At 36.8% G+C, this 144,179-nt stretch overlaps 5 protein-coding genes across 5 annotated transcripts; 3 read left to right on the forward strand and 2 right to left on the reverse strand.

The window, feature by feature from the left end:
• Positions 1–51,596: 51,596 nt before the first annotated feature.
• LOC143634025 (uncharacterized) lies at positions 51,597–85,780 on the forward strand. Its single transcript, XM_077102213.1, has 6 exons — positions 51,597–51,695; positions 83,336–83,575; positions 83,662–84,135; positions 84,247–84,405; positions 84,548–85,179; positions 85,714–85,780. Exons 1-6 carry the CDS (start codon positions 51,597–51,599, stop codon positions 85,778–85,780), a joined length of 1,671 nt encoding a protein of 556 aa, XP_076958328.1.
• A 6,353-nt stretch (positions 85,781–92,133) lies between these two features.
• Positions 92,134–99,814, reverse strand: LOC143634054 (uncharacterized). Its single transcript, XM_077102234.1, has 7 exons — positions 99,652–99,814; positions 96,897–97,920; positions 94,856–94,916; positions 94,636–94,742; positions 93,968–94,058; positions 92,901–92,948; positions 92,134–92,386 (listed from the first exon to the last, which is right to left on the reverse strand). The coding sequence occupies exons 2-7, from the start codon at positions 97,811–97,813 to the stop codon at positions 92,285–92,287; spliced, it is 1,326 nt and encodes a 441-aa protein (XP_076958349.1). The 5' UTR covers positions 97,814–97,920; positions 99,652–99,814; the 3' UTR covers positions 92,134–92,284.
• Positions 99,815–103,091: 3,277 nt separating this feature from the next.
• LOC143634055 (uncharacterized) lies at positions 103,092–117,308 on the forward strand. The gene is made up of 5 exons (XM_077102235.1): positions 103,092–103,377; positions 113,491–113,670; positions 114,486–114,612; positions 115,725–115,838; positions 117,033–117,308. The coding sequence occupies exons 1-5, from the start codon at positions 103,111–103,113 to the stop codon at positions 117,146–117,148; spliced, it is 804 nt and encodes a 267-aa protein (XP_076958350.1). The 5' UTR covers positions 103,092–103,110; the 3' UTR covers positions 117,149–117,308.
• Positions 117,309–121,725: 4,417 nt separating this feature from the next.
• LOC143634041 (autophagy-related protein 18b-like) lies at positions 121,726–128,561 on the reverse strand. The gene is made up of 11 exons (XM_077102225.1): positions 128,496–128,561; positions 128,338–128,411; positions 126,521–126,594; positions 126,325–126,434; positions 126,041–126,132; positions 125,842–125,954; positions 124,685–124,804; positions 123,712–123,857; positions 122,758–122,871; positions 122,596–122,661; positions 121,726–121,897 (listed from the first exon to the last, which is right to left on the reverse strand). The coding sequence occupies exons 1-11, from the start codon at positions 128,558–128,560 to the stop codon at positions 121,753–121,755; spliced, it is 1,119 nt and encodes a 372-aa protein (XP_076958340.1). The 5' UTR covers position 128,561; the 3' UTR covers positions 121,726–121,752.
• A 4,290-nt stretch (positions 128,562–132,851) lies between these two features.
• LOC143634042 (uncharacterized) lies at positions 132,852–136,794 on the forward strand. Its single transcript, XM_077102226.1, has 5 exons — positions 132,852–132,928; positions 134,116–134,189; positions 134,275–134,378; positions 134,470–134,535; positions 136,291–136,794. The coding sequence occupies exons 1-5, from the start codon at positions 132,861–132,863 to the stop codon at positions 136,549–136,551; spliced, it is 573 nt and encodes a 190-aa protein (XP_076958341.1). The 5' UTR covers positions 132,852–132,860; the 3' UTR covers positions 136,552–136,794.
• Positions 136,795–144,179: the final 7,385 nt, after the last annotated feature.

Raw genomic sequence — 144,179 nt, forward strand, 5'->3', positions numbered from 1 at the left:
CTGCTTTCTATCCCAAACTGAACCAAAGAACATTGTCTTAGCATTAAAGGACAACATTTGGGTAGAGGCCATGCAAGAGGACTTGGCTCAATTCAGAGATATACATGTATGGGAACTTGTAGACAGGCCAAGAAACAGATATGCAATTGGAACCAAATGGGTTTTCATAAATAAAAGGGATGAAAGAGGTATTGTGATTAAGAACAAAGCTAGACTTGTTGCTTTGGGATGCCTACAATAAGAAGGGATTGACTTTGAGGAAGTCTTTGCACCAGTTGCAAGACTTGAAGCAATAAGAATTTTCTTAGCTTATGCTGCCTCAAAGAATATAAGGGTATTCCAACTTGATGTCAAATCTGCATTCCTAAATGGAAAAATAGAAGAGGAGGTGCATGTGACTCAACCACCAGGATTTGAGGACCCTGTGTATCCTAACAAGATGTATAAATTAAACAAAGCCTTATATGGATTGCATCAAGCTCCAAGAGCTTGGTATGATGAGTTATCAAATCATCTACTTGAAAATGGTTTCCAAATGGGAGCTATTGACAAGACCCTCTTTTACAAGAAGAAAGGAAGAGATTTGCTCTTGTTGCAAGTTTATGTGGATGACATTATTTTTGGGTCAACCAATGAACAGATGTGCATGGAGTTTGAAGAGGTTATGAAATCCAAGTATAGTATGAGCTCAATGGGAGAAATGAACTTCTTCCTTGGATTGCAAGTTCAACAGAAGACTGATGGGATTTTCATATACCAGTCTAAGTATGTGAAGGACATACTAGACAAATTCAAATGTAATGATCTAAAAACTGCTTCAACTCCTATGGATCCAAAATAAAAGATGATAGCTGATGAAAAGGGGGAGCCAGTGGATGAACATGAATACACAGCAAAAATTGGATCTCTGATGTATCTGACTGCTTCAAGACCAGATATCATGCTTGTTGTGTGTGTCTGTGCAAGATTCCAATCAAGTCCTAAAGTTTCTTACATGAATGCAGTCAAGAGGATCTTTAGATATTTGAAGGGAATACCAGATCTGGGAATTTGGTACCCAAATGACCAGTCCTTTGATCTAACTACCTTCACAGATAATGACTATAATAGGTGCAATATGAGCAGGAAGTCTACCTCTGGAGGTTGTCAATTTTTGGGTGACAGATTGGTGTCATGGCAATTCAAGAAGCAGACCACAGTGTCAATCTCAACTACGGAAGCTGAGTATATTCCTGCATCTGCCTGCTGTGCACAAGTCTTCTGGATTAGAATCAGATGCTGGATTATAGTCTGAATTTCTTAAACACCTCTATTTACATTGATAACACTGCTGCATCTTTTATTGTTAAGAATCCTGTACAACATTCCAAGACTAAGCACATTGAAATCAGACATCATTTTATAAGGGATTGTAGTGAAAAAGATTTAATTGAGGTGAAAAGAGTTGATACAAGTGATAATTTGGCTGACCTATTCACAAAACCACTTGACAGAACCAGGTTCAATTTTCTTCTGAAAGCCCTGGGATGATCAACTCTAATGAAGTCTGATTCATGATGTGTTTTTGGTGTGCAAACTGACTATCTTTTCAAAGTCTCAATGAATGTTGTGTGCCTCTATGTGCTAATTGTGTGCTTGAATATGATACTTTTGATGTTAGCTGATATGTGCCTAATTGATTATCTGGGCGAATTAGGTATCTTTGATGCTTATGCTTGTTTATCAGTTGACTTGTAAGATGTCATGATAAGTATTCTGAATTGACATACTTGATTATTTGCTTATCTGATGTCATAATTGAATGTATGAATATGTGAGTAATCTGATCTGATGATGTTGCTAGGATTTGTTAGACTAAGCTTTATGTGAAGTCTGCTTGTTCTGATAATAACATTTATGGTTAAGATTTGAATATGTTGCTTGTCTTTGTGTCAAAATGTGTTTTTGTGTCAGATTGTTATGCTCAAATGAAATCTGTTAAGAAAAGTTTTGATCAAAACAATGTTTAATAAAACAGAGCAAGTTGTTTATGGTGTAGAGATATGATAATACTATTCAGATCATAGCTTTAAAGAAGCTTAAAAGAAAAGTCTCAAAAGAGTTACTGTTGCTTAAAATTATGTCATTTTCTCAAGTCAGAGGAGCATTTACTTGTATATGTTTGGTCCTGTCATCTATTTATAGATTTAAAGAATAGCCATTAATCCAAAGACTGAAAGCATTCGGGGCAATTGTAATTTGTTCTTTCACTTAAAATTATCCCATTGACTCTAAGCCAAAAGGACATGTATTTATTTATGTGTTTGGTCCTGGGGACTACCTCTAGACAGACAGGATAGCCATTAACCTAGAAGCTAAGAGTAATTGGGGTGACTGAAAATTTTAATATGGGAAATGATAGTACATTGACTAATTAGCCAATCATATGGATTTAATAGGCTAAAAAGGCACTTAGTACAGTCATTAACATGTATGGTTGCTTTCCCATGATGTGTAAAATCTAAGGTGATATAAACATAAAGAATCTGCAAAGCTTAATGTGGAGTTACACTATTGTCTATGCATGTTCCACGATAAATCTTTTCGAATGATAGGCAGAAAAGAGATTATCCAGTCATACACGAGTCCATTGGTATTTGGTCCCCAAAATGAAGTATTTATTCAAAGAATGACAAAGAACAAAAGTGAACAAAATGCTGATCAAACAACACAATGTTATTATATGTTCACAAGTTAAAAATAAAAATAAAAATAAATAAGTTCTGTCATTAAAAGTTTTTAACCAACTCCAGGGGGTCAAAGTCAAATCGGGGTGATCTGTAGAAAGCTAAATAAGCCTTGAGAATAGATATGGAGCATCAGAAAACAATATGTGTTGTCCATTGAGCTTTATGCATCTTAATTGAACATTAATCATATCACCAAAGAAATGAAATTCATGCTAAGTCTAGACCTGCTGTTAACCTATGTCACAATAATGCTGAGAATGACGTATTGAGAAAGCTACTTAGTCAATATGATCCCATTCTTGAGATGTTTTCAGAACAAGATTGAAAATGTTTTGCATGGAAACATAACTGAAATTTGATCTCTTAATGCACCATTTGCTCTTAAACAAAGATCTTTAATATAAAATATGTTTGATAATTGGTTTAAGTCAAAAATAGTTTCATTTTACCTTAAAAGGTTTAAATATGTATTTTCGAGTAAGGTTTGATGATTTATAACCTTTTCGAGCATACTTAGACATTTTGGTCTAAGTTTATCCTTATTGAGCATACTTTAATAAGTTCTGCAATTGAACATGTTATTTCTAGCAAGCTTTAATGTTTTTAGACTATCTAGCACACTTATGTGATTGGTTAACTGTTTGAATTCATTCTAGCAAGCTTTATGATTTTGAGTGTGTTCTTGAATTTGTCTTATTATGTTCAAGTAAACTTAAATTCAAGCACACTTAATGATTATGTGAATTTGAATATGTTTCTTTAAAATTACAAGTGTTTTCGGGCAAACCTAGTTTCCCGGGCACACTTTATGTTTCGAGCACACCAAGTGTTCTCTCAACATACTTGATAATTATTCAAATTTTTGCTTTTCGGGTACACTTTGTGTCTAGAACTCAACTCTAGCACACTTTGCTTATTCAATAGTGTCTCGAGCACACTATGTATAATAGTTTATTTGAATAATTATGTGCTAACTGTTTATACATTTTCGGGTAAGGTTTGAGTTAGTCAGACATTCGAGCAAGGTTGACAATTAGGAATATGTCTAAGATATTATTTTGGGATTCTTAATTGATTCCTAGCAAGGTTGCTTATTTGATGATTTATACTTGATTATTTGTCTTGTGATTTATTTATCAAGCAATCTTGTATTTCGAGTAAGCTTCCTTCATTTTACTTTGCTTTATTTCTAAATCTCTAAAATAACTCTGGAAGAGTAAGCTTTGAGAAAGTGGAATATACCTAGCACACTTTGTAAAAACTGACTTTTCCGAGCAAGGTTTGCTAAATGAACTTTAACGAGCAAGGTTTTAAATGTGAATATATTTAATAGATAATGTTACTGTTTGACAGCTATTAACTCACTACATGACAAAATGCATTTAGAACCCACTTTCAAAAAGGTATAAAAGGGGGAGTTAGTGAAATTTTCATCGTTTCAGAAACCCAATTCTCTCCCCTTCCACACTTGCTCTCGTTTTAGAATATCAACCGACTTAGTCTCAAATTTCCTAACCCTAGTTTATCAGCCCACACAATCCGACTCAGTAAGCATCAATTAAGTGTTTTCCGACCACGATTGAGTAATAATGGGCTTTGATTATTCAATTTTACTAACTCTCTGTTTCTTGTGTAGGTTATCAATTTGTCGAAGATCAGGTTCAAAAGACATTTCCTTACACTTTCTTCAAATTTTAACCTAAATCGCTCAACGTTATGAGCTTTATGAATAATATCTACTTTGAATATGTTGTTTTGTTTGTGTGTTCAGATATGGCTGATGAAGATGAACCGAGATATACATTTGAGCACAAGCATAACATGTGTGCTTTGTTGCAAATTACTCCTGATAATGAGGATGTGGCTATGATGATATGATGGCTGTAACGGTCAAATATAAGCTTTGCCTTGACTGAGTTCCCGGTGATATATAAAAATCATTCATTGGATTTTTGGCGCTCAGCTCAATTGATCGATGATATAATGGTAGGCAGATAGAAGCTACCGTTGCAAGGCAGGAGATAAGGATAACCAAGAGAATGATCAGATGATGGCTCCAGTTGCATGATGATGACCACAATCCAATCAATTTCAACACTGCTCATCTGTTGAAAATCTTTACACAAATAATGGGATATCAGGGGAACGTGAAAGAAGGACAATTCCAAAAGAGAATGTTCCCAAACCTCTACAGGTTTCTTATTCATCACATTATTCAGGGTTTTTCCCCTAGGAAGGGTTCTTGGACTCTTTTGAGTCGTGATTTGGCCAACGCCATAGTTTCTATTATCTATGATATGCCATTCAATTTCTCTAAGATATTTTCAAAGGAATGGTGAGGATACTGAAGAAGTCAGACAAAGACAAATTCTTGGCCTATCCCAGGTTTCTGTAGATTATCTTCAATCAAGAACTACAAGATTTACCCATAATGGGTACAACACATGTTCTGCAGAATCCGAACACATACAAGCGGATTGCTAATCTGGGTAGCACAAGCAGATTCAATCTTGAGGCTGAATTTGAAATATTGCCATGGTTAGTCAACCATGATTTGGAGATTATGCCCGTGCCTGAGCTAACCTCAGAGGAGGAGGAGGAGGATCTGAGGAATCCAGTGATGATGATGAAGGATATGGTAATGAAGGTGGAGCTGAAGGAGTACTTATTGATGATGTACAAGATCAGGGGGAGAACCAACCCATTCCAACACCACCAACCACACCCTTAGCCACACCACTGGCCACACCACCTTACTCACCACCACCACATGACCAATCCCCACCTCAAATTCCATCTACCCATACCATAGAACCACCCATCAACCCTACACCTGAACCTTTCTCTACTTCACCACCACTAACTCCTCCCTCTGGTATGTATCTATTTGACAGAAATTTGTAACTTTTGATGGAAAATGCCACTTTGAGGAAAAGGAATGAAGAGGTTTTAAAAGAAAATACATAGTTGAAACAGTAGCTGGTACATGCTCAAATAAGAATTCAAACCCTTGAGGTGGAGGTTGAGAAGACCTCAGCTTCCCCAAAATAAGGGGAGAATATTCAAATGACCACTGTTACAGATGAGATTGTGGATGAGGAGATGGTGGATACAGGAGTGAAGGCAGTTGATACTGATGGTTTGACAAGTTTATTAAATGCATATGATGAGAATGATGATGAGGATAGTGGTGAAAGGATGATTTTTATGAAGATTATGAAGGTGATAGATCTGGCGATGATGAACAAAACTATGATGTGAACAATGAAGTGTTGAATACTGTTGAAAGAGATGTTGATGATGAGTTGTTAAGAAAAGAGAAAAAGAGTGATGCTTAAATGAGAAATCAACCACTGAAGATATAATAACAACTGAAACACTGGCAACTGATACAGTGGTTACTGAAGTACAGACTGATGTTATGATAGATGTTATGACTGCTACTGATGTATAGATTGATATTGTGATGGAGGAAGGAGCTGAAACTGAGGAACTAATTTTAACTGAACAAGAAACCAATCAAGAAAGTTCCAAGAGGGTTGTACATGACAAGGAGATGAGTGACTTAAGTGATGATATTGATAACTTTCCCCCTGAAACAGAAGAGAAAATGAAAAGAAGATTAGAAAAAGGGAAAGCTATTGCTAATGATGATGAGGAGGAAGAGCATGTTACTACCAAAAAGGCAAATGTTGATGAAGAGGAAGAGGATGAGAATGCTGCTACTGTCATAAGGCTTGAACAAGTTATAAATGAAACTAGGGAGAGGGAATTCATTGCCCAAACCCTAACTGCTGAAGAGCTGGCAGAGCAAGAAACATTGATTGAGCAAGCTAACATTACAAAATTTTTTTATGAAGGAGGTGTTGAGGAACAAGAGGTGATTGAAACTTTGATAAAAATGAAAAGGGCTGAAGAGATTGACAATTCTTTGGCCATGGTTGTAAGTATATTCAGTCAATCCCAAAACCAACCTCACCATGAACCTGAAAAAGAAGCTGAACAGGAAGAACCTTCAAAGAAGGGAGAAACTGAAGAAACCATAGAATCATTGAGGGAAAAGGTCCCTGAGTTGCATGAGGAGTTTACAGGAAAAGTGAATAGATTTTCAAAGATGTATACAAGAAAAAGGAAGGCTGATGAACAAGCTCATAAAAACAAGTCAGCAAAAAGGGCTAAATGGGATAATGAAAATGAATGTTTTGTTGAAAGTCCTGAAGAGAAGGAAAGCCCTTTGAGGCATGTTCCAATTAAGATACTAAGGCATGAAGAGTTACCCAAACTAAAAGAAGCCTGATGGGATGATAAAAATGAGTATTTTGTTGAAAGCCTAGAGGAGCAAGAAAGCCCAATAAGGCCTACTCCAATTCAGATAGTTAGGCTTGAGGATTTACTCAATCCTGAAGAAACAAAAATTGATGTTGTGAATGAATCTACTGAAAAGGAAGATACGACTGAAGAATATGACTCTGATAATGATATTGATAATAATGAACAAGGTCATAAGCCTGCTGAGGCTGTGAAGGTTGATATTGTGTCTCCACATGTTGAAATGACAAATGAACAAAGGGAAAATATTCAACAAAGTCTGGATGAAGCTCAAAGGAATAATCCATTAATTGTGAAGCAGATCAGACTTGGGCATAAGTTTGTAGATCAGGCTCCACTTTCTGATGAGGAGTTGCAGAAGTTAATTGAGAAAGAGAATGATGAGATTAAAAGGAGAATGCAGAAAAAGAACCGTGAATCCTTGAGATATAGGGATTATTTGAGAGGTTGTGGATTCTCATAAAAGGATTTGACTAAGATGACCTTCAAAGACCTTGAAGAACATTTTATTTTGAATAAAGAGAAAAGGGAAAGAGAAGAAAATGAAAGATTGAGAGAAAGAATTGAAGATTTAAAGAAAAGATATGCAGGTTAGTGCGGATACCTGATTGAAAGAGGTATGGCACCTGAGATGGTCGATAGTTTGTCAAAAGCTGCAGTTGAATCTCATTACAATAGACTTTCAAAGAAAGAGCAATCAAAGAGAGATCAACCTGAACTCTCTGTTAAGAAGAGAAGGATTATGACATTAAGAGAGAAGCAGAAAGCTGAAAATGAAAAGGATAAATTGAAAAGAGCTAAAACACAGATATTCCTATCCCATTGGAAGTAAAGCCAAAACCGGATGAACCCACATATCCATGGGAAAATGAGGAAATGATCAAAATCTTGACGGATGAAATGAAGAGAAAAGGAATGAAAGAAAATGCTTTTGACATGTTGGGTAAAGCTCAACTGAAAGAATCATTCTATGAACAGAAGGCTGAATGGGAGAAGCTGTTGTTAAAAGGTGTGAATCCCACAAGCTTTATAGGAGGAAGATTTGTACCATCAACTTCAAGATGAAAGGATAATAGAGATGATTGGACGATTATTCAGGGATGGAGTAGAAAATCTCATTGATATGTTGACTATGCCTGCTGAGTTGATTGTGAAAATGTACAAGAAGAAATTTGGAGTCACGTGGGCCACTAAACCAATGAAGTCTATTCCAACAAGGCCCTCGGCTTCAAGGAGATATACTTCAACAACTAGGGATCAGTCAAGTAGAGGTGGAACTCAAAGGGTAGAAAGGCCCCAAAATGATATAGACTTGCCTATGTTGCTCTACTATGACTCTATCTCCCAAAATCTGAAAGTGATCATGCAGAGCAGACACTTGAGAGGGATTATTTTCAAAGATGATTTCGCTTATTACAAGAGAGAGCAGCTGGAGATAATGGCCAATCTTGACTTGTATGACTATCATGATAGAAACAAGATGGCCGAGAGACAACAGAATGAGTTGTCAAAATATTTGAAGAGTGAAGCTGAAAAGGTTTTCCTCTATTGAATCAAAGAAAGAAATTGGAGCTGACAAAGCATGAGAAGAAGATACGAGCTAAGTGTTTGAGGAGCATAAGGGATGCTGAATATGACTATGTTTCAAAAGTCAGAAACAAAAATCCCTTTTCCAATATGAACACTTGCATATGTATGAGAAGGAGAATGACTCGTCCAAATCATGAAGTACAGAAGAATGGTAGAATTACTGAGATCGACTACAAAGAAAATGAAGGGCACTACATTCTTCGTAATTCCGACGGACTTATATTGGGGATTATCAGAAATGATGAAGATCTGACCTTTTTGCATAATGAAGATTTGAGGGACATATTGGAAATGACAATTCCTAAGAATCACCCTCATTATCAAATATTGTCAATTTTCAAGCAAAGGGCAGGAACAGTGATAGTTGAACGAAGACAAGCAGCCCACAATGCAAGAAGATGAAGATTTTTAGTTTAGGGTTTGCTTTGTAATGTCCACTAGACAAATTTTCAACTATGTAATCATTTGATTTTAATATGTAATTTGATTTTGATTTGATGTGTATTTTGACTAAGTGTAAGTAACCTTAGAGGTGTTTTGGGACAGATGAGGTGTTCCAATCTAGGAAGAGATTGTTGAGTCAAGAATTTGACATGAAATGACTTAAGGAAGATTAAGGGAGATTGGAATCTTCTCAACACTCATTTGAAACGGCTAAGTATGGTATCCGAGCAGGGTTTTACTTGTCCTAGCAAGGTATTTTGCCTATCGGGCAAGGTTATCTTCTTGAAGTCTTCTTAAGTGATGATCCGAGCAGGGTTCACTTTGTCTAGCAAAGGTGTTCTTCAAGTCGAGCAAATTTTGCATACTAGCAAACCCTTGACTAAAACAAGCTTTTGAAGCCAAGTATTTGGAAGATCTAGCAAGGTTTGATTAATAAACAGTAGTCCGAGCATGCTTGTTGAAAGTGATCAAGAAATATTCTAAGTACTTTCTCCAGCAAGGTTCAACTCCAAGCAAGCTACAGTGCTACCAGCACAGTTCAAACAATGTTACCAGCACACTTTGGTTTGCTTAATAAGTTATTATTTAACAAAGAGTTGAAGGGATTCATGAAGAACAGTTTGCTCGTAGGACCATAACGAGCAAAGTTTGCTATGGTCAACAAGATTGACGTCTGCTAGGTGAGTATTTTCTAAGAAAAATACTCTAAGTAAAGTCTACCCGGAGAACTGTTCATCAGCACATTTCAAGGTTACCATGTCTGCTCGTAGAAGACAAATGACACAAAGTGTGCCTGAAAACTTGTTTTTACACTTAGAATGTTTTTGAATATGTAATATGACTATGTACCAATCATTAAGGTTTCTATAAGGAATGACAGCTGTCAGGTGGTGGTAGGCCTATAAATAGAATAATTTAGGGCACGCCTACAAGGGGGTTACACTTTTCAGACCTAAACGAATATTCCTGATTGAGTGTGACGGTTGTCCTAAGATTTGTACGGGTAAGTATTCCTTACAAGAAACCCTAATCGATTTACATTTGTATGAAACCTTTCTATAAATTGTGACAATCGTCAATTTCAGGTTAACTCCGTTAACTCAACTCCGTCAATTCAAACTTAAGATCACTGAATCTATAGCGCACACTTCATTACATTTAAACTAGGGTTTAAATGACGCTTAACACTTACTACATGTGTAGTCTTTCGGGAATTGCACCGAAACGCAAACGAGTTGACGCAAACGATTGATGAATAAACGAAAAACGTCAAAATAATAATTATGTGATAATTATGTGTTAGACTTATGTGTTATGTGATAACATGGTTATAAACGTTAACTCAAGATGTAAACTAGTTATTTAAGTTAGAAAAACAACAATTGAAAGTGGAGGGACTTGAATGTAACATATTATGTTTATAAATAATACTAAAACTAAACCCTAACTTATTTTCTTTCCCCCACAAACCCCGATCGGAACCCCTAGCCCCTCTTCCCTTGGCTGCCGTCACCTATACACACACATACAATCAAGAAATCAAGCTTTTGATTGAAGAATTAGGTGCATGGAAGGTATAATCGATTATCCTATGCATCCTTTATACTTGATTTTGATGTTTGTTGGGTTAACTACAAACCCTAGCTGCCGATTTCTTTATGGTGTTGTGATAATATGATTGTTGTTGATTTGTTAATGATATGATAACTAGAATTGATATTGTTACATGCTAATTACTTGTGTCTTTGATTTGATTTCAAACAAAAACCCTAATCATGTATGTAATGTGTAATTGATGTGCATGGATGGTGTTTATGGAGTCTAGAGTGTTATATGAATGCATGATAGTTCATAGATAGTTAATATGTTGAGTTTGGATGCAAACAGTTTCTGGACAGAATGTATTATTGATGTTTAAGTGACTGTAACGAAGTGTAAATTTGAAAATTGGTTGAAGTTATTGATACTACAGTAAACTAGGTTGAGTCTAGTTTCTAAAGAATATAAATTTGTAATTTTTGGACAAGTAAAGGTTAACATTTATGATTTTACAAAAACGTTGTGCAAAGCTGAGCTGTTACACCTGCTGTTAGGTTGTTTTGTAAATGTTATATCTCATGAACTACGAGATCAATTGGGTTGGTTCCACTTCTGGAAGTTGACTTATTGAATTAGGAACCTAGCCCAAGTGGTCTTGCATTTATTGGAATTTTCGTTTAACGGGAATTTCAAATAACATTCTGTTGCGCATGAATTTGACTGTTATGAGTTTGCTGTAATGATTTGATGATTGTGAGAAAAATATGTGGAATAAAAATATAATAAAATATGTTCTGGAAACCTAAGACATATATGCTTCTGTGAGGATTTTTGGTAAATTAATTGAGATGCTATGATCGGTGGAATCGTACAATCTTTCAAGTAGAATTTCTGTCTCGGTGAAACTAGCTGCTGAGTTTTGTGAAAATGCATGAAACATGATACTTGCTATATAATTGTTATGTTTTGACCAAAATGCCCTTGCGGGGAAATTGCTAATTGATTGTCATGATTTGACCAAATTGCCCTCGTGGGGAATTATGGCTAGTTAATTGTTATGTTTTGACCAAAATGCCCTTGCGGGGAATAATTGCTAATTGATTGTCATGATTTGACCGAATTGCCCTCGTGGGGAATTATGGCTAGTTAATTGTTATGTGTTGACCAAATTGCCCTTACGGGGAGTAATTGCTAGTGATGTACTTTATGAATACATGACACGTAAATAAGTGCTTACTCATGTAACGTATCACAAATACACTTGTTAAAGTCACACACGATTCACAAATGAAACACGAAACATGTTATGTGCATAGGTATTATGTGCCGGGTCTAGAGACTCGATAATATTCCGACACTTAGAAAAATGTCTTTATTGTTTTAGAACGCTAGAGAGAGTTTTTCTGTGACGCGTATCTTGGTGAATTATTTTGGGAATACTTCGCAAACAGTGAGTTTCACTTTCCCCTTTTAAACTTTTTAAACGCTTTTCACTTGGGGGAGATAACATACTCCGAAAACGCATTTAAGATTTTATTAATATAGATTATATATCACTTGTAAAGACTAAGTGGCAAACGCAATAACTAAAGTCCTTCATAACATCGAACCGGTTAATATTTGGATAATAGCGAGTCACTGTTGAGTAGTACTACTGGGTTTGACAAACCCCACCCAACGCTAAACTCAACTGGAGGTCGAGTGGGTGTAATCTTGGCTAAACACATACCATGGTCTGGATGACCTGGTGGCAAGGCAAATGATAAACAGTCAGCTTCGGTGTCGAACACTTAGTGATACTTGTTTTATAGGCTAGCTACCTATAGATATATAATTGACATAACATTATCTGGTAACGCAAAACGCTGTAACGCAAAACGCTGTAACGCAAAACGCTTAACGCAAAACGCTGAACGCAAACGCTAAACATTTATTTTTATATAAACTTGTGAACTCACCAACCTTGTGTTGACACTTTTAGTATGTTATTCTCAGGTAGCCGAGGCGGGCGCGCGGTTTAGGAACATGCATTGCTTGAAACATTTTTAATTATGCAAACTTATTTTAAACTGTGATCATTGGGTTTTAAGTCGTCCTGTGTGACGTAACATTGTTTTCTATGGTTTTACGCTTCCGCATTTAATTACTCGTAAATGTTTTCATGGTTTTGAAACTTTGTTTTATGGTTTGATTATAACTAATGATTCCGATCCCGTTAGTTCACACCCTCTGACGGTAAAACTCTGTTAGTGGATTTTGAGGGTGTGACAGATTGGTATCAGAGCTTGGTTATAGCGAACTAGAAGCTGCATGCATCCTAGACTATAACCGCGACGACCCATTAGTTATAATGATACGCACTGCATAGATTTGTGTAGTCTTTGTTATCTTATCTCTTTACCTCTTTCACTCATACGCGCGCGCATACATGGCTTACCTGTAGGAATGTCGACGCCGCCACCCTCATCATCATCTGATCCGATGACTCATGCTCATGGGAAGGAACCGCAGTTACCTACCGCGTCGCCACCCCGAGTAGTCCCGGAACTCAAAGCACCCGCACCGAAGAGGTACCGCTTATCCGGAGACATGTACGAAAACGAACTTAGCTGGGATTGGTACCCTAACATGATCAGACGTATGATCTATCGTGAACAAGTTTCCCCGTTACCTCACCCGAACCACCCTGCTTATCCCAACACCCTACCACCCATAACCGAACCTGTAGAGCGAGTTCTCGCAGCTGTTGTTTCATGTTTGGAGCGTGATGTGGGTTACATGCGCTATACGAGAGCGAACGTTTCCGGACTATTAAAAGACGGAACCGAGACTAAGGAGGAGATTGCCCGCATGGCAGCGGCAATGAAGGAAATGCAAGAGGCTAGTGATCAACAGATGAAGATTATGAGAAAGATGCAAGCCGAGATGATAGACTTGCAAGAACAACTCCAAGTAGCAAGGACTCGAACTGAGATAGCTTTAGAGCGTTGCGATGTCTTACAAATGCAAATTGCTCAGAACGCAACCGAACCTGAGGCAGAACCTGAGGCAGAGCCTGAAGAGGAACTCGAAGAAGATCCCGAAGAGGAGCCTGAGGAGGATCCCGAGGAGGAACCCAAAGAGGAACCGGAGGATGAACCGGCTGAGTCGGAGGCACACTCAGAGGTGTCCTCAGACGATGACATCCGAGAATGATAACACCTAGATGGCTGGAAGAAACGCTGGACACGGACGTGGTAACATCAACTTGACTGCAGCTGAACTCCAAACTCTGCTGAACGACCATGCGGAGGCCACTTTAGCCGCACACGTTCAGAATCAAGCTGGAGGTCCAAGTGGAACTTGTACCTTCAAGAATTACCTTGACTGCAAGCCCAGTACGTTTAAGGGCACTGAGGGAGCTATAGGCTTCCTACGTTGGGCTGAGAAGGCCGAGTCGGCATTTGAGATGTGTAATTATCCCCCTGCCAGTAGGGTCAAATTCGCTGCTGGAACACTTGAGGATTCTGCCCTCACTTGGTGGAATTCGAACGTGCAGATCCTTGGATTGGAACTGGCTAACGCGATGAACTGGGAGGAGTTCAAAAACATGATGCGAGAGGAGTACTGTCCGAGAGAGGAGATTTCTAAGTTAGAGTCAGAATTTTGGTCGTTGAAGATGGTGGGCTCAGAAATCGAAGCCTACACTACCCGTTCTCACGAGTTGGCTGTGATGTGTCCGCGGATGGTGGATCCGCCGAGTAAGAGGATTGAGATGTATATTGATGGGTTAGCACCGAAAATTCAGGGCATGGTGACGTCTTCCAGACCAGCCATGATTCAACAAGCGATTCGTTTAGCTCACAAACTGACGGATCAAGCTGTGACCCAAGGTGCGTTACCACCTATGGGTTCAACCGCTAAAGCCCGTGACAACCCGAGTAATGACAACAATAGCAACAGCAACCCGAGCAGCGGAAAGAGAAAGTTTGACAACACCAGATCCTCATCCTCGAACCTCCCACCGCAGCAACACTACCGTAAGCCCGAATTCACTCGGAGCTTTAACAATCAGAATCACAACAACAATAACAACGGTAGCGGGTAGGGTTCGAGCGGATATGCTGGGAAATATCCGAACTGCAATAGGTGCAACTATCATCATGTTGGCCCGTGTGACCGTGTCAAGTGTCAGAGATGCGGAAAGATGGGTCACCAGGCGAAGGAATGTAGAGGAGACCTTGTGGCAAAGGGTGCTCCTAAGCCACCTATGACGGCGAAGGGATGTTTCGAATGTGGGCAGAAAGGTCATTTCAGGAAAGATTGTCCCAAGCTGAAACAGAACGACAACAATGGAGGTAATGGAAGTGGCAGTAGTGGTGAAAGCAATGGCAAAGGAAGAGCTTTTGTAATTGGGTCGGGTCAAGCCCGCAATGATCCGCACGTGGTGACTGGTAAGTTCCCTGTGAACGATTGTTTTGCTTCTGTATTGTTTGACACTGGAGCTGATAGGAGTTTTGTGTCGAAAGCCTTTAGCCAACTCTTAGACTTAACTCCAACTCTGTTAGATGCTAAGTTTTCTGTTGAATTAGCTGACGGTAAGACTATAGTAACGACTCATGTACTTGCGGGATGTAAGTTAAAACTGTCAGGTCATGTCTTTGATATCGACCTTATTCCTTTTACGCTTAGTAGTTTCGATGTCGTGGTCGGCATGGACTGGTTATCCGAGAACCGCGCGGAGATTATATGTCACGACAAGATAGTTCACATTACTACCCCTTCCGGCGAGATCATTTCGATCCGAGGTGAGAGAAGCGGCATGACCACCAGCGTCATTACCCTCATGAAGGCGCAGAAGTACCTACGAAAGGGTCATACGGCAGTTTTGGCGCAGATTGTTGAAAAACCCGCGGAGGAGAAGCGAATTGAAGATATACCTGTTGTGCGAGATTTTCGGGAAGTTTTCCCGGAGGATTTGCCTGGACTCCCTCCTATACAACAAGTCGAATTCCAAATCGAGTTGACACCCGGTGCAGCACCCATAGCACGAGCCCCGTATCGGCTCGCACCGGCGGAGCTTCAGGAGTTGTCCACTCAGTTGCAAGATTTGTTGGATAAGGGTTTTATCCGACCTAGCTCATCGCCATGGGGAGCCCCTGTCTTATTTGTCCGAAAGAAGGACGGGACTTTCCGAATGTGTATCGATTACCGGGAGTTGAACAAGGTGACGGTCAAGAACCGTTATCCTTTACCCCGAATTGATGATCTGTTTGACCAGCTTCAAGGATCGAGTTATTACTCGAAGATCGATTTGCGATCTGGTTACCATCAACTAAGAGTGCGCGAAGAAGATATTTCAAAGACGGCTTTCAGAACACGGAATGGTCACTACGAGTTTTTGGTTATGCCTTTTGGTCTAACTAACGCACCAGCCGTATTTATGGATCTCATGAATCGAGTATGCAAGGCGTACCTTGACAAGTTTGTGATTGTTTTCATTGATGATATTCTCGTCTACTCCAAGGACGAAGCTGACCATGAAGAACACTTAAGGGTAATTCTGGAATTATTGAAGAAGGAACAACTGTACGCAAAACTCTCTAAATGCGAATTTTGGCTTCGCGAGGTTCACTTTTTAGGACATGTGATCAACGAGAATGGTATCCATGTCGATCCCGGTAAGGTAGAGGCCATCAAAAACTGGGAAGCACCTAAGACTCCGACTGAGGTGCGGCAATTCCTAGGACTGGCCGGCTACTACCGGCGTTTCATCGAGGGATTTTCAAAGATTGCTCAACCCCTCACCGCTTTGACTCACAAAGGTACTAAGTACAATTGGGGTGACGCGCAAGAATCCGCTTTTCAACTGTTGAAAACCAAGCTCTGTAGCGCCCCTATTCTAGCCCTCCCCGAGGGAACGGAAAATTTTGAGGTACACCGTGACGCATCAATACAAGGTCTCGGTTGTGTGCTGATGCAACTCGAGAAGGTTATAGCTTATGCCTCTCGACAACTACGGGTTCACGAGAAGAATTACACGACCCATGATTTGGAACTCGGAGCTGTGGTGTTTGCCCTTAAGATATGGAGGCATTACTTGTATGGTACCAAGTTTACCATTTACACCGACCACAAGAGTCTCCAGCATATCTACGATCAGAAGGAGCTGAACATGCGACAGCGTCGTTGGGTCGAGCTGCTTAAAGATTACGATTGTGCCATCAAGTACCAGCCTGGCAAGGCCAATGTAGTGGCCGACGCTCTCAGCAGAAAAGAAACAGATAAACCTAGACGAGTGCGAGCATTGCAACTCACGATTCGTGCAAACCTACCCGACCAGATTCGCGATGCCCAACTCGAAGCTTTGAAAGATGATAATGTTCCATCGGAACTCATGCGGGGCATGAACAAGCAACTTGAAACCAGATCGGACGGGGTCCGATATTTTGAGAACCGGATTTGGGTTCCACGGTTCGGAGAGTTGAGAACTTTGGTGATGGACGAAGCTCACAAGTCCCGATATTCTATCCACCCTGGCTCAGATAAAATGTATCATGATTTAAAGGCACTTTACTGGTGGCCGAACATGAAAGCCGACATTGCCACCTACGTGAGCAAATGCTTGACTTATGCCAGAGTCAAAATAGAATACCAGAAACCGTCTGGCCTACTGCAACAACCGGAACTCCCAATGTGGAAATGGGAACACATCTCAATGGATTTTATCACGGGTTTACCTAAGACACTGACGGGATGCGATACCATCTGGGTGATCGTTGACCGGTTGACTAAGTCTACACACTTCTTAGCGATTAAGGAATCAGACAAAATGGAAAGACTGACTCGCGTCTACATGAAGGAAGTAGTGTCTAGACACGGAGTGCCTGTCTCAATCATTTCTGATCGAAATTCTCGTTTCACTTCGCACTTTTGGAAGTCGCTGCAAAGCGCACTAGGCACCCGTCTTGATATGAGCACAGCATACCATCCTCAGACGGATGGGCAAAGTGAAAGAACTATTCAGACCCTGGAAGATATGTTGCGTGCATGCGTGTTGGATTTCGGAAAAAGTTGGGAACATCACTTACCTTTGGTAGAGTTTTCATATAATAACAGCTACCACGCAAGTATTAAAGCAGCGCCGTTTGAAGCGCTGTACGGACGGAAGTGTCGATCACCACTCTGCTGGGCAGAGGTGGGTGACAGCCAAATCACTGGTCCAGAACTGGTACTCGAAACTTCGAAAAAGATCGTTCAAATCCGAAATCGCATGGCAGCAGCACGAGATTGCCAAAAGAGCTACGCCGACAAGCGCCAAAAACCTCTCGAATTTGTAGGTTCCCTGGACGGATCACACGAGATATCGCGGTCTACTCAGGTGCAGAATCCCTGCGTAGATCGTTACGAGTGTAGAAAGCAAATCAAACAAACACGATACGATAAACGAACACGTTATATTGATAACCGACCACGTGATACGATATCACTATACAGACTCTCGTCGACTCGATCGACTCAAATGACTTACTGATTAACTGACCCACTAACCAACTCTTAACAAAGCCGTAACCTAAGACTTTATATAAACGACAACTTCGCCTGATATGTTCAGGCGAAGTTGTCCATAACTTCGCTTGTTCAACAAGTTCGCCTAGGCGAACTTGTTAACAACTTCGCTTATTACAAAAACATAAATAACATTACAGACTCGATTACAGACACTAGACTATGAACTACTGACATTTATGCACCAACAGACTCCCCCTTGGCAGTAGCTTCATATCTTGATCTTTAAGCTCTTGTCTTGTAATCCTGTATCTTCACGCATGCACTCCTTCTCTAACACAAACTGACCCGACTCTTTGATACTTCCTCGCTTCATCCTTCCAAGCAGGAATATAAAAGATTTTCTTCTCATTAAGCACCTTCAGATCAGCTTGCGATAAGTTTACCAAATGCATCGGATCGTAAACTCTAAGGAGCTCTTGTTCATCCTCGTCTTCCATCACCGCCTCTGCTGTCTCACAATCCACGTACCACCACTTTAGGTCTTTAAGCACATCCTTGGGCATTAGCTTCATCGGTACTTCTTTCAGGCACCGGATCGGTTTATACTTCATTACCATCTAAGGTTTTCCATCAGTTCTTAGACCTCTATCCTTGTCCTCAACAAGTTTTCCCTTTTGAGGCTTCAACAGCTCAAACTTCTTCTCTTCTATACTCTCTCTTCAAACAATTTTCTCAATGACTCTAGCCATATTATCGTCACTTCGATTGATTAACCCCAATCTGGCTAAGTCTTTCACTTCACATTCCGGCAGTGTATTCAACGACCTTAACATTCTTTTAAAATACTGAACGCCGTCATACCGCTTGAGCACAAAGAGCTTCAACTGCTCATCATAGATCCAGCAAATAATCCCTTTTTTTCGCTTCAGCATAGCCTTTGATATTATAATTCTTCTTGAACATGGTTGGAACAGCAGGCTTTTTAGTCTTAATAAACCAATGAGCAAATCCTTCTTTCCACCTAGGCTGCTCCTCCCACTCTGTCTCATCATTCTCCATCTCAGTACCAATATCGGCTTTCTCAACATCTGGGATCTCGTGTTCAACATTTTCTTCTACTATCTCACCCTCTTCAATCACAATTTGTGGGCCAATCTTCTCAATCTCCTCAATCGGCAGCACATCATCATCAAATATATCATCATCTTCTAGCATATCATCATTCAATTCTTTCAACGCATCTATCACATCATCATCATCATCAACCATCACCACCTCATCACCACCAACTGCACCTGCAGACTCCCCGTGAGCTGTGGAAGTCCCAAGAGCTTGAGTAGTTCTTGGCAACTCACCACCTGCACCTTTCGGTGCATTGGGATCATCGTCTCTGTCATTTCTCTTCTTCGTCCTTAACTCGTCGCCTCTACAGCCTGTCTCCCCCTGAGATGCCAAGAACTCCTTCATAGCATCTATAATTCGCCCATGTTCAACCAGGAGGGACGACTGTAGTTGATTCTCTGCTACAAGGCGCTGAATAGCCTGGGTCTGGATAAAGTTTATCCTCGATTGCTCTGCCACGACCCGCTCAAGTGCAGCTATTCTCTCCGAGTCTGAGAGGGTTGCATCGAAATCAAACCTCATGTTAGATGTGTCTTGAGTAGACTGAGGAAGGATCTCGAATGTAACCGGGACTTCAGAAGCAGTTGTGGACGTAACCGCAGGTGGTATCATGACCGACAACCCTGCAGTTGCGACGACCGTCGACTCTATAAACCGTGCCACCACCTCTGAAGGAGTAAGCGTTGGAGGTGGTAACGACACAATCTCCGGAGTCGTCGTCTGTAGTGTGATGGATGTGATGCCGACAACTGATGTAGCCACCACAGGAACATCTGCGGCGCTTGTAACCTGTACAGAAGTAGGAACAATCGACATACCTGACAGTGCGGATGGAGCAAAACGTATAACTCGTGAAGTCTCTCCAGCTCCCATACCAGCACCTGTCCTTTCACGTCTTGATCGTCTGATCAACTTGTGTATATCCTCCTCTTCTTCTTCTGACTCACTATCATCCACTGTCCTCTTCCTCTACCCCAACGTCCTCTCTCTAGTCACCAACATCCTCCTCGCCTCATCCATAACATCGTCAAGATCTGAGTCAGCCACCGTCGTAGCTGCTCTAGTTACACTCACTTCCCTAACCTGTGCAGCAGAGACCTGCACTTATTCATGTGGATCAAAACGATCCATGTCGAAGAATCCTTGGCCGCCAAATGCAGCATCAAGGTCAACATCCTCCTCAGCCGATACAACAGGCACAGTAGGTACATCTCGAGTTGCTCCTGCCTGTTGTGGTTGAGGGTCTCTGAACTCATTCCCCCGAGCTGGCACATACCCCGGGTTTATTAAGAACCCAAAGAGTGGAGTATGCCTTGGACGACGTTCAGGCTTGCTCCTCGCACTCGAAGTACGGCATTGAGCAAAGATACGTTTGCTCACACTCTCCCCGTATCTTATTGGGCGTCGTTGTGGCAGATTTGGAGCCACATGGTTCAAGATCATCTGGATGAATCTTGGGTACATTATGAACCACTCACGAGCCATCGCCCTCCTCTGTCTATCGATCTCGTAAAAGACCATCTGACTGAAGCTATAACGTTTGTTATAGGTCAGTGCAGTCATTGCGGACTGCATGGTCGCACCCATACCATCAGTACCCGCCTTCCTCCCAGACATACACACAATCATGACGTGCATGAGGAAGCGCCACTGATCGAGCAGGAACCCCTTCCGTCTCTGGGTATCGCCCAATGGACCAGAATAGCCCATTCTTAGAAATGCTCCATCACGGAACGGAGCCACAAACTCCGTAGGGTCATCCCTAGTCTCCTCACCAAATCGTAACGCCACCCGTATTTGTTCAGAAGAGAACTGAACTACTTGGTTGTTGACGGTTGCTCGCATAACCGGGGGCTCAACGCGGCAATCGTACTCCACCGTCTGCCAGAAGTCCTCGATATTGGGTAAGGATATCGGCAGTGTCGTCGTGATTGCGTGGAATATCCTCGAGCGTAGGAGGAATGTGATGATCTCACGGTAGTCTTCAACACCGCTCGTTTCCGGGTCTAAGGTGATGAACATATTGTGACCCGGAAAAAATTGTCTCTGATTATCTCCGTCATCACCTCCAGCACCTCCGGCACCTGCTACTGCAGCCATATCTGCAACAAACGAACCAAGTTAGATATTCGTTAAGGTTTAACACAAGTTCGCTTATTACCATGAGCGAAGTTGTGATAACTTCTGTATAGGCGAAGTTAAAGTTGGGGCGAAGTTGGGAACAACTTCGCTTCATCTTTAAGTTCGTCTAATAATTAAAAATTAAAAGGTCCAGGCGAAGTTAATGATAACTTCGCCTCACCACAACATCGCCTCAGGCGAATTTAAGCTTCAAGCGAAGTTGAGCATCAGGCGAAGTTACGGATAACTTCGCCTAAACCTTAAGTTCGCCTGAATATGAATCGGCGACATTGAGTTTGATTCAAACTCGAAAATATGGTGTTTCGGCCAATTTTGACGATTTAGGAGACTAAAACACATGGTATTAAGGCAGTCCGGACGATCAGTTTGTTCATGAACACGTAAAACAAGTTTTGAAATCGGGTAAGGTTTCGAACGTCCGAGGTCGTTAACCGGGTGTCGAAACAACCTAGGATTAACAACATCGAACATCGAGTATAAGATATAGAATTCAAACACACCTTGAATACTAAATGAAATCGAAAAAAGATAAGTGGATGTAAATCGGATAAGTTCGCTGAGATTATCGAGAATAAGTTCGCTGAGAATTCAAATAATGAACTGATGACTCTTGAAAGTCCTTATATAGGGGCGAAGTTACGGTTAACTTCGCCTAGGCGAAGTTATTCACAAGTTCGCCTGTTTAACAACATCGCCTATTTTACAAAATCAACCCTTATAATTTGAACATTTTGCAATTAACGTTTAAAACTTCCCTTTAAGAATTAACTAACATGATCAAGTCCAAGTAACCTTTTATAAAAGCATACAACTACATAAAAAGAAAACTTTTAACAATTAAAGTATAAGGGATCAAATTTCAGTCTCGATAGGGACTACTACGTTTTAGAAAAGATCCGAACAGGAATCATACTAATTACGTGACTGTCACATAGATCCGTGTTTAGCTGTATTATGACATATAGAGACAGGTTGTAAGCAGGTAAATAACTTAAGATGGTTTTCATCGTTTCTGTGATACGAGTTAAGTTCAATTAAGCTCAAACATTAAGTGGGCAACAACTCAGAGATTATGATGCCTCCTATCTATTCTCAAAGCGTATTTGACTTTCCCCAAGTCACCTCGAATTGACTTCGACCCTTAGTGTCTGATTAAGTTTGTAATTACTCTTCATCTCCTTCCCGTTCTCTTTCTTACTCCATGATTAAGAAGTCTTGTTATGTTGAACTCTAAAATATTTCAATAACTCATAAGTTTTTTTTTATTTTATTTTTTTTTTATGATAAACATTTACATAGACTTCAGAGTAGTAACCAACTGCAAGTCCCGAATCTGGATCACTGCAGTTTCTTGAAACGCTATCTTCACGGGAATCAGAACACTTACGGGCTCGTGTATGACTGGGTAATCGCTTTTCTGCCTATCATTCGGAAAGATATATATGAAGACATGCAAAACTCGTAAGGAGTTTCCACGTAAAATCAAGTAGTTTTAGTTTGTATCACATCTACTTTTACGCACCATAGAAAGTTACCATGACATACAATGACTGTCCTAAAGCCTTTTAAGCCTAATAACTTCACTAGTTAAGCACACAGAATCAGTATATCTATCATTTTCCAAGGTTGGATCAATTTTCTGTTAAACATAGTCAACGAACTTCTTACGAAGTAGTAGACTTGAAAAATAATTTCATTTCCCTTTAAAAAAAAATTTTAACATTAATCGCCCCGACCAAAACAAAGTCTTCAGGTAGACGGCTATCCCGAAGATCCAATGGATCAGCTGGACCGACCACATACTAGTATGTGTCCTTCTAACTAAGTACGATGATCGACTAATTTTAAGCGAAAGAATGAAAACTCATCATAAACCGCCCCGGTCACTTTCAGTCATCTGGTTAATGGCTATCCTCATATTCTACAAGTAGAATTGAGGACCAAACATATCCTAAGACATTTCCTTCAAACTGTGGTAACCGACATACTTTTAAGCGATAGTGATTTTTTTTTTTTTTTTTAATATTTCAAACTTGAAAAACATGGTTACTCGGGATTGATCATCCCATTCAACTCAATAAGGTTTTGAAATCTCGTTTTGTCAAACGCTTTTGTATAAAGATCAGCGAAATTATCAAGCGTATCCACCTTTTCAAGTAGAATCAGTTTCTTCTCAGCACAATCCAGTATAAAATGATGACGTATGTCAATATGTTTAGTTTTACTATGCTTCACGGGATTGTTAGTTACTGAGATAGCAGCTGTGTTATCAATGCAAATAGGTGTAAGTAAGAAATTCAGACCATCGTCGCGCAATTGTTGTTGAATCCAAAGAACCTGGGAGCAGCAATTGGATGCTGCCATGTATTCTGCTTCACAGGCTGAAATTGCGACTGAAGTCTGCTTCTTGCATTGCCACGACACCAATCTGCCACCAAGAAACTGACATCCTCCAGTTGTTGACTTCCGACTCTGATTGCACCCTCCATAATCAGAATCTGTGTAAGCGACTAGCTCCAAGTCTCCTCCTCTCGGGTACCACAACCCCAGCTTCGGTTTGCCCTTGAGATACCGCAAGATCCTCTTCACACCCTTCATGTGAGATTCCTTTGGGTTTGCCTGAAAACGAGCACAAAGACAAACAACAAACATTATATCAGGCCTAGAAGCAGTTAAGTACATTAAAGAACCTATAATAGCCCGATACTGAGTTGGGTCCACATCTGCATCACCGTCTGACTCAGCACCCAATTTGTGATTGACGCAGATTGGAGTGTCGAATGGAGTGCTGTCCTCCATCTTGAAGCGTTTGAGCACATCATGGACATACTTGGTCTTATGAATGAACATCCCATCTTTCTTCTGATCAACCTGCAAACCTAAAAAGAAAGTTAGTTCACCCATAGCACTCATTTCAAACCTTTTCTTCATGACGTCCTCAAACTCCTGACACATGGAGACTTTAGATGCAGCAAAGATAATGTCATCCACGTAGACTTGCACCAGCAGGAAGTCGCTTCCTTCTCTCATAACGAACAACGTGCTATCAATCTTCCCTCTTTCAAATCCATTTTCAAGCAAGTAATCTGATAAAGTTGAATACCAGGCACGAGGTGCCTGATGTAGTCCATACAATGCCTTGCTTAACTTGTACACGTGATCAGGAAAGTCTGGGTCAGGAAAACCCGGAGGTTGCTCAACATACACTACCTCATCAACTTTCCCATTCAGAAACGCACTCTTCACATCCAACTGAAATACCTTCATCTTCTTATAAGCAGCGAACGCCAAAAACAATCGAATGGCTTCCAACCTTGCGACAGGAGCAAACACTTCATTATAATCAATCCCCTCTTGTTGATTAAAACCTTTCACAACTAGCCTCGCCTTGTTTCTTATGATAATCCCTTTCTCATCTCTCTTGCACTTAAACACCCATTTTGTGCCTATCGCATGCACATTCTTCGGTTTTTCAACCAAATCCCATACTTCCATTTTCTTGAACTGAGCCAACTCTTCTTGCATGGCTTCGACCCACGAGCTGTCCTTTAAAGCCATTTGATAATTCTTCGGCTCAATCTGGCTGATAAAGCAGGTGTACAAGCATTCGTTGATTATCCCTGTCTCCTTGATGCTTGTGTAAACACAGGTGTGCTCATTCAAGCTACGTCTTGTTTGAACACCGGAGGACACATCACCAATCACATTCTCCAAAGGGTGATCTTTATGAATTCTCGTGGTCGGAACAGAACCGACATGCAAATTGTCTTCCAAGTTAGAAGAGAGCTCGTCAATGGTTGTTTCATGCTGAGAGTGAAATGGATTGAAAAATTCTTCTTCAGTCGAGGTAGCAGGGGTATCGATAGCATTTGATGAGGAAGGTTGACATTTATCGATCAGCTGTCTTTGCAATAGATTTTCTTCCTCATCAAGGATCATCTTCGTAGCAACTCTCTCTTCTTCTTCAGCAATATCCAAATACGGTATGTTAAAAGACTTAAAAAGTTTAACATAGTCGAAAAACTCAGCAGGTCCGTTGCTCGGTTTTGGCGGTTGGTAACTTGTGATGTCGGTGTTACACACCACCTCAACCTTGCTGGTCGATGTATTGAAAACACGTCTGTTCATCGGCTACTTCACCAAATTTGGAATTTGTCTTCAAAATCGAACAAGGGGACCCGAATGGTTCAAGACCACTCAAGTTGGGCTTTCTCCCATGCATAAGCTCATAACAAGTTTTACCAAGTCTTTTAACAGTTAAGACTCTATTCAGACATAACAGGCTGTAGCAACAGCTTCAGCCCAAAACACCACAGGAAGCTTCGAATCAGCCAGCATAGTTCTGGCTCCTTCAATTAATTTTCTATTCTTCCTTTCAGCCACTCCATTCTGTTGCGGTGTATACGGAGCGCTGTATTGCTGTTCAATCCCTCTCTGAAGGCAGAAGATCTCCATCTCAAAATTCTTGAACTCCGTTCCACTGTCACTCCTGATGAACTTAACCCTTTTATCCATAACGTTCTCAACTTTGGTAATCAAATTCTTCACCATCTGAGCCGTTTCGTCTTTTGATTTCAGGAAATACACCCACGAATATCGTGAGTAGTCATCAGTGATCACCAAGCAATAAGAAGTTCCTCCTAGACTTTTTGCATTCACGGGACCGAAGAGATCCATGTGAAGCAACTCCAGAGTACTGGCAATTGAATTGACTTTCTTGGTGAGATAGGATTTCTTGTGCTGCTTTCCCTTCTTGCACGCTATACATTTATCTTCAAAATTGAAATTCTTCAAGGGAACGCCCAGCACAAGTCCATTTCTGACAATGTGGTTCATCTTCCGAAGATGAATGTGCCCCATTCTCCTATGCCACAATTCGGACTCTGATTCACTTGCTTTTGTCATAAGGCATGATTCTACCGTGGCCATTTCAGTTGATCTCATATCCATGATATATGTATTTCTTTCACGTGGAGCCTTCATCAAAATCCACTCCTCTGGTATCTGAAAACCAGGTTTCAACACGATCGCCTCATTCTTTGTGAAGTGAACGGTGTACTCCTTATCACAAATCTGCGACACACTCAGCAGATTGTGCTTCAACTCTTCTACAAAGTTAACCTTCTCCAAAGTCATCTTTCCGTTTGACACCGTTCCCATTCCAGTAATCTTGCCACCACTTTCACCGGCAAAGCTAACTCTCCCTCCTTGAACAGGTTTCAAATCGTGTAACAAGTATTTGTTACCCGTCATGTGCCGGGAACAGCCGCTATCTACAACCCAAAGATTGTTGGCAGCCCTGTTCAACTGTTCCTGCACAATAAAGCAAAAGATTAGAATTTAGGGACCCAAGACCAATTGGTCTTGGATCTATACATCCCAAACTTTGGCTTTCCAAAGTTAGTATCTCGGTAATTCCTGTAAGTCCCATTAGGAAATCTCATTGAAGATTGATTGTGAGGCCTTCCAAACCGTTGTGAATTGAAAGAATTATAGCTTGTGGTTTGGTTATTAGCAGTGTAAAACTGAGATTTGTTTCTATGAAAACCTGAATTAGTCACATTTTTGAATTTTAAGTGGTTTTCATTTTTAGCAGCATGATAATAACTATTAGGCTTATTCTCAGTTTTAGTAGGCCCTACACCTCTGAATCGCTGCTTCAGAGGGCAATTTGCAACAAGATGTCCTAATTGATTACATCTAAAACAACACCTATGCTCAACCTTTTTATCAACCGGTGTTTTAGATGTCGAGGCTATATTACCGCCTGTTCGTCTCACATATGGTGGGACGTACGGGTTTAGTGGAGGACTCCTTTTATTTGTTTTATCTTTTTCTCCACTCTTGGGTAACACAACCTCCTCTTTTGCCTTACCAGACTCGGATGACTTATCCGAATCTGACGAGACTGGACTTTGATCAGAAATTTCAACACTTGAAACAGGCGATCGCCTCTACTAACATTTGGTTCTTTAACAGTTACTTTAATTGGCACTGTCCAAGCAACCTCAAAGTCAACAGATTTCTGAACACTAGGGTTAAAAGTGTAATTGTGATTGTATGGTGGTGGAACCTCATGATAACCGATTCCTCCTCTCTTAGCAGAGGAACCTTGATCACTAACAAGGTGATCAAGAATAGCAGAAGAGTTTCTGAACTGCTCCAGTTTTCGATTCAGTTCCACCACTTTCACCTGGTGGTCAGCAATCTGTTTTTCTCTCTCAGCAATTAGTTTGGTCTTTTCTTCCAAAACTTCATAACTTAAATCAATCACTTCAATTTTTTCAGCAAGTTTTGTTTTTAGACTTTTAACATCTTTTTCACAAGCTTTTATTTTAATTTTATAATTATTTTCTCTTGATTTAATAAAGTGATGATCTTCTTTTAAGGTTTTAAATTCAGCATCCAACCTAACATACTGATCGGTTATGGTTGCTAGTTGCTCAGACAAGTTCTCACATTTTGAACAAGTTGGTTTAGAACATACCTCGGAGAGCTGGTCATTAACGTCTGCCATAAGAGCTTTTTCATCTCCGGTAACCTTCTCACTTTCTTCAGTTTCTACCTTTGCCAAATTTGCCTGCTCAAAAGTTTCTTTAGAAAGCAGGTTCCAGTTGTATTCACCATCTGCTCTAGACATCATGGCACTATAATCTTTTCTACCCTCACTTTGCTGTGGAGACCTACCCTGACTTCGTTCCACACGCTCATTCCTGCATTCTTTTGCAAAGTGACCGTTTTGTTGACAATTGTAGCATCTCACCTTTGCCTTGTCAAACCCCGGCTTTCCACCGACAAACTTCCTTCCGGTCTTCCACATAAACCTTTTTACTCTTCTCACGATCATGGCCATTTGCCATTGTAAATCCATTTCTTCCATATCGTCAGCATCAATTTGATCGTAATCTTCATCCAACATAGATGGATCAACAATCTTCCCTTGAATGTAGTTCTCATAGGAAGCAATGAAAGAAGCATAGAGACCAAACTGCTCTTCACCAGACTTGACACTCATAGGCATCTTGGAGTAGTTGTTGCTGGGAGAACTTGAAGAGCAACTACTCTTGCTTACCTGGGGTTAAGAACCACTCGATCCAGCTGCTACATAGCAAACATCCCCATTTGTGTTAACTGACACATGCCCCTCATGTGATGAGTTGGGGCCCGACTCTCCCTTTGTGTAGTAGGCAGCAGATTCAGTCTTCGATCCTGAGCTAGTGTTGACTTTAGCTCCATACATTCCTGGATCTTGAACCTGATCCATAGGTGTCTCTTTTCTGACCATGTTAAGCTCAAAGGTTTTGAGCTTGTTGACTGCCGTTTCAAGATCATATGTGGGAAAGTCCTTGTCTTCCCTCATCAGCACAGTGTACATCTCACATTTTGGTGGGAGAGCATCTAGAAGCTTCTCAACTATTTCTTCTTCTCGGTAGAAAATGGAATAGTTGCTCAATTCAGTCATCAGATGGTAGTATCGAGTGATAATATCATCTAAAGATTCATTCTTCAAATACTTGAAGACTGAAAACTGGGTTTTGAGCAATTTTATTTTTGAAGCCCGGATTCCTACATTCCCTTCAAATCTGCTCTCAAGAGCTTCCCAAAGCTCTCTTGCTGATGTGTACTTTCTAAACGTATGAAGGATCTCTTGTGGAAGAGCCATAGTAATAGCAGCATGAGCCTTGCTCTCAGCCTCATACATCTTTTTCTCTTCTTCTTCCATTTTACTATACTTCTTGATTTGGTCACGACCTTCATACTCCATAATTGGTGGAATATAACCATCCTGGATGCATACCCACATCTTCGCATCCTGGTATTTGACGTACTGTATGAACCGATCCTTCCATGCAACGAAATCGGTTCCCTTCAGCAATCTTGGGGCCTTGGTAGCTGACCCTGCTTCAACTTCCATCTTCACTAACTCAGAGATGTTGGTCGACGACATCTTTCCCGAAAAGTAAGAAACCTGTAAAATTAAGAAATTTTTTTTTTTTTTTTTTTTTATTAGAGTACTGTAGGCGAAGTTACGGATAACTTCGCTTGAAATAGGCGAAGTTGTAGAGAACTTCGCTGAAGAACTTCGCTAATAACACTGCTGATTAACTTCGCTGATTCTTAACTTCGCTTGAGGTAAGCGAACTTAAGAGGTAGGCGAAGTTGTAGAGAACTTCGCTTGAGATAGGCGAACTTGAGAAGGTAGGCGAAGTTGTGGATAACTTCGCTTAACCTTATATCTTCGCCGAAACCCTACGAACAGTGACGGCAACTTCGCCTGATGAACACGAAGTTTCTGCAGATCTGTAAATCGGATTTTAACGAGGTTTTTGACGGATCAAAGGCTTGAACACGATGGTAGGAGGTAAGAATGATCAAAAACACAGAAAACACGTCCCGCGAATAGTCGAAACGGGACGATTTCTACACCCGCGTGAATATCCCGGACCACACAATCGAGCAAATGCTCTGATACCAATTGTAGGTTCCCTGGACGGATCACACGAGATATCGCGGTCTACTCAGGTGCGGAATCCCTGCGTAGATCGTTACGAGTGTAGAAAGCAAATCAAACAAACACGATACGATAAACAAACACGTTATATTGATAATCGAACACGTGATACGATATCACTATACAGACTCTCGTCGACTCGATCGACTCAAATGACTTACTGATTAACTGACCCACTAACCAACACTTAACAAAGCCGTAACCTAAGACTTTATATACACGAAAAATTCGCCTGATATGTTCAGGCGAAGTTGTCCATAACTTCGCTTGTTCAACAAGTTCGCCTAGGCGAACTTGTTAACAACTTCGCTTATTACAAAAACATAAATAACATTACAGACTCGATTACAGACACTAGACTATGAACTACTGACATTTATGCACCAACAGAATTTCAAGTGAACGATCGAGTGTTACTCAAAGTCTCACCTTGGAAAGGTGTGGTTCGCTTTGGTAAGCGAAAAAAACTCAACCCACGATATGTTGGTCCCTATCGAATAACTGAGTGCATTGGTCCGGTGGCGTACCGACTGGACCTACCAACGGAACTCGGTGGCGTACACAATGTATTCCACGTATCCAATTTGAAGAAATGCTTATCCGATGAAACCCATGTAGTCCCTTTGGAGGAACTGCAAGTTGATGAACAGTTACGTTTCATTGAAGAACCAGTCGAGGTTTTGGATTGGGAAACCAAAACGCTCAAGCACAGCAAAATTCCAATCGTTAAGGTTCGTTGGAACTCGAGACGTGGACCGGAGTTCACGTGGGAACGCGAGGATCAAATGATGAAAAAGTATCCTCACCTTTTTGAAGGGCTAACCAAACACAGAAAACCGCGAAACCCGGCAAACCGTCAGAAATCACCGGAGGTATGAATTAAATTTCGGGACGAAATTTCTTTCTACTAGGGGATGATATGACAAACTGAAAATTTTTCTTACTTTTTCAGACACTCATCACGACTTGACACAAATTTTTGGGACGAAAATTCTTTAACATGGGAATGTTGTGACAATCGTCAATTTCAGGTTAACTCCGTTAACTCAACTCCGTCAATTCAAACTTAAGATCACTGAATCTATAACGCACACTTCATTACATTTAAACTAGGGTTTAAATGACGCTTAACACTTACTACATGTGTAGTCTTTCGGGAATTGCACCGAAACGCAAACGAGTTGACGCAAACGATTGATGAATAAACGAAAAACGTCAAAACAATAATTATGTGATAATTATATGTTAGACTTATGTGTTATGTGATAACATGGTTATAAACGTTAACTCAAGATGTAAACTAGTTATTTAAGTTAGAAAAACAACAATTGAAAGTGGAGGGACTTGAATGTAACATATTATGTTTATAAACAATACTAAAACTAAACCCAAACTTATTTTCTTTCCCCCACAAACCCCGATCGGAACCCCTAGCCCCTCTTCCCTTGGCTGCCGTCACCTATACACACACATACAATCAAGAAATCAAGCTTTTGATTGAAGAATTAGGTGCTAGGAAGGTATAATCGATTATCCTATGCATCCTTTATACTTGATTTTGATGTTTGTTGGGTTAACTACAAACCCTAGCTGCCGATTTCTTTATGGTGTTGTGATAATATGATTGTTGTTGATTTGTTAATGATATGATAACTAGAATTGATATTGTTACATGCTAATTACTTGTGTCTTTGATTTGAGTTCAAACAAAAACCCTAATCATGTATGTAATGTGTAATTGATGTGCATGGATGGTGTTTACGGAGTCTAGAGTGTTATATGAATGCATGATAGTTCATAGATAGTTAATATGTTGAGTTTGGATGCAAACAGTTTCTGGACAGAATGTATTATTGATGTTTAAGTGACTGTAACGAAGTGAAAATGTACAAGAAGAAATTTGGAGTCACGTGGGCCACTAAACCAATGAAGTCTATTCCAACAAGGCCCTCGGCTTCAAGGAGATATACTTCAACAACTAGGGATCAGTCAAGTAGAGGTGGAACTCAAAGGGTAGAAAGGCCCCAAAATGATATAGACTTGCCTATGTTGCTCTACTATGACTCTATCTCCCAAAATCTGAAAGTGATCATGCAGAGCAGACACTTGAGAGGGATTATTTTCAAAGATGATTTCGCTTATTACAAGAGAGAGCAGCTGGAGATAATGGCCAATCTTGACTTGTATGACTATCATGATAGAAACAAGATGGCCGAGAGACAACAGAATGAGTTGTCAAAATAATTGAAGAGTGAAGCTGAAAAGGTTTTCCTCTATTGAATCAAAGAAAGAAATTGGAGCTGACAAAGCATGAGAAGAAGATACGAGCTAAGTGTTTGAGGAGCATAAGGGATGCTGAATATGACTATGTTTCAAAAGTCAGAAACAAAAATCCCTTTTCCAATATGAACACTTGCATATGTATGAGAAGGAGAATGACTCGTCCAAATCATGAAGTACAGAAGAATGGTAGAATTACTGAGATCGACTACAAAGAAAATGAAGGGCACTACATTCTTCGTAATTTCGACGGACTTATATTGGGGATTATCAGAAATGATGAAGATCTGACCTTTTTGCATAATGAAGATTTGAGGGACATATTGGAAATGACAATTCCTAAGAATCACCCTCATTATCAAATATTGTCAATTTTCAAGCAAAGGGCAGGAACAGTGATGGTTGAACAAAGACAAGCAGCCCACAATGCAAGAAGATGAAGATTTTTAGTTTAGGGTTTGCTTTGTAATGTCCACTAGACAAATTTTCAACTATGTAATCATTTGATTTTAATATGTAATTTGATTTTGATTTGATGTGTATTTTGACTAAGTGTAAGTAACCTTAGAGGTGTTTTGGGACAGATGAGGTTTTCCAATCTAGGAAGAGATTGTTGAGTCAAGAATTTGACATGAAATGACTTAAGGAAGATTAAGGGAGATTGGAATCTTCTCAACACTCATTTGAAACGGCTAAGTATGGTATCCGAGCAGGGTTTTACTTGTCCTAGCAAGGTATTTTGCCTATCGGGCAAGGTTATCTTCTTGAAGTCTTCTTAAGTGATGATCCGAGCAGGGTTCACTTTGTCTAGCAAAGGTGTTCTTCAAGTCGAGCAAATTTTGCATACTAGCAAACCCTTGACTAAAACAAGCTTTTGAAGCCAAGTATTTGGAAGATCTAGCAAGGTTTGATTAATAAACAGTAGTCCGAGCATGCTTGTTGAAAGTGATCAAGAAATATTCTAAGTACTTTCTCCAGCAAGGTTCAACTCCAAGCAAGCTACAGTGCTACCAGCACAGTTCAAACAATGTTACCAGCACACTTTGGTTTGCTTAATAAGTTATTATTTAACAAAGAGTTGAAGGGATTCATGAAGAACAGTTTGCTCGTAGGACCATAACGAGCAAAGTTTGCTATGGTCAACAAGATTGACGTCTGCTAGGTGAGTATTTTCTAAGAAAAATACTCTAAGTAAAGTCTACCCGGAGAACTGTTCATCAGCACATTTCAAGGTTACCATGTCTGCTCGTAGAAGACAAATGACACAAAGTGTGCCTGAAAACTTGTTTTTACACTTAGAATGTTTTTGAATATGTAATATGACTATGTACCAATCATTAAGGTTTCTATAAGGAATGACAGCTGTCAGGTGGTGGTAGGCCTATAAATAGAATAATTTAGGGCACGCCTACAAGGGGGTTACACTTTTCAGACCTAAACGAATATTCCTGATTGAGTGTGACGGTTGTCCTAAGATTTGTACGGGTAAGTATTCCTTACAAGAAACCCTAATCGATTTACATTTGTATGAAACCTTTCTATAAATTGTGACAATCGTCAATTTCAGGTTAACTCCGTTAACTCAACTCCGTCAATTCAAACTTAAGATCACTGAATCTATAACGCACACTTCATTACATTTAAACTAGGGTTTAAATGACGCTTAACAATTACTACATGTGTAGTCTTTCGGGAATTGCAACGAAACGCAAACGAGTTGACGCAAACGATTGATGAATAAACGAAAAACGTCAAAACAATAATTATGTGATAATTATGTGTTAGACTTATGTGTTATGTGATAACATTGTTATAAACGTTAACTCAAGATGTAAACTAGTTATTTAAGTTAGAAAAACAACAATTGAAAGTGGAGGGACTTGAATGTAACATATTATGTTTATAAATAATACTAAAACTAAACCCTAACTTATTTTCTTTCCCCCACAAACCCCGATCGGAACCCCTAGCCCCTCTTCCCTTGGCTGCCGTCACCTATACACACACATACAATCAAGAAATCAAGCTTTTGATTGAAGAATTAGGTGCTAGGAAGGTATAATCGATTATCCTATGCATCCTTTATACTTGATTTTGATGTTTGTTGGGTTAACTACAAACCCTAGCTGCCGATTTCTTTATGGTGTTGTGATAATATGATTGTTGTTGATTTGTTAATGATATGATAACTAGAATTGATATTGTTACATGCTAATTACTTGTGTCTTTGATTTGAGTTCAAACAAAAACCCTAATCATGTATGTAATGTGTAATTGATGTGCATGGATGGTGTTTATGGAGTCTAGAGTGTTATATGAATGCACGATAGTTCATAGATAGTTAATATGTTGAGTTTGGATGCAAACAGTTTCTGGACAGAATGTATTATTGATGTTTAAGTGACTGTAACGAAGTGTAAATGTGAAAATTGGTTGAAGTTATTGATACTACAGTAAACTAGGTTGAGTCTAGTTTCTAAAGAATATAAATTGTAATTTTTGGACAAGTAAAGGCTAACATTTATGATTTTACAAAAACGTTGTGCAAAGCTGAGCTGTTAGACCTGCTGTTAGGTTGTTTTGTAAATGTTATATCTCATGAACTACGAGACCAATTGGGTTGGTTCCACTTCTGGAAGTTGACTTATTGAATTAGAAACCTAACCCAAGTGGTCTTGCATTTATTGGATTTTTCGTTTCACAGGAATTTCAAATAACATTCTGTTGCGCATGAATTTGACTGTTATGAGTTTGCTGTAATGATTTGATGATTGTGAGAAAACTATGTGGAATAAAAATATAATAAAATATGTTCTGGAAACCTAAGACATATATGCTTCTGTGATGATTTTTGGTAAATTAATTGAGATGCTATGATCGGTAGAATAGTACAATCTTTCAAGTAGAATTTCTGTCTCGGTGAAACTAGCTGCTGAGTTTTGTGAAAATGCATGAAACATGATACTTGCTATATAATTGTTATGTTTTGACCAAAATGCCATTGCGGGGAATAATTGCTAATTGATTGTCATGATTTGACCAAATTACCCTCGTGGGGAATTATGGCTAGTTAATTGTTATGTTTTGACCAAAATGCCCTTGCGGGGAATAATTGCTAATTGATTGTCATGATTTGACCAAATTGCCCTCGTGGGGAATTATGGCTAGTTAATTGTTATGTGTTGACCAAATTGCCCTTTCGGGGAGTAATTGCTAGTGATGTACTTTATGAATACATGACACGTAAATAATTGCTTACACATGTAACGTATCACAAATACACTTGTTAAAGTCACACACGATTCACAAACGAAACACGAAACATGTTATGTGCATAGGTATTATGTGCCAGGTCTAGAGACTCGATAATATTCCGACACTTAGAAAAATGTCTTTATTGTTTTAGAACGCTAGAGAGAGTTTTTCTGTGACGCGCATCTTGGTGAATTATTTTGGGAATACTTCGCAAACGGTGAGTTTCACTTTCCCCTTTTAAACTTTTTAAACGCTTTTCACTTGGGGGAGATAACATACTCCGAAAACGCATTTAAGATTTTGTTAATATAGATTATATATCACTTGTAAAGACTAAGTGGCAAACGCAATAACTAAAGTCCTTCATAACATCGAACCGGTTAATATTTGGATAATAGCGAGTCACTGTTGAGTAGTACTACTGGGTTTGACAAACCCCACCCAACGCTAAACTCGACTGGAGGTCGAGTGGGTGTAATCTTGGCTAAACACATACCATGGTCTGGATGACCTGGTGGCAAGGCAAATGATAAACAGTCAGCTTCGGTGTCGAACACTTAGTGATACTTGTTTTATAGGCTAGCTACCAATAGATATATAATTGACATAACATTATCTGGTAACGCAAAGCGCTGTAACGCAAAACGCTTAACGCAAAACGATGAACGCAAACGCTAAACATTTATTTTTATATAAACTTGTGAACTCACCAACCTTGTGTTGACACTTTTAGTATGTTATTCTTAGGTAGCCGAGGCGGGCGCGCGGTTTAGGAACATGCATTGCTTGAAACATTTTTAATTATGCAAACTTATTTTAAACTGTGATCATTGGGTTTTAAGTCGTCCTGCGTGACGTAACATTGTTTTCTATGGTTTTACGCTTCCGCATTTAATTACTCGTAAACGTTTTCATGGTTTTGAAACTTTGTTTTATGGTTTGATTATAACTAATGATTCCGATCCTGTTAGTTCACACCCTCTGACGGTAAAACTCCGTTAGTGGATTTTGAGGGTGTGACATAAATGGAAATCTTTTGAGTTATTGTTTGTGTTTGTTACATTTAATAGTCTTTAAGCAACAATCCTGTTTGTTAGTGATTCTGCCATTAAGAAACATTTGTTCTTACCCTAAATAGCACAGTCACCAACCTTCTTGTCGACACGGTTTTCTGTGTGGGTTGTGACATTTATTGTGAGTTTGAGAGATCGTTTCGGGACCGACATATATCATATCCGCCGTATATGTATATATACACCGTATATGTATATATACACCGTATATGTATACTTATACGTTCACACATTTAACAAACATTTCAGAAACATTAACTATCAAGACCTATACACAAGACCTAAGCGATAGACATTTTATGCACTAATATGAATCAGATTCAACAACTGAAAAGATCTTATGTTGAACTGGCATAGTATAGAACGAAAGAGGAACCAAATACATTGGACGTTCAGGGCTGTTGAAAGACATAAATGAGAAATCAGGTCTTTACATCGGTTTAGCAGGAAGAGATGGACTCATTGTTGCTATAGTTTGTTGAGAAGATGGCATCATAGACAACATGGATTGAAAAATTGATGCAAATGCCAGATCAGTGGAAGCTATAGTCAGTAGTGTAACTATCGGGGTACTCGTAGGAGTAGTAACCACTGAAGCTTGTGAAACAGTTACATTAAACTGTGGAGGAATAACCTCAACCCTTGGTTGTGGTTGAGGATCCACAATCTAAACTCCAGAACCTCTTCGGGTTCTCATTTTGGTAAGCTTATCAGCGATAGTCGCCTTTCCCTTCGCCTTACATTTACGTGCCACAATTGCATCACCTTGATCACCAGCACCTCCTAGACCACCATCACCACCATCTTTCCCACCTTCACGTTCGGAATCCGAATCATCATGGATCCAACGATCATCAAGTGGAGCTACATAATCAGCTCGAGCAACATAACCAATCAACATCTTGAATCTTGGCTTTGTCTGTATTGTCTGGCCATGAAAAGTTCCGATCTGCCTCATCGTTTCTTTACTCATATGCTGAAGTACCTTGATGTCAGTAGGAATTTCTGGATCTTTCACCAGATTAGGCTGTAGATGGTCAATGATTAGCTGTATGAAGCGCATATATATCAAAAACTTTTGCTGACAAGGAGTATAGTTCTCCTTCAGGTAATAAAACACAAGTTCAGAGAAGTTGAACGGCTTGTTGAGTACAAGAGCAACAAAAGCCGATTGAATCTTGATCTAACACTCGTCAAATCCACATTTGCATGCACCAAGGCAATGTGTAAGTACGTGTAACAAGTACTTATGATGCTCGCAAAGATTCGCTTTGTTGTACAGGGATTTTGTCAGATCACCTTTATACTTTAATCTTCCAAATAATCCCTTGATCAGGTCTTTATCAAACTCACACCTATCATCATAAGTATCTGGAAACTGTAAAAACCTTACGTATTACATAAACATCAATGACGATCTTCTTCCCTTGGATCTCGGCTTCGATGTGCTGCTCATGTGGAATATACTTAGTAGTATCCCAGAACGGTTTGATGATACTGAAGTAAATAGGCCCATAAACAAAAATAGCATACTGTATACTCGATCTCTTGAGAAACGCCATAATTTTGCCAAACATCGCTCATCCGAAGAAATCTTCATTTAAGAACGCACAGAATTTGTACTTCTTATCATATGATAACCCAATGACTTATGCTTCTTCATCTGGTTGAGCTTCAGGTTGATCGTCAGGTTGATCTACTTGACGTTCTTGGACTACCTCAACCTCTTGAACAATAGGTTGCTCTTGTTCAGGAACATCAATGGGCATATTGTCAGCCATACCTGTAAAACCGAAAAAATCTAGGAAATATACTTTAAAAATGTTAAGTGTTTCCACACTTGGTGAACGCATTTTACATTCTGATAAAAAAAAGGGTCTCATTCGTTATATCTTAATGAATAATGAATGGATAAAGTCTCATTCTTTAAGTAACATTAACGAATAACTTCATTTGTTAATACAATTAAACGAATGATCACATTCATTAATATTAGAACATTCGTTAACAAAATCAAGTTTCATTCGTTATATGACTTAACGAATGACCATTCTTTGTTAAGAATCAGAATGAATGTATACATTAATTATCAATAGTAACATGAATGAGAAACTCATTTGTTACCGGATAAACGAATGTGTATAAACGAATGGTAACTTTGACCAGAATCCTTGTTATTAAAAATCATCCTTAATCACACACGAATCCTTGTTATTACAAATCAGTTTAAAAGGTTCGAATGATTTTCTTTTCACATTAAACTCTTTTACATTAATATGCACAACCTTTCTTGGATTAACATCATGAAATATAATTTGAGTGTCATCAAGCTTGACTTAAGGAGATTGTCTTTTCAAAATCTTCTTAACCACGAGAAGTTGTTCGTTGGTTAAGAGTTTCTCAGTCATTCTAACCCTAGCTACACATTGTCGTACAAAATGACCACGTTCACCAAGTGAGAAGCAAGTTCTCATATCCATAGAAGTGTGTGGTGAAATGTAACAACTCGTATTTTTCATTTATTATATAAATACACATTACCGACCCGTTTTCCTTTTTGGGTAATTTAAAAAATAAAATATTTAATTAATCATATTATATTTTTCTTTTATTTATTTATTATGTTAACGGTGTTAAATGTACAATTTCTACCCTAAACTTAAGTTTTAATCCATATTGTATCCACACCCAAATTTAAGGACCTTATTGCAAATCTGGTCAAATATAATATCCTTAACCTTCACCCAAACCTGTAACCCGTATTTTTTCCCCAAACCGCAAACTATATGATTTCTTGTACCTTAATTTTCATATATTAACCACAACTAATCTTTGAAAATTGTTGGATTACCAAATACGAATCACACCGACATATTAATTAAGGAATAAGATCAATTATCAATCCCATTAATGAATATATGTCACCATCTTATATCATCATATTATTATACCATCTAGAGTTAATGAGAATCAAATTAAACTTGTGTACATGTCCATGAAACCCTCGCGAACATAACTCTAAAAGCAATTGAAGTATAATAAGCTGCAAGTATCAATTCTAGTTCTAGTTTCAGCCGGCAATACGTTTATCATATATGCCCACAATTCAAAACCATTACAGGTAATTGTCTTATGTTTTCAGATCGTTTATAATCCCCAATCAATAAACCTAATGTTAATTAATCGAACTTATAGCCGGATGATCACTTTCAGAATTAGGGTTTATATTCAAATTGGGTTCTTTATTAATTTTCTGCATTTAAAATTCTGGTTTCATATATTGATCAACTAACACACAAGCCAAGTTGGTTGATGTGTGTGTGTGTGTGTTCAAGAGCATGGATCCGGCTGGGGCGCAGGTTCGAACCTCCCCTTGCCCAATTTTTGGTTAGTTTTATATTTTTAAAGGTTATAATTGTTTAACTGACTTATTGATTAATTATAATTAATATTATATATCAAAATAAACATTATTTTATTAAAACCGAAACCATTATTGATGATTCTTGTCGTTGAACGTTTTTACCAAATTTTATATTTATTAAATATGTGTATATATATATATGTGTGTGTGTGTGTGTGTGTGTGTGTGTGTGTGTGTGTTATATATATGTATTTTTTTTAACAAAAATAATACAAACGTGTTAAACGCATTAACAATATTTTACCATTAGATTTCGTTAAAGATTCAAGAAAATATATTTTATGATAAATATTTAATATTAATATATATATTACATGATTTTAATTATCTATGTAAATATTTATCTTATTATTATATATTATAATTAACTATTTAAACATTTATTTAATATATATTATTATAGTTATATTTCATATCCTATTAATTTAGATTATTCATTAATATATCTAATTAAACATTTTATCAAGTATAAACAATGGTGATTTTATAGATACTAATAAAAATAATCATCTTATAGATAAATGATAATCAATAATATTAACCTTTGCAATAATAATAAGGATAAAAATAAATCTTTCGATTAATAAAATTCTAATCACAAGCATAATTCAAATGACCTCGAAATCATAAATTCATTATACGTGTTATATCATTTATAATTTATTTTGTGTTATCTATATATAACTAGGAATCCGCGACGGTAAATCCTGAAGAATTTGCATCATCCCTTGATCTTTTGTTCATCCGTTAAGGTGAATAATCACTCCCATATTTTAACTCTTTTCAAATGTTTTGGGAACTTATGCTTACCAACTATCAATTTACATGTTATATTATATTCTCAAATGCAAACTGTTGATATTTGTGTTGTGTACCAATTGAATGACTATTTGCTACTTGTTAACATGTTTATTTTTTAATTTTATCGCATTCGGAGAGGTTCATCATTATAATCACATCATGTTGTAGTGGCCGGCATCCTATCACATGACAATGGTTTCATCGACAACTCAATTATTCTATCATGGCAACCAACGCCCGATTCACATGACAACAGTTTAGCCCGCTCATCCTTATTTGTTTGTAATATTTACATGCTATGGTTTGATTGTTTATACTCACAAATAATAGTTTTGCGGTTTTCTTATATATATTATTATTAGTGTCAAAACTGGTGATTTTCTCACTCAACCTCATGTTGACAAAAAAATATCTATTATGTACGCATTTGCAGGATATCAGGTTGGAATGTTTATCAAGATGAAGATTCCGTATAGATGGCTTTTAGGATTAAAACTTATTCAATAATTATTTGATCTTGTTTTGTAATTTGTTTATACTTGATGTACTTAAATTTTATTTGTTATTAAATAAATTAATTAGATATTATCACATGTTAAATTGCATGATAGTACCTACTGAGCTGTGAACAATCAATTTGCGCCTTGGCATTTCCGCCTTAGGTTGGGGTGTGACAGATTGGTATCAGTGGTGCCCTAGTAACATGCTTAGGACCCCATAAATGCTTATTTGTTTACCTTATGTATTCTATTTGTGTGTTTACATCTTACATATTTATTTTCTTATTTGTTTATACTATCATGCACACACAACTCCGAGACTATGTCTCATTCTCAAAATATTTTTATAACTCCGAGGCAATGCCTCGTTCTCAAAATATTTTTATTTAAATTTTAGTAGATTGTTTTCATTATTGGGAAATCCTTAAGAATTCCCTAAGTTTTGTTTTTTCTCTTTCCCCCTTAAAGTTAGTGAGTGTGACAAGATTCCCCGCCAAAGTGGAAATTGTCATACAACCAACAAAATTAAGCGGTCAAGCGTTTCGGCTAAACGGTTACATTCCTCATTGTGTTTTATTACTTTTAATATGTCTAGTCGGGTGAAAAACCCATGGTAAGCCATGGACACGTTGATGTACATAAAATTATACATCTTTTTAGCATCAAATAAAATCTAAAAACTACAATTCCTATCAAATAATATAGCACAGAAGGCTACTTATCATAATAAAATACAATTTCATGTGAAACCAAGCCCCAAACGAAGAGATAAGCGAAAAGACGAAGAAAAACGGAAGAAAACACAAGAAAAGCAAGAAACATGCCCCCATTCTTCTCGAAACACGCCCCCATGCTTCTGAACACCAAAAAAGACAAAAATCTATAAGAAAAGACAAAAACTGGGAACTAAAGCACGGGGTCGTTCCCCTTGCCCACGAGGTCGTGGTCATACTTAATAAATGACAAAACAAACCTAGCACATGTCATAATAAAACACGGGGGCGTGCCTACTAAGGCACGGGGCCGTGCTTCACTCTCCAGATTGCCTATAAATAGTGGCTCATGTTGCACTCATTTGGTGTGCCTTGAAAAGAATTCTATCCGGTTTTCACTTATAAAAACACCCACTAACACTCACATTGAAGATCTAGTGAAGAGTTTGAAGGTTTGGAGGTCATCATCAACAACCATCATCACCATCATCACTAATAAGGAAGTATCATCCACATTTGGTTAGATTGTTCTAGTTTAATCATGTGTTTGTTATTATCATCCATCCTAATGTTAATCACTATGCTCATTATGAGCTAAACTCCATTTACCATCTAAAATCTATGAAGAAGCTTTGTTTTACTTGATGATCATATAAAACATGTGGTTTAGTCTAGTAAAGTACATGGTTATCTTACAATTATCTTTTGATGAGAAATGTTTCACCGTCTTAAATTACTAATTCAAAGTTGGTGATTGTCAATCCCATTGACAATCATTCATGATCTATTCATGTTCATGAAAGATAGAAACACTTTGATAACTTATCGAAACATGGATCCTTATATTGTACTTAGAAATGATGAGATATAAGTTATGATCTATTTCTCTAAGCTTTGGTAATCCGAAAATGGCATTGCTAACGCAATTGCTTAGGATATCATGCTAGTTAAAGAAATCATATGTTAATTGAATGTGTAATTATAACCTACTTTAATCAACCAAGTATGTGATGAACTATAACCACCCGAAGTTGTTAGAATTGGTATTTGAGAAATCTAAGTCAATCCAAATCTTTCTACTTTACAAAACTACTTACCAACTTAAATTGACATTCTCGTGGTAGCGTGACATTAGGAAAGGGTCGACTTTAAAATGCGCACGCTAGTTGCTTTTATGTCAAATATGCTCACTTAAGGCTTAAGGAACTATCTATCATACATTATTACGGCAAGTTTACCACATGTTTACATATCAATCATCAATGATAAAATGGAGTGGATTCTTGATCTTAGATAGTAACAATCATATAATTGAACTACTTGTTTAGAATTTCTCGTCTTGGTCACCTATGTATTATATATAAGTATTTATATTTTATAAAAAGTTCAAAAATTAACCCCATAATGATTAAAACCTTCGATTAAAGTAAAACAATGATTTATTATTAGAAACATTTGTGTCCACGGATCGATACTTGGTTCTTACCAATACTATTTTACATATGCAATAGGTACACTTGCCTATTTTGTGTGTGTTTAGTCTTCCTAGAAATCACTTTTATAAATTTAAAACACGATCTTGTGCAATAGCTAAATATCCAATCCCCATCATATTTTACAAGCTACACTTACAGCACGCATCACACGTCAACTATTTATTTTCACAACTCGTTATATTTGCGATATTTTGTTGGAGCATTATCATCCGTGGTGATACACGGAATGCTTCAACTACTCATGTTAACATTCGTTTATTCGTTATTTAGTTTGGTCGGTTAAAATGCCATGTAACGCTCATGGGCTGACAAACTCTATTGTATTGTTAATTCGTTAGTGTCATTTAAAATGCATTGTAACGTTCATGGGAAGCCCAAATCACACATTTGTTTTGTTTCAGTATGCTAACAAGTTGGGAAAATAAAATGTCATGGAAAGTTCATGAGAAACCCAACACATCGAAGAACATTTGTTATTTACTTATTTCTTTGTTTACTCGATTACATTTAAATCAAGATCTGTTGATTTGATTTATTCACATACATGTAAACATTTTTATTTCCATAATTGAGCACAAATCATTCACTCAGAAAGACTCAGTTATCAAAAGTCGATTGAAACAATTAATATTTTATCATTGAATTGGTTTTCTCGCATTTATCTTATCACATTCACAAATTATCAAGAACAATTAATGTTATATTTTGGCTTTCTCATACACATCTCATCATATTATCAAACATATCTCAAATAACTCATCACCTTCATAAACTATCAAACATATTTCAAGTTATCATCCTCAAAATTTTGACTGTGAACATCTTAATTTGTCATGATTTAATAAAACCCTTTCACATATCAAATTATCTCATTGATTATATCAATTAAATTCTAACTTATCCTTAAGTTATGAAAAAACGCTAGCACAACTTATCTAAATTTCCCTTTTTCCTCAATAACTCATAAGCAATTTATACAACTTATCAATCCCTTCATGAAATCTCAACTTATCTAATCATAGAATGTTTTCTTAAGACACCATTGTTGTAATCAAAATTAATCATCAGTTTTTCTTTAACCGTCGTATGACCACTTGTATATTCAAGGAGATAGCTCTTTCAATCTCTAGAATATTAACTTAATTTCAAAACATTAATGCAGTCAATTCAATCTTGTTCATTAACTTCCTTGATGGTAATTTCAATTCATTTACCCCTACTCATCCTCAAAACAATAACAACAACAAGCTCAAGGTTACCAAACCTACCCTAATTAGACTTTGTAATTGCTACCAGTTCAAGTTCAACCTAGTCAAGCAATTTCAAATCAATTAACCTCAATTATTCAAGTTATTATAAATTCCATTAATCAAGGTGTTTTAAATCAAATCAATCGTAATTAAGATTCTCAAAGAAGATTTTTATTATTTTTGTCATTTTTATCTAAACATATTTTGTCTTTTTAATAATACACTATAGCAATTCTTTATGTTGTTTTTAGAAACTTTAATATTTTATTTAAAACAACTCAAGAATTCAATTCAATTTTAGCAATATTTTATACAAATATGATCTACTAGTTTACAATCAAAATGTATTAAAACTCTTCTCACAATGTTATGTCTTTCAAATATTTTATAACCCACATGATGGGACCAGATATGTGGACCATCCAACGATAAAAGTAATTATGGTCCGGAACATAATTATCAAAGTCCTCGCATGGAAATCATAGTACGTATAATCGTGTGTCATAATCTAGAACCAAAAGTAGTTTTGGAGTAACGGTATGAATGTTAAGATGATAAAAGTATGTTGGATACACCGCTGGTACATCCTATATATAAGTGCCCTTATCGGATTGTCATTTGTAGCGTTGTGCTAACTACTCAAAGTTCCATGTTATGATAAAATTTAAAATCCTAAAGCTTTTTTTCTTTCCTTAACAGGTTAATTATTCAGTATTATTTTAGCATTCTTAAATTTCGGGATGAAATTCCTAAAAGTATGGGATACTTCGGAACAACTCGTATTTTTTATCTATTATATTAATATACATTGTCGACCCGTTTTCGTTTTCGGTAATTTAATCAATAAAATATTTAATTATTTATATATATTTTTATTTTCTTTATTTATTATGTTAAACTTGTTAAATGTATAATTTCTACCCTAAAGTTAAGTTTTAATCCATATTGTATCCACACCCAAAGTTTAAGGACCTTATTGCAAATCTGATCAAATATAATATCTTTAACCTTCACCCAAACCTGTAACCCATATTTTTTACCCAAACCGAAACCCATATGATCTCCTGTGCCTTAATCTTCGTATATTAACTACAATTGATCTTTGCAAATCACTGGATTACCAAATACGAATCACACCGACATATTAATTAAGGAATAAGATCAATTATCAATCCCATTAATGAATATATGTCACTGTCGTATATCATCATATTATTATACCATCTAGAGTTAAGGAGAATCAAATTAAACTTGTATACATGTTCCTGCAACCCTCGTGAACATTAACCTAAAATCAATTGAAGTATAATAGGCTGCAAGTATCAGTTCTAGTTCTAGTATCAGCCAGCAATACGTTTATCAATGTTAGTGCAAAACGTCTAATTCTAGGTCTTGAAGGGTTAAATGAGCTGATATTATCATAATAGATTGTTAAGGACGTATAAGTCACTTTTCCCAATGTATAAGACTTATATGGGCGTTTAAGTCTAATACGCCCACAGTCCAAGTTGTATAAATATGTGAAACTTTGTCTTATTTTGGGACTTTTGGATAATTGCTCTAATCACTTGTACTCTATGACATTGTTATATTCAAGAGTGATTATTACTTTGAGTTGATATGTGTTTGATTCCTTCGCTGTTTGTTTCCGCCTTATAGCTTAGTATAGTTACACAACTTATTCGGTCCGTATCGTATTGCACTTACATGTATACGATGACATCATATGATCCGACCACCGGTCTTTCAAGTGGTATCAGAGCCAGGTTTGCAACCAATTCAATTTCAATCGACTACTAAACCACACTACACAAGAAGCTACACTGGAGCCAACCCTTCTTCTGATCAATCCTCAAAACCCCCGAGTCCATCATCCGATGGTATGCAATGAAACATAGCAGTTAACATCAAGAACATAAGTGGACTTACTGTAGAGAATATTCAAGAACATATGGCTTTTCTAGGATCCGTCCTCGAGTCATATGAATGCTTAATCGCAGGGCAAATTGGGAACTATAACATGACGAAGGAGGATTCTGATCAAATCGATCCAGAAGAGATGGAGATGTTGGACATCTGTTGGTGAATGGCTAGCGTTGTTAGAAGAGCTCAAAGATTTAAGGAAATTACTGGAAAGAATTGTCTTGATGGGACGACTTCCAAACTAGGGTTTAACAAGTCAAAGGTCTAATATTTTTTATGTAAGGAGAAAGGTAATTTCAAGAGAGAATGCACTAACCGAGAGGTTCGTCACAATAGCCCTAATCCATTTGGTAGGGACTACAATAGACATGACATTTATCATCAAAGCTCTCTTGCACCAGCTGAATCGTCAACAAAACCCGAGACCTCGTCATCAAAAGCTTGTCACGCACAACTGGATTAAGGTTCAACTGGAACTCTATCGTTCACAGGGCAAATGTAGCTGAGGTACTTGGTGAGGATCAACAAGCTGGAGAACAGGTAAATTTTTTGAATGCAGGTGAAGAAGTGGAAGATGTTGAAGATAATGTAGAAGATGTTGTTGTACAGGTTGAGAACAAAGTAACTTATGGAGAAAAGACCGAGTGTGATGGAATGTGCAGTGGTCAAGTGGAGGACATTACTGAGGAAATGTCAAGTGATCTTGAGGAGACAGAATCTCCTAAGTGTTTTGATCCAATTTCAAATAAATTCTTCCAATCATTTTGCCACCTGATGTTAGAGAGTTTTTTAGGTTGGTTTAATGGAGAGGAAGTGCCTCATGAAAAATTTGATTTTGGAGTTGATGAAGAAGATGAGAGTTCGGCAGTTGATGAAATTCCAGCAGCAGTAAAGATTGAGGAAATGAGTGATGCAGCTGCGCCAACTAAAGGTGTTCCAGCAGCAGTTGATGAAGAGAGATATGAAGATGTCGAGGAAGAGCCACTCATCATGCTTATATGGTCGGGCAGGTAACGTCTTCTACTCGATAGGTTAAACATATTTGCGAGTCAAGTGATGAAAAGAGTTTGTTATTAACTCATTAAAAACCGACTACAATAATATGTTTCATGATTATCAAAGTATCAAGGAAGCATATGACAAGCTTCAAAAGTGTGAAAAAAACTTGTGGGTGAAAATCCTACAAGATGAGCAAACAATTTCTATTCTTAAACACACGGTTGAGGACAAACATATTGTCATTAATAGGCATATCGATGAGAAAGCGAAACTTAAAAGAGAACTTCAACTGATTAAATTGAAAATGAAAGGGTTGAAACTAAACTAAAAAGTTATTCCGCCTCATCATATGTCCTTGATCATATTGTCCCAAATGCATCTGTTGATATTTCAAGGGACAGATTGGATGATCCGAAATATCATTCTGTACCACCTCCTATCTGGAGCTCCTATGTTCCAAAATAACCGGAAGGGTTCTTCAAGGCGATGAATATAGTGAACGGTTCACCACATAATGATATTTCATCATCTCTTTCGTGTGAAAGGCAAGCTGTTAAGTCCTCCCACAGCTCTGAGTGTGAGAGCGAGGTGGGTAAGCAAGTTGTAGAACATGTGCTTTCTGAAGCAAAATCAGAAACTCAATCAAGTGATAAAACTGGTAATCAAAATTCTAAATTTGCTAAAACCAGTGTTTACCACAAAAGACAAAGTATTGGGTACAAAGAGGTTAAATCCACTGGATTTAACAAAGAGTCTGTAAAACCAAAAAATGGTTTCCAAAAGATTGTTTTTGTTAAAAGTGAGACCTCTAAGGAAGAGAAAGAGGCCATCTTTAGAAAATAATCTAATGATGAGTTTTATAGACTTAAGGCTGAAAAAGACCGGGAAGAGAATCAGGTCCTTCTGGTTAACAAGTTTGTTGTCCGGAGAAAATGTATTGTTGTAATGAGGAAGGACATTTGTTCTACTCATGCCCAAAACGATTCTCTTGTCCCCAAGAGAAAAAGGTTGTGGTAAACAAGAAACCACATGTGAGTCTATTAGTGAATTAGTGTCTAATTCTGGGTCTTTAGGGCTTAATCTGTCATTATTGTACAGTTAAAGGGCTGAAAGTGTCAATCTTAGAATCTGTTAAGATCCGTATAAGTGTAAGCCAGCGTATATGACTTATACGTGGTGTATAAGTCTTATACGCTAGGAAGGCTTATACGGATTATAGGCATGTGTATGAATAGCCTTCAGCTTGTCATATTTTGTAAAGATTTGAGAATCTGGTCAAAGAGAGAGATCAGTGTGTACTGTGAATGTTATATCAATATATGATGTTTATGAGTGATTGTGTTAGCAATTCCTTTATAATATGTTTCCGCAATATTATTTAGTATAGTAAACACATTATTATCGATTTGTATCGTATCGTATTACACATATATGATGATGTATATGATCCGGAACAAGGACTTTCAAGTGGTATCAAAGCTTTCGGGCTCGTGTTTACTACTTCACAATTACTTGAACATTTGAAGAACAAAAAGTCAAAACCATAACTCATTACTATTTCTTCAATTACTCATATATTTACATATAAAATTCAGATTCCTTCAGTGATTATGATTGTTTATACTTGTTAATCAGTTCTGTATGAGTGGAATCATCAAATTCTAGCTGAAATTCAAGTTTCTGATTATGTCGATTGAACAGTTCGTTCAGCGTATATGATCCGGAACAAGGACTTTCAAGTGGTATCAAAGCTTTCGGCTCGTGTTTACTACTTCACAATTACTTGAACATTTGAAGAACACAAAGTCAAAACCATAACTCATTACTATTTCTTCAATTACTCACATATTTACATATAAAATTCAGATTCCTTCAGTGATTATGATTGTTTATACTTGTTAATCAGTTCTGTATGAGTGGAATCATCAAATTCTAGCTGAAATTCAAGTTTCTGATTATGTCGATTGAACAGTTCGTTCAGCGTATAAGTCAAGTTTCTAAAGTCAAGTTTCCGTATAAGATTGCTCTTGTCCGTATAAAAGTTTTGGCTGTATAAGTGGATTGTACCATATAAGTTTTGGTTATATGTTGTAGTGGTTATACATTGGTTGTTCTCCGTAAAAGTTGGTTGATCTTTAGATTTTTGTGCAACGATGGAAGATTTGAATGCTTTTGTGAGACAACCGTTACCAATACTTCGGAAATTCAATCTGGAGAATGAAATGGGAACATCTACGAAGCCCTCGAAACTTTTAAGGATGGAAGATTATCCAAATTGGGCTGACAAGTTCGAGACTTATGTTCAAGCTATGAATTATGAAGCTTGGGTGGCTATTGAGGTGGAATACACCATACCACGAAATGAGAATGACACTAGTCATCGACTATCTCAAATTCCTGAGGCTGACAAAGTAAGATTTCTTTATGAGAAAAAGATGATGAATTTGCTTCAACAATCGATCAAGTCTGAGATTTTCCAATTATTACAACACAATGGATCATGCCACTCAATATGGGAAGCATTACTGAAAAAAGACAGAGGAAATCCTGACATGAGAAAATCTAAGATAGCTCTGTTGATGAAAGAGTTTGACATATTTACCATGGTCAAAGGTGAATCGATGCCTCAATTGATTGAGAGATACTGTCATCTTGTGAATGAGATGGAAATACTGGGAATTGATAAGGAAGAGTATGAATACATTGACAAGCTTGCTGATTCTTTATCTAATGATTGGGAAACTTTTATTATGATTCAATAATCAAACCCGATCAACTATGCAAGATTGGCTCTAGCCTGATTCATTGAAAAGTTGGAAGCACGTTAACTTGATATACACAAGAAACAGAAGATGAAGAATACTTTGGTTACTCAAAACATTGGGTTATACTTTAATGCATCACAATATGTGATTGCTCATAGCCTGAAGATTCAGACTACTTTTGTTACGAATAGTAGGTTTGGTGGTAGTTCTCAAACAAGTCAACCTTCTAATATACCACACTACACAAGTTCTTACACGGGAACCAATTCAACAAATTATGTTCATGATTAATCTTCAACTCCTGCTAGTCCACCATCAAGTATTGTTCAGTGCAACATTGCTGTAAATATCAAGAACAATGGACTAACTGTTGAAAACGTTCAAGAACATATGGCTTTCTTAGGATCCGTCCTTGAGTCATATGAATGTTTGATTGTTGTACGTATTGGTAACTACAACATGACAAAAGAGGATTATGATCATATTGAACCTGAGGAAATAGAGATACTAGATATTCAATGGTGTATCGCAAGTGTTTTGAGAAGGGGACAAAGATTCAGAGAGATTACTGGTAAGAGCTGCCTTGATGGGACAGCTCAAAACTTGGATTTGACAAGTCAAAGGTTCGGTGTTTTCAATGCAAAAGGTCACTTCTAGAGGGAATGCACTAATCCAGAAGTTGGAGATGCTAGTCCTAATCCACTTGGTAGGGAGGCAAGCTATCTATCATCAAAGTTCTCCTGCACCGGCTGAATCATCAAAGAAGAATGAAGCATTGTCATCAAAAGCGTGTCATGCACATATGAATGAGGGTTTCAACAGGAATTATATTGTTCATCAAGCAAATGTTGCTAAGGTTTTTGAGGAAGCTGGAGAACAAGTATGTGTTGAAAATGCAGGTGAAGTTAAGAAAGATGTGGAAACTGAAGATATTATTTATGATTCAACTGATGCTGAAAAGATTGTGTGTGATGATCATCAAGAGAACAATATTGAAGAGATTACAAGTGATCCTGAGGGGAAAGAATCTACAAATAGTTTTGATTCGATTCCAAATGAATTCTTTAAATAATTTTTGCCACCTGATGTGTATGAAATTTTTGCAGGATGGTTCAATGGCGAGGAAGTACCTCATGGAAAGATTAACTTTTGAATTGATGATGAAGAAGATGAGAGTGTAGCAACTAATAAAGATCATGTAGTTGCAAAGATTGAAGAAATGTGTGATCAAACTGTGCTAGCTGAAGGAGTTCCAGCGACAATTGATATTGAAGATGTTGAAGTAGAGACTTCTAATCGTGCCTTCATGGCTGGACAGGTAAAATTTTCTACTAATGTTGAACATTTTTGTGAATTATGTGATGAAAAAGATTTTGCGATTAACTCACTTAAAACATATTACAATAACATGTTTCAAGATTATATAAGAATTAAAGAAGCTTTTGATAAACTTTAAAAATGTGAGAAAAGCTTGTGGGTGAAAATTCTACAAGATGATAAAACAATTTCTATGCTAACTCACACAGTTAAAGATAAACAAATTGCTATCAATAGGCATGTTGATGAGAAATCGGAACTTAAAAAGGAACTTCAATTGATTATAGTTGAAACTGAAACAGTTGACACTAAACTTAAAAGCTACTCCCCCTCATCATATGTCCTTGACCACATTGTCTGTAGGTTCCCAGCCGGATCTACACGGAATGTCTCGTTCTACGTAGGTGCGGAATCCCTACGTAAGACGTTACGAGTGTAGAAGACGATACGAGTTAACACGATCGAACACACGTTACAATAAACAAAGACACGGTGTATATTGCAACCGGAAACACGTGCTCTCAATCACTGATTACAGGACTCGTTACACGTAAACTGAATACTTGTTCACTGAAAAACTCAAACTCAAGCCGTAACCTAGCTGATTATAAAGGCGACAACTTCGCCTGGCATGTTCAGGCGAAGTTGTCCCTAACTTCGCTTAGTTCACAAGTTCGCCTGTATCAGCGAACTTGTGAGCTAACTTCGCTTACATACAAAAACACAAATCTAACAAACTCGATTACAGACACTTGAAACTGAACTACTGACATCATGTACCAACAGAATCCCCCTTGGCAGTAGCTTCATATCTTTATCTTCAAACACGTGTCTTATAATCTTCAACAATCTTGCATCTTCATCTTTAAGCATGAACTCCTTCGCGTACACAAACTGATACAACTCTTTGATATTTCTTCGCTTCGTCTTTCCAAGCAGGAATATAAAATATCTTCTTCTCATTCAGCACCTGCAGATCAGCTTGTGACAAGTTCACTAGATGCATCGGATCATAGACTCTCAGCAGCTCTTGTTCATCTTCGTCTTCCATTACTGCTTCAGCTGTCACACAATCTACATACCACCACTTCAGGTCTTTGAGCACATCCTTGGGCATCTGTTTCATCGGCACTTCTTTCAAACACCGGATCGGTTTATACTTCATAATCATCCAAGGCTTCCCATCTGCTCTCAAACCTCTATCTTTGTCTTCGATAAGTTTTCCCTTTTGTGGTTTCAACAGCTCGAACTTCTTTTCTTTTATACTCTCCTTCCATACAATCTTCCCGATGACTCTAGCCATGTTATCATCACTTCGGTTTATCAATCCCAATCTGGCTAAGTCTTTTACTTCACACTCTAGCAATGTATTCAATGATCTCAACATCCTTTTGAAGTACTGAATACCATCATACCTCTTAATAACAAAGAGCCTCAACTGCTCATCATATATCCAGCATATAATCCCCTTTCTCGATTCAGCATAGCCTCTAATGTTGTAAGTCTTCTTAAACATAGTAGGGACCGCCAGTTTCTTCGTTTTGACGAACCACTGAGCATAGCCTTCTTTCCATCTTGGCTGCTCTTCCCATTCCGTCTAATCACTTCCAATCTCTTTACTCATATCAGCCTTATCCACTTCCGGAATTTCATGCTCAATATTCTCTTCTACTATCTCTCCCTCTTCAATCTCATTATCAATCACAATCTCTTCACCAATCTTCTCTATCTCATCAACTGGTAACACATCATCATCACCTATCAACTCATCATCCATCTCCTCAACGTCCACTACCACCACATCATCACCACCAGCTGCACTTGTCGACTCCCCCTGAGATGTGGAAGTCCCAAGAGCTTGTTCAGTTCTTGGCAACTCTCCACCTGCACCTTTCGATGCATTGGGATCATCGTCTCGATCATTACGTCTCTTGGTCCTCAGCTCATCGCCTTTACAGCTCGTCTCCCCCTGAGATGCCAAGAACTCCTTCAAAGCATCTATGATTTTGCCATGTTCTACCAGCAGGGACGACTGCAACTGATTCTCTGCAATTAGGCGCTGAATAGCCTGGGTCTGGATAAGATTTATCCTTGATTGTTCTGCCACAACCCGTTCAAGTGCTGCTATTCGCTCAGAGACTGATAAGGTTGCATCGAAATCAAACCTCAGATGAGATATATCTTGAGTGTACTGAGGAGGGATTTCCGATGTAACCGGGACCTCAGATGTAGGCATAGACGTAACCGCAGGTGGTATCGTCACCGATAACCCTGCAGTGGCCACAACCGTCGACTCAATAAATCGTGCCACAACCTCCGTTGTAGTAAGATTTGGAGGTGGCAAGGATACAATCTCCGGAGCCGATAGTTGGAATGTAGTTGGTGGGAGGCCAAAGGCAGATGAGGTAGCCACCACGGGAACATCCGTGGCGCTTGGCCTTGTGACCTGTAATGATGAAGGGACCATTGTCATACCGGACAGTGCGGGTGGGGTGAAACGTACCACCCTCGAGCTCTCACCAGCTCCCGATCCTGCACCTGCCCGTTCCCTTCTTGATCTCCGAATCAACTGATGTACCTCTTCTTCATAGTCTGACTCGCTGTCATCATCAGTTCTCTTTCTTTTCCCTTGAACCCGTTCTTGGTTAACTAGAATTCGTCTCGCTACAGCCACATCATCGTCTGAATCAGAGTCAGCCACCGTTGTAGCTGCCCTAGTGATATTCACACTCGACACCCTCTCAACCGAGACTTGCACATTCTCTTCAGGGTCCACCCTCTCCATGTCAAAGAATCCTTGACCGCCAAACTCTGCGTCAAGATCTACGTTCTCCTCCGGTGACACAACAGGAGCAGCAGGTATAGCTTGAGGTGCTCCTGCCTGTTGTGGTGCCGGGTCCCGAAACTCGTCCCCACGAGCAGGCACATACTCCGGGTTGATCAAGTACCCAAATAGTGGAGTATGCCGAGGACGGAGCTCAGGTTTGCTCCTCGCACTGGAGGATCTGCATTGGGCGAAGATTCTTTTGCTCACACTTTCAACGTATCTGATCGGGCGGCGCTGAGGTAGCGTTGGAGCAACATGATTCAAGATCATTTGGAGGAATCTTGGATACATGATAAATCTCTCACGCGCCACCGCTCTTCTTTGTCGATCAATCTCGTAGAACACCATCTGACTAAAGCTGTAACGCTTATTATAAGTCAGAGCAGTCATCGCCGACTGCATGGTCGCGCCCATGCCATCAGTGCCCGCCTTTCTCCCTGACATGCATACAATCATGACATGCATGAGAAAGCGCAACTGGTCAAGCAAAAACCCCTTCCTTCTCTGAGTATCTCCCAAGGGACCAGAGTATCCCCCATCACGGAAAGGAGCCACAAAATCTGTCGGGTCATCCCTCGTCTCATCTCCAAACCGTAAAGCCGCCCGGATCTGTTCAGATGAGAACTGAACAATGTGATTGTTGACTGTTGCTCGCATCACCGGGGGCTCGACCCTACAGTCATATTCCACGGTCTGCCAAAAATCCTCAATGTTTGGCAAGGATATTGGCAGTGTTGTCGTAATCGCGTGGAATATACGCGAGCGTAGTAAGAATGTGATGATTTCGCGAAAATCATCAACTCCGCTCGCCTCCGGGTCTAATGTTATGTACATGTTATGACCCGGGAAGAACTGTCTTTGGTTATCACCACCGTCATCACCGCCTGCACCTCCTACAGCAGCCATATCTGCATCAAACAGACTAAGTTAGATAAACGTCAAAGCAAATCACAAGTTCGCCTGTTACCATAAGCGAAGTTGTGATTTATTCTGTATAGGCGAAGTTAGTGGTGGGGCGAAGTTGGGAACAACTTCGCCTCAACTTGAACTTCGTCTGTTAACTGTTAAGTAAAAAGGTCCAGGCGAAGTTAATGATAACTTCGCCTAACCACAACATCGCCTCATAAACTGTTTCAAAATTAATTATCAGGCGAAGTTAAACCTCAGGCGAAGTTACGGATAACTTCGCCTAAACTGTAACTTCGCCGAATACGAATCGGCAACAGTTAAGGTTTCAATTCGACGTGTAGATGATGAATTTGGAAATTGAGGACTCCGTAACACATGATTTTATGAAGTTTTAGACGCTCAAGTAGATTACGACCACGTAATAACTAGTTTGAAATCGGGTGTTTAAGGTTTCGAAAGACGAGGTCGAGAATCGAGTCGAAACGACCGATGATTAACCTCAATAACATTGATTATACGATACTATAAACCTACACACCTTTAATCGAATTAGAACAGAGAAAGATTAACACAGTGAATCGATCGATAAGTTCGCTTAGGGTTGATAGTGAGTAAGTTCGCTGAGTTTGAGAAAATGATAAAGTTTGACCATTGATTTCCTTTATATAGGGTCATAGTTATACCGGCGAAGTTATGGATAACTTCGCCTAGCTGGCGAAGTTATGCACAACTTCGCTGATATTAAAATTTTTCAAAACAAACCCCATAATTTGAACAATTTGCAATTAAGTTAGAAAACATCCTTTAAAGCGTTAAATGATACGATCAAGACCAAGTAACCAGGTATAAAATCAAACAAATACATAAGTAGAAAAATATTTTAACAATAAAGTACACGGGATCAAATTTCAGTCTCGACAGGGACTACCATGTTTTAGAAAAGATCCGAACAGGAATCATACTAACTACGTGACTGTCACACAGATCCGTGTTCAGCTGTATTATGACATAAAAAACAGGTTGTAAGCAGGTAAATAACTTATAATGGTTTTCATCGTTTCTGTGATACGGGTTAGGTTCAATTAAGCTCAAAACTTAAATGGGCAACAACTCAGAGATTATGATGCCTCCTATCTATTCTCAAATTGTATTTGGCTTTCCCCAAGTCACCCCGAGTTGACCTCGACCCGTAGTGTCTGATGACATAGTAATTACTCTTTGATCTTCAGACTCTTCTTCCCGTTATCTATCTTGCATCTTGATTTAGAAGTCTTATCATTATGAACTCTAGAATGTCTCAATAAAACACACACATTTTTTTTTTTAATATTTACACAACTTCAGAAAAAACTACTGCAAGTCCCGAATCTGGATCACTGCAGTATCTTGACACGCTATCTTCACGGGAATCAGAACACTCACGGGCTCGTGTATGACTGGGTAATCGCTTTTCTGCCTATCATTCGGAAAGATATATATGGAGACATGCACAACTCATAAGGAGTTTCCACATAACATCGAGTAGGTTTAGTTAGTATCACTTCTACTGTTACGCACCATAAAAAGCTACCATGACATACAATGACTGTTCTAAAGTCTTTTAGGCCTAATAACTTCACTAGTTAAGCACACAGAATCAGTATATCTATCACTTTCCAAGGTTGGATCAATTTTCTGTTAAACATAGTAAAGGAACTTCTTACGAAGTAGTAGAATTGAAAAATAATTTTATCTCCCATAAAAAAATTTTAAGTTCTATCGCCCCGATCAAGTCAAAGTCTTCAGGTAAACGGCTATCCTGAGGATCCAATGGATCAGCTGGACCGACCACATACGAGTATGTGTCCTTCTAACTAAGTTTGAACGACTAATTTTCAGCGAAAGAATAAAAACACATCATAAACCGCCCCGGTCACTTTCAGTCATCTGGTTAATGGCTATCCTCATATTCTACAAGTAGAAATGAGGACCAAACATATCCGAAGATATGTCCTTCAAACTGAGGCAACCGACATAATTCTAAGCGATAGTGACGTTTTTTTTTTTTTTTTTTAACAAGTCACAAAACACGGTTACTCGGGATTGATCATCCCATTCAGCTCAACAAGGTTTTGAAAATGATTTTTGTCAAACGCTTTAGTGAACAAATCAGCGAAATTATCCAATATATCAACCTTTTCGAGCACAATCAGTTTCCTCTCAGCACAATCCCGTATAAAATGATGACGGATGTCAATGTGTTTAGTTTTACTGTGCTTTACGGGATTATTAGTTACTGAGATAGCAGCAGTGTTATCAATGCAAATAGGAGTATGAGTGAAATTTAGACCGTAATCGCGCAACTTTTGTTGAATCCAAAGAACCTGGGAGCAGCAGTTGGATGCTGCCATGTATTCTGCTTCACAGGTTGAAATGGTGACTGAGGTCTGCTTCTTGCATTGCCATGACACTAATCTGCCACCAAGAAACTGACATCCACCTGTAGTTGACTTCCGACTCTGATTGCACCCTCCATAATCAGAATCCGTGTAGGCGACCAACTCTAAGTCTCCTCCTCTCGTGTACCACAACCCCAGCTTAGGCTTGCCTTTGAGATACCGTAGAATCCTCTTCGCACCCTTCAAGTGAGATTCCTTTGGGTTTGCCTGAAAGCGAGCACAAAGACAAACTGCAAACATTATATCAGGCCTAGAAGCAGTTAAGTACATTAAAGAACCTATTATTGCCCGATATTGGGTTGGGTCCACGTCTGCATCGTTGTCTGAATCAGCACCCAATTTGTGGTTGACGCAGACTGGAGTATCGTATGGAGTGCTGTCCTCCATCTTAAAGCGTTTGAGAACATCATGGACATACTTAGTCTGATGAATGAACATCCCATCTTTTTTCTGATCAACCTGCAGTCCTAAAAAGAAAGTTAGTTCACCCATAGCACTCATTTCAAATCTCTTCTTCATGACGGCCTCAAACTCCTGACACATGGCGACTTTTGATGCAGCAAAGATGATGTCGTCCACGTAGACTTGCACCAGTAGAAATCGCTCCCTTTTCTCTTAAAGAACAATGTGCTGTCAATCTTACCTCTTTCAAACTCATTCTCAAGCAAGTAATCGGATAAAGTTGAGTACCAGGCACGAGGTGCCTGATGTAGTCCATACAGCGCTTTACTTAGCTTGTACACGTGATCGGGAAAGTCTGGGTCAGGAAAACCCGGAGGTTGCTCAACGTACACAACCTCATCGACTTTACCATTAAGGAACGCACTCTTCACGTCTAGCTGAAATACCTTCATCTCCTTGTGAGCAGCAAATGCCAAAAACAATCGAATGGCTTCCAATCTCGCCACAGGAGCAAACACCTCATTGTAATCGATCCCCTCTTGCTGATTAAAGCCTTTTACAACCAGCCTCGCCTTATTCCTGATAATTATCCCTTTCTCATCTCTCTTGCATTTGAATACCCATTTTGTGCCAATCGCATGCACATTCTTTGGTTTTGCAACCAAGTTCCATACCTCCATCTTCTTGAACTGGGCTAACTCTTCTTGCATGGCTTCGACCCACGAGCTGTCCTTGAGAGCCATTTGATAGTTCTTTGGTTCAATCTGGCTGATGAAGCAGGCGTACAAGCATTCATTAATTATGCCCGTATCTTTAATGCTTGTGTAAACACAGGTGTGCTCATTCAAGCTTTGTCTTGTTTGTACACCATCGGACAGATCACCTATCACGTTCTCTAAAGGGTGATTTTTGTGAATTCTCGTAGTCGGAACCGAACTGACATTTAGATTGTCTTCCAGATTCGAAGATAGCTCATCAATGGGTGATTGTTGTTGAGAGTGAAACGGATTGAAGAATTCCTCTTCTGTAGAGGCAGCAGGGGTATCGACAGCATTTGACGAGGAAGGCTGACATTCATCATACTGCGGTCGTTGCACCAAAGTGTCTTCCTCATCGTATATCATCTTCGTAGCAATTCTTTCATCAACTTCTGCACAATCCAAATAAGGCATGTTAAAAGATTTAAAAAGCCTATCATAGTCGAAAACCCCAGCGGGTCCCGTGCTTGGTTTTGGTGATTTGTAACTTGTGATATCAGTGTTACACACCACCTCAACCTTGTTGGTCGATGTATTAAAGACCCGTCTGTTGGGTGTCCCAACAACGTATCCGACTAAAATTCCTTCGTCGGCTACTTCACCAAATTTAGAATTGGTCTTTAATATCGAACACGGGGACCCGAATGGTTCAAGACCACTCAAGTTGGGCTTTCTCCCATGCATAAGTTCATAACATGTTTTATTTAATATTTTAACAGTTAACACTCTATTAAGGATGTAACAGGCTGTTGCAACAGCTTCAGCCCAGAACACCACAGGAAGTTTCGAATCAGCCAGCATGGTTCTGGCTCCTTCAATTAAAGTTCTGTTCTTCCTCTCAGCCACTCCATTTTGTTGCGGAGTATACGGAGCGCTGTACTGGTGTTCAATCCCTTTCTGTAAGCAGAAGATCTCCATCTCATAGTTTTTGAACTCTGTCCCATTGTCACTCCTGATGTATTTAACTCTTTTCCCCATGATATTCTCAACCTTGGTAATCAAATTCTTTACCATCTGAACCGTTTCAAACCTTTGACTTCAGGAAATATACCCAAGAATATCGAAAGAAGTCATCAGTTATCACCAAGCAATATGATGTTCCTCCTAGGCTTTTTACATTCACTGGACCGAAGAGATCCATGTGAAGTAGTTCTAGGGTACTGACTATTGAGTTAACCTTCTTGGTGCGATGGGATTTCTTGTGTTGCTTTCCCTTTTTGCATGATAAACATTGGTCTTCAAAGTTAAAATTCTTCAAGGGAACACCCAGCCCAACCCATTCTTGACAATGTAGTTCATTTTCCGAAGATGAATATGCCCCATTCTCCTATGCCATAATTCGGACTCCGACTCAGTTGCTTTTGACAGAAGGCACGATTCTTCTGTTGCCATTTCAGTCGACCTCATGTCCATAATATACGTATTCTTTTCTCTTGGAGCCTTCATAACAATCCAATCCTCTGGTATCTTGAAACCAGGATACAGCACGATCGCCTCATTCTTGGTAAAGTGCACGGTGTAGTCTTTGTTACAGATCTGCGAAACACTCAGCAGATTATGCTTCAGTTCTTCAACGAAATTTATTTTCTCTAACGTCATCTTTCCGTTAGTCACAGTCCCAATTCCTGTGATCCTTCCACCACTCTCTCCAGCGAAACTCACTCTTCCTCCCTGAACAGGTTTCCATTCGTGTAACAAACTCTTGTTACCCGTCATGTGCCGGGAACAGCCGCTATCCACAACCCATAGATTGTTTGCAGCCCTGTTCAACTGTTCCTGCATGATTAAAGCAGAGAATTAAAATCTGGGGACCCAAGACCTATTGGTCTTGGGTCGATACATCCCGTACCTTGGCTGTCCAAAGTTAGTATCAGAATAATTTCTGTAAGTCCTGAACGGATACCTTCTTGGAGATTGACTATGAGGCCATCCAAACCTTCGTGAATTAAATGAATTATTACTTATGGTTTGGTTGTTAGCAGTGAAAAACTGAGATCGATTTCTTTGAAAACCTGGATTAGTCCAATTTCTGAACTTTGAAGAGTTTTCATTTTTACCATTATAGTGATTAGTTCTATTCTCAGTTTTTGAAGGTCTCATACCTCTGAATCTCTGCTTCAGAGGGCAATCATCAATTAGGTGTCCTAATTGATTACATCTGAAACAACTCCTGTGTTCAATTTTCTTTTCAATAGTTGTTTTAGATGATGAGGCTGCATTACTGCCCGTTTGTCTCACATATGGTGGGACATGCGGGTTTAGTGGAGATTTCTTTTCAGTTGTTTTATGTTTCTCTCCACTTTGGTAACACTGCCTTTTCTTTTGTCTCACTCGACTCGGACGACTTGTCCGAGTTTGATGAGACAGGACTAGGAGCAGAAATCTTAACACTCGAAACAGGCTTACTTGTTTCGCCTTTACTAACTTCTGGATCTTTAATAGTTACCTTAACCGGAACTGTCTGACTATAATCAACATCAACAGATTTCTGATTACTTGGATCATAAGTGTAATTATGATTGTAAGGTGGTGGAACTTCATGATAACCAATTCCTCCCCTTTTAACTGGGGAACTTTGATCACTAACGAGGTGATCAAGTATAGCGGAGGAATTTCTAAATTTCTCAAGTTTCCTGTTAAGTTCCACCACTTTCACCTGGTGATCAGCTATCTGTTTATCCCTTTCACCTATTAGTTTGGTTTTTTCTTCTAACACTTCATAGCTCAGATTAATTACTTGAATTTTTTCAGCTAGATTTGCTTTAAGACTTCTAATATCTTTCTCACTAGCTTTTATTTTTACCTTGTAACTATTTTCTCTAGCTTTAGTGAAATGATGATCTTCTTTTAGCGTTTTAAATTGAGCATCCAAACAAACAAACTGATCAGTTATAGTTGTCAATTATTCAGACAGATTTTCACACTTAGTACAAGGGAGTTTGGTACTTACCTCAGAGAGCTGGTCTTTCACATCTGCCATGTAAGCTTCATTTTGAGCTTCTGCCATGTAAGCTTCATTTTCGCCAGTCTTTTTCTCACTTTCTTCAGTTACGATGTTCGCTAAATTTGCCTGTTCGAACACCTCTTCAACATACAGATTCCAGTTGTACTCCCCATTCTGTCTGGAAATCATGGCTCTATTCTCCTTACCGCCCCCACTCTGTTGTGTAGACCTATTTTGACTGCGTTCTACACGTTCATTTGTGCACTCCTTCGCAAAGTGGCCATTCTGTTGACAGTTGTAACACCTGACCTTCGACTTATCGAACCCTGGTCTTTCACCAACAAACTTCCTACCTGTCTTCTTCATAAACCTCTTAACCCTTCTCACAATCATCGCCATTTGGCCACTGCAGATCCATCTCTTCCAGATCATCAGCATCGATTTGATCATAATCTTCATCCAAAGTTGCTGGATCAACAATCTTACCTTGAATGTAATTCTCATACGAAGCAATGAAAGATGCATAGAGAGCAAACTGTTGTTCAGCAGATTTAACACTCATGGGCATCTTAGAGTAGTTGTTGTTAGGAACACTTGAAGAGAAACTACTCTTGGTTGCTTGAGGTTTAGAAGCATTTGATCCTCCAGCTACAAAACACACATCACCATTGATGTTGAGAGATACATGACCTTCATGTGTTGAGTTAGCGCCTGACTCTCCCTTTGAGTAATAAGCAGATGATTCAGACTTCGAACTTGAACTTGTGTTAACTTTTGCACCATACATTCCTGGATCCTGAATCTGATCAGTTGGTGTCTCTTTTCGAACCATGTTATGTTCAAAAGTTCTTAGTTTGTTGACTGCTGTTTCCAAGTCATAGTCGGCAAACTCTTTGTCTTCTCTCATCAACACAGTGTACATCTCCCATTTCGGTGGGAGAGCATCAAGAAGCTTTTCAACGATCTCATCTTCTTTGTAAGTAATGGAATAGTTGCTGAGTTCGGTCATCAGATAATAATATCTCGTGATGATATCATCAAGTGATTCATTCTTCAGATACTTGAACACCGAGAATTGAGTTTTAAGTAGTTTAATCTTTGATGCACGAATCCCCACATTACCCTCAAAACGGTTTTCAAGTGCTTCCCAAAGCTCTCTAGCAGTCTTATACTTTCTGAAGGTGTGAAGAATCTCTTGTGGAAGAGCCATTGTGATCGCTGCATGAGCTTTGCTTTCAGCCTCATACATTTTCTTTTTTTCTTCTTCCATCTCTTTGTATTTCTTAATCTGATCACGACCCTCATACTCAGCAGTTGGTGGAATGTAGCCATCTTGTATGCACACCCACATTTTAGCATCTTGGTACTTGACATATTGTTCAAACCGATCTTTCCACGCTACAAAATCAGTTCCCTTAAGCATCTTTGGTGCCTTTGTAGCTGAACCCGCTTCCACTTCCATCTTCACCAGTTCCGTAATGTTTATTGAAGACATCTTTCATAAAACACAAAGAAACCCGAAAAATAAAAATTTTATTTTTTAACAGTACTGTAGGCGAAGTTGTGGATAACTTAGCTTAAGTCTGAACTTCGCTGATTCTGAACTTCGCTCCCTTTGTTAAATTCGCCTGATTCGGCGAAGTTGTGTATAACTTCGCTTAAGGTAAGCGAACTTGTGAGGTAGGCGAAGTTGTGGGTAACTTCGCTTGAGATAAGCGAACTTGAGAAGGTAGGCGAAGTTGTGGATAACTTCGCTTAACCTTATATCTTCGCCGAAACCCTACGAACAGTGACGGCAACTTCGCCTGATGAACACGATGGTTTTGCAGGTTTGATTTCTGGATTTTGCGAGGTTTGTGACGGTGTAATGGGTTGTTTATGATGTTGGGAGGTGAGTAGGACACAAAAACTCGGTAAACTCGTCCCGCGAATAGTCAAACGGAACGATTTCTACACCCGCATGATAATCCCGAACCACAATCACGAGCAAAAGCTCTGATACCAATTGTAGGTTCCCAGCCGGATCTACACGGAATATCTCGTTCTACGTAGGTGCGGAATCCCTACGTAAGACGTTACGAGTGTAGAAGACGATACGAGTTAACACGATCGAACACACATTACAATAAACAAAGACACATTGTATATTGCAACCGGAAACACGAGATCTCAATCACTGATTACAGGACTCGTTACACGTAAACTGAATACTTGTTCACTGAAAAACTCAAACTCAAGCCGTAACCTAGCTGATTATAAAGGCGACAACTTCGCCTGGCATGTTCAGGCGAAGTTGTCCCTAACTTCGCTTAGTTCACAAGTTCGCCTGTATCAGCGAACTTATGAGCTAACTTCGCTTACATACAAAAACACAAATCTAACAAACTCGATTACAGACACTTGAAACTGAACTACTGACATCATGTACCAACATTGTCCCAAAGCATTCTATTGATGACAAAAAGAATGATCCAAAATATCATGTTGTACCGCCACCTATTTGGAACTCCTAAGTTCCAAAAGAACCTGAAGGGTTTCTTAAGGCGATAAATGTGGTGACTGATTCACCACATCTTCATGGATCATCATCTAATTCTTGTGATGAGCAACTTGTTAAGTCTTTCAATAGTTTTGAATGTGAGAGTGAAGTGGGTAAGAAAGTTGTATAGCGAATGAGGTCCATTCGTTAGTGATCTAGGCTAGTTCGTTAAGGTATAAGCCCATTCGTTATGGAAGCATAACGAATGAGGGCTAGTTCGTTAAGCTTATACCATTCTTCATGGAATGTTGACGAATGGAGTCTAATTCGTTATGGAGGCATAACGAATTAGAGTTAACTTAACGAATGGAGCATGTGGCCTATAAATAGGTGGTTCCATGCTCATAATTAAGTGAGATCACACATATGAGAGATGTGAGGTCCATAAGTTATTCTCTCTATAACTTATTATGTATTTATCCATATATATTAATAAACCATATTTAAAGTATTCATGTTCGTATTGTATAATCGATGTATCGGTGCGGCTAGATCCATGGAAGGTTTCCACAATTGGTATCAGAGCAGGGGCTGCTCTCGATGCTTCGATTAAGGTAAATCTGAGCTTTTCGTGTTCTTCGTGTTCTTAGGGTTTTGGTCAGATCTGGAGTAAATTAATGTGTTATAGATGGATTTGAGTGTGAATTCGTGTTTATGGATGGAAAATGAAGCTTCGTGTGTAATTTGGTGTTAAGTTATGGTGTATTGAGTGATTCACCATGGAAGAGTATGTTAACTTTTGATTCGGTTTATGATGATTTAGTGATTGTTAAGTTAATTGGATGATGGATTTGTATTTATAATTGAAATCCACATGTTTTTGTGGATTTTGGTGGTTAATTATGGTGAATTGAAGATTTCACCATTGAAGAGCATGTTATGGGTTAAATTATTTGGTGATGAATAAGTAATTGTTAAGGTAAATTGATGTTGTATTTGGAATCGCGGTGAAATTGTGAGTTTTCGTTGTGATTTTCATGGTAATTTATGGTGTTTTGATGATTTCACCATGGATGAAGCTTGAATTTCCAGAATCCAGCCAGATCTACAATTTTCCGACGAGATAACCACTTTTTTCGGCGAATTTCATTTTTCCGGCGAAGCAGTTCAGATCCAACCACCTGATTTGTTGCTACTGTAGCTAATTCGTTAAGGAAGTTTAACGAATTACTGTAGCAATTCGTTATGGAAAATTTAACAAATTAAGAGTTAATTCGTTAAGGTAATAATAACGAATTAAGTTATTTCGTTAAGTTAATTCGTTAAGTTAAGAGTATAACGAATTAAGGTAATTCGTTAAGGAGATTCGTTAAGTTAAAGTTGACGAATTAAGGCAATTCGTTAAGTTACTTCGTTAAGTTAATTCGTTAAGGTAAATGTAACGAAATAAGGTGATTCGTGAAGATAATTCGTTAAGGTATGGGTAACGAATTAAGACTGATTCGTTATGTATGACGAAGTGTGGACATCCTAACGAATAGGAAGCCATTCGTGTAACTGTTATAACGAATGAGGTTATAACGAATAAGAGTTGGTAATTATAACGAACTGAGTTAGAGAATGGAGAGCACGAACTAAATTAACGAATGGGGTGTATATCTATAACAAATTAGAGAGGCAATTCGTTAAAAAAAAGTAAAATGGCGGGAAAATTTTTCTTGCGCGAATTTTTTCCTGAATACTCCTCGTAAGTGAGTTTTCATTCTTGAAAATTTTTGCGATAATATTTATTTTTCGAAAATTTTCGGTGAATTTTTTGCGGGAAAATCGGGAAAAATTTTCTTAATTGAAATTTTTTTGGGATGTTCCTAATGTATTGGGTACTCTTCTCTCAAATTTTGGTAACATATTTTCTGTCCGACTGTTTACATGTTTCGGCTGGCCGAGGGGGAGATCTCATGTAATTTAAGGGGGAGTGTGTTTGTTTGTGAACCTTGAAGATTATTTAAGACCTTGCCGAATTTGTCAAGAAAAAGGGGAGATAAAACTTTCATTTGAGATTATTTGGCGTGTATCTTCCTACGTTTGCAAGGTTTCTTGAAAATTTACTGCAATTCGGGTGGTAATTCGTGTTTGAAAAGCTACGTTTGACTGAGTTCAAGACTGCAAGTGTTCTTCGATTGGTGATTGATTTGTACAAGATCGAAACCTGACTATGTGGGATACGAGTGTCTGTTCATTTACTTCTTTCTGAGGGACTTTGATCTTGACTATGTTGGCTACGAGTAAATGGCGGATTACTTCTGTTGAGGGGGGCGATTCTCGAACGAGTTGATCTTATTGAAAAATATACGAGTCTTGTCATTGGATTGAAATATTTGATCATTTGGGTTTTATTAATGGAGGTTGGAACTCTGAATCTTATGCCCAAACATTAGTGCATCTTTGCGAATGGGATGTGGAAGAGCTTCAAAGGGTATATTTGGGATACACGTTATCAAGAGAGGGAAAATCGAAGTGAAAGATATTGAATGATCGAGTTGTTCATGAAGATGTGTGATGAGGTTACACGTAAAATATGTTTTTCTTTACCGGTGCTGATGGATAGCTGATGACTTGTTGCTGATTGTTGAAAGATTGAACCATATCATATGCCAATGGTTGATCGGGATGATCTCCAAGAGTTGCTCACATTGAGGGGGTGATCTGATATGAGAGGCTACAAGTTGTTGGTTTGCTGAAAAGATTTAAAGATTGTCTGTCTACCCAAGCCCGAAAATCATCAGTCAAGAGGGTGTCTGTTAGTGCACGGTTTGGTGACTGGTGATTTGCAGTTAAAGTATTCAATATTAAAGTATTCGATAGCCACGGAAAAGGGGGTGTCTGTTAGTGCACCGTTTTGTTGTCCGTAGCATTCGAATAAGTTATACATAGTCTAGATTGTTTATTTATTGTAAAATGGCCATTCGCTATGGATTGTATATCGAATGAGGTCCATTCGTTAGTGATCTAGGCTAGTTCGTTAAGGTATAAGCCCATTCGTTATGGAAGCATAACGAATGAGGGCTAGTTCGTTAAGCTTATACCATTCGTCATGGAATGTTGACGAATGGAGTCTAATTCGTTATGGAGGCATAACGAATTAGAGTTAACTTAACGAATGGAGCATGTGGCCTATAAATAGGTGGTTCCATGCTCATAATTAAGTGAAATCACACATATGAGAGATGTGAGGTCCATAAGTTATTCTCTCTATAACTTATTATGTATTTATCCATATTTATTAATAAACCATATTTAACGTATTCATGTTCGTATTGTATAATCGATGTATCGACGTGGCTAGATCCATGGAAGGTTTCCACAGCTAAAACCAGTTTTATTACAAAAGAAAAGGTATTGGGTTTAAAGAGGGTAACCAAGAGTCTTTAAAACCAAATGTTGGTTTTCAAAAGATTACTTTTGTTAAAGGAGAGACCTTTGAGAAAGAGAAAGATGCCATATTTACAAGGCAATAAAATGATGAGTTTTATAGACTCAAGGCAGAAAGGGAAAGAGGAGATAATCATGTTCATCATGTTAAAAAATTTGTTGATAGGAGGAAATATTTTTTTGTCATGAGTAAGGACATTTGTTCTATTCATGTTCTAAACGATTTTCTAAATCTCTAGAAAGAAAACATGTGGTGAACAAAAAACCATGTGTTAAAGTTCCATTTGTAAAATCTACATCTCCACCCATCAAGATTTTAAAAAGACGTGTGGATAAGGAACTTGTCAAAAAGGCTTTTAAAGCAGGTGGATTTTCAAAAGTTAAGAAAATTGATGGTTTTTATAAGAAAACAAGTTTTGTTAGGAAAAAATGGATGGTTAAGGGTAAAATCAAAGATGTACCTTTTAATTAAACCACTGAGATTGAAATTGAGCATTCTAAAATTGAGAAAGGTGTTAAATCTTTAAAATATGAGCCTTCAAATTCTAATTCATTTAAATCACGCTCATCGGTTGATTCTTTGATTGATTTTGAGGATGATAGTTTTGATGATTGTTTCTTTGAGAAATTGAAACAACCCAAGACCAAGAAGGCTTGGGTTTCCTTATTTCACTAACTGCTTACTTTTGTAGGGCTTTCAAGATCGAATGACTCACGTTGGATTATGGATAATGGAGCCTCTCGACACAAGACATGAACTCTTCATTTGTTAAAGAATGTTAAATCTATTAGAGGAGGATATGTGGTTTGCAGGAAATCAAGGAGGACAAATTGTTGGTGAGGGTACTTTATCGAACAGGAAAGTGATGTTCGAGAATGTGAATTACATCACGGAGCTTGAGAATAATTTGCTGAGTATCTCCTAAATTTGTGACAAAGGCTTTTCAACACACTTTACAAGTCAAGATTGTATGATTCTGAAGCCTGGGTACAAGATTCCAGATGAATGGATTTTGATGAAAGCACCAAGGGAGAATGATCTTTATGTTCTAAACATGAGTGTTGCATCATCGACTCAAGGTACTGTACAGTGCTTTGTCACCAAGGCGTAGGAAAAGGAGTCGGTGTTATGGCATCGTCGAATAGGTCACATCAATGTTCGCAAGATGAACTATCTTGTTCATAACCAACTGGTTGAAGGGGTAAACGTCAAGGGTTTTCATTTGAGTACTGATTGTTGAGTTGTAAGAAGGGTAAACAAAAGAAGAAGTCGCACCTGACGAAGTCTCTCAACTCAATCAACTTACCTTTCGAGAAGGTACACATGGATTTTTTTTGTCCTGTGAATGTCAAAGTATAATCGGGGAACTTTATTTTTTCGTGGTAACTGATGAATATTCATGTGACATGCGTCAAATTCAATTTAGTATTTGTACTCGTTTTATTACGCGTTTGTAATCGGATCGTCGCATTTAATGAAACGTTGAGTTATTAATTATGTTATTCGGTTTTATCTTTATTTACGTGTGACTCGTATTAAAATATTTATAATCGTTTAAAGTATCTATTATATGCACTTATAACCCTTACAATATAAAACTCACCACAATTGATCACTCAACTAATTTTGAGGGACCGTGTTGCAAATAAAAATTTTTTCCCTCTACTTTCCTTCTTCCCGTCGCCAATCGCACCCCCCCCCCTTTCAAAATTTTTATTCTATTAACACATAAATCATGGGATTTGATTAGTTGTTGAACCTTTACAAACACGCTCCATCTCATTATAGTATAACGCGTAAATTGACAGCTAATTCGTATCGGATTGAATCAATTCCGTTAATTAGGGCCGCGGACTGATTTGACCCTTTAACCCTATAAATATACAACCAAAATGCAATTAAACGTGCATACACCACCTCCTCACAATCCCGAAGCAAAACCCTAAGACTATTGCAGCCAATTAGCAGTTATTAACCTCGTTTGACTTCGTATTCGAGCCGTAACCCTAGCCCCGTCGTTCTCCATCTTTCGGTGCTCGTTTAAGGTAATTGAACGTTCATATGTGATCGATTTTCTATAGGTATTAAAAGCCCTCTGTCAATTTCATGAGACAGAGGGCAAAAGGTCTTGCATTGGGATTGATTCGTTCTGGGGTTCTTATGGCTTAAGGGTTAACTGGAATGAAAGGTTATATACTTTTCGTTTCATAATCTAAACGAATCTGCCACTGGCTCAGTTGGCCAGCGTTCATGATGTTTAATCAAGAACCAGCCAGGGGCGCAGGTTCGAATCCCCCTGGTCCGGTTTTTGGTATTTTTTGTTATTCCTTTTATTTCTTTCATTTTTATTATTATTTATTTAAAAAAATGTATTCTTTTTACTTAAAACTTTAATTACATTAACACCTAATAAAATGTACACTTGTTTAACGAACCAAACACTATTAAACTTTCAATAATAAATTCTCATTAAACGTTTTTCGAGTATATATGTATGTATACATATATACATAATCAATTAAAAATATATACATTTCTTTTTTTTTTGTTTTTCTATAACAATAATAATAATAATAATAATATCGACTTTCGATATATTTAAAATTTATTATACGCAAATTTTATGAGAATCCTTTAACGATTTCAAATATATTAAACCCATGTTTGCTCCCGTGTTAGTTCGTTTACATTGGTTTAGATATTTATTTTTGTATATACTTTAATATTTAGGACAAATTGTCGGAACTTCTCGCGGAACCACCTAGTTGCTTTAATCGCTACAATCTCCTCGTTACCGTATTCCCTATTCCAAGTGAGTTCGTCATAACCCCGTTTTAACGCTCTTAATATTTTTGGGGTGTAGCATGTCACAAGTTTTATCTCGTTATTTATGTGCTTATTTGTAAACCGATTCACAATTAGCGTACATGTTAATATTATTCTTACATATTGTTTATGATTATACGTGAACTTGCTTGCAACGTGTTTACTGTTCTTATAGTAGAAGTTACGCAAACGCATACACATACACATAGTGGGAGGGTCCGACGGGACGTACCCGCGCCGTCTAACGTTATGGCTTCGGTTGTTCGTAAGGTGGTTCTCATTTCCCCTATTACTACGGCCTCAGCTAAAGGAACAGGAGGACGACATTAATTGATTTTATTTACTTTACGCTTGAATATTTATTACATTCCTTTTATATATATATATATATATATATATATATATATATATATATGTATACTCAAAAAAACTCATGAAAACTCACCAACTTAATTTTTGACAAATATATTATTTTCAACGTGCTACAGGTTGAATCGATGGCATGCTAAGGATGAAGATCATTAGTATACCTTAGGATATTTGAATAAAGAACTTATTATTGTTTTGATGAAGTGTTTCTTTTTTTGTTTTTATTTATAATTATGAATAATTATGTACTTGTTACGTTACGAAATTAAATGATATAATTATTGTAACAACTCGGTTTTACCAGTTTATATTACCCGCCCATTTTAAACTTGGGAAGACTTTCCAATAAAAATATCACGTCTATCGAGTTAATTATTTATTTTAAATATTATTATGTAATTGTATATGTGATATATATATATAAACAACTTTCAAGACTATGCAATTTTGACCCTAAACTACACTTAACCCTTAAATGCTTCCATCTCTAAACTCCAAGGACTCCATTGCAAATTCTGCATATTATAATCAATAACCCTTTAACCATGACCCGTACCCAGATCCTTTTCACCTCACCAAACCCGTGACTGTTTGTTATAACCGTCCATACAAATCGCGACTTGGACCTCAATTCTCGCAGCTAATTTAGCCAATGAATCATCGAACGTATTATACATACCATATACGGCATAACCGACGATTTAATTTTGTTAACTTGATCAATTATGATTTTTTTTCTTAATATGTGCAGCCGACACCTAATCGAACTCGTTATACATGTATACAATCATATTAATTCAATTAGACTTGCAGTTAGTATCCTTAAACCCTTGCCGTCCTAACCCTTGTAATTGATTGCCTTACCGTTGCTGTGGGGACCTGTTCGTGATCACCTTTGGCCGCCGCTGTTCGTGCACAACTAACCATCGTTTAATCCTCGTTAAAGGTAATTCAACACACTGTTGTAATCGTCGTGACTCCCTCGTCAATAACCCTAAGGTTAATTGTGTTTTCGATTAACGGATTAAACAATTCACGAATTAGGGTTCTTATCAATTTAGTCCAAACCGACACCTTAACTAGTCGTTTTCCGGAACCTTTGTTAAAACATATATTCTACGTGTCTTAAAATATATAGATAAATAAGTTATTTGTAAAGGTTTTAATATTTAAAAGAGTTATTAATCAAAAATATGTAATCTTGTTGATTAACGTACAAAAAAATATAGTTTAGGTATTTTATAAAAGATTATATTTTATATAAACATTATTATTTATCATCCATCATTTATTACTGACAATAAAATGATATATAAGTATTTTAAAATGTATTTTTAGTTTAAAATAAATATGTACAAACGAATCTCTTTTTATAATTAATCCAACAATTTCATAAATATTTATTCAAGTTTTTTTTTTTATATAATTAAATCATGTTATTACGATAAAACTTGATTATGAAATCTATAATAAAAATAATGAAATACATAGCCTTTGTAAGATTTCCTCGATCATCAAATTCGAACCTCTATTTAGTTTTATACTCTTTATTCAATTCGTATTTATTCCACAACTATTGTTACTTAGGATTTCTCGTCGATAACTTTGGAAGAACGTGACTCGTGTTTACTACCGTTCTTACCGCATTCGTTAATCTCTTGCTTATTGCCAAGGTGAGTACCACTTTCCTCTATTTTACTTATTTTCCACGTTTTGGGGACATATGCGTAAATTATATTTCTTATATATACTTATACTCAAAAACTGCAACTTTGTCTTATGTGTTAACAACTTATACCTTACTTGTTTATGTGCTTATTTGCTTTGTATGCTTCCGCATTCAGAGAGGTCCAACATAATCTCAGTCTAGTATGATCATACGCCAGTCGTTAGCTTTGTGCTTCTCGACATCTCAGTTATACTTGCTCATTTGGTTAATTTGTTATTCTCATATGACTTGTTGCAACTACATATTTTTGTTATATACTATATGTGCATTTAAACTGGTGTGCCGCTCACTCAACCTTGTGTTGACAAACTATATTATTTTCAACGCATATGCAGGTTATCGTGTGACATGATTATCAAGATTGTTTGAAGCAACTTAGGATGCATGATAGAGAAAAGATACAAGAACTTAATTTTGGATGTTTAATGTAATTGTTTATTTATAACTTTGATGTACATGAATATTTGTTTGAAATAATTAAATAGATATTGAAACTTATATTGTGCATGATAGTAACCTTGAAAGCTGTGACAATCAGTTCGTGCCCCGACATTTCCGCCGTAGGTTGGGGTGTGACAATTATTGCCGCTTTAAATAGTGTTACGAGCTATGAGTGATCTGTATGTTACACCCGGGCGTATTTCGCTTAAAGTAGGGGTGTTACAGATTGGTATCAGAGCCGTAACTATAAGATAGGTTGTTAGACGTATCGTCCTACTATAGTTATAGTTTATTTTAGGGCCCCGAATTGCATGTATACCCTATGTGCTATGTGCCCGCACTTTTATTAAAAGTTCATTCATACGCTCGAATTTATTACGTTTTATAGCGTCACAAGTACACCTATTCACACACAAACTCCAAGGCTTATGCCTAAACATTTTTTTTATCGACTTATTTATTTAAAAACGATTTTCAATCCTCTTAAAGTTGGTTCTACGTGACGGGTATGTCGTAACTGGAAGGGTGACACGCTTATTTTTCGAACCCTTGACACCAAGGTTTTTAAACCTAAGGATAAGCAATGCGTATAAATCCCAATCAGACGCGGGACCCGGTTGCTTACTGATGTACCTAGAAATATACATCTTTTCAGCATCAAATAATCCCTAAAAACTGCAATTTCTATCTAAAAACATAGCATAAGAGGCTACGTATCATAATAAAACATAATTTCAGGTGAAACCAAGCCCCAAACAAAGAAACAAGCGAAAAGACGAAGAAAAACAGAAGAAAACACAAGAAAACAAAGAAACACGCCCCCATGCCTCAAGAAACACGCCCCCATGCTTCTGAACACGAGAAAAGACAAAATCTGGAAGCATAAGCACGGGGTCGTGCGTACCAAACACGGGGCCGAGGACGAGAACACAGAAAAGACAAGAAGAATTGAGCACATGTCACTAAAAACCACGGGGTCGTGCCTACCAAACACGGGGCCGTGGCCACCTCACAGAAAAGACAAAACAAATCTGGCACATGTCATAAAAATGCACTGGAGCGTGCCCATCAAGAACGGGGCCGTGCCTCACTCTCCAGATTGCCTATAAATAGTGACTCATGTTGCACTCATTTGGTGTGCCTTGAAAAGATATCTATCCGGTTTTCACTTATAAAAACACACACTAAAACTCACCTTGAAGATCTAGTGAAAAGTTTGAAGGCTTGGAGGTCATTACCATCAACCATCATCATCAATGTTTTCAGACCCGGCCCGGACGTCGACCCGGACGCCTTACCGGGTCAACGGTCGGACCGACCCGGGAGGGCGGACCGGTGTTTGACCCGGATGACATATATAATTTAAATATATATTTATATATAAATTAATAACCAAATTGAATATAATGAATTAATTATATATGGACATCACCATCAACCATCATTACCATCAAGATCTAGTGAAGAGTTTGAATGCTTGGAGGTCATTACCATCAAACATCATCATCAACCATCATTACCATCATTAAGAAGGAAGATTCATCTATAATTGGTTAGATTGTTCCAAGTTTAATCATGTATTTGTTATCATCATTCATCTTAATGTTTATCATCATGCTCATTATGAGCTAAACTCCTTTTACCATCTAAAATCTATGAAGAAGCTTTGTTTTACTTGATAATTAATCAAGACATGTGATGTAGTCTAGTAAAGTACATGGTTATATTATAATTATCTTTTGATGAGAAATGTTTCACCATCTTAAATCACTAATTCAAAGTTGGTGGTTGTCAATTCCATTGGCAATCGTTCATGATCGATTCATGTTCTTGAAAGATAGAAATACTTTGATACATTATCGAAACATGGATCCTTATATTGTACTTAGAAATGATGAGATATAAGTTATGATGTATTTCTCTAAACCTTGGTAATCCGAAAATGGCTTTGCTTAGGATATCAAATTAGTTAAAGAAATCATATGTTAACGGAATGTGTAATTATAACCTACATAAATCAACCAAGGGGAGGTTGTGTGATGGACTACAACCACCCAAAGTTGTTAGAATTGGTATTTGAGAAATCGAAGTCAATCCTAATATTTCTACTTTACGAAACTACTTGCCAACTTAAATTGACATCATTGAGATGGCATGACATTAGTAAAGGGTGGACTTTAAAATGCGCATGCTATCTCCTTAGTGCCAAAGATGCTCACTTAAGGTTTAAGGAGTTATCTATCATATATTGCTATGGCAAGTTTATCATATGTCTAAATATTAATTATCAATGTTGAAATGGAGTGGATTCTTGATCTTAGATGGTAACCTTCGCATAATTGAACAACTCATTTAGAATTTCTTGTCTTGGTCACCTATATATTATATATAAGTATTTATATTTTATAAAAAGTTCAAAAATTAACCCCAAGATGATTAAAACCTCCTATTAAAATAAAACAATGATTTATTATTAGAAACATTTGTGTCCACGAATCGATACTTGGTTCTTACCAATACTATTCCACATATACGATAGGTACACTTGCCTATTTTGTGTGTGTTCAGTCTTTGTGGAAATCACTTTTATAAATTTAAAACACGATCTTGTGCAAAAGCAAATCATTCCATCCATCATATTTTATACCACATGCACGCACGCATCACTTACCTAGAGGGTTAGAAAAGGGTGTTGGAACTTATTAGGCCAAATCATACCATGCAAACGTCATACGAACCATAACTTTATGTTGTCAAACGTGGACATTTTCCTTTGTGAATAGAGAATGGTTGCACTCCTGCTCTTAAATCTCATACAAGTCATGGTGGTAAATGGATATCCAAATTTCAATACAATTTTCATGTGATTTTGGTATTATCAATATTTTTATTCAAAAGGTTTAAGTATTCCACTTCTCGAAATCTTCACTCGATAACTCACGCGTGTAGTACTCTCTCTTTTCAGCATGTCTGCTCGTTTCCCTCGTCGTCCTGCAAGAAACTCCAGCCGCAAGATGACAGCCCAGATCACTAAGCAACTGACTGTTGTGCTCCCGAATATGGTGGCTCAACTGCACCAAACCATTGCTTCCAACTCAAACTCAGCTACTTCGGGTTCGAACTCCAACTCTTGTCGTTACAAGACCTTCACCGATACGATTCCTCTTAAGTTTGATGGCTCTGAAGGTGCCACTGCACTACTGGAATGGTACCAAAGTATGGAGAGTACTTTCCTCCATATCGAATGTCCTGAGGACAAGAAGACACGCTTTGCTTCAAGTGTCTTCAAGAAAAGAGCCTTAACTTGGTGGGTTCAAGAAAAATCCACTAGTGGTGCTGATGTAGCCATGGCCTTGCCATGGTAGGAACTTAAGGAAATCATGACCGAAGAGTTCTGTCCACCCAACGAACTCATGAACCTTGAGGTGGAATTTTGGAATCTTAAGCAAGAGGGTGGTGATAACGCTACTTACACCGCTCGCTTCAACGAGCTTAGCGTCTTGGTGTCACATCTTGTCACCCCTCTTTCTCGTGGGATTATCAAGTATGTTCGGGGTTTGCCAAGGCAAATCCAAGACTCAGTCCAAAGCATTCCCCCCAAAACTCTTCGCGAGGCGGTTGTCCTTGCTGCATCCTTGTCTGACAACCACGTTAAGGCAGGAACCCTCAAAGGCAGCAAGAAGAGTGTTGAGAAAACCGAGGCCGAACCTTCCAAAGAGGTAACGGCCGAAGCCACACCCAAACCAAACCGCAACATCAACAACAACCATTCCAAGAAACGAAAGCAAAACTGTGCCTTAACCCAACAAAACGCACCTCAACCTCAATACCAACCAACCCAAACCCTAAACCTTCAAGCTCCACCTACAAAGAAACCTTACCACGAACCACACCCGTTTTGCCAAATTTGCCAACAACACCACCAACTCGGCATCCCTTGTCGACAATGCACCCATTGTGGCCGTTACGGACACCTGCTAGGCGCATGTTTCGAATTCATGCGTATCCATCCAACCCTCACCAAACCACCCCGCACTCCCCACACTTTCAACCAAAATCGTGTTTTAACTCAAGCTCAACCCATTGATCAAGCTTACCCCACCCCTCGAGCGTGTTTCAATTGCGGAGATCCTAGTCATTTCTGCAACGCGTGTCCCCGGCTCGCATATCAAGTCTAAATGGCCACTCCGCATGTGTACCCTGCTCAAGCCTATTAATCTCGGGCCTTTCAACCAGTTCCACAACTTATGGCCAACCAAGTAGTTCAACCGGTTCAAGCCAATCAAGCCTCGACTTCTCAAGCTACACCCGTCGTCCCCAATGCTCATGGGAGGGCATTCGTTATCAATACAAATCAAGCTCAGCATAACAATGATGTGGTGAACGGTACGTTCTTGGTTAATAACGTTTATGCATCCATTTTATTCGATACCGGTGCCGATATGAGTTTTGTGTCTTTTGATTTTGAGCCTATGATTTCGTCGTCTCGTTCTAAACTCGAAAGGTCCTTTACGGTTGAATTCGTGAATGGTAAAACTATCTTGATTGACTCGGTTATTCGTGGTTGTACTCTAAATCTCAACGACTATGACTTTTCTATCGACCTCATTCCTATGCAACTCGGAAGTTTTGATATCATAGTAGGCATGGATTGGTTAGCTCAACATCGTGCCGAAGTCGTGTGCTTTGAGAAGTATATTCATATTCCACTAGACGACGATCGGATTTTGCGTATTTTCGGCGAAAATCCTTCCAAGGGGCTCAAGCTTTTGTCGTGTACTCAAGCCCAAAAATACTTACGTAAAAAGTATGTGGCTTTCCTTGCCTAACGTCTTGGAAAAGAAACAAGAAAGAAGACAATAAAAGACATTCCGGTAGCTCGTGATTTTCCCAAAGTTTTCCCTGAAGATGTTTCTGGTTTACCTCCTACTCGTGAAGTGGAGTTTTGTATTGATCTTGTGCCTGGTGCGAAACCCGTCGCCAAAGCTCCTTATCGTCTCGCACCTTCGGAAATGCAAGAGCTAGCGAGTCAACTCCAAGAACTCTCTAGCAAAGGTTTCATCCGCCCAAGTTCATCACCTTGGGGCGCACCTGTTCTTTTTGTTAAAAAGAAGGATGGTTCCTTTCGAATGTGTATCGATTATCGTGAAATCAATAAACTCATGATTAAGAACCGATACCCTTTGCCTAGAATTGACGACCTTTTCGATCAACTCCAAGGAGCATCTTGCTTTTCAAAAATCGATCTTCGTTCGGGTTATCACCAATTGCGCGTTCATGAGGATGATATACCCAAAACCGCTTTTCGAACTCGTTACGGTCATTACGAAATTATGGTTATGCCTTTCGGCTTGACCAATGCACCTGTGGTGTTTATGGACCTCATGAACCGCGTATGCAAGCCTTATCTCGATAAGTTCGTGATCGTGTTTATTGACAACATTCTCATTTACTCGAAACCTAAATTTGAGCATGAAAAACATTTTCATGATATCCTCTTGTTGTTGAAGAAAGAACAACTTTTTGCCAAGTTTTCTAATTGCGAGTTTTGGTTAACGAAGTTCAATTCCTTGGCCATATCGTTAACGAAAAAGGCATTCATGTTGATCCCGTTAAATCGAAGCCGTTAAAAATTGGAAGACCCCAACTTCACCTACGGAAGTTCGATCCATTCTTGGTCTCGCTGGTTATTACCGTCATTTCATTTTGAACTTTTCCAAGATCACTTTACCCCTCACCGCCTTAACTCATAAGGGTAAACCTTATGAGTGGGGGGCTAAGCAAGATGAAGCTTTTCAAACCTTGAAGCGTCTTTGCGACACTCCTATCCTAGCCCTTCCCGAAGGAAACGAGGATTTTGTTGACTATTGCGATGCCTCGAATCAAGGTCTCGGGTGCATTCTCATACAACGAGGCAAGGTCATCGCCTATGCGTCACGACAACTTAAGGTTCATGAAATGAATTATACGACACACGACCTTGAGCTCGGAGTTGTAGTATTCACGTTGAAAACTTGGAGACACTATTTGTATGGGACGAAATGTGTGGTATTCACCGACCACAAGAGTCTCCAACATATTTTTAACCAAAAAGATTTAAACATGAGGCAACGACGATGGGCCGAACTTCTTAGTGACTACGATTGCGAAATACGTTACCATCCCGGTAAAGCAAACGTAGTAGCTGATGCCGTTAGTCGCCAAACCCATGTCAAAAGAATTCTTCTTGTAAGCGTTGTTATCCAAAACGATCTTCAGCTACGTATCTTTGACGCCCAACACATCTCCATCACTGAAGGCAATATGTACAAAGAGATGTCGTGTGGTGCTGAACTCCAACTCGAAACCAAGCGTGATGGTTTGCTATATTTTCTTAACCGCCTTTGGATCCCATATCGTGACAATCTTCGCACGTTTATAATGGGCGAAGCTCACAAGTCACGATATTCTATCCACCCCGGTGCGGATAAAATGTATTTCGGCCTTTGAACTACTTTCTAGTGGCCTGGCATGAAGAAAGATATCGCTATCTATGTCGGAAAATGTTTAACATGTGCTAAGGTAAAAGCCGAGCATCAAAACCTGCTGGATTGCTAGTGCAACCGTTTATTCCAGTCTGTAAGTGGGAGAACATTACGATGGACTTCGTCACAAAACTTCCCACCACCAAGAGGCAACATGATAGTATTTGGGTAATCGTCTACCGATTAACTAAATCAGCCCATTTCATCCCCATTCGGGTAAAGCATTCGGTCGAGCAGCTCGCTCAAATCTATGTCAACGAGATTGTTTGTCACCATGGTATACCCTTGAGTATTATATCTGATCGTGAAGGTCGTTTCGTGTCTCATTTTTGGAATTCGCTTCAAACCGCCTTGGGAACCCGTCCAGATCTTAGCACCGCTTTTCATCCTCAACGGATGGTCAGTCTGAAAGAATCATTCAAACCCTTGAGGGCATGCTAAGAACTTGTGTGCTTGATTTTGGTGGTAATTGGGATACTCATCTTCTGTTAGTTGAGTTTTCATGCAATAATAGTTATCATTCGAGCATCAAAATGGCTTCATTCGAAGCACTCTATGGCCGTAAATGCCGTTCTCCTATTTGTTGGAACGAGATCGGTGAGACTCATCTCACTGGACCCGAAATGGTAAAAGATACCACCGAAAAAATAGCTCAAATTCGTAATAATCTGCTTACTGCTAGAATTCGCCAAAAGTCTTACGCTGATAAGCAACGACGACCCTTGGAATTCGAAGTCGGCGACCTTGTCCTCCTCAAGGTTTCACCTTGGAAAGGAGTAGTCCGTTTCGGTATGAACGGTAAACTAGCCCCCCGTTTTGTTGGTCCGTTCAAAATCCTTGAATGAATCGGATATGTTGCTTATCGCCTCGAGCTCCCGCAAGAGCTTCAAGGCATCCATCCTGTGTTTCATGTTTCGAACCTTCGAAAGGTTCTAGCTGACGAGAACCTTCATATCCCTCTAGACGAGGTACATATCGATAAGACAATGCACTTTGTTGAGAGACCGGTGGAAATAGTAGATCGAATGGATAAGGAAACCAAGCGTAGCCGAATCCCTTTGGTCAAGGTTCGTTGGGAATCTAAGCGCGGTGCGGACGTCACTTGGGAACGTGAAGACCAAATGAGGTCTAAGTATCCGCATCTATTTGCTACGGATGCTAATTCCTAATTTCGGGACGAAATTTCTTAAAAGTTGGGAATGTTGTGACATTCGTCAAATTCAATTTAGTATTTGTACTCGTTTTATTGCTCGTTTGTCATCGGATCGTCGCATTTAATGAAATGTTGAGTTATTAATTATGTTATTCGGTTTTATCGTTATTTACGCGTGACTCGTATTAAAATATTTATAATTGTTTAAGTATCTATTATGTGCACTTATAACCCTTACAATACACAACTCACCACAATTGATCACTCAACTAATTTTGAGGGACCATGTTGCAAATAACAATTTTTTCCCTCTACTTTCCTTCTTCCCGTCGCCAATCGCACCCCCCCCCCCTTTCCAAATTTTTGATTCTATTAACACATAAATTATGGGTTTTGATTAGTTAGTTGAACCTTTACAAACACGCTCCATCTCATTATAGTATAACGCGTAAATTGACAGCTAATTCGTATCGGATTGAATCAATTCCGTTAATTAGGGCCGCGGACTAATTTAACCCTTTTAACCCTGTAAATATACAACCAAAATGCAATTAAACGTGCATACACCACCTCCTCACAATCCCGAAGCAAAACCCTAAGACTATTGCAGCCAATTAGCAGTTATTAACCTCGTTTGACTTCGTATTCGAGCCGCAGCCCTAGCCCCGTCGTTCTCCATCTTTCGTTGCTCGTTTAAGGTAATTGAACGTTCATATGTGATCAATTTTTAATAGGGATTAAAAGCCCTCTGTCAATTTCATGAGACAGAGGGCAAAAGGTCTTGAATTGGGATTGATTCGTTCTAGGGTTCTTATGGCTTAAGGGTTAACTGAATGAAAGGTTATATACTTTTCGTTTCATAATCTAAACGAATCTGCCACTGGCTCAGTTGGCCAGCGCTCATGATGTTTAATCAAGACAAGGCCAGGGGCGCAGGTTCGAATCCCCCTGGTCCGGTTTTTGGTATTTTTTGTTATTTCTTTTATTTCTTTCATTTTTATTATTATTTATTTAATAAAATGTATTTTTTTTTACTTAAAACTTTAATTACATTAAAACCTAATAAAATGTACACTTGTTTAACGAACCAAACACTATTAAACTTTCAATAATAAGTTCTCATTAAACGTTTTTCGAGTATATATGTATGTATACATATATACATAATCAATTAAAAATATATACATTTCTTTTTTTTTTTGTTTTTCTATAACAATAATAATAATAATAATAATATCGACTTTCGATATATTTAAAATTTATTATACGCAAATTTTATGAGAATCCTTTTTCGATCCCAAATATATTAAACCCATGTTTGCTCCCGTGTTAGTTCGTTTAAATTGGTTTAGATATTTATTTTTGTATATACTTTAATATCTAGGACAAATTGTCGGGACTTCTCGCGGAACCACCTAGTTGCTTTAATCGTTACAATCTCCTCGTTACCGTATTCCCTATTCCAAGTGAGTTCTTCATAACCTCGTTTTAACGCTCTTAATATTTTTGGGGTGTATCATGTCACAAGTTTTATCTCATTAGTTATGTGCTTATTTATAAACCGATTCACAATTAGCGTGCATGTTAATATTATTCTTGCATATTGTTTATGATTATACGTGAACTTGCTTGCAACGTGTTTACTGTTCTTATGGTGGAAGTTACGCAAACGCATACACATACACATAGTGGAAGGGTCCGACAGGACGTACCCGCGTCGTCTAACGTTATGACTTCGGTTGTTCGTAAGGTGGTTCTCATTTCCCCTATTACTACGGCCTCGGCTAAAGGAACGGGAGGACGACATTAATTGATTTTATTTACTTTAGGCTTGAATATTTATTACATTACGAACGTTGAATCGTGCCTTTTATATATATGTATACTCAAAAAAAACTCATGAAAACTCACCAACTTAATTGTTGACAAATATATTATTTTCAACGTGCTACAGGTTGAATCGATGGCATGCTAAGGATGAAGATCATTAGTATACCTTAGGATATTTGATTAAAGAACTTATTATTGTTTTGATGAAGTGTTTCTTTTTTTTTATTTATAATTATGAATAATTGTGTACTTGTTACGTTACGAAATTAAATGATATAATTATTGCCGCTTTAAATAGTGTTACGAGCTATGAGTGATCTGTACGTTACACCCGGGCGTATTCCGCTTAAATCCGGGGTGTTAAACTCACGCTTCTCGTGGGTGATGTTTTTTGAATCGAAAGATAAGACCTTCGACAAACTGATGATCTTATTAAAGAAGCTCGAGATGTTATATAACCTGCCAATCCGAAGAATCAGAACCGACAATGGTACCAAGTTCAGGAACAACCGAATGATTCAATACTGTCACGAGCATGGTATTATTCATGAATTCAATGCTCCTTATACTCCACAACAGAATGGAGTTGTTGAACGAAAGAATATGGCGTTGATTGAAACAGCTAGGGTGATGTTGGCTGATTCGAAACTTCCTATTAGTTTTTTGTCAGAAGTTGTTGCCTCAGCTTGTTACACTCTTAATCATGTTCTAATAGTAAAGAAGTTTGGCAAAACCTATTTCGAGATGCTTAATCGACGAAAGCCGAATTTGAAGTGGCTTGTCCGTTTGGATCACAATGTACCGTTCTTGATCCTGATGGTAAATTTGGTGCTAAGTCTGCGGAAGGTATCTTTGTGGGTTATGCTAGTCCTTTGCGTCATGTAGTTTTACCTAGCATCAACCAGATTGCGCAAGTACAGCATGTTGACTGTCAAAGATATGCTACTCATCTTCAACGAAAGGGCGATGCATGGATGTTTGACTATGACAGTTTGTGGAATTGCTTCTCATTTCCTGAAGAGGAAATCACTGATGAAATGGCCACACTGTTATTTCAACAATATTTGGGTGAAGGGTTTCATGAAGAGAATACACAAGATGTTCCAATCTTTAATATTGATCCGGCACCTGATGTTGATGAACATGTTGATGATACGCCGGCTACGCCATCCTTTGACGATGATGGTGAAGATCACAATGATGTGATTGAGTCTTTTGTTCAACCGTCACCGAATTCTAATGAAGTGATTTCTAATGAAGTGATTAGTGAAGATAATGTCATGAATCTTCCAAATGATGTGGTGGTTCCGAATGAAGTTATGCCTCGAATGTTATCATATCACCCGGAAGAGAGTATTATTGGTGATCTGAATACTGGAGTACGAACTCGAAGTCAAATTGACCAGAGTCTCAGTTGTTAATATACTCAAGTTTCTCCACTTCAAAACCGGTTCTCAATCAAAATTTTCATTTCACAAATTGAACTGAAGACATATAAACAAGCTTTGACTGGGAGAGTTCTGTCAATGCGATGCAAGAATAATTGTTGCAATTTGAAAAGCTTGGGGTATGGAAACTTGTTAATCTACCTGATAACAAATGATGCATTAATACCAAGTGGATTTTCAAGTGCAAAAGAGACGAAAATGGTATAATTATCAGAAACAAAGCTCGATTGGTGGTTCTTGGTTTTAATCAAAGGGAAGGAATCGATTACAACGAAGTCTATGATCCCGTTGCTAGACTTAAAACTATCCGGATTTAGCCTTTTCATCTTGGAAATGATTCAAGGTCCACCAGTTAGATGTGAAGTCTGTTTTCCTTAACGAAAAATTAAGTGAAGAAGTCTTTGTAGGACAACCACCGGGGTTTGTTGATCCTATTCACAAAGACAAGGTGTATCTTCTCGACAAAGCTCTTTACGGATTACATCAAGCCCCGAGAGCTTGGTATGAAACATTGTCTCAACACCTGTTAGCCAATTGCTTTGTTCGTGGCAATGTTGATTGTACACTCTTCACTAAGAAAGTAGATGGCCATCTGCTGATAGTCCAGGTCTATGTCGACGATAACATTTTTTGGTCGACAAACAATAATCTATGCAAAATATTTGAGGAAGTTATGAAGTCGAAGTTTGAGATGAGAGCTATGGGAGAGTTGAAGTTTTTCTTGGGTTTGCAAGTCGAACAGTTGTCTGATAGTATATTTATTCACCAGACAAAGTATGTTAATGATATCCTTGAAAAATTCAATATGGATGAATCAACGTCGATTAGCACTCATATCCCGTTAAATCATGGAATTGGTCCTGATCCCACCGAGGAGAAGGTTGATGAAACACTCTACCGTTCTATGATTGGTTCCCTCATGTATCTCACTGCTTCAAGCCCAGACATCATGTATCCGACGTGTTTGTGTGCCCGGTATCAATCCAGTTCAAGAGTCTCTCACCTAACGTTGGTATAGCGGATATTACGGTATCTTAAGGGATGTCCAGGGGTCGGTCTTTTGTATCCTCGAGACAATGTATTTGAGCTGAGAGCCTATTCTAATTCGGACTATGGTAACTGCAAGCTGAATGCCAAATCTACCACCGTCGGCTGTCAATTCTTTGGTAGCAGGTTGGTGACATGGCAATGTAAGAAGCAGACGATTTTGTCGCTATCTACCTGTGAAGCCGAGTATGTAGCTGCTTCTAGCTGTTGTTGTTAGATTTTATGGATACAACAACAAATGCGCGACTATGGTTTTAAATTTCTTACTACTCCTATTTTTGTAGATAATACTGCTACTATATCCATAACTAAGAACCCGGTAAGTCACTCTAAAACTAAACACATTGAGATACAGTATCACTTCATCCGTGATGGCTATGAGAAGAAGTTGATTACCGTAGACAAAATTCACACAGATGAACAAAAAGCTAATCTTTTTACTAAAGCTTTCGATAAAAACAGATTTTTGTATTTGTTGGCGCTTAACGGTATTAAGAACATGGGCGGTGGGAAAGTGAGTAATCCCTAGGTTATGGAATCCGACCTTTGATTAACCGTTCACCATGTCAATTTTATTTTAAATATTTTTCTTAAAATGGTTTTTGATTTTAGGGGGGGGGGATAGTTTGGGAAAAATACAAAAACATTTGAAAAATCTTATAAGTCAAAAACATTTGAAAAAGTATGATATCCAAAAATATTGAAAAATGTGAAACTCAAAAACAATAGAAACGCTCCTCAAAATGAGTTTTGAAGCATAAAAGGAAAATGATAGTACATTGATCATCTTGTTCCAAATCCAGTAAATGAAGTATAAAAGTCTATTACTTAATGTTTGGTGTATGGTAGGCTTTTGTACAAACAAGTAAGGGAATAAGTGATATACACTTAAATTGTCATGTTGAAAGATGGGTTAGAATTCTAGCAAAAGTCTTGGTAATGAAGGCAGAAATGTAATAATATGTCATACTCAAACCTTATGTTTCAGTAGATCACCAAAATAAAGTATTAATAAAAGTTTTTTTAAGATTCTAGTACACAGTCTACATTTCAATGGTGTATGCTTTTATAGCCTTAAATCCGGTATTAATGGGATGCACTAGGTTTCTGGAGCCATTGAGGTCTTTATGCGGTTTATCATTTGGGTCATTTCGGTGAATATTTAAAAAGGTGTTCAAAGAGCGAACCCTGAAAAGTCATTAAACTTTGATCACTTTGTACTTTGTACAACTTTCACTACTGACTTGATCAAAACACGTTGTTAGACATACATTGTTTCCACCCTTGCACGCGTCTTAATACCAATAAGAACGGACCCCAGGGGATACAATGTCTGCAAGCCGACAGATGAAATCGTGCATACTCATCCATGGTAAAGGAAACTTAGGGTATTGCTTGATAATGTGGGTATGCCTTGTTGTGGAAAACTGTTGCTAAAATTACCAATTTAAAAATTTTAAAAATTTTGATCTGCTGGTTCTAAGGGTTAACTCAAGTTGGGGTGACATGGTAAAAATCAAAATAAGCCTGAATCAAAATTAGAATCTGATCATGTTCTGGTATTATGTGCTTAATTGAACCTTAATCATATCACTGATGTCTCTGAATCTTTTGTTATAAAAGTATAAGTGGACAACCATATTCATGACCGACTTAACATCAGACATAATAAAGCTGAAAACCGTGATGGAAGAACGAATTGATCAATATGATTCCTTGCTCAACTCACAAAAATTTGTTTCTTTATGTTCTTAGTTTTTAATATTTTTGTTTTAGTTACAAATTTTCATTCTTAAACCAAAAATATTTTACATTTCTGTATTATTTTCGATTTTGGTGAATGGTGGATCGGGTTTGGATATCCGAGAATCTGAATCAAGTGGTTGTTTTTTACATAAATATTGCATAATTGGGATTTAAAGTTCAAATGAATTTATTAAGGTCATTAATTTGGACTTGATTAATTTCAATAATGGAAATTGGTTGCTTAAAATCAAAATTGTTAAAAATTTGTGGTCAAAATTTCAAAAGGATTCATCAAGGACATTAATTTGGACTTGATTGAGATTGAAAGTGTGAAATTTGTCAAATTTAAATGTTGAATGAAAGTTCATCGTATAAGAGTTAAACTTATACGGCGTATAAGTTTAAATGACTTATACGGAGTATAAGTCCAATTCATGGCGTATAAGTCTGTGGTGTGTGTGTGTATATATATATATATATATGGTAAGGATCCTAAGAGAACCCTTTGCAAATTGAGAACTTTGAGAACCATTTTGGACCACTAAAAACACTTTTAAAAAAAATATTTAAAAAATCATAAAACAAAAAATAATCAAAATTTTAGAAAAGTAAAAAAAGCAAAATTCTTATATTTCAATCCGGTTTCATTAAAAAAAATAAAAAAAACGTCGTATTATACACATATGTATAATTTTATATAATCATTAGTTACGTAATATACACATATTTACAGTATCATTTATCTTAAATTATACACATGTGTACAAAAAAACATGTAAATGTACATATATGTATATATTATACATATGTGTATATAATTTAGCTAAACCGAGTTTTTTTATGAAACCGGGATGATAAAATAAGACTTTTGGTTTTTTTACTTTTTTCATTTTTGCGTTTTTTTATGTTTTATGATTTTTTTTATTTTTGAGTTTTTTGTGGTCCAAAATGGTTCTCATAGTTCTCAATTTTAAAAAAGTTCTCTCATGATCCTGATCCTGATCCTAATCCTATATATATATATTGACTTTATGCGCTGAACTATTCATCTCTATCTTATGCGCTTGTGTTTGACAGATACGGCAATATTGCTGTACATTCAGTTATCTGTATATCAATGAAATTTTCACCCGTGTATCATCTGATTTGTTGCAAAAGTTGATTCTTGTGGTTGATTCTCACACCACTTGAGTCTTAAAAGGTAAAACCATGTCTTAGTTTGTTGGATCTGATTTTGGTCGTAGATGATGAACAGTACATAATTTGTTTGGACTTAATTGGTCTTATTGACGGAGGGTTTTTGTTCTTAAACTATTATTGATGATAATCCGAACCTTTATGTTCATGTTTGATTGATTATCAGTGTTTGTTTTTGTCTAGATTAAGTTTGACCTAGATTTAGTCTATGACCGCATAAGTGTTATGAACACTTATACGGTGTATAAGTCTAATTGACTTATATGGCGTATAAGGACAGTATACTTATTTACTGTTTGACACAAGGCTCGAGGTTTATAGCCGACAAACTGTTAGATTGTCTATTTATATTCAGATTTAAAGACTGCAACAATCAATGTGTTTCTTCTACTTCTTGATATTCTTATCAGTCTCTATTTCAAGTTAATATCTTTGCTGAAACTGTCAATCTTGAGGTATGTTTATCTGATGTTTTGCATGAGTAATCATCAAAATGAGTCTTTCGGTAGTTGAAGAGTAAGGTGTTGATTGATTTTTTAACCAACAGTTTTAGTTTTAGTTAGAAAAATGGTAAAATTTTTCATTTTTGACTGGGTTTTTGCATATGGCTATTGGGTGCTTCATGACCGGTCTTCTTGAAAATTTGACATATGGTTTAGAGTTGAAGATTGGAGAGTGAGTGATTGCTATTGATGTTTTGGTTGTTGGTGGGTGGATTGTTATTCTGATTAGAAGCGGTCATGGCGTCCGGAGGTACGGGATTTGATTGTTGATGGAGGAGACGTTCCTCATACACCAATAATTTGGATCGTAACTGGGCAAATGAGGTCGGTGTTTCGAAATTCTCAATATTAAGGACAAAGACATCAAAGGAAGGTGAGTTGAAACCATGAAGAACTTGTGATAAAAGATCTTGATCAGTGACCGAGTCACCAAAGGATTGCAACTGGTTAGCCAATTTTTTTGGCCGCGTCACTGTAGGTTGTGATGCTTTGAGTATTCTGTTTAAGAAGTTGAAACTGAGTCTTATATTGAGACTTCTTGGCAAACACTTGATCAAAAAAAGTGGTTTCTATAATGGACCAAAGGTCTGTGGCAGTAGTGGTACCCACGACGAGATGTGCAATGGAGGGATCAAGAGTGACATTAATACAAGCACACACATATCCATCGTTGCGATCCCACTCGGTATGGTCATCGATGGGGACGAGGGGTCCGGGTGAGATGTGCTCGAGGAGACCTATGGTTCTTAGAATAGTAGTGATTTGATGTTTCCATGAAAGAAAGTTATCGTGGTTCAATCGCACACTAACGAAGTTTGCGATATTAGTAAGGGGAAAACGGTGTGGATCGGATGGAGGATTTGGAGGGGGGGCTATTATCAATAGATGTTGTCATGGCAAATGGGGAAAAAAAGGAAGGAGATGTTTTCAACATGGATTGATCGAATGGCTTGATAGCATGTAGAAACGTAAAGGAAAGGATAATTGTTTTGTTAGTTATCTTGAAGTTTTACAAAGCATATATATACTACTACATGAGGAAATGAAAAACTAGAGAATAAATTATATGGTACGGACATGGGTACGGGTACAGGTACTTTTGTGAGAGAAAGGATGAGAAAGATTGATGACAAGGCTTTAACAATGTTGAAGCTATGTCTGTCTTGGGAAATACTCACCAAGGTTGCACATCATCCCAATGCCAAGGCAATGTATGATGCAATACTTGAGATGTTTGAAGGAAATGTTGAACTCAAGAACATCAAGAAGCAGAGATTGAAGCAGCAGTTAGAAAGATTCAAGTATAAAGAAGGAGAAAGGTTGAAAACGATACTCGCTTTGGTACCCCTTTGTTTTTTTTTTAAATCTCCACTAAACTAGGTAACGGTACGATACCGACAATCAATTATCTATAATACCAAAACTGTAATACCATAACCATAACCGTAATAACTGCAACCAAAATATAATACCAAAATAAAAAATAAAACAAATCAACCATAATATAAAATCCATTCAAATCAAGTAATAAATACCAAAACATGCAAAGTATCAAAAAAAATTATCAAAATGTTTAAAACAAAATTAACTTATACAAAGAAAGTCAACATTCGTTTAATCTTCACTAATCATCTTTCCATTTTCCCTTTTCCTTTTTTTGTTTATTGTTTCCTCAATTTTTATAGAAAAACAAGAAGAAAGTTAATATATGCTATTTAATTATATACACAATTACACATACATGAAATAAAAATATACGAATATACAATATATGAATATATACATATAGATTGAGAATGAACTTATTCAACTAATATATATTATGTTTAAAAAAATCCCACTTGAAAGTTAGTTCATGAGTGTTGGAAACCTAATAAAAGCCCCTACATATTCTAAATGGGTACCAGCACCCGTACCTGTACCCGTACCTGTACCCGAAAGTACCAGTACCTATAATCAGTAAATTTGGGTACACATACCTATACCCAATAGACACATACGGGTATAGGTACGGGTATAAGTACGGGTACTGAACAGATACAAGTACGGATATTCGGGGAAAAAAATCTCATCCCTAGCTCACACGAGTTTGTTGCCCATGACTTGCTACATGACAAGGAACACAAATTTGAAGCTTCCATAACCTTTAAAGTTGTTTTAATTTATGTTTACAATATCACTCATAGATAAAATAATGTCTTAAACCTATTTAACTTTTTAGTAATTATATTTGTATCTAGTTTATTTGTATTCATTAATGTTTGTTAAATAATAATAATAATAATAATAATTGTATGTGCAGTTTTGATTAATCTTTCTCTTAAAGTTCTGATATAAATTTTATTAAAAACAGAGTTCAATTCAAACGAAGCATTTCTTAGTATCATAAACCATATTGAGTGTCAATACCGTAACGGTACGTGACGAACTAAACCGATACCAACTGAACAACATAGTACCAATGTCGATATAATCCGGATCAATATTATAATATATTTTTGTGGCTTTCAGTCAATGTGAAACACACGATGATCACATTTAAACGGTAACCCTTAAATTTATGCTTATATTTGTTTACATCCGATACTATGATTATTTTTATCTAGTACCAAATAAATGTTGTAAAGAGAGCAAAAAGATATGGTTATATAACATATAACATAAGTTTAAAAAAATAATGATAGTGTTTAAAACAGACTAGATGGGTGCCCGTGCGATGCAGCGGGTCTTTGAACGCGGACTCTATTAATCACGTAACAATTATGAGTGTTCATGGTTCGGTTTAAAACCTTAAAACCGTTTAAACTAGTCATCGGTTTGGTTTCACGGCTGAGTTTTTTACTTTCAGCCGGTTTTTTACTTCCTTTATCCTTTCAAGTATCATATTTTGACTTAGTTGGAATTGATAATACGGTTAAATTAATAATTATTTTAAGCAAATTTTATTATCAAAGCTTACATTGTTAAGCCAAATCAGAACCAGACTGTTAATAACATTTTGGTTTCAATTTTCACTGGTTTAGTTTTCGCTTAAAAATAATTAAAACCGGCATTGAACACCCCTACGTAACATATTAATTTTTTCAATTGAAAAAAATATAATAATATTATACTAAAATTAAAGAAAATAAAATACTCGTTTTTATAGTGCAATATTTGTACAAAAATATTAACGTATGGAAAACTTACTGTCGTTTAAAAATCATGGGTGAGAAGTTGGTTTAAAGTTGAAACTAAAAACAAGATATGGTTAAAGATGAGAGGGCAAGCTTGTAAGTTGGGTGAATTGTTTTTAAAAGACAAGTTTACCCTTAATTACACATGTACTTTATGCATTAGTGTTTGCACAACTCTTAAAATCAAGTGTCTTAATTTGCCCTTGTTTGGTGTATTATATATAGTATAGAATAGATAAAACTTAAAATAAATTTCAAAACACTTTTTGTTAGTATTTTTAAATATTGATCAACGATGTAACACATATTCTCCAAGAAGACATCATTGCCAAATGTTGTCACAAAATTCTTGCTCACTAAATTTTTGTCAAAATCTACAATATATGCATAAATGTATTTGATGCATAAAACCTATGATTTCTGTGTATTTCTTGGATCCGCGGTGTGCTCCTTACGTTCAACATGCTTGTTACCTCCTGATTTCCACCTTTTTGCAGAAAGCCGCGGCCTCAACTACAAGACACACAAAATGAGTACAATGAGAATTTCATGTTAAAAAAATAAAAAAACTAAAGACTATAAATAAAAAAAAAAGTGTAGACTTTTAAAATTAAACGGCTTTAGAATCTTGATGTGTATAATTTAGACCGATTTAGAAGAAAGATGCCGAATTTGTACACAAAAAAAAAGTCTACATGATATATTTAGTTTTTTTCATACAAAATTTAGTTTGTCAAACATGATTACAAACAAACTATATTATTTTAATAATATTCTAATTTGTCGAATAAAATAAAATGATTTAAAAGTTCTATGCATTAATGAATATACCATCCTACTTATTGTAACCAATAATCATAATAATATGATTTAAGTAAATTTTGGCCCGTTTGACCCGTTCACTTTATAGTTATTTTTTTTTTATTTTTATTTTACCTGTTAAAGATAAAACATAACCTAAAATGACCCATTTGTAACTGTAAGTAAATGAATCACTAACGCACGATGCAGAATGGCAAAAACATACCATTTCTATATACTTCAACTGCTTTAGAACTTCATCAGTACCAAGCTCCTGAAGAACCATTTAAAAAAACAAATTATCAGTTGTTTTAAATATATGGAATTCGAGTTATAATAAGTTCCAAATCTTATTGCAATTTGATGCTTCACAAAACGAAAGGCACATGAAACCATAGTAATAATAAATTCAAACAACTTAAAATAACTAAAAAAGGTTCAAAAATGGCTGCTAAACAACTTCAAGTTAAAAACATATTCGTGAAAACGATTGAAGATATACAATCAAACACAAGTTCTTAAATATGTAAACCTTTAATCATCAATATTCAGACAAATATCATCAGAACATTTTAATGAACAAAAAAAAATTTAAATGTAAAAGATAAGAGGGATGTGGAGAAACGAGGTCACGAGGAGAGGGCCAGTGTTCCGGTGGAGTAAGGGCTAACTAATCTTGGTCATGATTAGGGGTGTAAACGAGCCAAGCCACACATGAGCTATTCGAGATCGGCTAGCAAAACCACGTTCCAGCCTGAGCTCTAGCCTAAAACTAAGCTTGTTTAATAAACAAGCCCGAGCATCACTTATCGAGCTCAAGCCTATATTATCTACATAAATTTTATTTAATATACTAAAGAGTGAATTACGGTTTTCGTCCTTGTGGTTTGGTCATAAATGTTCGCTTGTAATTTTTTCAGTAAGAGTGAGGGTATTTCAGTCCTTTTACTTTTAAGTACAAAATGTTAAGTAGAATGTACAAGTGAACAAATTAACTAAAAATAAACAAATAATTCTCTCTACAAGCTTATGCCATTTCCAGCTTTTTATTTAACTTGTTTACATGTACATTTGCTTAAAAGCTTGTACCCAAAGTAAAAAAGACAGACATGCCCTTCTAACAGAAAAAAATCAAAAATTACCAGAGTTATTTAGTTATATTAAAATGGCAAAATTGGAAACCATAATGGCTCTCAGGTAAAAAAAAAAAAAGAACAAAAGGCGATAGAAGTGGCAAAATTATGACCAAACCACATAGACGAAAATCGAAATTTACTCAATGTTAAAACATACCTGTGGCACCGCACAATCAGCATGGGTTGGATCCCAGAGAACAGAGCTGAAACACTCCCAGTTATCACTTTGAACTTCAAAAAGAGGAGCCCTGAGATTAAATATTTTTAAATAAAGAAAAATTCACAAGTATTTTCACGAAGTGCTAAAGATGTCAAGTTTGTGGGTCCGGCGGGTCCAGCCCAACATGAACCCGAAACTATGACACAAACCCAAAAATTGTGTCAGGCATATGAACCCAAACATGACACTGACACGCGAACACGACTCATATAACCCAAACTTAGTTTATTTTTCAGTTTTTCTTCGCGATATTAATACTTTAAAATCACAATTTTACAAAGAAAAATACTAATATAAAACAATGATATTTTATTTATTAAATCTTATGTCAATATATCTTTTAATTTTAAACTTTGGCATAACTCGCCCAACCAATTTAACTTATAACACGGGTCACAGAACACATTTAAAAGTATAGAATATAGTTCAAATGGGTCAACCTGCAAACCCACCTTTTGTCTAGTTCTTTTATACTACAGTATCTCAAGTATGATTACAAAAGTTGTATAATTATAACAATAATCTAACTTTCTGAATAGAATGAGTATGAAATTTTTGAAAAAATAAATAACAAGTGTTAATAACTAAAAGACACAAAGGATCACCTGCGCCATTTTCCACAAACGGACCCGTCAACATCATCTACCACTTCTCTGCATTGAAGCCAATTCCCAATAGAACTAAGACTTGAAAGCTTTCTTGAAGCACATTCCTGCAATTATTATGCACAATATTATTATTATTATTATTATAATCTCATAAAAGAATCTACACAAACCACTGCCAAACAAAATAATAATAATAATACCATTAAAAAAATCTTACTTGATAGCTAGCAGACTCCAAAGGACTTACTTCCATAGGTTCAAGATAATCACTAATTTCACTGCAGCATGATATGATAGCCTTGTTAAAACAGAAATAATAAGTAGCCAAAAGTGACTCCAAAATGAAAGATATGATGGAATATTTATTTGGTGAAATAAAGAAAAACCTTTCAGATTATATGAGTTGTATCAACAAGTAAGACGCTTGCCGGTCTATCATGGCTATAACAGGCAGAGATAACAATTTTGGATGATGTTTTGACTCTTATGCAAGAAACAAGTCAAATGAGTCGACAACGACCCTAAGTAAATTTTTAGTGCATAAAACCGCCTATGTCATTATATTATAGAGTATCATTCTATTTACTTCCTTTTCGAATGAATCAGAAATATTGAACATAGTAAAGAGAGGAGAGAATAAAGTGCACCTTAATTGTAAATATACAATATCCCTCATTTACTCTAAAACACAGAAGGAAACAAGAAACTTTTTATAACAAGTAGTTGAGATACAAATCCAAGGAGCTTTGGTTACAAGTCTCCTTAAGCAGCAATAATTATACAAAAGAAGCTAAACAGAACACATACTTCTATTGACTTATGGAAATCAAAGAGGAGGCAGTTCACTCTTAAAGTCAACTATCGGTTTCCAAAAAGACCAAGTGATTGAAAATAGAGAGAGAAAACTTGGGATTACAACTAAAAGTTAAGCTCTCGATGAGCAATGAGCAAATCAAACAAGAGGCAAAATAAGTTTAATTTACACTATGCATTAGTCCCGCTGTGATGCATATAGATCAAGGAGAAATTGGTAATAATAATAATAATAATAATAACAAAATTTTTAAAAAAACAAAAAAAGAGGATGTCTATGAATGTTGGGAATGAATAAATGGTGAGAAATGAAACATGCAAGATGCTTAAGTAAAAAAATAAACAACCCCTATGGCTAGGGTTTTGAAGTATGTCAAACATAACTAGAGAAAGAAATCCAAACGAGTGGAATGCATACATGCAGAGGCAGTGGTTTAGCCAGACATGGTTAAGCAATGTACGCATTTATTTGATATAATGCAACTATGTTTCCGCCAATACGAGGGAATCAAAATACTTTGCCCTACTTAATAAAAATATAAACTTGCGAATATACAAATAGTTTTCGTCATGAGCTTTTGCGTTTGTGAGTAAAAGCCATGGCATCTACACACTAGATCATTGATTTTTAGAAGTAATCATGTTTATTACATCAATTATTCATAATTTCTGGATAAACTGAACAAGAAAGCACTAGCAGATCCACCAACCCAACCCAGTTTCTCTTATTCCTCTATTTGTTTTCTTTTCACTAGTTTTACTTCTATATGTTCTACACTCGGACAACCAACCAAGAGTTTCAACTTTCAACATCTCTTCTCACTGATTGCATTTTGTACTTTCACAAGTCGCTCTTTACTTATCTTTGCTCTTTGTCCGTCCTATTAATTTATATCCTATCACTTCAAAATTTGCTTATATGATCATTTAAAGTATTTTAGCCTGTATGCTTTTACCTTCACCTCCTAATTCTAGAGTGGTTAATAACCTTTGACTAACAGCATAAGTTCGACACTATCAGCTAGATGTTTTGACTTCAAAATCTATGCATGGGACGCATCTCTTTTGTGATATGACAAAATGAATGTGGATACTAGGTCTCCTACAGAGTGTGATTAAATCATCAAATCAAACCACATACTGATTTTTGACCTCCCACTATACGACTTCGAAAATTTTGAGGTCAAAATCAGTTTGTTGTTTGATGATAGGAAATAGTCATAAATGATTGAATTTGAAACAGTCACATTCATAATCAACTACATCAGTCCATATGCATTTGAAACAGGCGGTTGAAATGGGTCAAATACAGATTGTATTATAAATAGGCTTTAGACAACTTTCAACCATTCATCCCGTTTAAAAAAAATTATTAGTAAAAAAATAAAATAATCGGATTGAAATTGCAACCTTTTATATCAAAATGTATACGCGAAAAAACATACTCAGTTAGTGGGCCAGACCAGTCAGGAACCTCTGCTTGAAAATCTTTACCAATACGAACACTTGACCGAAATCGGCCAGTAACATCTCTCAACATAGATGATGTCGGACCCAAACAATTTCCAGACGATTTACCCGAACTCGTTTCCATTTTCTTTAACTTCTTTCTTGAACAAGAACCACAAAACCAACCACCAACCGGTACCTTCTTTACAACAGGGTTGCAACACGACATATGAAACGGGTCTTCACAAAGATCACAAATCAGCATCTTTAACGTGATTGCTAACTGATCACACACTTTACACGCCTTAAAGCACCAAACATCATTGTTCAAATCTGTTGGTTTCTTGGTGGAAGCACGTCTTTTAAGCCCCCCATGTTGTTTAATAAACGAGACGCATGATTTTGATCCTTCCATTATCACGACACTAGAAGACGAACACTCGCCAACATCATCCACTTGTTGTTTCAATAAACCAACCGACCCATGATCAAGATTTGATTTTGATGACGAACAACTGTCGGTTATATTTAAACCCAAACATTTTTTAGGTTTACTTTTTGGGTCCGTATTAAAATCCCCGTCAACGGATCCTGACTTTGAACCTTCGCGTTGAACCTTTCGTTTTTTGTATACGAGAGTCGGTTTGGAACTTGTCGGTGGTAAAACGTTTCTTCTTTTGTATACATAGTTAAGAGTGGATGTTTCGGACATGTTAACCTCGGTTGATAACTGAGAAGAGCTTAAAAAGTTCTGAGACCATAAGGTGTTATCTTTATCGTTGTGTTTGGTTACCGGGATAGGATTTGTAAGTTCCTGCCATGATTCTGATTCATCGCGCAGGAGCCAAACACGTGAGCTTTCTTGCTTCGGATGGTCATCAATGGAAGTAGGAAGAGAACGTATCAACATCATCACCAAAACTATGAAGATGTGTAATACCAATCAGTTTGTTTCATTATCACAAGTTTTTGGAATTAGCAGCTTTGTAAAGTTGATGCACAATTGTAGCCAGAATGAACCTAAGCACAATGAAAAACAAATATCATACACATGAAGAGAAATAAAAACATTTGAACAAAATTTAACCCTATTTAACAAAAATACATGCCAATTTCGACCCGTTTAAATACGAATAGATTGATTTGAGTTGTGTTTTCTCAACGGATTGAAAGACGTCAAATATCTATTTTTAGATAAGTTTAACCTCCTTAATCATTTTACTTAAAGATCTCAAGTGTTATTGTAGTAATGTTGTTTTTGTAATCATGCAACTAGATAACAAAAACTCAAATAGGCCATCATAACTCAAACACCAGGTGTAATACTAAGAATTTATGCTAATAACCGTGCATCATACAGCAAGATCAAGCTTATAAAACCAGATGCTTCATACCCTTTTACTAGATATTGCAATTGTACAAACAAATAATCAAATTCCTTGTAAAATTTCATAAAAAACAATTATTTCAATGGAGCTTAAGGCACTTTGTAATTTGCAAGAGTATGATATTTAAGCAGACTGTAAATCACACAAAAATAAAAAGCAAAATTAATACATAAATGAATAAATAACAATGAGTTTTGCAGTAATTGGTTTTCAAACAATTTGCAAGAATCATAATCTTGATATAGGCACGAATATAAGCAACAGAAACAAGTTCAGATAAACACTTTCAAGTAATAACATAACAAGGCTGCTCCCGCTGAGACCTCGGCTCCAAAGAAAACAAAACAAAACAACTTTTTTACCAGGTCTATCACAACAAACAAAGAACTTACCTAGTATAATCCCATTCACAGCAGTATCGCTATTTTTTGGGTCTAGGAAGGGTGTGATGTGGGCAAGCTCTACCTCTATCCCACGGAAGCAAACCCCAGCTTAGAAAACCCTTTATGGCCAGATCTATAACAACAAATAACATACGTGACCTGTATAATCCTACTCATCGCAGACTAGCAGTATCGCTATTTGTTAGATCTAGGAAGGGTGTGATGAGAGCAAGTCTTAACTCTATCCCACCGGCTACAGAGGCTGCTCCCGCTGCTAACACACCCGCCTCAAAAAACCCTTTTCTCTTAACCAGATCTACGATGCCCGAATTCTATCTAAAGAACAAAACAACTCGTATTAAAGAAAAATAAACTGGCTACACTTTTTCTTTGAATTAAGGTAATTCGTCTTCTTTTCACCAGATCTATAACGACAAACAACTTACATCCCGCTCATACCAGTACAGCTATTTGTAGGATCTGGGGAGGATGCAAAAAGCTCAAGCGTTACCTCTATCCCACCGACTATTGACTAAAGAAGCTCTCAAAAAACCCTGTTTCTCGAAACCAGATCTACGAGACCCGAATTCTGTCTAAAGAACAAAAGAACTCGTTTTGACGAAAAACAAACTAATCATAGTTTTTCTTTGAATTTAAGACCCAAAACCGGTCACTTGCTTTCCGTAGGTTTCTCCTCTAAATACTTCCCTATGTATATGTATCCAACTCTACCATCCAATAACAATAATCTTACAAAACAAAAACTAGGGTTTCACATTCTAATCATCAAACACACCATCTGCATCACACCAGTTGAATATAACAATAATATCAAGAACAAACTACAAGAGCATACAAATCTTTACTAAACCCTGATTTCAAGAACCATGAATTGATAATAAACTGTGTGAACATAATAAAGAGTCAAACCCACATGTATAAAGACAAATATAAGCTATGAAATTCAACAGCTTTATTACCTAAGAAACCATGGAATAAGAAGTTGTACGGGCTGTATTGATTAATAGATTGAAACCCTAAACCCCAAATCCCAATTTGTAGTTTGAATTCCACACACAGCTTTGGTTCTGTCTGTCTTTGTTTCTTTCTTTCTTGTGGTGGTTTTGTTTTGTTGGGTTGGAAATTGATGGAATAATAAAATGAAATAACAAGAATAATGGATACCAACTTATATTAAAATTTATTAATACAAAGATTCAAATTAGATTTATGTAATCTTTAGGTGCTTAGGCTGAGCTTAATAGGGTTTTATCGTAGCGGGTATTCAGATGGCGAGTTTTACTTGGAATAGAATAAGGTGGGCTAACACTGCCTGCGGTCGCGAACGTATAAGGTAGCCGGGTTTTATTTGTTGTTTGTTAAAAAAATAAATAAAAGTGTGAAAATGAAATAATAATGGGACCCGCTTTTTATAAATTTATTAATACGAAAATTTTAATTAGATTTATGTAATCTTTAGGTTATTATTAGGTTTGTAAAAATGTTTTAATATTTGTCCGTGAGCTTTAGCTCAACTGGTATTGAAGAGGAAGTGAAGATTTGTGTTGGAGGTTGCAAGGTCTTGAGTTTAAGTTTGAGTCTGATCTCAGTCGGGTTTTATTGTATTGGGTTCATGAGGCTGGTTTTTTCCGGAACAGGAGATGTGTGCAGTCGCAGAAGTATTGTCATTTGGTTACCTCGGGTAGCCGAGCTTTATTTGTTGGTTGTTAAATAAAAAGTTTTATACTTGGAATCTTGGAAATTTAATGATAAGATTTGAAATCTAAAATATTATTTAATTAAGAATTTATAAGGGTTTTTAACATTTAATATCTTAGATATTGAATGCGAGGTTACGTGTAGCGTCATCAAAAAACTGAAAACCCGTGTGTTTGTCTTATTGTCCCCTTAGAATCTTTGGTCATCGGTTCATCTTTTCATAGAAACACTGGATAAGTGGGTCCAGCCCCAACTCTTCATTAGTGAAAAAGTATAGACACTTCTAAGTTACATCTTTTTTTATTATTTTCGTTAAAATACTATGTAAAGATATAACTCGTGTGTTTTAATATAATTTGTGCAGATGTAATCTTTAAATAGATTTAAGTAATAACTACTATGATTGTCAGATTCAGTCATTCTCCTTATTATGTCATTGGCTACTGAATGATGAAATAATAAGATGAGACTCCTAACTCGAATACATGCTTCATGTGTCTTGTGGGTATTCTTCAAACTAATTGAAGCTTTGGAAGTTAGCATGCTTGCATTCTTAACTTTGGCTATGAATTTGGTGGAAACAAGCCAAGTCGAGCCCGAACTCCAATAAGATCAAGCTCAGCTCGTTTTAACTTATGAGAGCTCAGCTTGTTTATTATTTATCAGTTAATTTATATACGTTTTTAATTATTTTTATATAATTGAAGAAAAAATTTAAACGAGCCTAAGCTCAGCTCGAGCTCGTGTAGCACATTAAACGAGCTTAAGCTTGGCTCGAGCTCGACTAGGCAATGTAACAGAAAAAATCTAGAAGATGTGAAACTTAAAAAACACAAGGCATGTTAAGACTTGACAAGCCTAAACAAACTTCCATACAAGAATAGGGCTCAATAAAAAAACGAATTTTATTTGAGGTTCGGGCTCGAAAAATCTGGACTCGTTTTGAGCTTTTTATTGATCCGAGCTCGAGTAGCTTACAAGCAGCTTGACTCGTTCACAAATTAGAAATTTAAAACTAACTCATTTAGGTCAAGAGTTTAGTTTCATCAGGCTTTGGGTTTTATCTTAGTTTTATCAGGCTTAGTTCCCAATTCTCATAGCCAAAAAAGTTGAAAAAAAAATAAAAATAAATATTAAGAAAGATAAAGAGTAGTAGTTATTTTCAGAAAATGACTGATATGTGAGATTACAAACAGTATTTTTACAACTGTTGAATCCATGTGTCCATCAGTCACTCTTGTGCTGTAAAGCCTACAACACTTTACAATTATTAATATTACTAAATTATCCTCCAACAATTTTTATGACTAACAATTAAACATGTTTCTTTTAAAACAAATCAAGTATTTATGTGTTTATAAAACACGAGTTAAAGATAAATTACAGAATGAATCTTCCCAAAAATGGGGTAATTCAACTGTAACATTTAGTAAAAGAAAATTGGTTTAATAAAAATCATTTAAAGACAAAACAAAGTTCTTTTTTGGTAGGGAAAGATAATATGCTAACTAAGTTGGGGTTCTTATATCTTATGAGTCAAAACCATTATGACTTATTGACTGATCAAAAGTCTCTTATGAAGTGTCTTAGTTTCGAAACCTGATTCAAGGTAGCGGGTTTCCTTCTTGATGATGTTCTTACGTGAATCAAACATGAAGTGTCAAATTAGTATGGACAGTTGACGTTTTGTCTATTGTAAAAACAAAAGTCTCCTATAAAAGTTAAGTAATCAAGTTTTGACAGAGATGATAAACGACCCTTTCTCACATTTCTTATATAGATCCTCCCGACCGAGAAATCCAAAACTCAAAATATAAGAGACTTGTTATCGATTACGAAGTTAAATAATGTATTTTTTTTCCTTGTAAAAGTACATTATTTTGAAAGAACTTGTTTTTTTTAATAAAAAAAAGGTTATCGGAATTTAAGAAAAAAAAAACTATTTTGATTTTTTTAAAGTTAAATATTCTAGGTTATTAGAGAAAAGTTAACTAAATTTAAATGAAATTCTGAATAAAAGCGATCTCTCTAATTTTGATTAAAGTTTGGCTAGTAACATTAAAAAGAATGTTATTAGCGATTGCTATCAATTTCTTAAGACGAAATAAAGTGTCATTACTTACTAGTTAGCCATCTTTTAACCAGTCATACGAAGACTAAAGAATACTTAAAATTATCCAAAGCTACATAAATGAAACTAAATTGGTGGGGGGGGGGTGTTTCAAGTTTAAAATTTCATCTATAGCCAAATCTTCTAATCAATCATATAATGTTCCATCACACGCATTCGTTTTTCACTTTCCATTTGTATAACCTATTGCATGTACCTAAAAAAGGAAAAGAAGAGTATGATGATGGTATACCCACATAATCGTAGTCGTTGTACCCGCATGCACCCTCACCTTCTAACTCTGATCTTTATAACTCATTTGTTAATCGCCACCAAATTATTTTAATTTTTACTTTATTACCCTTTGTTAATTTATTTTACTATAACAAATAGGGGTGCAAATGAGCTGACTTGTTTTCGAACCATTTGAGATTGGCTCGTAAGAAAGCTTAAACAAGTCTGGGCTCGAGTTTAAAAATAAATTCATTTAATAAATAAGCTCAAACTAGAAAAACCAGAAACAAAAAGTCACACGTGATCGGCACGTGTTATACCTTCTCAATTATAATAATCATGAAAAACCAGAACGAACAACGGACTTGGTGTGAAAATGGTGGTGATTGAGTCCGCCGATGATACAACGTTACCGCCACAACCGTCAAACTCAACAGATTCCGTCAACGGCGATAAAGCCACAACAACCGCCGGATACGCTTCTGACGGTTACGAAACGGCCAGCGAGACGGAACTCGGTGACGGTGCCGATAATAATAATAATAATAATAATAATAATAATAATGATGACGATAAACCACACGAACACCAGCCGAAGGATCAGACGTATGAAGATGCGCTTAATGATGATGAACTTAAACAGGTTTGTTAGGCTTCGTGTTCTCCAAGTTTCGTTTACTTTAATTGATATATACTGTGTGTGTGTGTGTGTGTGTGTTAATGTAAGCGTAGGCCCTAGGGTGTGTAAGTTTGCCAACAGGTGGATTATTAATGCGCTAGCTGCTAATGGCTAGGTGTTCTTAATTGTCTAATGTTGAATAAGAGAGGTGTTTAAATCTATTAGGTGCCTCAGTATCACGGTATGGTTGAGTTTGTAAATAATATATCCTTCACATTGGATGGAATATGATATGGTTGTTACTTGTTAACTTCGTAGAGGCGTTTATATATGATTCATATGGTTAAATTAGCAATCATCCAAAAGCATAAGAAATGTTGATTTACTATTTGTATATTTAATTGCTATGGTGTTTAATTGTATTTCTACTCATGAGTATCATGAGTTAGGTTATAGTTTGTCATTGTCTAGTTGTAAGCGTAGGCCCTAGGGTGTCCACCTAATAGGTATCAAGTTTGAACACAGTTTTGCCAACAGATAGATCATTAGTGTTCTAATTGCTAATGGCAAGATGTTGCATTTTGGTATGCTTGTTAATTTAGCCTCATGTATTTTTTTGACTTAATTGGCCTTATATTGTCTAATGTTGATTACGAGAGGTGTTTAAAGCTCTTGAGGCCCTTTGTATGTTTGAGTTTGTAATTATCCTTTATGTTGGAAGCAATAGGACATGATTGTTAACTTTGTTGAGGTGTCTATCGATGATGTGGCTAAATTAACAATTATTTAAAAGCATAAGAAAACGTGATTTAGTATGATCTTGGTGTGTGGGCATGCAGTGTTTGAAGCTTGTTGGTATATTAATGGTGGGGTCGTATAAATAGAAGACGGCACCATAGCCGGCACATCGTCATTGCAGAGTAAAAGAGCTTGTAGTTCTGTTTAGGAAGTTAAACTTCCTGATACAATTTGTTTCAAACTCTTTGATGATTCCCAAATTCTTTAAAGCCCAAGAAGGATGCTTTTCTTGAAAGAAGAAGATAAAGTTAAGGTTAAAAGTACTTTATCCAATCCTAGTATGATGATACTGCTTGTAGATGTGTATGTTGCTCTGTGAGGCTAGGTGAGAAGTGCATTGCTGAGTGGTTAGCATCACATTATAGTCAAATGATGTGATGCTGTAGTGACAATGTGACATGGGAACACTGCATCTCCTTTTCTACTTCAGGTGTTGATAACATAAATACTTGATAGAGATAGCTGATAGGAAACTGTAATTGCTAGTTGTTTTTGAGTTTGGCCATCATAGTAGCAACGAAATCAGGGACTTTATTGACATATACTTTGAGACTTCTAAGTACCAAACGTGAGTGCTATACTCGATGCTTCTTAGCCAAATATTATGTATAGCCATCACTACAATGCATATTTGTTTTTAATACACTTACATATAGTTTATCTTGGTTCACAAATTTGTCCAGATCCATCTAAGTTCATCATAAATCAAATCCAAAAGAATTTCTTTTTGACTATCAGATTTTATAATTTGTGGCTAAGGGACTTAAGTAGCACTGGCAATTCTGGCCTTAAGATTTCAGACTGCATCTATTTGGACCTAAGTACGAGTGTAAGATATGTCAGTTAGTAGCTGAATTGGTAATTTGGTATGACCTCCAAATAAATGTATCTCTTTTCCAGCCAAGACTGTAGAGACTTTGATAGCTACAGTTATACGTGTTTACAAAATATTCTTCTACGGGGGATAGATTCTAAGAATCAATTTGATCTTTTACATTCATAAGTATAATGTACCTTAGATTTAATATGTAATTGACAGCCAAACTGGGATGCAATGGAGAGTAGAAATTTTGCCTTGTAAGTTCTGATATATAATTTATAATTATTGCCTATGGCAGTATGGTGTGTTTCTTAAACTCTTCATTTAACTAGACTTGCAAGCCACAAAAGTTTTGTACTGAAAACACATGTAATGATCTTAATGTTATTATACATTTTTAAGCAACTTGCTAGCTGTGTTTTTATTATTTAAAGGTGGTATATTCACTAAGATTTCTTATAGCCAATTTGCACCAACTTTTTTGGCAGTCTTAACTCAGATATAATATTTAAATCAAAATCGTCTGCAAATTTCAAGTAATTTTGCATGCTAATAAACTTGTAATTGTATTATGAATGGTCGATCATAATTAGATGATTACATGGGATATAAATAGAAAATATATTTACACATTGTAGCCCTCTAATACTAAAGTATATTATTCTAATACTAAAGTATATTGTCTAATATTCCCCCGCAAGCTAAGGGCGGGTGACGACCTGTAGCTTGGCTCGTAAATCAGTGAATCGTTGAGATGGCAATGGCTTAGTAAAGATATCTGCGATCTGATCGTTTGTAGAAATGAACTGGACATAGAGTTTCCTTTCAGCAACCTTTTCTCTAACAAAATGGAAGTCCACCTCAATATGTTTTGTGCGGGCATGGAAGACAGGATTGGCTGAAAGGTATGTTGCACCCAAGTTATCACACCATAAAATTGGGGCTGATGTCATAGGAACCTTGAGTTCTCTAAGGAGGGCTTCAAGCCAAGTGAGCTCTGCAACTGTGTCAGCTAAGGCTTTGTACTCAGATTCAGTTGATGACCGAGAGACAGTTCGTTGTTTTCTAGCAGACCATGAGATAAGATTAGAGCCTAAATAGATGGCAAATCCCCCGGTGGATCGGCGGTCATCCGGGCAACCAGCCCAATCAGCGTCCGAGAATGCATTCAGGGATGAATTGTGAGCATCTGTGTAGGCATGAAGAATGGATCCGGATGAATGCTGGATTAAGAGACCATAGTCGCATGTACCCTGAAGATACCGAAGAATCCGTTTAACTGCAGCCCAGTGGTTTTTTGTTGGGGAATGCATAAACTGACACACTTTGTTAACCGCATAAGTAATGTCCAGTCTAGATAAGGTGACATATTGTAAGGCACCAACAATCTGGCGTTAGCGAACCGGATTTTCAAACAAAGGGCTATCACCGAGAGATAAATTAGTAGTGGTGGTAATCAGAGAGGAGACCGATTTGGCCTGCGAGAGACCAGCTTGTTGAAGCAGTTCCAATATGTATTTTTTTTGAGACAAAATCATGTCGGATCCTCGTGAAAGAACCTCAATGCCCAAAAAATACAATAGAGATCCCAAGTCTTGAATAGCAAATGTCTGACCCAAACTACTTCTGATGATGCGATCTATCGCACTAGTATTGTTCCCTGTGAGAATTATATCATCAACATAAACCAACATATAAAGAAGAGTTCCTTGAGAGGAGTAAATAAAAAGAGAGGGATCAATTTTGGATCCTCGAAACCCAAGAGAGAACAAAGCCTTGGTCAGACGGTTAAACCATGCACGCGGGGCCTGCTTGAGACCATATAGGGATTTGTGAAGCAGACACACATGATCCGGTTTTAGTGGATCAATAAAACCCTGTGGTTGGCGCAAATAAACTGTCTCATTTAATTCGCCATGTAAAAAGGCGTTTTGAACATCCAATTGGCAAAGTGACCACCGTTGTGTCACGGCAATACATAGAACCGTGCGAATGGTGGTAGACTTCACAACTGGACTAAATGTTTCATGGTAGTTAACCCCATGTTGTTGGTTAAACCCTTTTGCCACTAGGCGTGCTTTGTAACGAGTAATTGCACCTGTTTGATTTCGTTTGAGTTTGTATACCCATTTACAGTCCACCACATTTGCATTAGGAACAGGTGGCACAAGTGACCAAGTTTTGTTCCGAATGAGGGCTGCATATTCTTCAGCCATGGCACCCCGCCACTGAGGAGATTTGTTGGCAATAGCAAAGGAGGTAGGTTCAACACATATCGGGGTTGTAGTGGTAGTAAAGGCTGATGGATTGTAGGGAACACGTTGTTTGGGATGTTGGCGAAGGTTGGCAGGCCGGTTACGAGGAGGGACAGGCATGGCAGATGTTGTGGAGGTGGGGGGAGGTGGTGTAACAGGTCGAGTTTGTGGCTTAGGTGGTTTGGGTCGACGGCTATAGGTTTGTAAGGGAGGAGAGGGTTGATTATGTTGTATAATGGAAGGTGTAGATGTTGTAGGTGAAGGGGTTGGTGATGGTGAAAGTGGGCTGGTGGGTGGAGTAGGTGATAGTGCATCGAGTGAGGTAGGGTCGGCATGTATGGTAGGTGATGGGTAGGAAGAGACATATGGATCAGATAGAGGGGTTGAGGTGTGGGAGAAGGTTGTAAAAAAGGAAAGTTTTGTTCATTAAAACGAACATGACGAGCAATGTAGATACGATCAGTTTTCGGGTCAAGACATCGATAGCCATAGTGAAGAGGACTGTACCCAAGAAACACACAAGGAAGAGAACGGAAATCCATCTTATGTTTATTGTATGGACGAATATGAGGGTAACATTGACAACCAAAAATACATAAAAAGGAGAAGTCGGGTTTGCGAGAAAAAATATGTTCAAACGGAGAGACATTAGATGACGTACGAGACGACATTCGGTTTATTAGATAAACAGCCGTGTCAAAAGCAAAGTGCCAAAAACGAGATGGAACACCAGATTGAGCGAGTAGGGTAAGGCCAGTTTCCACGACATGTCTATGGCGACGTTCAACAAAACCGTTTTGCTCACTAGTGTGTGGACAAGATTGACGATGAATGATGCCAAGAGAAGAGAAAAAATTAGAAAGGTTTCGGAATTCTCCACCCCAATCCGTTTGTACGGATTTGAGTTTGGTTTGAAAATGTCGTTCAACCATGGCAAGAAATTGTTTAAAAACAGGATATACATCTGATTTTTGCTTCAAAGGAAAAATCCACATGTAGCGAGTAAAGTGATCAACACAAAGTAAAAAATAATTGTGTCCATCATAAGAAGAAACAGGAGCAGGCCCCCAAACGTCACAAAATACTAAATCCAAAACATGAGTACTTTTAAAATTAGAAGATGACAAATGCAGTTTTGATGATTTCCCTATATGACAAGCATTACAAGGAGAATTCAAACTATTATTCAAAACAGGTAGACAAAACTTAGATAACATAGAATGCAAAAGTTGTGGATGAGGATGCCCGAGTCGTTGATGCCATGCGTGAACAGAAGCACGAACAGCTGTGAAGGCAACTTTAGGAACTGGTTGAAGTTGAATGGAGTAGAGCCCATGCTCACTTGGACCCGTGAGGAGGATTGTGCGTGTAAACTTGTCCTTCACAGCAAAAAAGAAGCATGAAATTCAAAAAAGACAAGACATTATTATCATGACAAAATTTTTGAACAGAAAGAAGATTTTTTTTTAATTTGTGGGACATGAAGTGTTAGGATTAAACGCACACACGAAACCGAACACACACACGAAAGCAGTAAACGAACACGAGGATTTAACGTGGTTCGGTCTAAACTGACCTACGTCCACGGGTGGCAACTAGGTATATCTTTATTGAGTGACCAATATTACAAGTACATAATGTTGTTTATATAGAGACTGAACTAGGGTTAGTAAATTATTATGCAAGAAATCTAAACCGGGCCGGGCCGCCCACACCCGTCTCCTCTTTTGACTTCATATAATAAACCGGGCCAACAAGGCCTACGAACCCAACAATCTCCCACTCGGAGGCCTTGAGTACTCTCGTCTACACTCCTGATTGTACTTCTGTAATCTGAACATTAAACTTCTTCTAGTTACCACCGCCTTCTCATCAATTAACCTGAAGGCCCGTTGAAGCTCCCCGGAGCTCCAACACGTCAGTCACGGCTAAAACTGCCCCTGACCCGTTCTCTGTCCCTACCGGCTCCCACTGTAACGAACTACCGGATCCTGAGATAACCTGAGAACAAACACTCTCCATATTCAGCAAGTAATTCACTGGAGAGACTTTTACAGCTGGAATACTGGTTTTCTTAATCCACTGTCGACCTGGAACTGTAACTGAAACACGACATGTGCTCCCACTGTCACGATGTCCCCCAACTGATTTAACCTTCCTAGCTCGTTCATCCTGAATCTTCACTTTGGCTCTGGGTTTGTTACTTGCAAAACGAACCTTCTGCCCACGAGATTCTGTGAACCGGATTTTGTCTTTCACCAAAACTGGATCCACTCCTTTCGGTGACATATCGACCATATACAACGAACCCATTTTCTTGCCACGAGCAACCACGAGATTCCCTTTGACTACTTTCCACTGCCCATTATCGAACTTAACATCGTGCCCTTGGTCATCCAACTGCCCAATTGAAATCAAACGTTTCTTCAAACTTGGAATAACTCTCATGTCTTTCAAAGTCCAAGAAGTACCGGCTGAAGTTATCAAATCAACGTCTCCCATACCCGTAACCTCTAAAATATCATCATTCGCTAGTCGAACCTTTCCAAAATCCCCAAATTTAAGATTCTTCATCGTTTCACTACAGTGAGTGGCATGAAACGATGCACCAGAATCCATCACCCAAGCATCAACGCTACTCTCAACACTACAAACCAAAGCCTCATCACTACTGACCCCGTCATCTGTGTCGTCTTCTGTAACGTTCACCTCTTTCTTACCATTCGGACACTGATTCCCGAAGTGTCCTTTCTCTTTACAACCCCAACATTCAATATCCTTACGAGTCTTAGACTGACTCCTCTTCCTGCTCCCACTGCCTCGCTGTTTTCCCCTACCTCTACCTTCTGTGACTAGCATATTGCCTGATGATTCACCTGAACTTCTGCGTCTTGAATCTTCTCCCAGAATCAGATCTCGAATCCCATCGAAAGTAATATTTGTAGACGAACTACAAACTGCAGTCACTGTTTGCGACCAACTGTCGGGCAAAGAGGATAATAACAAGAGGCCTTGAACTTCATCATCAAACTTAATGTCAACTGACACTAAGCGGGACAAGATCGAATTAAGATTATTGATATGAGTTGTAACTGACCCACCCTCTTTCATTCGAGTTGTCACTAGCTCTCTGATAAGATAGACCTTATTCGCTGCCGAAGGCTTCTCATACATGTTGGATAGTGCGTCCATCATACCACGGGCTGTGGTTTCTTTTATGACGTTAAACGCCACATCTTCCGACAACGACAATGTAATACAAGCCCTAGCTTTCTTGTCTAACTTCTTCCAATCTGCTTCTGACAACTTTTCTGGTTTTTCATCCTCAAGAACTACATCCAAGTCTTTCTGACAAAGTAGTGCCTCAATCTGCATCTTCCACCAACCGAACTTCTGTCCGTCAAACTTCTGTATCGAAAACTTTCCGTCTTCTGCCATAACAATGACTAAAACGAAAAACTGGATAAAAAACAGAGACAGACACAGCAACACGAGCCTGAACTTAACGACTGTTCTACTGAACTTTGTTAAACAATCAACCTATTTAACGTGGAGCGGAATAACGAACTGAAAATCAGAAACTGAAACTTTAAATTGAAACAATAAAACCTGACAAACGCGGTTGGCACTGGTTCTCGGTTTCTTTAACGTTTCTTCCGATTGACAACGGTTCTTCAATAAAAATAAGATCTTGATTTAACAGTTATTGACTCGTACTTTGCAAAGTAGGATCTCGACCCAACTTTATTCTTGGCTAAGCTGCCCAAAACTTTTGTCCCACAAAATTAATCAAATAGGCATACTGCCCTTTTCTTCACGATCCAAAGCAACCACAAAGGAAAATTAATTTAGATGACCTAAATTAATTCAACTGGGCCTCCTGCCTTGCCTATGACAATGCCTCCAAAATAATATTAATAATAATATGTGATCCAAACAAAACTGGGTCTCCAACCAATAAAGAAGACACTATGCAACTGTCAGGAACTTGCGTTCGGAACCGAGCGAAGATCAACAGCGTCTGCGGAAGCAAGGCTTTGAATGACGATGACTGGTGGTGACAGCAAGCAGCGGCGGCGAACCCTAGCGCAGTAGGGTGGCGGCGGCCGTAAGGTTTGGCGGCTCAACGTGTTCTTCGTTTGATCCCGAACCTAAGCTCTAGATACCACTTGTTAGGATTAAACGCACACACGAAACCGAACACACACACGAAAGCAGTAAACGAACACGAGGATTTAACGTGGTTCGGTCTAAACTGACCTACGTCCACGTGTGGCAACTAGGTATATCTTTATTGAGTGACCAATATTACAAGTACATAATGTTGTTTATATAGAGACTGAACTAGGGTTAGTAAATTATTATGCAAGAAATCTAAACCGGGCCAGGCTTGGGCCCGACCGCCCACACCCGTCTCCTCTTTTGACTTCATATAATAAACCGGGCCAACAAGGCCTACGAACCCAACATGAAGAATATTGGATAAGGAAAAGGTTTTGGTGGGTGAATAAAAACGGGTGGAACCAACATGGAGAATGGGTAAACCCTTACCATTGCCAACATGAAGAGCGTCCTCACCTTGGTATGCTTCAGCAGTCCCTAAGACTTGAAAGATCATGTGCTACATGGCTATTAGAACCCGTGTCGGGAAGCCATGAAGATACCTGCGAGCGATATTCAGCATGATTGGCTGAATGTTGTGACCTGGGCCGGATAGTAGCAGGGTCGCGGTTGGGACACTCGGACGGCAGGTGTCCAATGCCACACCTATTACACGTACCATAGACCGTGTTCTGATTGGATGCCCAGTTGAATTGACTTTGGTTTCCCCGAGGGTACCGATTGTAGGAACCACGACCTCGACCACGGTTATTAGTGGCACGGCCACGACCCCGGTTCTGACTTGAATAGAAAGCCTGTGAGTGCTGTTGAGTTGTAGGTTGTAAGTGCAAACCAAGTTGTGAGGCCAGCTGAGTAAGAACCTGTAATGGATCTTGTTGTGCAAATCTGGTGTATTGTGATGTTCCAGCAACGGTGGCAGCAAAGGCTTGTGGTGAGGGGACAACAGGGGCAGATTGTTTCACCATGTAATCATGGTCTGCAAGGAGACCATGAAGCTCAATAAAGGCGGTGGGAAATTGTCGGGTAAGAATAGTGGATTTGAATCCGTTATACTCATCACGAAGACCTGAGATCACGAGCATGACAAGGTCCTTTTCTTTAAAAGGTTCACCAATATTCGCTAGAGCATCAGCTTACTCTTTTGCTCGATTGAGATAAGCAGAAGATGTTTCGTCACCTTTCATCGCCAGCTTTAAAAGTTGAGTCTTTAGGGTGTATTCTCTAGAAGATGTGTGAGGTGCATACGCACGTTCTAAAGAGAGCCACAGTTCTCTAGATGTTGTACTTTGAACATGTGGGAATGAAGCCTCTGAGATAGTAGAGATGATCAGCATACGAACATGGGCGTCGTTGGCAACCCATGTCACATAGTTGGGATTTGACAGCGGTGCGCGGGCAGTCTCCTTGTCAGAAGATGCAGCCTGTTCGATCAGTGGTGGGGGACAAGGAATTGTGCCATCGACATAGCCAATTAAGTTGTTGGTAACAAGAAAGGGTTGAATCATTGTCTTCCAGAAACCATAATTTGTGGGAGACAACGTGAACCCAAACTTATGAGAGTTGTGAGAGGTCTTCTCAATTGTGGAGAAAGCAACAATCATGGCCATTGTTTAGCCAAGGAACTGATATAAAAAATTGTGGGAGTGGCTGGCAGGAAGAAGAAGGGTGGCTGCAGAATTAGGGTTAGGGTTGTTCTGGCTCTGATACCATAATAAACTTGTAATTGTAATTGTATTATGAATGGTCGATCATAATTAGATGATTACATGGGATATAAATAGAAAATATATTTACACATTGTAGCCCTCTAATACTAAAGTATATTATTCTAATACTAAAGTATATTGTCTAATACATGCTGATATTAATTCAATGATGACATCACTTTCCTGGTCTCTGTGGTTGAATGAACTCTAAATTCACAGTAGATTTTTCTATTTACAATGAAATTTCATTGGTTAAAATGCTAACTATCACATGGAGTAGGCTCAGATTTACCTACACTACAGTGTGACTTAATAGTAACATAATTTTACTAATTTGTTGCTTGTTTAATATTATTCACCTACTTGTTGGGAATAAATGATGCCATCTCTGATGACATCCTTAAAAGCATAATAATCTCTTATACTTCACATGCAGAAAATATTGGTGCAAATGAATGAGGCAAAAGTTGAAGGAAATAAGTTATATGGAGAAGGCCTGTATGAAGAGGCATTGTTGAAGTATGATTATGCTATCCAACTTGCACCTGAGATGCCATCTTCTTCTGAAGTTAGGTCTATCTGTCATAATAATCGTGCTACATGTTTCTTCAAGCTGGTAAGTTAGTAACTTTTCATCCTTTTAATTTGCATTTGTTGTTGAGTTTGAAGCTCCATATATGTCAAGACTTCTATGTTTTTATTTTATGATGTTTTGTGTTCAATCAGAAACCTGAATAAGAAATTGCGACATGAACTATTAAAAAGTATGTTTCTTATTTTGCTATATAGAGTCTCATTAAAAGAATTTGTTGCCACGTAAAAAATGAATCCTGTAAATTAGATCATAGCATGCAGTCACTTGTGATTCAGAAAACTGTTATTCTATTATTTCTTGGGTATATTTGTATTTCTTAATACTATAATAAGATTACGGTTGACACTTAACTATCACTAAGTATTTACTTTTCTTCAAAAACTAGTATTTTCAAAGTTTTTCACAGCAAAATTACCCAAGCACCTTTACTTGTTCGTAAAAAAGATGTGTTCTCAATTTGTATAATATTTAGCCAAAAATGTGTAGGTTGTGCTTTTTACATGAAATGATTCTGGATATCTTCTTATGCAAGATACTACCAACAGTCTTGTTTGACCAAAATGATCATAAAATTGAAATATTTTGACAGAACGCAAGTTACTTGGCCCTTTTTATTAAAAATATTAAAATATGTAGTTTGTTACTAAATGATCATTACTAAATCTTACTAACTTCTATTGTATTGATCTTATATATGACTTATTATGATAATAGAGTTAAATTATATATAATAGTGCGTGACGTTGTAGTTTGTGATTTTGTTATCATCAAAATAAAAGGAGTGTATTTATTCGTAAATATCCATTCCCTCATGGCATTGCTTGTTTATGTCACAGGGCAAATATGAGGACACAGTTAAAGAATGTAGCAAGGCACTGGAACTAAATCCTACATACTTGAAAGCTTTAATTAGAAGAGGAGAAGCCCATGAAAAGCTTGAAAACTATGATGAGGCTATTCCTGGTCAGTTCTTCAGTTGATATCATATTTATTATACACTGAAACTTCCAATTTTAATGTCATCTTGTTTTACGTTCCACATGTTAGTACACAAAATAGCAAATAACTTTTACCACATTCTCATTTTAAGGCAAGCTGTTTTTTTTTTTAACACAAGTTCAGTTTTGGGAAACGACAAACCGAGCCGGTTGGACTGGTTGGTCCTAGTGGTATAATGGTTTGGTTTTGGTGGTTTGACATTTTCAATGTTTTTCTTATTTTCCTTTAAAAATCGTTAGCCTGTATTTAAAATTATAAAATTATAAAGATGATTGGCCGGTTTTGACCAAATTTTGGTCAGAACTGCTAAATGCAGAATACAACAAATCAAATCAGCTGGTTTGGTGGTTTAATGGTTCGGTTTTGCTGGTTTGATTTCTTTTGTTTTTTAAAAAGTTTGTGATTGAAGTTTTAAAAAGATAATGATGGTTCGTGGTTATGTACATATACATAATTTGTAATTACATAACTGAAGTTTTAAAATGTTAATTATGGTTCATGGTTATAGTACATATACATAATTTGTAAGATCATGTTTCAAAATTATTTTTTTTTATAAAGTTTATAAAGGCTAAACAGTCGATTTGGTGTGCATGCACAGTTCCAAACTCCAAACAGGACCGAATCGTAATCGAACCGTTAAACTGCCAAATCGTAATAACCGAACCTTTCGGATCTCAAACCGTCATAACCGAATTTTCGGATCTTAAACCAGCCGACTTGCTTCGGTTGAGTGATTTGGTCTGTTTCAACGGTGTGAACACCCTGATAACCTACATATTTGAAAATGAAAAAAAGAAGGCTAAGCGACTGGTTCGGTTAGACAGACGGTTCCAGGTACCAAACGTTTGGCCAAACCGTTAGCACGCCAAACTAAACCGTACAGATCTCAAACCTTACTTTGGTTTGAGCTGTTCGGTCAGTGAAGACCCTTAACCCTTACTTCTAATCACGTAACATAAGAATCAAACGAAAATAGGTTTCTGCTTTATGCCATTTGTATTATTATAGTTCCATACATAGTTGCTCTATCAGTATCATAGTAACTTATTGTTACTTATGCATTAATTTTGCAGATATGAAGAAAATCTTAGAACTGGATCCTTCAAATAACCAATGTAGGAGAACAATTTTCCGATTAGAACCGTTGGCCATAGAAAAGCGGGAAAAAATGAAGGAAGAGATGCTCGGTAAACTTTAAAATCCCAAATTTATAATTCTTTTAGAGGTTGGGATGACCCGCCAACATTTTTTTTTCTTTGTAATTAGTTAAATAGTCTGGTAATAAATATGAAATAAACAATATTATTGCAACAATAACCTAGACCTATGAATAAAAACACAATTTAGAAGGTCATCAGCAACTATCTAAATTTATTTGACCCGTTTGAGATCATCATGTATGACCCTAATCTATGTGTGTAAACGAGCCAAGCCGCTCGTGACATACTGGCTCGCTAAAAGCTCGAATCAAGCCAAGCTTAAACAAGCTCGACTTAAAAGTAAGTTTGTTTAACAAACGAGACCGAGCCTGACGCCAAATTTCACACATTGAGTTTCAATAGGTTCGCAAGCCTAAACTGGCCAAATATCTATATAATATGTATTTACTGGTTTAATTATATATTTACGTAATGGTTACTAGATATATATAGGGATAAATGATTTTAGGGATAAATGATTACCCTAGGGCTTCTATTTTCCTTTTTTTGTCACACACCATAATGATATTTTCTTTACATATATTATTATTATTATTATTAATGTTTTTATTACTGTTGAACTTTGGTTTCTTTGTATTGCTTCATACATATGTACTTTAGAGCTGAGGGTCTCTCTGGAAGCCACCCCTTTATCCCTTTGGATAGAGGTACGGTGTGCCTATATCCCACCCTCCCCAGACCCTACTTATAGCTTTGCTGTTGGTGGGACTTCACTGGGTATGATTGATTGATTTACTAGATATATATATGATTATTGTAAATTAACTAAATACTGTGTGTGTATAATATGTTATACAAAAAATACAACTTTGAATATACAAAAATAGTTATAAATGTATGTAATTAATTTGAATATAAATAATAACGAGCCCAACTTGAGCTTGAAAACCTACTCCCGAGCCAAGCTCGAGCTTTAGAGAATGGAGCTCGAGCTTAAACAAGCTTGGGCTCGGCTCGACTCGACTCGACTCGTTTATAACCCGACGGCCATATGGACCATAATTTGAAAATAGTAAAGTTGATATAAATAATAAAAATACATACATAATTGCATATTTTACAAAGAAAAAAAGGGTTTAGTGACTCGCTGGCTGAACCGTTAAACCGCCTGCACGCGTATGAACGGGGGTTTAACTTTATTTGGATTTTATATTTGTGTAGGGAAGTTGAAGGATATGGGGAACTCGATTCTAGGACGATTTGGGATGAGTGTGGACAACTTTAAAGCAGTCAAAGATCCAAATACTGGCTCGTATTCGATCTCCTTTCAGCGTTAGAGTTAAATATGGGCTCGTGTTTATAAAAATGTGTTAACGATTCGGTTTGTTTTGGTTCGGTTTCAAAATGTGGAAATAATTAATATAATGGCATTCATGCTCTGGATATAATATTGTCAGTTTTTTTTGTTATTGAAATATGATTCCAGGCTATTTTGCTCATTTTTCTAAATGTGATTAATAAAGTAGTTTTTATAAACGGAAAATCACGTGTACTTCTCGTCATAGAGGTGTGGAAAATGACCGTTTCGGACTCGCCCGGGAACCAGTTCCGCGTCATACTTGTTGGATCCATTGGTTCAGACCCATTTATACCAATCCGGAACCAATTCCTTGGAATGCCCGGTATTAAAATGCCCGATTTAAAATACTTAGGTGGAACCGGTTCCAATTCTAAAAATACCCAACTTGTGCACATATGGTCTAGAGGTGTACAAAAAAACCGGTTCTTGACCGACCTGGCGGTTCCTACCCGGAACCACATCCGACACTACCATACCCGCGGGTACGGACCGGGCTTTCGGAACTGTACTCGTAGTTAACCCAGACCCGGTGGAACTGGTTTCACCAATACCAGGTCAAAACCCGACCCAACTCTACCCAAAACTCAAAAAAAAAAAAACCAGAAACCCGGTCAAATACCCGACTTTTCCAAGAACCGGCTCCTACCCTACCCGGTTTTGACTTTTGTTGACCATACCCGGAATCAGTTCCTACCCGGTTCTGGATCCTGAAAATACCCGTTTGTGCACCTATACTCTAGTTTACTATGTTTTGTTTGATAATATGCAATTATGCATAAATCATGAGTTATGTAAGTATAAAATATTAGATGCTATAGTTTAAATAAATTTAGACGCTTGTTTTTGAGATAAGACGAATCCAAAAGGCATATTAATTCTGACGTGTATATAGAAACACATTATTTTTATGATACACTAGTAAAAGTAGTTGTGTGATCAAGACATAGTGTATGTATCTCATAACTAGACATATAAAATAGCACATTAAAATAACTGGTTTGGTGTGTAGAATAGAATTGCAAATTAAAATCATGTATCGTTTTTTTATTTTGCCTTTTTTCTATCATAGTTGGTTTCCATTAAAACATAAAAGAGTTATGTTTGTTTTTTTTTGTCTCTTTGGTTTAGTTAAAATTGTCACTTTCATCCAATGGTTTAGTGAAACATTAAAACTTATTATGAAGGTATTTTTTTAATAGTTTATAAATAATTTATCTTTAGTTAATTGCATCAAAGAAGGAGGCAATCATGTATATATGTGTGAACCCTCGGGTGGGCAAAAGTGAAATTGCACTAATTTTGACGTTAGTTTACTAATCTCGTGAAAATAAGGTTAAAAGTGACGGAAGGTTAATCAAGCATCATGTAGTGGCGTTGATAGCCGAAAGACAAGGGTACATGCACCAATCAGCCGGTGTCCCGATGATTGAGTGCTATGTGCCTTATGTCCAAGGCTTGAGGCAAAACTACTATCGAGCCGGGGGTCTTACCGGAAGCAACCTCTCTATCCCTATGAGGTAGAGGTAAGGTTGTTTACATCTTACCCTTCTCAGACTCTATCATAGTTTTGCTATTTGTGAGATATACTGAGTACAATAATGATGATGAATGATGAAAGAAGGAAGCAATCACATGGGAAAAGTGGCGATCTTTTAACATAGAGTGATACGGGATTGTAATGGGCCGGGAGTAGTCTTTGTTTTATAATTGATGTAAATACCAACCAGACGATTATATGTGCCGGGGTTAGTTGGTAACTTGCTATATCGATGGTTAATAGAATTTTTATTGGTCGTTAAAATAGAGTTACTTGATTATTTACTTGTCATTCCCCAACAATTTGAAGAGAGAGACCAGAAATTTTAATTTGTCTGTTTTATAAAATAATTACTAAAGGTAGAATTCAAATAGCAATTCAGTTACGAGAGTACTCAATACATTAAATATCATATCAAATGTCATAACCATAACAATGCAATTACTTCATACATTTGTAACATATCAAATTCCTTAATACCTCTCTGTCTATATAACATTTTCTAAGCAATGCCATTATCAAATAAATTTTTCTGCTGATCATCTTAGCTATGTCAAAACTCACCTTATTTCATGTCATCTTCGTTCTTCTCAGCATCTCGGGTACGATTTAAAATATTAACTGGATTTTACATGCACCTAAACATCAAACTCATGTTTTTGTTTTCCAATCTAATGTGATGCAACTTATATCTTTGAATTGAAACATAATTCTACAGTAATGCTGGCGACTGCAATAGAAGAATCTGTCATCGAAGACCGGGTGCATCCATCTAGAACTAAAACGTGCAATAGGTCACTCGGGCCTTGTTCATTTAGGTGTTATACAACGTGTTGTGCTGATAATTGTAGACAAAACTTTCACGGATCAGGGATTTGTGTTAGCGTTGGAACAGGCGTTTCGTTATGCCAATGCACATATCCATGTTGACGGATGTTTATATACATTTTGTTTTAGTTTGTAACCCCTGAAAAGATGGTTAGAAAATAATAAAGATACAAAAAAAATTATCACACTTTGTTGAGTTTGATAAGAAATATTTTATTAGCCATGAGACTTAAATTAGACTATGTTTTGCTTGAATTGTTGAAACAAATGAAAGATATAACTATAGTTAGTATATCAAATAATGTTTTACTCACAAGTGAGTCGAGTTAAGATTAAGATATTCGTAATTGATCATCACTCGCACGCATGCATGTTGTCGTCTTTAGCCCTTCGGTTTTGATGTCGATTGATTGTTTTCTATCATTTCATTCGATGTTGTTCGAAACATTCTTTTATTTTAGTTTTTCTTTATCTTTCGATAATAAATAATCTAGTATTTAGTTTTTATATATCTAATTTCCTTGAGTAATAAAATTATATAAGATAAAATAGTAATTAATGTATTTAGAAATCTCAACAAGTAACTTTTAACAACCTAAAGGTATATCAAGTACCCAATGGGTATTTACCGGGTATACACCCAATGGTATTTGGCCGAGTATAAGACGTAGTTTTATGATCGGGCATGAGAATGAAATTACCAATACCCGCCCTAACACGTCCCATTGTCGTCCCTAAATATTAAGATTTGATAACATATTCAACACACTAGTTGTTTATAATAATAAAATAAAAGTTTGATAAAAGAAGTACTTAGGATCAATTCAACCTGACCTGAAAAAAAAAGAGATGTTTTGATCCGCTCGCTCATGTTGTCACCTTTACTGCTTTGTGTAACAAATGTTGAAATTGTGAAGAAACCAAAATCATTTTAGACACTTTGTAAATGACATATGAAGTTCAACATGCAATTATATCGAATGAGACGTGCCCTCACGGGCTAAAAAAATTAGACGAAACGTTACTAACGTCAACCAAAAGCGACAAACAGATATGATCCCGTACTATTGGTGTAGCTGGAGTATTGGGACACCACTCAAAGCCAAGGTGTAGTAGATATGTTAGTTCTGACTATTTTCATCATACAGTTTTTAAAGTAAATCATTTTGACTTTCAACTTCGATCAGTTTGAGATTCAAATCATATATGTAAATATATTTTAGATCAACATTCCTTTGTTACGCGATATACCTTAAAAATTCTAATGTGTCTGCCTATTTGACCTTTCAGATATGATATATCCTAGTCGATATCAACGTGGGAATAGTTCGTTTGACCCCAAAAGTTATATTACACCATATCCGAAATGTCGTGTAAACAAGCCTAGTTGAGCTAAGCCTAGCCTGGCTCAAGCTTGACTTGTTATATTTAAAAGAGCTTATCTAACTTAAATCACGAGCCCGGCTCGTTTCAAGCTTTATTTTTAAAAGTCAAGCTCAGATCGTTAGTAGTTTTTCAAGCTCCAACTCTACCCGTTTATTTGTTTAGTAATTATTCATTAGAATAGTTATAATTATAATTGCAAAAACATACATAGCATACATTAGTTTTTTTTATATATATAAATTTATATATAATAACAATTGTTGGGAAAGTTAGCGTAAAAACTGTATTAAACATGCAAATTAAATAGCATAATTATATATACAAGTGGTATACTTACATATACATTGTAGTATAATTACACCACTATAATTACGCTATGTTTTATATAATTACATCAATTGATTCTTCTCACAATTAGCACGTTAATTTAATTTGCATTTGATCTAAACCCTAACAATTATTATATATATATATATATATATATATATATATATATGTATATATATATAAATATCTAAATATAAAATTAAAAACCAAGTAAAATAATAGACTAACTTAGGTTAACTAGCCAGCTTGAGCTCAACAAGTGAAGTATAAACTCGGGCTCGCTTATTAAACGAGCCAATGTGAGTTGACCTTTTGATGGGTAATCCACAAACACCCAAAATGAAAGTTATTTACATCAATAATTTCATGTAATAAATCACATCTTCAAACAACAAGCTTTTTCCAAAACCTAAGCAACGTACAACCACCACAAGATGATGTACAACTCATCATAACATTAAGCCTTCAAACATAATATACAGCCAAGCCAACACAAAGCCAGGTCACGATGAGTCGGGCCCACTTTCCAAAATCGCTGTTAAAAGATTGAATTCTCGATCCAACGTCCACGAAGACTCGTTCCGATGGTTGATATTAAGCACGTATTCCAAGAAATACCCGCTGTAGGTAATTATCGATATTGTGGCTCTAAAAAGAGTAAAATAACTATTGTGTTAAATATGATTAAATACTTGTATTATTTCAATAAAAATCTTTTTATAATAATTGATTTAAAAGAATTTTTATGCGTTAAAGATACATTATGGTCGATTTGAGCCGATAGAGATTAAACATAATACAATCCGAACCTAAAAGAGCTGAAATTGGCACCTATATAGCTATAAGGCCCGGGTTAAACAGCTCAAGCTGGGTTGACTCAAAACATATTTTTTTCAAAATTTTAGAAAATATAATGTAGAGAAAATAACACCAATAGTCCCTGTAATTTTCCCATTTTGCATGTTTGGTCCCCAAATTATAAATTGCAAAATTAGTCAAAACATTAATGAGAGGGTTGCATGTTTAGTTAAATGACAAATATACCCTCAGTTTTCCATCAAAAACTAACTAGATTAGTGGTGGAACTAAACGTGCAATCCTCTCACAAATATTTGGACTAAGTTTGCATTTTTAAAAAAACTTGCAAAATGGTCAAACCACATGAACTATTTACGCAATTTTCTCTATAACTTATTGGTTACGCAACGACAGGCTCAGTAAATATGTAGCCAATTTTCAACCAGTTCAAACAACAACCCATTTAAAAGTAAACGGGCCAAAATGGCACATTATAATAAATCACAATATAAAGAAGATGAGAAGCTTTGTAAATGCAAGTTACTCACCTGCAAGGTGTGGATTCAGATGATGGCGTGTCAGAAGCTCGGTCAACCTTGCGAATCACCGCATAACTGTCATAAAATCACAAAAACCTTCAACTCTAAAATGGGACCCACAAAATATACTTCACAAGAAAAGGTTTCAGAACTGAATATTATTCGCGTTACCTTTTAACTCCGGGTGCAACAGCGTTATGAAGAACATGATGATGCGTTGCATCGAGTGCATCGCCAACTGTATCGGGAATTATTGACCCAAGAAAAGTAGTTGACCTTTTACTTCTGGTAAATATAACCAAATAATTTAATTCAGAATAAAAAAAAACTCTTAGTTATAACATTAATTTGGAAGTCATAGCACATAAATGGTAAACTATATATAGCTATGCCTATAGACATACCGAACGAACACGAACAGAGCATATTTCTCGTTTGTGTTTGTTCGTTAAGAAATTGAACTTATACGTGTTAGGTCATGTTTGCGAATGGTATAAACAAACGGACATAAGTGAAATAGATGAATGAGCATAATTGAATATAAAAGTGTTTAAATGGATCATAATCGGATATATTAGCGAACGAACATAAACAATTAAACTATCGAAGATAAATGTATGTAAACGAAATGTATTTAAATGAACGAACGTTCACGGACATTCATGAATAAACGAGACGTGTTCATGTTCATTCATAAAACTAAGTGAACAAAAAATTTTGTTCATGTTTGTTCGTTTAGTAAACAAACAGATATAAACGAATTTCCTGCCAAACGTTCGGTTAGTTTACAGGCCTGTTCATGGCCCATCAATTGGATAAAAATATGTACCAAAAAAAAAACTAATAAGTTCACAATAAAAGAAAAATCATCTTAGTAATATATATAAATTTGCTTATATCACATAGATTATTGATAACCCAAAAAACTGGATTAAAATATGTTCGTGGGTAGGCCCAAACTAGACCTGGTCCGCGTGTCACCCACATTAAAAAATCTGTATCGACCTATTACCCGACTTGACAGTAGACCTCCCCCACCAAAAAAAAAATAAATAAATAAAATAATAATAATAATAATAATAATAAAACAAATTAATAAAAAAATATTTTAACCTGTACTCTCACCTTTGATGTATGGCCAACCCAAGAAAGAACGCGTGAACCGAGCCCGAAGAGCTTGTGGCGAGAAGTATATCGGGAAGCCCATTAGATGGCCCGAATGATAAAGAAAATATAATTGATGGGTATGTTCCCCTTCGGAAACTATAAGACTGAATATGATGAGAAAAAAATGAGAAAAAACAGTTATTTAAAGATTATGGGAAATCATAATTACAAAGATGAGTGATGTACGTAACGGGTAAAAACAGGTTCATGAATCATTATTACACGGTTCATTATTGTTGTAAGGGAAACGGGCCGTGGCGTGTTGTTAAGGGTGTGAATTTCTGACACGATACGAAACCAAACATGAAATTCACAGGTTTGGGTTTAGTCTAAACGGATTCGGGGTCGGTTTCGTGTCAAATAAAATGGGTTGTGTCTTCTAAAATGTGGTTATCCAATAACTTAATCTGTTTCGAGTGATTTATGCCCAAGTTTTAAAGTTAAAAAAAAAGCTGATATATTTTAAGCATAATTGTTTTACAAATATAAAAATATGTAAATTTAGAATTTTAAAGCATTAATATAAAAAAAATTAGTCAATTCTTTTTCAGGCTAAAGAGGTCGTGGGGTTCATGGCAGGTTCGACCCGCCAGCCCGACCCATTTAGCAGTCCTAACTCCTAAGTGTTATGTTAAACAGCAAACACTCTTTTTGTCTAGAAGTAAAACTAATTATAATCAATGCGTTAATTACTTTCCAAAAATAAAAAAGACAATATCATTACAAAAATAATCAGTCTTTTAACAAAAACAATTTGGTGACTCTCAACCCATTTGACCCGCCAGACGTAGTCCTGTCCCTTCTTAACTCTTAGCTATATCTTTATTTATGCGTTTAAAATGGGCTAAATTAAATTGCCATTTATACATACATACATACATATATGTGTGTGTGTGTGTGCGCGCGCATCAGTTTATGTATAATGTCTGACCTTGGTTGCATCTGAAACAGAATGAACCCTAACTATAGTCCCGTGTTCGGATGCAGTAGCAATGTACATCCCATTTGAAGAAAATACTATTGCAGCCAATGGTGACCGATGTGCATCTATCTGTATTTTATTTAACACATTAATAACCACAGTTGATTACATAATGGTTAATAACTCACATCCCAAATTTCTAAAATAAATTTTCATCAAATTTCACACTTGCCAATTCAGTTTTCATTCAAGATCTACAAGAAAACCAAACCAAAATTTCATTTTTGAGTGTTTGAATAAGTGTTAGGTTTCAGTTTTTTTGGTTTCGGTTTTGGTTTTTTTGGTTTTGCCATTTGGGCTTAAAATTTTAGGCGAAAAAGAAAGTTTTGGCCCAAAATAAGAACTTCGGCCTAAATTTTTTTGTTAGTTAATGATTATTTGATTATTATACAACTGGGCTAAATATCTGGGTGCTACTTATTAAATTCTTGTAAGTTACTTAAAATTCAAAACACAAAATGAAAATCCATTTGGTTTGATTCGGTTTTGATTACATGCAAATCCGGATCAAAAGAAAACATAAAACCAAACCGTCGGCTTTTGTTTGGGTTTCATTATTTCAGTTCGGTTTTTTTCAGTTTTAATTACATGCAAAACCAAAACCAAAACCAAACAGAAAGCTCTGTTTTTGTGAAAACATAAAACTGAAACCGTCGGTTTTTGTTTGGGTTCGTTTGTTTTAGTTTGGTTATTTCAGTTTCGGATCGATTTTTTTGTTTTAGTTACACACAAAACCAAAACCGAAGCCAAAGCGAAAATTTGATTTTTACGAGCACATAAAACCAAACAGCCGTTTAGTCTGGGTTCACTGGTTCAGTTTATTGGCTTCGGGTTGGTTTTTTTTTTTTTTGTTTCATGACCAGATGTTCGGTGAGACAGTGACAACAACAAACAAAACTTTGTTTTTGTGAAAAAATATATGTTTATGTACTGACTTGTGGGTACAAAAACAGCAATTGGTTTCCTAGAATTTACTTTCGGCGAAATATTGACTAATTTTGGGATAAAATGGATGGCTTTATGAGCTGAAGTGATGAAAATTTTCATCATTCCATGAAATAATAATAATAATTAAAAGTTGCAGTTCAAAAAAAAAAATAGTTAACCTCACAATGTGAATGGAGATCCATAACATTGTAAACTAACACAGACCCTTTTGTGGTGCTTGCTGGAAGAGCTAAATAGCAACCATCCAGACTTGGAGAAAATGCACAAAGTCCTAAAAAAATAAATAAATAAATAAATACATAATCATAGCATTATATCAATATCAAGTATGTTCAAATTTAAGAGAAAAGGAATCACCTTTCAAATTTGGCACTGTGTCTATTGTGTCTAGAATAGAAAGACTGTTTATGTCATATATGAATGTTTGGCCTTGCAAAACCACTATCAGCCTGCATGCAAAATAATATGACCATTATACCCTTCTATTTCTCCTTAACACGCCAAATTCTCATATTGATGCAAGTTTTTAGTAAAATATATGAAATTATACCAAAACAAATTAGCTATATTTAAGTTTACAAATTATTAAGTGAAACTGATTATATACGCATATAAATATGTAACAAATTATAACAGTATACCTTTTTTTATTTAAACAAACAGCAAGAATTGAAGTTAAAAAATTTAGTTCATGCAAAGCAGTTCCGGTTTCAGTATTGAACAAGCATAAACGCCTTGGAGATAAAGACGCCTGTTATAGTTAAGGAAAAATTATGATGCAATTACATAGGTTATGTTGTGTAACAATAAATGAATTAACTAACATATCTGAACTACCTGTTCACCAGCTCCAACAATGGCAAGAAGATTAGAGGTGTAAAGCATTTCAACAATAACAAATGCTCCAATAACTGAGGAATAATAATAATACTGAGTCATCTTAAAACTGATTCAGACTAATACATCTCAATAGTATATTCATACAAATAACTTAAAACCAATTGGAGTGTGCACACTAGAGAAGTGCTAGTAGGGCTGTAAACGAGCCACACAGCTTGTGAGCTACTCGAGATAGGCTCGTTAAAAGTTTGAATCGAATCGAGCTTAAACGAGATCGAGCCCAAAAAAGCCTGTTTAATAAATGAGCCCGAGCCCGAGCTTCAAATATCAACCTCGATCTGGCTCGTGAGCTTAGATGAGCCAGTTATTTATATATTTTTTAGTATATTAAACACACATTTATACAAAAAAAATTATAATATGTTATAATATATATAAAAACTATAATTAAAATATTAAAAATTCAAACCGTAAGAAAATGAGCATCCCTGATGCACATGCAAATCAACAATAACCAGTCAAAATGGAAAGATTGGGGGTCCGACAGTTATAACTAAAAGAACAATATTATTACAATATAAATCTAATTATTTCAAAACTGGCCATTTAATTAGTAAATGAGTCAAAACTAATTATAAATGGAAAGTACCGAGAACCACATAAGCACTTGTACATACTGCTGGCAAGCTATAATAAGAGAAACAAAGATGTGGTTTTGTGGTATTGATATTACATAACCATGTTATGTATCACAGTTAAAGCAACAAAGACAAGTTTTTATACAGTTCTTGTAGTTTTTTTAATTGAAACTAGTGCCCTCTAGTATGTAATGTATCATATTTGTTTTATGTATGCTTTATATCAATAAGCCCATGCATACACACACTGTAATCATTGAATTTTTAGATGAATTCCACTATATAGTAGTGTAATTGCAGCATTCAATTCTAATAACTTTCATGATCTTGTGATTGATCAAAAAAATTCTCTTTGTCAAATTATGTGTTTGCCATGTTCCATATACTTTTAATCAAAACATTTTAACTATATTTCTGTGTGTTCTCAAAGGAAGGAGTGCACACGTGCCAAGCTGCTCACGAACTAGTTGAGATTAAGTTCAGTAAAAACCTCGAAATGAGCTGAGCCTTTTCGAGCTCGAGCCCAAACCCGAGCCCCAAATAAAGTTCATTTAGTTATCGAGCCCGAGCCGCTCACGAGCTACTCGAGGAGATCAGATCGATGAAAAACTCGAAACAAACTGAGGTTTTTTGAGCTCGAGGCGAGCCCGAGCCTCAAATAAAGTTCATTTAATTATCGAGCCCAAGCTCGAGCTACTCGAGAGATGCAAACGAACAGAGCTGCTCATGAGCTACTCAATATCGGATTGATAAAAAGCTCGAAATAAACTGAGCTTTTTCGAGCTCGAGGCGAGCCCAAGCCTCAAATAAAGCTCCTTTAGTTATTGAGTCTGAGCTCGAGCCTTGTCTGCTTCAAAGTTTTACATCTTTTAGATTTCTATATTAATTTCATAGTGCATAGTCAAAACAAGCCAGCCTCGACCTTGGACTTGGCCGGCTCGAGCTGGAGCTTGAGCTTGGGCTCGTTTATTAATCGAGCTTAGTTTAGGCTCGAGCTTTTTCACAAGGTGATCTCGAGCAGGTCAGCCCCCTGCATTTATACAACAGTACACCTAGGGTTTAACCGTTACTAATGCAACACATCTTTCAATATATAAGATCATTAACTCCATAATTCATACACATAACTGCTAACATAAACCCTAATTATTTCGATATGATATCACAATCACATACCGCGTTCATATAAGAGTCTTCCTGTACTGGAATTGAAGATTCTGAAGCCATCTTTTGTTCCAATTACAAAGCAGCTGCATTCATTCGTTCGTACAATTAGCAAATAAAACCCTAAATTGATCGTAATAATTAACAGTCGGAATAATAATAATTAATACCTGTTGTCTTGATTGAAAGACGCACAGCGTATTGGATTTGATGCTGAACTACTTGCTGCTGCCATTTGATTTCTAAACTTACCTTTCACTTTAAGCAATGGTTATGGACTTGCATATATAATATTCATCATAAAACATAATTTTTTTTATAACTTAACATCTTAATTTCTTTTTTTTTTAAAACGATTAATAAAGTGTCAGTTTGAATAGCAAACCAAACTCGATTAAAAATGAAGTTTTGGAAAGTAGGGGCCGAAGAATTGTTATGCATGACTTGCTGAACCTGGTAAGAAAATCCATAGCTTATGTGACCAGAAAATCAAATATATATAAAAAAAAACAAAGGGAATAAATTCGTGTTGATTTGCTTAACAAGTTTTCTCGTGTTGAAGACACATTTAACCATTTTATCATAACTAGGGACTGTTATTCCATGTAGAGATGTAAGCGAGCCTAGCTCAAGCTTGAGGTTGGCTCGTTTCGAGTTCTTATTCTAGAGCTCAAGCTCGGCTTGTCAATTGTTTTCTCATACTAGGACTCAGCTAGCTTATTATTTTTTATTTAAATTATATGTGTTTTTAGTTATACACACAAACACACGTGTATAATGTACGTGTATGTGATGTGTATATGTATCTGATATATGCAAGTGTCGTATGTTTATGTTTGTGTAAGTATATGTATTCTAGCTTGAGATCGGTGTAATGCACGGGTAATTAATTACAATAAAATATTTACTACATAAATAAAAATACAATTTTACTAGTATATTAATTATATAAAGTGTTAATATAAAGTCATCGTACCATATATTTATCATACAGTGTTAATACAAAGTCATTTGTTAAGATTAATTTGGGTATGCCAAGTGACGAAATATATTACTTTTTATTAAAGAGTAGTATATCGATAAATATTATACATGATATGGTTAACTATGTGATATGTGTATGTGCATGTTTTGGGATTAGATAGTTACACTTAACCAAAAACCACACACGTAGTTTCTCACGAAATATTAAGATTGGTTGAATCAGTCTTTACACTTGCTCTCACGTTTAATATGTCACATTGATCTGAAATAAAATACTTCTGAAATGACATAAATTCAACTTTAAGTCCCAATGTTTATTTCTTTATAAAGAATTCAAAGTTTTGCCAAATAGCAAAAACACTCTTACATATGTTACATTAACATTTCAAGTATACAATTTAGAGTTATCACTCACGGATATCAAAGCTCAAGATCATAACCATTGATCTTTAGTACAAGAATCGGTAAAATTTGTTGATCTAGGTTAGAGGTGCACATACATGAAACTCTGCTAAAGGGGGCGACTTTGTTTTTGGGGTGTAATGGTGTAGGGGCTACAAGTTGGGTCCACAGTATCTTTTTTATTATTTTTTTTTATAATTAAACTAATCAAATAAAAACTAATTTATTTAAATAATAAAATAAAAATGCATTAAAATTAAAAAGAAATACAAAAAAAACATAACTAAAAAAAATACATAACTAAAAATATAAAAAAACATAACTAAAGAAAAAAATAAAAATAAAACATAACTAAAAAAAAGAAACTAATATCCGTAATATTCGCGTATTTTTTCACGTCGTCGTTGAAACAATAATGCGGCATCCTCGTGAAACCCCCCCGCTCTGAGGGATTCATAGTCATATTTCATTTGACGTAATTTCAACGTCTGATTAAGCTTTTCTTGTTGTTTGTTGGATGCTCGAAGGTCGTTTCCTATTACCGTGGCATTTGTTTCCAAACGACCGACCAACTCATTTATTTCATCGGGCGCTGTATTGAATCGTGTTAACGACGATCCTTCCCTCTTATTTTTTTCTCGATCTCCCGCATGGTCGAGACAACTCCTCTACTTTTTCGTCGTCGGCTATATTAACACCGTCCGATAAGTTAATTGTGTCGTCCAGGAAGAAGCTACGAGCATCGGAGGGTGTGTTTGGTGTGCTCGGATTTGTCGATGACGATATCTTCGACTTTTTTGAAGGCTGGGATGAGTCGGCTTGTCGGGCGGCCGGAACGTTTGGTGCCCCGTTCCATTTCGCGCAACGACGTAGCTTTTCCCAACAATTCAAATACTTGAACGGTTTCCTGGGCCACTCAAAAGTTTGCCCTGAGCTCGAAAGTCGCTCAAGGCTTGACTTATAATGTCGATGTCGTTATGCCCGCTACGCCAGCCGGACCCCTGCAACCGGTTAACTATCCCGGCAAATTTTTGACAATCGGCGTTAAGCCCATTCCAGTGGGCTTGGGCCGCTTCTTTTCCCCGGTAGTCTTTCGGTTTATTGGTTATCGTGAGCCAAGCTTCAAAGAGTTTCTTCCAAAACACCCCGGTGGCTTGAAAGTTAGCTACAAATTAAAATTATTTGTCACAATTAGTATACATTTTAATAAACACTAAATACATTTTTAATAAATACTTAATATTAAAAAACTTACCAACGTTGGGATCCTCCGAAATGATGACCCAAGCCCTTGCGAGGGCCACCTCCTCCTCCTCGCTCCAATGCTTTTATGGATCACGTTGCGCCATCGGCTCCCCCGGTTGTTTCTTTTTGTGTTTACGGGTCGCCTTTTTGCTTGAACCGGAGGCCCGTGACGTTTGCGTCTCCGGCACCGTCACCGGCTCCGACTCCGGTGGTGTAGACCCGAACGTCGGCATTGTGTTTTGGGGGCTAAGATAGTTGGCGTACATGCTTAGGTTCGGGTCGGAAAATTGAACCGGATAGCTCGGTTGATTTAGGTTCATCGGGTTCCATTGTAAGTTCGGTTGGTTCGGTTGGCTCGTTGGCTCGGTTGCGAACCATACGTTTGACCGAAAGCAAGGAATTGGTAGTTCGGTTGGTTCGGGTTGTTTTTAGGATTCATTTTGCTACTTTTTTGTAAGAATTTGGGTATGAATTGTGTATAAAATTGATATAAAATGGAGGAGAAAGGTGTATTTTTATATATATATATATATTATTTAAATTAAATATATATATATATTTTTTTAAGTTTGACCGTTGCCAACAGTCATATATAGATGATATTATTTTTTTAACACACAAGCGACAAATAAACCCCGCCCCCGCCCCAATTTGCCCACATATCGTCGGGGGGTGTTTGCGCTCGTTCTCGCCCGAGCCCACGCCCACTACACTCAGCCTAATCTCCTTTCTATACTATATATGATACACCAAACAAGGGCAAATTAAGACACCCATTTTTAAGTAATTTACAACACTTAAAGCATGAAGTACATGTGTTAGTAAGGGTAAACTTGTCTTTTAAACACAATCTATTCAACTTACAAGTTTGGTCCCTCATCTTTAACCATATTATGTTTTTTATTTATGTTGTAAACTAACTTCCCATCCATGCTTTTTAAACGATTATAGCCTTTTCAAACGTTAATATTTTTATGAAAAAATTACACCATAAAAACGAGCATTTTATTCTCTTTAATTTGGATATGATATTGTTATAATTTTTTTGATTTTAAATAAATTAATATGTTACGTATGGGTGTTCAGTGTCGGTTTTGATGGTTTTTAAGTTACTTGTGAGTCCAACCGTTAATACTGATTTTTTTGTCGTCCAAAACCATACTCAACCATTGAAAGTTGCAACCGAGTCGTTACTAACGGTCTGGTTCCTATTTGGTTTCACAGTTTAAATTTTAATAATAAATTTAGTTTAAATTATTTATTAATTTAAACGTACCATCAATTTTAACTAAACACCAACATAATATGATATTTGAGAGGATCTTAAATAATGATAATTTTAGCCACATAGATGGTAAATATTAATGGAATATCTAGGACGTGAAATAATAACAACAAAGATTATAAAATGAATCATACTGCAATTAGGTTAATTTGAAATTGTATAGCCAAGTTATTTGTAATAAAAAGATTATGTTCAATTAAATTTTAACTATATCTAATATATATTACAAAACATATCTAATAATTAATAATAAAAAACATTAAAATGCATTCAACATTTACAGTCTGGTCTGGTTTCGTATGACCGGTTGCCAGTATAAACCGCGAACCAACCGTTCACTATGTTTTGAAAATTTTGAAACCGACCAACAAACCGAAAGTAAAAAATGAAAAAGAAAAAAGAAGTCAAACCAATGACCGGTTTAAACGATTTCAAGGTTTTCATCAAACCATAAACACTTATATTTGTTACGTGATTAACATATTCCCGTCTAGTAATACTTTATACACGCCTAATTAAAACCATCTACTTATACAACTCACCTTCAACCGTACCTCACCGGAAACCTGCAAATAATAATAATAATAATAATAATAATAATAATAATAATAATAATAATATGGTGGTTGCTTCGGGTACAAACTCATTCGCTAAAGAGATGACCATTCGCAAACGCATCGGCAACATGTAATTCGTTATCATTATTATTATCACATCTCTCTTTCCATTCAATTCTAGGGCTCAAATTACAATCTTATTAATAGTAAATTACTTTATGCAAGCTTAGGGTTTTGAGATTTAGGGTTTATTAGCTCTAGGGTTATAATTAGGGGTAAATTAGTATCTGATTCGAAGTTAAGAGTAAATAAATAGTGTCAAATTTGTAATGTGGTGATGGCTATACTCCATGCACTCAGTATCCGTGCTATGTCGGCTATCATTACCATGTGAAATATCTATTAGAATATCGGTATGGATAATATTGACCGATATGTCACTGATTTTCCCGATATTGGTACTGATAATATTAGTTCTACCATTTGTCTTTCTTCTTATGGCTGCTATTAGTGTTTTAAGTCTTAATTCTCAATTGTTAGTGTCTTAAGTATTAATCAGTTCCTAGTTGCTACAACTGTTAGTGTTTTGCAAGTTGCAAAAAGTTAATTTGTTAATGGTAGGAGACTATACTGAGTTGCTACAACGAGATGACCTGCCCAGCTTTAACGCTCGGCACACCGTGCCGGGGCATTAAAGGCCAGACAGCAAAGGGAGGGGCTTCAACACATTAACGGACGACAAAGGAGAAAATGGTGGGGCCCAAATGCTTAATGGTGGGGCTTTAACGTGGTAATGGGGCTTTAAACCATAACACTGTGTTAAAGGGCGGAGCTATAACATGACATGGCGCTTTAACTTGAGGTTTAAAGTCCCTCCACAACAACCAGCCTTAGTGTTAAATTGCTATATATATAAATTCTGCATGATATTAAAATTACCGGTATCCCGCCGCGATACACTATATCTCATTTATCTGTCCTTGACCGATATCCGATTTCTTTTACCACATTAACTGCATATACCATGAAACCCTAGGTAGCATTGAGTAAAATTTATATGTTTGTTGTTATGGGGAATGCATAGATGAAGAAGCAACATACCGTGTTATCAGAATTATATGAAAGAAAGTTTTAATATGTGTTGAATGTTATTTTTTGATATAAATTGTGCATTGAGAATATACACTGCTAAAAGAGAAAATTGTTATGATATGATTTTGATGGAAGTTTTTACCTTTGATATTAAATGTTGTTATATGTGTCGCACTTTGATGTTTACTTCAGTACAATCTAATATTATTAGTTATGGTTATACAGATTTAATAAAAGAGTGGAAGATTTTCCATCATTAAGAGAGTATAATGACTACTTAGAGGAAGTTGAAGACATGAGTAAGTTAATCTTTAGTTATCTTTCAATAAACCAAAAATAAGATTACCATTTTCACTTGCGTTAGTTGCACCGATTGTTTTTCAGTTGTGAACCTGGTTGATGGAGTAGATGTTCCTGCAATTGAAGCAAAGATTGCACAATACCAAAGAGAAAACGCAGAACAAATAATGAATGCTCAAGCTCTTAAGGTTTGTCACACGATGAATCATGAATCCTAGAAATTGGCGTGTTATGATTTTTCACATTATGCTAAATAATTTTGTTTGGTTGATCAAGTAGGCTGAAGAATTTGCAGCGGCACTTGCAGCAAGCAAAGGACAACCTGCACAGACTGATGTTGATATGGTTAGTCTTCCTGTTTCTGCTGTTTAGGCTGGTAAACGATCGTGAACAGTTCAGCAGAAAGTTCGTTTATGTTCATTTATTTAATAAACAAATGAACATGAACAAAATTTTAGTTCATTAGTTAAACAAACGAACATGAACCCGTCCCGTTTGTTCATTTATGCTCATGAACGCTCGCTTATTTACGCTCGTTTATGTTCATTTGTTTATGTTTATTTAAGTTCATTCTTTATTAATAATTGATTATTTTAGGATCATTACAAGTTAGTCTAGTTTTATTAATATTTTAGGCATGATGTTCATGTTTACTTTTAATTGGTGTTTGCTCGTTATGTTCGTTCTTCTATGTTCAGTCATGGTCGTTCATTTGTGTCTGTTTACGTTCATGAACCATCCTTATGACATTTACAAATGAACACGAGCACACTCATTATTTAACGAACGAACACAAAACAAGAAAACCTCGTTTGTTCAATTGCTTGTGTTCAATCGTTTGTTCGGTTGAAGTTAAATGAACAGACACGAACATGTTCCGTTCGGTTTGTTTACATTTTACAAGCCTAGTTTTGATACCTGGTCAGCATAGCATATTTGCATTGACTTCTTATCATGTAAATCACGGTGATCACTTTGTGATGGGAGATGGTGAGTTGGAAAACTGGTTAGGCTGGTACCGGGCCAAATGGGCCTGGGTCAAAACGGGTAGTTATGTAAGGGTCGCCTGGGTTGACCCGAAACACTTTTTTTCCTTTTTAAATGAATAGGTAGCGTGCTAATAAGATTAAGAGCAACTAGTTAGAAAATATCAGGAAGGATGAGACTTAGGACTAATATTAAGCACTTGGAAGTATTTGCATGCACGTTATTTAGTGTTTACCTTGCAGGTTAAAAGAAGTTTCAAATAGCCTGTATATAGTACCTTTTATTAGTATATTTTAAGGCAATTTTGAGGATTCTTATATAATTGTGCAATATTTCAGCCAGTGTGTATAAGTTATAAGATATATGTAACACACGTTTAAGCTCGATTCAGTTCGAGCTTTTAGCGAGCTGATGTCGAGTAGTTCACGAGCGACTTGATTCGTTTACATCTAATAACGAGAGGTAGCAAGATGGTAGGGTTGGGTGAATGGTCAAAACGGGTCCGGGTTTAAACGGGTAATTTTGTATGCGTTGGTCAGATTGGATCTGGCCTACCCTTTATTATTAGAACTGTATTTTGTAAGTAAGTAAGAAACTAAATACGATTACAATAGCTACATTATCAAAATGATAAGATACTGCTGTTAACACAACGATTCATGACACCAATCATGTGAATACACATTAGGTTACTTTTGATCCGTATCACCTTGTTCCATTTTTAGCTAAATACAACCTGTATCTAGAGCTGCCAGTTCCTGACACGACCCATTAGCACAGAACGACATGAACACGATGCCTGTACTTTTAGCGAAAATATAAATATATAAAATATATTATAGATTGTTGCGAATCATTGTTTTAAGGATATTATGGATTGTAATTTTTTGGTGACTTTTATTTTCTTTTGTTGTTTGTTAACCGTGTCAAACATGTCGTGTCCTTTGTGTTACTGAACAAGTTATATTTTATGATGCTCAAAAGGTCGTGTTTGTGTTTGGTCTCCGTGTTAATCGTGTTGTGTTTGACCCGTTTAACACGATTAGACACGTTTTGCCAGCTATTGATATTCGATCTGTTTTTCATTACTTTTTTTACATAATGCCATGACAGATCACGGGAACAAGTTCTCAGTTCGGGGTGTCAACCTCAGACGGGCATTATGTACCTGCAGTTGCGGGAGGAACAATCCCACAACCTCGACCCACGCATCCGGTCCCCATGGGGTCCGGGGACGACCTGCATGCATATCATATGGATGATGAAGAAACAATGAGATTAAAAGCCGAACGAGGTGGGAAAGCTGGTGGTTGGAGCATAGAATTAAGCCGAAAACGAGCCCTTGAAGAGGCTCTCGGGAGTATTTGGATCTAAACTTTAAATTAATCCAATATTTTTGAACTTAATCATCTTAAAGAGTGTAAAGATTAAGATTTCTATGTAACAGTTGTTTTCGACTTCGAGACCGAGAAGACAATATCTAAACAATTTTGATTAATTTTGTAATTTGAGGTTGTAATTCGGAACATATGTGATGGGTTGAACTGTATGGGAAGATATTGATGTTTGTTGTTGCAAGTTTACAATGTATTACCAAAGCTTTTATAAAATAGTTTCATTTTTTTTTGTGGAAAGTAATAGTCTAGTTGCATTATATTTACTTAAATAAACAATTAGGAGCTTACCTTTTATTTTTATAAATTAAGTTAAAATTCTTAAATTAGGATCTGAAACTAATAAGTTGCAAGAGCTGATGTATTTACACAGGTTAAATACGTGTTTTCTAAAAATCTATAAAACATTTAATAAAAAAATAAATGAGTTATAATTTAAAAATATTTACCCTTTTGAATTATAATGACGACATGTTAGATATATCTTTGCATTATTATTGTTTTCGTAAATAATAACTGTTAGTTGTAAATAATCAGTAGTCTAGGCATTTCTATATAGGGATGACAGTGAAAGCCGAACCTGATGGGAAAACCGAAACCCGGCATCATTGGGACGGGTTGAGATTAATTTTGAATTTTTTCACGGGTTTGGGATTTCTAAATTACCTGATAGTCCGATAACACTTACCCATTTACCCGATTTTTTATGTGTTTATTTTAATTGTTCTTTGGTTTCTAAAACTATATAGTAGAAATCACAGCAGTTTTATATCCAACGGTTAATACTAAATAGGAGAAATACTATTTTTTCTTTCGGTTCATCTTTTCTTCTTTATGTGTTGAAGCTAAATAATATATGAAGTATTTTGTACATATACTATTTATATTTAAAGTGGTGATTACGTTTGGACTTTGAAAGTTCAAGTTTGATTTAATAATGTAATCTCAATATTGAAGCTAATAATATTATCTAATATGACAAACACGATTAAAACCCGACTAGTTTTTTTCACCAAACCCGATAGGAATCCCAAAACCCGATGGGAAACATGACGGGTAATTACCCGATAAATACCCGACGGGTTTGGCACGAGTTTGGGAAGGGCTAATAATCGGTTATGGGTTTTAGAATACCTAAACCTGGCCCATTGTCATCCCTATTTTTATGTTATTAGTAATTACTCAAAGGCCCCTCTCTAACTCTATAAATAGAGTGAGTCATCTCTTGTATTTTACACACTTTATTAATACAATACCCGTTTACAATAACCATTGCAACATTTACGAATGCTTGTATGATCATGATCATGTGTTATTAGCAACTTTCCATATGTTTCACTTTCTACGCATAGGATGAACATATACGTATGTGCTTACGAAGACTGTATATATCCTATTTATCCACATGTGATCGGTGTAAACAAACTTGATTATGCACGTTTTTGACCCGTTACTTCAATATAACCCATTTAAGAGATTCTAAGATATGGCACCTACCTTTGACATTGGACGATCTCGCTTGATGATCTTTGAGTTTGATCCGTCCTATTGATCATCTACATTGTTAGAATTCATTTCCATCATATATTGTATCAATTTGATTCATCAACTCAACGATGTTTTTACCCATCCTCTTCTAAAATGCATGAATGTCAATAGATTCTTCATGCATGTTTGCATATATAAAGTCTCTTTACATATTAAATTTAAACAATAATGTGACATAGCTTGTAAAAACAATATAAAACTTTTTTTTTTTGGCTTTCAGATCCATAGTCGTCTGATACAAAATTAATATATAAACATGAATAATAAATATTGAAATTCCCTATAAATACAAGAAAGATAAACTGAAATTGAAGGTCAAGTCATCAACTCAAAAGTGGACACACTTGATCATATACTAGTGTAACTTTGTTGGATCATTTACGTGTGTTGTGAAGGTGATAACAAGTCATGTGCATTGGGAAATTAAAATAAAAACATGAATTAATCGAAATATCAGTTGTTACATCAGTAAAAAAACAAACACATTAGAAGGAAAAAAAAAGTTCCATAATATTTTTTATAAATTATTTTATATTATTGTCCAAAGTCAACATATGAATGGAAGTTTTAACGTGTAAATAAAAGTGATGTAACGAGAAAAAAAAAGAAAATATAATAAACTAAACTGCCAAAACTCATGTAATTTTTAACCTATTGTCATCATTACGTATTATCAAATGTCATACTCTTTCTTATTCTGCATTTAAATAAAAAATAAAATAAAAAATACTACCTACTAGAACTCAATACTCAAAACAACCACGACACGTTTTTCCTATATAAAGTATGTTCTTGTCTCATCTATTAATCATTTATTAATTATTATCTCTCTCACCGAATTAAATCGGTTCATGTTGCTACTTTCTAGTTCGTTAAGTCAATTTATTACTCCATCAAGCTATCAATTTCAATACTTTCTAGATTACGTTTCTAAACCCAACCTAATTTAGATGTTACAAGTAAGGGTGCAAAGAAGCAAAGTTTGAGATCAACTTGTTTTAAAAAAAATAATAAATAACATTGAAAAAAATATGGAAAAATAAAACTACAACTATTTGTCGTCTGAATCTTTGTTCCACCCTGGTAGGGTAGCAATGTGTTCCATGAGATCGAATCGAAGTTTGAAATTCATGTTTTCATCTTCCATGCGCATGGAGGTTGATTAAGCATACCCCATCTAGATTTTCAAACATCAAATTCATGTTCGACGTTTTTTCTTACCGATTATTGCATCTTTTTTATTTAGGATCATAGGGGAACAAAAATGCTTTTATAAAAACACACCAATCGGCTAAATTAATCCCGTCATCAAGAAAGTAGCCACGTTGCCTTGTCGGTTGTTAACCTGAAAAGGACAGTTCGGGGCAGTTCCATGCAAATCACTATTTAACAACGAAGATTGATAAAGAACATTGAAATCGCTATTCGAATCGGCAGGATTGAAGTACACATGCCAAAACCACAAGTTATTTGAAATCACTGCTTCGAGCATGATCATTGAATATTGGTGATCACCTCATAACTACTATCGGATATAAAAATAGTTCATTTTGTTTTAAATGTCTAAACAATAATATGATTGTTACACCCTAAATATCAAACTTGGGGGGGGGGGGGGGCAAGTACAGGGCCGGCCATAAGGTGTGGCCGGGTGGTCGACGGCCACATGCCCGACACTTTGCTAGGCTCGATTTTCTTTTATATTATTTGTATTTTTATTAAAACAATATGTATATTTAGTGTTTAAACTAAATTCCATAACAACTAGTTTGATTTAGTGGTAAAGGGGTATTACTCCCTACCAAAAAGTTATGGGTTCTAATCTCATTTGAAGCATGTTTAATCTCATTTTTTTACAAAAGTTTTTTAAATAACTCAATTATAACCAAGTAAACCCATATAAAAAATAAATTATTTAAACCCAATAAAATACTCATTTTATTTAAAACAAATTTTTGTTTTCACTTTTGACCCAAGTTTTTTTTGCTTTCTTGAAGCCGACCCTACCCATGTATCCACCTTACTCGCCAACTCGATGGACATACTCAAATGGTCCAAGTAAACCACCCATCTTACCCTCATAAAGTTTGAGACATTAATTTCAAAGTCTGTTTATAGCTAGAGCTTGATTTATAAGTGATTCTTTAGGCTCAATCTCATTTATCATTTTATGTATATACTTATATATTTATTTATATAATTTTATAATTATAATACTTACATATAAAACAATATATATTATTTAGTTTTGTTTATCATAATTCCATATCTAATGTATTAACTAAAAGTTATATAAATAATAGGCTCGCAAACCTATTTTAGCTCATTTAAGCTTAGCTTGAGCAGAGTTTTTAACGAGTCAATCTGTAGGAATTCATGAGCGGCTTAATACGTTTACACCCCTGTTAGGACTGATATTTTCTCTGCTGAGGATATATTATCCTTGAAGATATGTCTGGATCAGTTACCTCCTGAAGAGATCCAGAACCATGTCAAAGATCAAGGAACCTCGGAGGTTAATATTATTAACAATTGTTTCACGTATGTAGGTTATTGTTCAACAAAGGTAACGGCTTTGTGACTTGGTCCACCTTAAATCTCGCTACTGGAAGCTACCAGCACGTGGTCAATGAACGTTGGAAGAGTAGTGGAATAGTGGCGGATAAATAGGAATAGTTGTTATTTGTATTTTCTATATAAAACATCGAGATATGATCGATTAGAAAACACTTGTACTCTCGCACACACTAGAGAAGAATAAATAACTCTCTACTCACTAGCTTACTTTGTAACATCGATCATAATCTCCAAACCATTGTAACCTTTTTTGATATTAATAAATTGGTGATCGACGAGTTGTCATCACCCGAGGTTATTTTCTTTTGATCTGAACAAGATCAAAGGGTTTTTCCTCGCAACAAATCGCTGTGCTCATCTGTATTTCGTTCATATAATCACTGTTACCATTTTAGCACTAAACCTCACATAACAGATTTGGATACATTATCCTTAGCAGATTTTTGTCCAAAACAATTTGGCGCCCACCGTGGGGCCATTGGTGCTATACTCCAGATTATTTTCTATCAATTTTCAATCTTTCACACCCATATCACTATCAATGACCTCTAAATCAACCTCTGCTTCATCAACCATGCCAACATCGGCTCCTCTCTCATCAAGAACTTTGTCACTGATGCCTCCGCCAATCACGGGAGCACAACGTCCTGCTGCTGGAAGCAAAACGCAACTACTAGTCTTCCAGAGCTCAAAAACCGCTGCTCGCTGCGCCGGTGATTAATACTAACAATGATGTTTCATCTATGTTTTTGCAGGTAAAATCATACATGGAGCAGCAGAACAAGACCAACCAGAGGATCCTTCGTGAGATAGAAGATCTCAAGAAAACTAAGAGGCCAGCTGAGGATCACACTCCTCTGATGCCCAGGATGCTGGATTTCACTAGTCCAGGATCCATGGCTCAGTTCTCGCAAGGATCATCTATCCTTCAACATGGATCCATGGTTCAACAGACTCAAGGATTCTCGTTGGTTCAGCCAGGATCATCTATCCTTCAACAAGGGTCCATGGGTCAACAGACTCAAGGATCCTCGTTGTTTCAGCCAGGATCATCTATCCTTCAACAGGATCCATGGGTTAACAGACTCAAGGATTCTCGTTGGTTCAGCCAGGATCATTGATGTGCTAAAAACAGTCAATAAATATTAACTAAATTAAACAAGTAATAAAAATTAGACCTAAGACTCAACTAAACAAAACACCGGCAAGTGAACCGGTCAATTGTACTAAGCTAAGTAAGTCCGGAATATCGAACCCACATGACTCTATAAATTACGTTAATTAACTAATTAGACTCGAATTACGACACGACTATTTATTATAAATGTTTTAAGGGGGATTTTAAACTAATATTAAACTAAGAAAACAAATAAGCAAGTAAACGAGAAACAAGCAACCAAACACAAGATCGGAACCAAATAGAGAATGAATCTACCTAGGTAAGAATCCCATGCATCAACAATCATCAAGCAATGGACAATTAACATGATTATCGAAACTGATTTCTAAACGTATTCATCTAACAAACCCTAAGGACCCTTGACTGAATCAAACGAAATCCCAAAGAACAATTATTAGATTATTAAGCAATCAGTTTTATTGATTTTCGCAAAGTCATCAATTAGGGTTAATTAATAGTATCTAAAGCAAGCAATCTTACGAAACACTAAACCCTAGATAACTTGATAAACTAACATGACATCATGAACATGGATCAACACAATAAGCAAGAATATTGTCACTAACTATCCTAGCATGCAATTGACCAAGACACATGAACAATTCCTCACCTTACAGCTATTGGAATTTAGCAAAACATTCAAAATCTTAACCAACTATTAACAAGCTTCTATGATCTAATAGGCCTATTCAACCATAATAATCAAAACACCAAGTAAAGATTAAACATGAACCCTAAGATCTAAAGAACACAATCAATAGAAAACAAAATCCATGTGAAGCAATAGTTAATAATCAACCAAGATAATAAACACTTATACGCATCATGAAAGCAAAACCAAGTCTTTTACTATTAATAAAACGAAACCATAATCAAACAATTGTCCAAAGCAAGAATCAAGTTAAAAACATGTTCATAAAACCTAGGTAGACATGAAGTCTAGCCTAGAATCATTATTAAAAACAATTCTAAACAAGTATTAAAAACAAAGAGGAAAGACATGACATATAATGAACAAGGAACGAAAGTTAGAGCGATAAAACCCTTTGCGATTGATCCTTGAACATCCAGATGAAAGAACTCTTGATCCTCCTTGGTTCCTAGCTTCAAATCACCTTCAAACCCTTGATAATTCTCTCAAAACCGAAACCCGGCATCATTGGGACGGGTTGAGATTAATTTTGAATTTTTTCACGGGTTTGGGATTTCTAAATTACCTGATAGTCCGATAACACTTACCCATTTACCCGATTTTTTATGTGTTTATTTTAATTGTTCGTTGGCTTCTAAAACTATATAGTAGAAATCACAGCAGTTTTATATCCAACGGTTAATACTAAATAGGAGAAATACTATTTTTTCTCTCGGTTCATCATTTCTTCTATATGTGTTGAAGCTAAATAATATATGAAGTATTTAGTACATATACTATTTATATTTAAAGTGGTGACTACGTTTGGACTTTGAAAGTTCAAGTTTGATTTAATAATGTAATCTCAATATTGAAGCTAATAATATTATCTAATATGACAAACACGATTAAAACCCGACTAGTTTTTTTCACCAAACCCGATAGGAATCCCAAAACCCGATGGGAAACATGACGGGTAATTACCCGATAAATACCCGACGGGTTTGGCACGAGTTTGGGAAGGGCTAATAATCGGTTATTGGTTTTAGAATACCTAAACCTGGCCCATTGTCATCCCTATTTTTATGTTATTAGTAATTACTCAAAGGCCCCTCTCTAACTCTATAAATAGAGTGAGTCATCTCTTGTATTTTACACACTTTATTAATACAATACCCGTTTACAATAACCATTGCAACATTTACGAATGCTTGTATGATCATGATCATGTGTTATTAGCAACTTTCCATATGTTTCACTTTCTACGCATAGGATGAACATATACGTATGTGCTTACGAAGACTGTATATATCCTATTTATCCACATGTGATCGGTGTAAACAAACTTGATTATGCACGTTTTTGACCCGTTACTTCAATATAACCCATTTAAGAGATTCTAAGATATGGCACCTACCTTTGACATTGGACGATCTCGCTTGATGATCTTTGAGTTTGATCCGTCCTATTGATCATCTACATTGTTAGAATTCATTTCCATCATATATTGTATCAATTTGATTCATCAACTCAACGATGTTTTTACCCATCCTCTTCTAAAATGCATGAATGTCAATAGATTCTTCATGCATTTTTGCATATATAAAGTCTCTTTACATATTAAATTTAAACAATAATGTGACATAGCTTGTAAAAACAATATAAAACTTTT

The sequence above is a fragment of the Bidens hawaiensis genome, unplaced genomic scaffold (genome assembly GCF_021521415.1).
Source record: "Bidens hawaiensis isolate Kalapana, Puna unplaced genomic scaffold, B.hawaiensis_p1.1 tig00006968_1, whole genome shotgun sequence".
Taxonomy (NCBI): domain Eukaryota; kingdom Viridiplantae; phylum Streptophyta; class Magnoliopsida; order Asterales; family Asteraceae; genus Bidens; species Bidens hawaiensis.

Coding starts and splice junctions, on each gene's coding strand:
- LOC143634055 (XM_077102235.1), top strand. CDS start 103,111: ATGGTGGTGATTGAGTCCGCCGATGATACAACGTTACCGCCACAACCG. Junction 114,613..115,724: donor CTATGATGAGGCTATTCCTG/GTCAGTTCTTCA, acceptor TTAATTTTGCAG/ATATGAAGAAAATCTTAGAA. Junction 115,839..117,032: donor AATGAAGGAAGAGATGCTCG/GTAAACTTTAAA, acceptor ATATTTGTGTAG/GGAAGTTGAAGGATATGGGG.
- LOC143634042 (XM_077102226.1), top strand. CDS start 132,861: ATGGTGGTTGCTTCGGGTACAAACTCATTCGCTAAAGAGATGACCATT. Junction 134,190..134,274: donor AGAGGAAGTTGAAGACATGA/GTAAGTTAATCT, acceptor ATTGTTTTTCAG/TTGTGAACCTGGTTGATGGA. Junction 134,379..134,469: donor TGAATGCTCAAGCTCTTAAG/GTTTGTCACACG, acceptor TTGATCAAGTAG/GCTGAAGAATTTGCAGCGGC.
- LOC143634025 (XM_077102213.1), top strand. CDS start 51,597: ATGTGTGATCAAACTGTGCTAGCTGAAGGAGTTCCAGCGACAATTGAT. Junction 84,136..84,246: donor TTGGTGATCTGAATACTGGA/GTACGAACTCGA, acceptor ATTGAACTGAAG/ACATATAAACAAGCTTTGAC. Junction 85,180..85,713: donor CCGACGTGTTTGTGTGCCCG/GTATCAATCCAG, acceptor CGATAAAAACAG/ATTTTTGTATTTGTTGGCGC.
- LOC143634054 (XM_077102234.1), bottom strand. CDS start 97,813: ATGATGTTGATACGTTCTCTTCCTACTTCCATTGATGACCATCCGAAG. Junction 94,743..94,855: donor TGGAGTCTGCTAGCTATCAA/GTAAGATTTTTT, acceptor TAATAATTGCAG/GAATGTGCTTCAAGAAAGCT. Junction 92,387..92,900: donor AGTTGAAGTATATAGAAATG/GTATGTTTTTGC, acceptor TGTGTCTTGTAG/TTGAGGCCGCGGCTTTCTGC.
- LOC143634041 (XM_077102225.1), bottom strand. CDS start 128,560: ATGGCAGCAGCAAGTAGTTCAGCATCAAATCCAATACGCTGTGCGTCT. Junction 126,595..128,337: donor AAGACTCTTATATGAACGCG/GTATGTGATTGT, acceptor ATTATTCCTCAG/TTATTGGAGCATTTGTTATT. Junction 121,898..122,595: donor TCTGAATCCACACCTTGCAG/GTGAGTAACTTG, acceptor TACTCTTTTTAG/AGCCACAATATCGATAATTA.